A 135,702-nucleotide genomic window follows, 5' to 3' on the forward strand; every position below is an offset into this window, starting at 1 on the left:
ATTCCTTTCTTTAAAACCCTTAAATTGTTTTGGATGTACAATGTTTTCTGCAGTCAGTTCAGAGACATACAAATAAAAAAAAGTCTTTTTGTTTGAGTGTATGTATGACATGCAGCATTAAGGTAGAATTGCACACATGCAGTGTGATTTGAATACATGTTCTTGCATTATAGCCAAGACAGGTAGAAAACCTTGGCTAGTCAATAAGGCTGAAACCGCAAGTCATCTTTCATCTGCTGTCTAGACAGCCTCAGGACCTCTTTAGCCGCGGCCAATCGGCTTGCTCATTTTCACAACCAAGGGTGATCTGCAAGACCATGCTGCACACGTTTATTCCCACCACGGCCAGACCAGAGATGCGCTCCAAAGCCACTATGAACAGGTACAATTTCAGACCATTCTGTCTCTTCTCTTCAAGCACCATCCAGAGTACAATGGCAGTTCCAGTGAAGTGGTAGTTCACCTAAAAACTAAAGTTCAATCTGTTTGAAATCTGTATGACTTACATTTTCAGTGGATTGTACCAAATAAACGATTAAACTTTCGCAACAACATACAGGTTGGGAATGAGTGCTGTATATTGGTGCCGTCAGATGATTCATTACATCCAAATTTTTAAGTAATATATGGAGGCTATATGTGTGTATATATATATATATATATATATATATATATATATATATATATATATATATATATATATATATATATATATATATATATTATGCATATGTAAATAGACACACATGAAGTACATATTTCAGAAAACTGTTATGTTTACATATCAAATACATTTATTTATTTATAATATAAATATAGACATGTAAATATTTTCAATATATATATATATATATATATATATATATATATATATATATACTGTATATGTGTGTATTTACTGAAATATAAATAACACCTAAATAGTAATTTTTCAAAAAACATTATGAAAATGGTGAAAACATAAAACACTTTTCTTAAAACTAAAATGAATACTGAAAACATCAAAATATTATTTAAAATATTAAATTATATAATAATCATAATCAAACTTTAGTTTTGTGAAATTCAGTAAATTTCCTCTAGAAAAAATACTGTAATTGTACAGTTGTATTTGTGTTTGATGTTATATTCATGTACAACTTCATTCTTAGAAGAAAAAGAAAAAACCCTCCTGGCTAAGATTAGACCTGCGGAGCATTTCGTGTTTACTCATGCCGTCGGCGTTTACATCAGAACCTCTTGTGAAATGTCTGAGGACAGCCATAAAGCCAACTGCACCCACGGTTATAAGGTCCTGGCATCAAAGATGTCCATAAATGTCTTATATATATGAGTGAGAATATTTTGGCTGTGCAGGAATGTAGTATGTTAAAAATAGCTACAGTAGCATGGAGATGCATGATCATGTTCCCACACCTCAGCTTTATTTACTGTGTGCAAGACAAGGTTCACCCTCCTAATGTTCAGGTGCTGTTTCTTATATATGCAGAAGATGTTTAATGCTTGGCTTAATGTCTATGTTACGATTCTTCTAACTGCACCAAGGTTGCAGCTGCACGGAATTGGCTTTGTGCAACACTTTTTACTTTTGATATTGGTTTAAGAGCTCACTTGTGACAATAAGATGTTTGAAATCCTTTCCTGCGAAAGCATGTATCTAGACAACATTGTGGGAAAACAGACTGACCCTTTTTTAATTCTAGACCAACTCCTTCTCCTCATTTAATCGCCATAGTAGTCGGTTTTATCTTAATATCTAGCAGCAACTCATTAGCTGTTAATGCAAAAAGAAACTAGATGGAGTTAGAAGATATTGGTCTTTCATGACATTACTTTAAATAAGAGGTTAGGTTGGATCCACCTCGGTAGAAATCACATTCTTGGGAGCCCTAGAAAGGAGTAAAAGAGCTATTTAGCATTGGTGATTGAAGGGACAGCGGCTCAAGCCCCCCACACTTGTGCACACCCCCTTAAATTCTCCACTATGAAATGACCAATGAAACCTGACAACAACTGTCTCAGCAATGTTGTTTTTGTTGCTCAAATAGCATTAAAAACAGTTATTTTACAGACTAGATTAGTCAGTGTGCATGCGCAGTCCTAAGTGCAGGGACTGTTTCTATAGCAACCACAACTTCTGTGGCATTTTGTTTCCTAAAAAAGTCATTGGCAATGACTAAAATATCATGTTTTTATTTTTGCAGTAAGCAGAATAATTACTGTAAATCGACGACCCTGCCTTCAACATAAGCAAGATGGTGTTTCAGAATGGTGTAGTTTGTCAGTCAAGTTCCAAGCAAGATCAATGAAACCCATAGCTTTATGGCAACAGTGTTTTTGACTGATATGTACAGTAGATACAAACAATGATTTGATGACTTTTCAGCAAATTGTTACAGCAAACATTATTATATTAATTACAATTCAGATGCTTTGTTTGTAATTAGGGTCAGTTTTGATTCATTTCAAAAGAGGGCAGGGGTTTGAGCCGGTGCTATCTATTAATGCATTATGCTATTGACCCTTTTCTGTTTTAAAATGTGACCAGTCTTTTTTTTTTTTTTTTTGATTTATATTTATCATTTGAAACATCTGAACACGATCTATACTTAATGTCCTAATGATTTTTGGCATAAAAGAATAAAATATAATTTCACCTATAGAATATTTTGCTGTCTATTGCTACAAATAAACCTGTGCTACGTATGTTTTTGTGGTCCTTGGTTGCAAATGTGTAAAAAAAAACATGTTTAACATTAGTGAACATTAATGCTTGTGAAAATAGGAACCTTGCATATATTAAATTTATAGAACGTTTTAGTGTTATATTACTATAATGAAAACAAATTGAATCTCTGTTGCACTGTACGTCAGAAAGCTAGCCACAAAACTCCAATACGGCTTGAACAGTGTACACTAACTTGAGTGGAAATTTTATAATGTACTGTGAAATATCAAACAAGATTTGCTGTTTGAAAACAATAGAATTAATTCCGTGCGGGACCATCGAGACAAAGCTTGAACACGGCCAAGAAACAATGCGAAACATATGAACATATAATAACACACGGACATGACGTGGATAAACCTCTATGTATTGACACTCCACCTTACGCTATCTTCATTTCGCCTCAACAAGGACTAGACGTGCCAATTTTTTAAGCACAAAACATACTAATGATTTCAACGCTGGAAAAGATCCCTTAAAGTCTTGGCCCTTCGATGGCTACAAACAAAAACAAATTCTCAGTGACTGTTCGAATCAAATCACAGCTGCAGCGTAGCTCTCAAATCCGAACCCCGGGGGCAGACTCGGGTTTTGCTAGTCTGGAGGCAGCGGCGTTTTAGTTTCATTCACACACCGATGACTGCTAAGTGATTTTTCTAGACGTGCTGTTCTCCGCCAGGGAAGAAACTAAAGCCTTCGGGTGGAGTTCACAGCTGCGAGTCTGTGTCTGAACGCATGGGCCGAAAGCACGCTGATGAACTCCATCATGTGTAGCCTCTTTTTGCGTCTAACCCTGTTGGCATCAGCAGAGCTTCCGCGAGGCCGCTGAGAGGGAGCGTGAGGGGAAACTTGGAACGAGGCAATAAGTAAATAAATGTTCTGTCTGAAAAGAGTGGGCTTCTCCGTAACAGTCCTCTACTCTTAGACTATCTCACACAAATGAGAAGTGATTGTTTGTTTGACTGCTTGATCATTAAACGTGGTCTAATTAGCTGTGGCAGTCGGAACTGTTGATGTTATAGATTAACATTTGGGTTTGAGAGACCTGAAAGACTAGGGCTATTGGATATACGCTTGTCTTACAACAACACAAGGAATGAATCCTTGGTCAAGTAACTAGACGACATATATCTTTTCTGTTAAATGAGATGGCCGAAGTGTGTGCGGTGTGCATAAAATGATCATCTGTCCAGTGTGCATCAGTAAAATGAGGGCAGGTGCAGTGAGATCATGGTAAAGGATGTTTATTATGTTCCCACCGAATTTGGATTGGCCTGCTGATGGAGGTTGATGTTTTGACGCAGGGGGAGGGTGAATTTGTTTTGACTGTCGATGTTACTTGACACAATTTCTTTTTAAATGGTGTACCAATCTAGACATATGGGGTAGATCTAGCGCTGTAAATTTCCCGCAGAGAGCACACGATATAAAAACAACAGCTTTTACAACGTAACTGTACGTCGGTTTCGTTTCTCACAATTCTAGCTCTTGAAGACTATCGCTTCCAAGAAAAGTTTTGGAAACCACTACCGTTCGTGTGGAGGATGGGGCTGCTTCTGCGTCACGTTGCTTTAATTTGTCCTCCGGCTGCCAAAGAAAATGATTCAGCTGCTGAGGGGGTTTTGCTCTTGGCTCACTAACTGCTATGGCACACTGGATTGGCTTGACTCCGACGCTGAACAAGTGCAATCTGTACGATCCAATGAATTATTATAAATAAGACAAAGAAAATAAAGCGGAGAGCAATGGCCCTAAAGTATAAAACTGCTGGACTTCCCCCAGTTATTCTTGAATGTCCTAATTACTGACCATTTCAGCCAGTATAAGTCTATTGTTGAGTTGTAATTATATACTTTATGGTGCAGTCTTACTGACAGACCTTTAAACCGGTTTATAGTCTATAAAAACAAAACCAGGTTAAGGGATTGATTAACAAGAGAATAACACTGCATATAGATGCTAGGCATAATATGGTATAGGAGACCCTCAAGGTTTGAGTTGTTTTACTCGAGTATGGAAGCTCGTTTCTGCCACTGACTTAAAAATGGAAGAAGTTTTTGTGACTTTTTATCTCACAATTCTGAGATATAATCGCATAATTGCAAATTCTAAAGAGTTATAAAGTGCGTTTATTCACATAATTGCCACTTTACATCTCACAATTCTGACTTTATAACTCAAAGTTGCGACTTTACATCTCATAATTCTGAGAAAAAAAATCAGAATTGCAAGATAAAAATGTGCAATAACGTTTTTTTTATTGAGTGGCAGAAAGGGCTTCCATACCTGACAGTCCTCAAATCTAATTGGCTGAATACTGGGTACACCAATATGCGCGACCTTTTTTAGTGATTCTTATATTTTAAAAAATTAATTTCTGGGGGCATTCTTTATGGCTTTTTTGAGACAGGTGGACAGGAAGTGAGAGAGAGAGAGAGAGAGAGAGAGAGAGAGAGAGGATTGGGAAAGGTTCGTGAGCCAGGGCTCAAACTTGAGATGCCCGTAGTGCAACGCAGGTTCTGAGAGTTTTATATGTTCCTGAGTCAACATATTTTGTCTTTTCTCTACACCTAAACCTAACCTTAGAGACTTTTTTACATATGTCCGCATCAAAGCAGAACAAGTCGTACAACACATTCGAACAGATTTCTAACCTGCATGCATCTCAAGGTGATTAGTTTGCTCATCTCTAACAAGCCTGTTTACTTATTTGATTTTTTTAAAAAAAATAAAAATTCTAACAAGAAGGATTTGTTCAAAAACACTGAACCGTGCAAAAATAAAACTAATGATGAAAATGAATCATTGAATAATCCACTCAAGCAATTAGTTCAAAAACACACGGAATCATGTAGTCATGAAACAATTGATCTTTATGAATTACTGAATAATTCACTAAAACTATTTGTTAGAAAACACTGAATAATGCAAAACTGAGACAAATAATCATGAAATCATTAAATAGCTCGCTCAGCACTAAATCCATCCAGAATAGTGATTTGCAGTTGCTTTGCTTTTGCTTGTTTGGAACAGTTTTTTGTGGTGTGAATAAGTAACCGCAATAAATGTGCCTAAAATTAAAAGGACTCTTTTGTTTATTAAAGTGTTGTATATCACGCACTGCCTCCTATTCCAGTAGGTTTGTGAAACTATGTCTTAATAAAATCCTAATTCATCGCACAAAAGCGGCCAACAGTTTTTTTCTTGCTTTCTACAGTTTTGCCCAGACTTTTGTAATAAAACAGTACAGTTTCTCCACCAGTTTGCAAAAGTGGTAACACTTCTGTGCTTTTTATACTAATAATTTATGATAAGTTGTAGATTTCTAAAAGGCTTTAATTTTAAGAAAATAAATAGCGGACCATTATATTAATACCTGAGACATCCTGTACTAAAAACAGTTACAGGCATTTAAATAAAATTAGTTACAACACTCCCTGGTTTATTAATACTCATATATTTGTTAATTTGGAGACTCTTTATTATCCATCGCAATGGGCTAAACTGCATTTCGGGGTCACGGGATTATTCACTTGCTTATCTTATGTTTTCTTTTCTACTCAAGCCAGCTGTGCAAACTAAAAGCAGATGTTTTGATTAAGCCTGCTCGGATCTGCCAGGAAATGGATAAAAGAAACGCAGTATTACGTCTCAGATGATGTCACGCTTCAGGTGACGGATGGGGCGGAACCCCGCGCACCTTCAAAGCCGGAACACTTCCTGAACCGGTACCTCAGCCGTATATAAACCCGCAGCGCTTCTCAGCAGGGAGAGGAGAGAGAAAGAGCTCTCGAGTTCACGGAGAGTCAAAGCGAAGCTGCTGCTGGACAGACAGACAGACAGACAGACAGACTCTGGCAATAAGGAGACGTGTTTATATCCACAGGCTGCTCTAGCATCTCTTGAGAAGGTAGGGATATTTTTGTGCACGAGCGGCCTTTTATAGTTGGTAAACTGATGTGTGGATTGTAAAGGGAAATGTGAGTTGAGATGACTATTGCATGTCTGGTGTAATTTCACAATGTTTATTTTAAGGAAAACCGTTTATGTAAATGTCAAAAGCGTGCTAAATCCTTTTGCAAAAAGCAATACAAGTTTATGACACTGGTGGTTAGGGTTGACAGTAATGTGGAAGAAAGTTAAATTGCAGTTAAAACTTGCATTTTATAAGTTTTTACGGTCATTTTTCACTTTTACGGTCCTTATGAATTGAATTACTGATTATGAAAAATAAAATAATTCTGGAAACTTAGTAAAAAATGTCTAAATTAATCTGAAAAGAAATGGAAAGCAAAGATGCAATAATGCTAAAATAATGGTTTATAGTGTTGGCTCTGTGGTAGAGGAGGGGTCACGTGGCGTAATAAAGTTTATTGCGTTCTCTAATGAATGGGAATCATTTGTTTCACTTGCAGATTGTGCAAAAGGAATAAAAACCTCGCCACATCCCAGCCATCAATCATGAATAAAAGCCGCTTGGCTATCGACATTCTGCTCTTGTGTATATCCTGTGGAGCAAGTGCACTGGCAGCCTTCAGTCCCACTGTCTCTTCATCTCTTCCAGCAACCAATTTCACTGATATTGGCTCTGCGCCTCCAAAATATCTCAGTGAGGCCGCAAACCTTCCCAAGACCAGACGGAAACGTTATATTTCCCAGAACGATATGCTTGCGATACTTGATTACCATAATAAAGTCAGAGGAAAGTTTTCCCCCAGCCTCAAACATGGAATATATGGTAAGTCACTTTACAGTAATTACCATTTTTCAAATAAGTAGCCTATGATACAATCAGGAACAGTTTGGACTTTAGAAAAAAAAAAAAAATCTGCTTGCTTGAACTTTTGCTCTACACCCTCACAGCAGTTCACCAGGTTCAGTTGTTTTATTTATTTAATTGTATAATTACCTGGCACTTTGCCTGGAAAGCGCATTGCTGCTGTTGTAGGTGGACACGTGAGTGTTGCACATGTAACGGCGCTCATCACAGGATGCAGAAATGACATACTTCTCTGTGTCCATTTGGCACCAGCAGCTGTTGAGCAGATTTAATTGGCTTGGACCACCAAAGTAGATCCTCTGCAGCATAGATCAGTGTGCTAAGGCTACAGATAAGCACTAAAATTCTTCCAAAAGTGCACAGTCATGGGAAATGCTGTATCTGATATGTTTCAGTTGAGCCAAATGTTAGATTTTCTTGAAGAGTTCTCCAATTTGACCAAGATTAAAGGGGTAAAGCTTATTGACTGATCTACTGTGGTGAATGCAACACAATTTTCCAGCATTAAATGCATTTCTTGCTAATGCATATCCATCGGTGTTATTGTTTGGGGAAACTTGGCTTTTCGATCTTCCTATTGATATAATTTAATTTATTTGCATTAAAATCAAGAATACATTCTGCAGTTAATTCCATTTAAGTGGACTGATAAGTGTATTCCGTGTTTAGGTCTGGGATGACACTCTTGCAAAGACTGCAGAACAGTGGGCGTCCACTTGTATTTGGGAGCATGGCCCTCGCAGTCTACTTAGATTTCTGGGTCAGAACCTTTCCGTCCGAACAGGAAGGTATGCATCTTCACCATCATTCCCCTGTTTATGATCAGTGATGTTTTCCTCTGATTCTCTACTATGGACATTTGTGCCTGAAAGAACAAGGAAAGCATTTCATCACACCATAATGAGATTTGATGCTATGTTTGGATTGTTTACAGATACAGGTCCATTTTGCAGCTGGTGAAGCCCTGGCATGATGAAGTGAAGGACTATTCATTTCCCTATCCTCGAGACTGCAATCCCAGATGTCCCCTGAAGTGCTACGGGCCTATGTGCACTCATTATACACAAGTGAGTTGATTACGATGACGTCCGTGTAATTAATTTCTTCAGGTGCAGAACCATTCCAAAGTTTTGAGTCGGTTTTATATGCATTTTATTATTTATTTGTGTAGGGTTTTTTTTTTTTTTTATCGAGTACCATAGCATTCACATTTGACCGTTGCTCACTTTTTGTTTTTACCAGATGGTGTGGGCAACCTCAAATAAAGTAGGATGTGCCATCAACACATGCCATAATATGAATGTTTGGGGCTCAGTATGGAAGAGGGCAACTTATTTGGTGTGCAACTATTCTCCAAAGTAAGTACACAATTTCTTGTGCTTTAAAGCAAAGAGTGAAACTCTTCAGTAACATAATTAGGCTAAGCTAGCAACCTGACACGTCTCTGTTAAAAACATTTTTGACGTGGGCATCCATGGGGCCTTCTGGTTCAAAGACCTAGACGACCTCTTGCATTCCTGCTGCATGTGGAATTTTAGCAGAATTCTGCCTCTAATTCCAGAATCAAAGAACCATAATCTTGTGTGGCTGGTGACTTGTGACTGACTTGTGACCTCCTTTTTTCGGTCTTTTAAGGCGCGCACTTGAGAAAGTTCTTGGGCCACTGCAGAGCAAGCTATTTATAAACCCTAGTTAAGAGCTAGCTAGTTAAAGTAGATTTAGATTGATTTAAAGCTTGTCTTCTCAATATAGAAACACAGTTCGAAATGTGAAGTCTAGTAATTGCTTTTTTTTATGTCAAAGGTAGTAACTAGCAGACGCATACAGCGCACTTGTATGGTTCATTTTGTCCATTGGACTGTCATTGACAGTTGTTGCTATTGTTGTTTACAGGGGGAACTGGATTGGTGAGGCCCCATATAAAGTAGGTGTTCCTTGCTCCATGTGCCCTCCGAGCTACGGAGGATCATGCAGTAACAACATGTGCTTTCCTGCTGTGAACTCAAATTACCTGCACTGGTTTAAATAAACACAGACAGACAGAATGCACATGCCCCATCACAGAGACACTGTCCCTCATGGGAATTTGCACAACATTCCTGCATTTTTATTAAATATAATATGGGCCATATAGGACCATAGGATGCAAGGCAGTATTTTTAAGATATGTAAATAACTTATTTTTCAATGTTTATATTTTCCTTGTATTATGTTGTTTTGTGTATAAACCCAATGGTTTATTTCCTGAGAGGGACTCTACTGTGATCTGTCGAGACATGATTGGTGCTTGCAGTATTCAACTGTAAAGGCCCGTTCACACCAAGGACGATAACTAAAAAGATAATTAAATATATATAATTTTTTTTTTTCCACACACCACAGCTATAACTATAAAGATAGAGAAACAATATAATTGGAATCAGCGCAGAATGTTGATGAACCATACAAATATCGACACCCAATCAGAATCCATCCTGCTATAATGAGTCAAGAGTTTAAAATGGCAGACGAAATAGATAATATTGTTCACTGGTATGGATGCTAATATCTTTATCGTTCTTGGTGTGAACGGAGCTTAACTGTACTCCGAGAACACAAGGCGCAATTGCCAAAACTTCCAATAGGCTTTGTTGGCAATTCTAACGTTGCAAATTGTCTGTAGTGCCAGATTGTATTAATGGTCTTAAAGGGCTAGTTCACCCAAAAATGAAAATTCTGTGATTTTTAGGCATTCTGAACTCATGGCTTTCTTTCTTCTGTGGAAGACAAAAGATATTTTGTAGAACTCTTCTGCTGGTTTTATGTACATTTTTATAAAAAGTCAGAAAAGTTGTATGGAATAATTTCACATTTCCTTTTGTCCTTTTTGGAGTTTAAAAGTTGTGGAAACCATTTTCTTTAGTGTTACACACAGAAACCGCTAAAACCTTCTTCTGTATATCATCTTTTGTGTCCCACAGAAGAAAGTCTGTCATTTACTCGTCTTCCAAACTTGCATGACTTATTTTATTCTGCAGAACCCAAAACAAGATATTTTGAAAAATGCTGGTAACCATGGTTTGAGTTTTCTATTGACTTCCATTGCATGGACAAAAAATACAATGGAAGTCAATAGGAAACGGTATGTTCATGCATGTTTGGAACAACATACAAAATATCTCTTAAATAATGACAATTTTCTTTTTGAGTGAGCTATGCATTTAAATCAATGTGATTTTAATTTACTTTGGTTCGTTCTGTTCTGTTTTGTGTGATGTCATATCTATTAACCCTGGAGGTTGACTTTTGGTGCTTCAGTTCAAATGTTAAGCAGGATTGAATACACTCGCTTTCTTGCTTTGGGTCTTCCTTTTTTTGGAAGGTTTCCACATGCTTAAAGCCTACAAACGTGTTCTTGGGGCTTAGAGATCATGGAATGTTGATTTAGAAATCATTTGGAAAAAAACTCAGCATTTTGCAACCCCAGAAAGAGCATTTAGTGAGATGGCTAATCATGCTGTACCCTCATGAAATGTTGAGGCGGATTAACATTGAAACATGTTTGATGTGTAAGCGCACCTTAAAATGTTTTACTGTTTGTTTGTTTTTTTTGTGTGTGTTTTTATTTAGAAAGCTGTCATTAATGGTGATTTTTATCATTTGTACATACATTTTATGATTTCAGCAGTATAGTCTCTACAGTGCATGCATAACAGTGGCACATTATTGCATCGTATTGCTTTGTGTAGATTTCACTCTTTGAACTGCATCACACAAGCACTTAGGAAATCTACCAGGCAGTACTCTGCAGTAATCTGGACATGGAGGAGGGGATATAAAGCGCTATTTATCCCTTAGCCCCCATAGATTCAGCGTGGTCAACATGATTTCATTTATTGAGGAAAAAAAAAAAATCAAAAATTTGTTAAATTCTATTCTGTACAATTAGTTGGTGTTTTTTTTTTTTTTTTTTTTTTTTGGTCATAGACTGCATCTCTAACTGTGTTAATGTCTTTGCAGACCTCTGTTTTGTTTTTTTTTCTGCAATGTACTATACAAGTTATGGTGCTAGATTTAATGAGCATAATGTTAAATGTGTGTATTTGCACCTATTGTTAACACATATACAGTACATAAATGGCAACTGTATTTCAGTAACACTTTATTTATCATTTTAAAATAAGCTGTACATAGCCTTTTTATACAGATCTTTTTTTATATAAAATTTGTTATTTAAACATGTAATTTTGTGCCTCATTGCAAAGCTGCAACACTGTTTAAGAGTTTGGGGTTTATTAGCATTTTGTTTTTGTTCAGCAAGGGTGAATTAAATTGACAGTAAATTCAATTATGGTGTAGCAGATTTTAATTTAAATTTTTATTATTAGTATTTTTTTATTATTATTTAACTTTCTATTTATAAAACAATCCTAAGAAAAATATACACAAAAACATTAAGCAGTTTTTTTATAAACTGGTAATAACAACAAGAAATGCACATTATAATGGTTTCTGAGATATTGAAGAAATATAAGTTGTTGTTGTTTTTTTTAAATAGACTTAAGTATTATTTCTCAGTAGTCTTTTTTTTTTTTTTTTTTTTTTAATCAAATAAATGCAAAAGATCTTACCGACTCAAACTTTTGCAAGCTTTCAAATAATTCATCAGTGTAGGTCAAGGGTTGAAGCGATTTTGAACAAAAACAACCAGAACCTAATAATAATAATAATAATTGTGTAAAATATAGAAGTATAAACAATGCCACCACCCTTGCTGACTATTTAAATTAATGTTGTATTTATACTTTTTAATCAGACTGCTTGCTACATATTTTGCATTGTTGAATAAAGCTGAAAACCATTTTGCTTCACAGTTTGTCTTTCTTCAAACGTGTTAATCAGAAATCCTAATCAGTCCCGTATACCCTCCTTCTTTCTCTGTCCACCCGTCTCCTTCTCTTGTTTTTCTTTTCTCTCTCTCTCTCTCTCTCTCTCTCTCTCTCTCTCTCTCTTCTTTTTACACAGAAACAGACAGAGCTGATAGTAATTATGGGATGTTCTGAGAAACTCTCTGCTCTTTTGATGCTCCGTTTACAGTTTCACTTAAGCATTGTAATTTTAAGACCACTTCCTTGATATGAAAACTGGTTACAATTATAGCTTGATAAGAAAACGTTGACTTTGGCCCAGCCGATACCCGTCTACATAAACAATATGTATGTGATGTTCCGAGAGGGGCCCTCGGGTCTGCGATGGAGCGAATGAAACCGATGAACTCTGTGAAAGTTACAGGCTCCGCCCCCCAGGGCACTCTTGGGAGAGGGTGGGGCGAGCAGGCAGACAGACTCTCACCGCTACCAAATTCAGCAGATTTGGGAGAAGTATGCAGATTTCACAGGGAAATATGATGCCATAAATGTTTTGATCTATTGACAGACACAGCTGTTCTTCTACAGACTTCCAGCTGTGAGAAGAGGCAGATTCCTGCCAATGGCGTACAAAGAATAGCAGGTCATAGTACCCGTTTCTAAACCTTATGGTATGCGGTAGCTGTCCAGAAAATATGCCAAAACATTAAAAAGGTAGGGTTTCACAGGAAGGATGAAGTGGGTGTACAGCAATACTGAATGGGCAGGCTACGTCAGGCAGCAAAAACCGACCATTTATGACCTTTTTTAGTCTTATTGTGCACAGTTCATTGGTTTTTATATTGATTTATACTGTTTTAAATAACAAATTGTTAGTTTTAATAATCTTTAATCGAAATGTAATAGTGCACTTCCTCTCAAACGACATCAATTCGATGAAACTGATGGGGAAAGTCGCCAAACGTGCCATCTGATTTCCTCAAACTGCGGCAAACAAAAGGGTGTTTTTAACTGCTTCTGACCCGGAGGCTTGATTCCCACCTCAGACAAACATCATTACTGGCCTGCCAAAAACGTTTAAAGCTTGTCACATTACGCCCCAAAACGCGTAAGGCTTTAAGGCACTATCTAAAGCTGCTTCAAATAAGTACTGAGAAAAGGGTTTGAATACTTATGCATGATCTCAGTTTTTTCTTGTTAATACACTGGCACAGCCGTCATTATGGTATGCAAAGAAAATACATAGAAAAAAGATGCCATTAAATGTATATTTTTTTCCTCTGAAGTACATTTATTCAACAGTTACATCTATTAGCTGCTTATTAGCATGCATCTTACTGGAATATTAGCTATTTATTAATGCTAAGTAAGCACATATTAATGCCTTTATTCGACAAGACCTTATCCTACATCTCTAATCCTACCCAATACCTAAATTTTATGACTGACGAGCTATTAATAAGCAGCAAATTAAGAATTTATTGAGGTAGAAGTCATAGTTAATAGTTAACAAGTGTAACCTAATCTAATAGAAATATATTGAAGAAATATTTAAAAAATATATGTTCGTTTCGTCTTTATGTGGTTTCGGGTGTAGATAGATGTGAAAAAGCACTGATGTAATAATTGAGAACACTATAGCATAATGCTGCATTTTTGCTACATTTGTATATATATATATATATATATATATATATATATATATATATGTATATATATATATATATATATATATATATATATATATATATGTGTATATATATATATATATATATATATAACTTACATAGGCAGAAGGATTGAATCAAATTCTGATTCAAGATTCAACAATTAGTTAAATTAGTTGTCAGCAGGGATTCACATTGAAATAATTCTATTCCATTATATTTAACTATAACTCATTATTAATCAGAGGTTCTATTGACTATATTTCTGTTCTGATTTTTCACTTGCCTCACTGCTTCATATGCCTCATTACACTTGTACAATACAGCCCTGTTTTGATTTAAGCTCTCAGGTCAAAATGACTAATAGTGCACTTTTGTAAAATCCATACAAAGTCCAGCACGAGTGGAAATTAATGTTTCATGTCCTTAAACAAGAGACTCCTCCAACCCAAAAATACAGCTGCAGGAAAAATACCCCACCTGTGTGAATAACAAGATTCTTTGTGCACTTGTTTGCATCCAAAACAATTGGACTTTTTTTTTTTTTAATTTTAGCGCAACCCATATTTGTCGCAGAAAATCAGTCTCAATTAATTCTCACAATAATGCAAAATGGCATTTTCTTATGACATGCGACTTTTACTTGGAATGGGGGGAGAACAGGTGATTAATTACAGTGCATGTGAGGTATACGTGAGGTTTCAGCAACTTTTATATATTTATTTTAAACATGTCCTCAAACTCTTCCAGCTAAACATCAGGTGAGTTTGTGGCTGACGACGGATCAGAAGAAAGATCCAGTTTGTTTTTGGCTTGCAGCTACACATGGCAGACCAACAACCTGCTGATGAAAAGTTGGCTCCCGCTCGTTTTCTTTCATGTCTCCCGGGAACCATCGCAGATAGCATTTTTCAATTCTTTGTGTGCTTTTTCCCTTCGTCTCTCTCTCTCTCTCTCTCTCTCTTTTCGCCGTTCCCTCTGTCTCAGGAACCCACAACAAATCTGTTCATTCGACAAGCGTCCCTCCTCCCCTTCTCCCTGCGCCTCCTTCCTCTCATCTGAGGTGGCTAGGTTCAGACTGGCCTCTGCTGTCCTCGGCCTCCCTCTTAAACGCTGTCCCCACTTTCCGTGCTACATGACAAAAAGCCAGCTGTTCGTTATAATGGAGCTTTAGGCTTTACGTAAAGCTCGCCAAATAAAGCTTGGAAGAACGCTTGTAAATTCATTTATGGACACTATCAAAACTTACCTTTTTCGATTCCTGGGAGTTGGGAAGGCAAAAAATAAAACCTTTGTTGAAATGGAGGGTGACCGAGGCTGCAGAGTAACATCCCGCATCTGGCGCTCTCCGCAGCTAGATGTGGTCTGCTGCAAAAGCAACAGGACGGACTGTAAACATCCTTTGTGCAGTGCCAACCCGAGGTGTTAAAGGGATGGTTTACACACTTACTCACCTGTTTGTCAGCGACGGTGTGACTTTGTTTTACCTGGGCCGCACAAAATAAGAAAGGCCTACTTTGAAAATGTTGAAGCGTGCGTTTGTTCAGTGTTGTTTTGAACCCCGTTCGATTTTAATGTGGACAAAAACATACATTTAAATACCTTCTTACTGATATTACACTCGATATCATTTGCATTATTAGTGTTGTAATTATCACACGATCGCGATGACAAACAAACTAACAACATTTGATACCACAGGGGGGAAAAAAAACATTAATTATGGCAATTTTGTAGCATTTTACTATAAAGTGATATTAGTTAAGGTTAGCTAATGCATTCAGCTGTAGCTGATCAGTTTAAAAATGGGGTAGGAATTGAGTAGGATTATAGATTTATAATGTCTTGCAGAACGTATTCATGTCTACACACATTATTTAAATAAATTATACATGTAACTGTAATTAATTTACAGGGTAATCACTTACTTCAATAGAAAAAATATTTTTAATTACACCCAACAACGTTTCTTTAGTTTTCATATTAACTAATGTATTTTTTTAAAGAAACAATTACAGAAATAAATGAAAATCTTTCCAAGCTCCCATTGGCTTCATGTACATTTGGTTAGAATCACTGAGCCTTCAAGGAAGGATAAATACACAGAATGAAGGGAGAGGGAAAACCAAATATTGCCTTGTGTTAGGTACGATTCGGTGGGTTTTCAACCATGGGTTCAGGACCACTAGGTGGCCTCAGCAATCTTGGTATTTTGTCTTTCCACACTGTACATAGAACTGCTGCCTGGAGCAATTACACCAGTTTAGATGATATTTCATGTTTAATGTACATGTGGAGATGGTTAGAACCGTCCACGCTGCAAATCACGTCTTTTTTATGAAAGTGTGAGGAAGACTGTTGAAATTATAGGATTTTTTTTTATGGTGGCTGCAGCAGTGTGAATTTACACAGATCTGTTTGACAGATAGCAAGCGCTCTGACTGGACGGAGATCCTCACAGATGGTCACACATGGTTATAAAAAGGGTTTTGGTAAGATACCACTTAGAGTCTGTTCTCGGGATGCAACCAAGTGGGCTGTGTCTCTTTTCAACAAAAAAACCCAATAAGTTTGATGTGATTTCTTCTTAATTGGGATCTTGTAATCTTAGTATCAAGTGAATGATATTCAAAGTTAATTGAATTATCTTTTAGAACTGTTGTTTTTTTATTATTATTATTATTATTTAATGTCGAACACAGTGGACATCGGATCTTAATCTCATTTGTGTGCCAGGTTGTGAAATTTGTGCAAGCATTTCTAGGCTAAAATGCCAAGCTATGAATTCTTCTGAGGATTATGAATATTATTAAAATTATTAATCTTCAAACTACTGTTTACTTTTTCGTTGATTTTAGAGAAAGACCACAACAGAGAACCTTTAAGATATCCATACGCATCCTTTAGGAACAAAAGGGTACCTAATAGTGTACCACTAATAGCTTTGCCGTCTTAAATTCGCTTGCATATAGCTAGCGGCTAACATGAAGGACAGTCGCAGAAAAAACATTTGCGTGTTTGGTTTAGTATTTGGCGACCCATGTTCTGTGCTTTGCCTTGATCGTTGCCCTGATCGGTAGTTTTTGTCTTGGAGAAGCATTTACATTGGGAGAGCTTCATAGATTTCAGGAACCATCGTTTCATGCCAAGATCAATGTCTGTATGGGAACGAAACGCTGAGATAGTGTCATGAAATCAGATTGGGCTTTCCCAGAGTTTCCTCTCTAAAAGGAAGCCACTTGTCCTGGTTGGCTTTGATGCTAAAAGCACAAAACATGTGACATAATGGGATGAAAGCCTGTAGAAATGTTTTGTGTAAAACATGCTCCATTTAGGTAATGAAATCAAGTCGCATAATAACGGTACTGAAACGCCAGCAGATGGCAATCTTTGTCCAATATGGATCTTTCCACCCCCCACAGACTTCACACATTACCATCCCAGTCCTGAAGGAAGCTAACATTAGATATCATGAGAGGTACGGACTTCATAAGATGAGATAAATATACAAATAAACCAACCAACCAAACATTAGGTTATATTAGAGATTAAAAACAAACAAACGAGGGATAGCATTAAACGTTTTTATTTAGGCTGTACAGGATAATAGAGATTAATATTAGACTACACTATAGTCCATTAGGTGCCAGAAACCTTATTTAGACGATTAATGTTACTGTTAAACGTGGACGAACTTTTAATAGATAGCTGGAATAGATGTTGGAGCTAGTTAATACGGTGGCCGAGAGAGAGCTCAACCCGCTGCAACTTGCAAATAGAAAAACGCCAGTAAATTGAAGCGGCAGCCCGTGAGTGTTTTGTCGCCGCCTATGTTTGAAAACATGGTATTGCAGTTCCTTGCGGAATTATATTTCATGAGTGGGTTGTGCTCAGGCGCGGTTCCGGCGCGGATGAACGTAATGTTTATTTTTAGGTGAATGTGTAGCTGTCAATCATCACACCGGGCGAATCCTACATATCTTAATAGTAATCACAGATTCTAGCCTGCAACTTGGACTATGACCCAAATAAGAATTTCCACCGGATATTGTGCTTTGAACAAGTAAGTCTGCCATGCTTTGTTCTGACTGAGGAAAAAAGCATTATCATAAATCGCGCTGCCGATGGTGAATTAATTTAACGATCTGTTAGCTCATATAAACTCAATCTTTTATGTATTATGTATTTTCTCAAATAATGACTTTGGATATTTTTTTACCTAAAAAAAAAAAAGCTAGACTGCAGCTTTAAGAAAACGTCTTCATCAATTTAACTACACACAAATCGTGACTAAGTTTTAATCACAAATATGTGAATATTATAATGTATTGAAATAGTTTTTATGATTATTTATGGGATGTTAACACATTATAAGGCTGTTTATAATTCATTTTGCATTCATTACGATGCCTTATTCATTATGATACCCGTATAATGTGTTATAAATAAAGGCTTCATAGAAAGTGTTAGCGATATTTTTTATGGAAGTATATTTTATGGTTTAAATAAATTGCATGTTTCACAGAGACTGATTTGCTTATTTATTATTTTATTTTACTCCCAAAAAATAGTGGTTTTGAAGGACAAAGTTGCTTTAATTGTCTGTAACATCACAGCTTTTATTTAAACCCATGAAAATACAGTATGCATATATAGTACAGAAATATAGAATATACCTCTTAAATTTAAATAAAATTTAAATTTAATCTAATATACTAATTATAAATATTTAATATCTAATCAAAAGTAGCACAAGCACAACTGCATGAACTAAAGTAGTTCGCAGAGACTGTTACTGTGCTGAAGCATTGCTTTTTAGATAAATTAACATAATATCATTAATGGTTCGAACAGTCATCAACTTAACCACAAGCCAGTAGGTGTTAAGTTCACCATTCAAGTGAGCCATTCAATCAGTAATTTCATTCAGATGGCTGATTCATGCCTTTATGAATGTTTCACTGAATCATTGTTTCACTCGATTTATTTAAAAACATGGATTCCTTAATGAAACACCGCTAGGTATTAATCTGGGATGCTCAACAGTTCCCCCGGGCTTTATTTTCATTGGTGAAATCACAGACAATATGTCTAAAATAGTTAGTAACTTCTTTACCTTTTCTTTTTTTATTGTTTGGAAAAAACCTTTATGCAACCTGTTTTTGTCCTCCTAACAGCTAGTGATGATTTCTGAAAGAAAACACGCATTATCTAGTTTTGACGTCCATTAGGGGGGGATCAAGCCTTCTTTAGGGGGGTCAGTGTAAAAATGTGTTCAGAATTTGCTTACTGTACCTTCATCAGGCCTTCATTAAGTGTATCAGGGAATATGTATTTATTTATGACTTTATTTTATTTTTATAAAAAAAATAATGTATTGTACATTTTTTTAGCTTTGCTTTTGTAAGGAGGAGGCGGAAGCCGATTGCGATTCCATGTGCGGATGTTTATTGGAAACACACACACAGATGAGGATGGTCAAAAACAAGCAAGGGTTGGCAACAGTAATATCAGTCCGGAAGGCAAACATACACAAAGGGAAATCCGTGGGCAAAGTCGAATGGAGGCAATGGTCAATATCAAAGTTCAGTAGTAATCGGTTACCGTAACAAACAAGGATGATCCGTGAAGTCGTGAGTCGGTGAAGCAAGCAAAAGGTCATAACCAATAGTAGTCAGTAGAACAATGGTAAACGCTTGGTAAGGCAGACAGGCTGGCAATGCTTGCGTAGAGCACCTGGTGCTCTACGGTTAAATAGCCCTAACCCGGAGTAGCAGCAGAGGCGCGGCTCGGTCAGTACTCGGGAGAGGGCTCCCTCTGCTGGCTGGATGTTACAGAACTCCCCCCTCTAGGAGCGACTCCTGGAGCTTTTAGTGGGCGTCCTCGTGGGCGTCCCTGTGGTTGTGGTTGGTCCTGGACAGAATCTCGTGGTTGGTCTCGTGGTTGTTCTCGTGGCGTGGTTGGTCCTGGGCAGAATCTCGTGGTTGGATTCGTGGGCGTCCCGTGGTCGTGGTTGGTTCTGGGCAGAATCTCGTGGTTGGTCTCGAGGTTGTTCTCGTGGCCGTGGTTGGTCCTGGGCAGAATCTCGTGGTTGGATGCGTGGCGTCCCGGGTCGTGGTGCTGGGCGATCGGGTCTGGCTCTGTGGAACTCCTCAATAAGGGATGGATCCAAAATGTCCTGAGCGGCTACCCAGGATCTCTCCTCTGGTCCATAACCCTCCCAGTCCACCAGGTACTGGAGCCGACCCCTCGTCTCCGCGAGTCCAGTAGTTCGCTCACTTGATATGCGGGATTCCCGTCAATCTCAAGTGGCGGCGGTGGTTCTGGGGCTTCATGGCCAGGGTCAGCTCCCGGGTGGACCGGTTTGAGGAGGATACATGAAAGGATGGAGATATACGATAATTAGTAGGCAGCTCCAGTTGATATGTGACATCATTTACTTGTTTTATTATCTTGAATGGTCCTACATACCTTGGGCTTAGCTTCTTACTGGGCAGCCGCATCTTGATGTCCCTCGTCGAGAGCCAGACCCTTTGTCCAGGTTGATATGGGGGATGTGGGCGTCTGTGGCGGTTAGCTTGGGTCTCTTGATACCTGATCGCTCTTTGTAGTCTCACATGAGCACTATCCCACACCCTCTCACTCCTACGAATCCAATCATCAACGGCTGGGACATTGGATGGTTCTCCTGACCACGGGAACATGGGCGGCTGATACCGAGGACACATTGGAATGGGGTCATACCAGTAGCCAATTTGACTAGTGAGTTTTGAGCATACTCGGCCCATGGTAAAAACTCTGACCATCTGTGTTGTTCTCTGTGGCAATAGGTCCGCAGGTACCTCCCGATCTCCTGATTAAGTCTCTCGACCTGTCCATTAGCCTGTGGGTGGTAACCTGAGGTAAGGCTCACATTAATGTCGAGCTGTTTACAGAAGGCCCTCCATACTTGGGAAGTAAATTGAGTACCTCTATCACTCACTATGTCCTCGGGTAATCCGTAGATTCTGAAGACGTGCTCGAACAGGGCGAGGCAGTTTCCATGGCGGTGGGGAGGTTCTTCATGGGAACTAATCGACATGACTTAGAAAATCTATCAATAATGACTAAAATGACTGTGAAACCGTTAGACAATGGTAAATCTGTGACAAAGTCAATGGATAGATTAGACCATGGTCGCTGAGGGATGGGCAGAGGCTTGAGCAAACCGGCAGGCAATTCTCTGGGGGTCTTGCATTGTGCACATACCTGGCATGCCTTGACATAGTTCGTCACATCCCGAGATATTGACGGCCACCAAAAGGCGTTCTTCACTAACTGTAGTGTTCTGTTGATGCCTGGATGACCTGAACTTAGTGAAGTGTGTACCCATTGGAGGATGCGTTGGCGTATTGTTGATGGTACGTAATGTTTACCAGGAGGACATTGAGGGGGTGCTGGTTCATGTTGTAATTCCCTCTGCAGCTCCTCCATTATATCCCAGGACACTGGAGCCAGGATCACCGTGGGTGGCAGAATATTATCCGGGATTCCCTCCTTCTGAGGTGTGTCATATCTTCGTGACAGTGCGTCAGCCTTACTGTTCTTGGAACCTGGACGATAGGTGACAGTGAATTGAAAACGAGTAAAAAATAGTGACCATCTTGCCTGTCTGGGGTTCAGTCTTTTAGCTCCCTTGATATACTCCAGGTTCTTGTGGTCCGTGATGACTTGGAACGGGTGCACTGCTCCTTCCAGCCAGTGTCTCCACTCCTCAATGGCCGCTTTCATGGATAATAGCTCCTTGTTTCCCACGTCATAATTTCTCTCAGCTGCTGTCAGTTTCCTGGAAAAGTAAGCACATGGGTAAAGTTTCCTGGTTGACCGTGGCGCTGGGAGAGAACAGCTCAATTCCGCAGTCCGATGCATCCACTTCCCACGATAAACGGTAGCTCAGGATCAGGATGTTTGAGAATAGGGGCTGTGGTGAAACGTTCCTTAAGGTTGGAGAACGCCCTAATTGCTCCCTCATTCCATCTCAATTTGGACGGCTTTCCCTTTAGAGAGAGGTTAGTGGTGCAGCAACAGTGCTATAGTTCGGATAAAGCGTCGGTAGAAATTTGCAAACCCTAGAAACCGTTGTAGCTCCTTGATCGTAGTGGGTTGAGGCCACTCCGTAACTGCTTTAACCTTGTCATCGTCCATCCTCACTCCCTGGTGGCTGATTTCGTAACCTAGAAACAGAGTTTGTGACACATGAAACTCACATTTCTCCTCCTTAACATACAATCTGTGCTTCAGTAACCTGGATAGAACCTCCTTGACATGTCCAATGTGATCTGCCTCATTCTTTGAGTAAATGAGGATGTCGTCAATATAAGCCACCACGTATTTGTTTAGGATGTCCTTGAAGATTTCATTGATGAAGGACTGGAATACAGCGGGAGCATTAGCTAGCCCATACGGCATAACAAGATATTCGTAGTGCCCTCTGAGTCGTCATGAAAGCAGTCTTCCACTCGTCTCCTCCTTGATCCTTATCAGGTTATAGGCACTCCGGAGGTCTAACTTAGTATACATCCTTGCCTCGCGAAGTTGTTCAAGAGCTGATGGAACTAAAGGTAGGGGATATCGAAACTTGACAGTGACGTTATTTAGGCCTCGATAATCGATGCATGGGCGCAGGCCTCCATCCTTCTTTCCTACAAAGAAGAATCCCGCTGCTGCAGGTGATGTGGAGGGTCTAATGAACCCAAAGCTAAGAGCCTCATTAATATATTCCTCCATAGCCTGGCTTTCAGTTAATGACAATGGGTATACCTTACTTTTGGGTGGCATGGCGTTAGGTAGGAGGTCAATCGCACAGTCCCAAGGTCGGTGAGGTGGTAATTCTGTTGCCCGTGATTTGCTAAACACCTCTGACAGTTGCCTGTAGCATGCTGGTATCTTGATTCTCCTCTGATTTTCCGGACTCTCTATACTGGTAGTGAGGCAGTTCCTTGGAGATACAGCGAAGCATCTGTTAATACACATGTGAGACCATTGCGTTAACATAACCTTTACATTGTTTAGACCGAGCATGATAGGTAACATGAGAGCCTTGTTGCTGAGTACGTGAAAATGATTCATATTTACCCGGTTTGTAGTGGTGGGTCTGCGAGGACAGTCAACCTGATAATGTTTCCCTTCTCCACAGTAAAAGCATAGTTGAAGACGACGCCGGCGTTCGCGTTCTTCCATAGAGACACGTTGGGAGTTTACTTGCATGGGTTCCGGTTTCTCCATTAACTCGTGTCGTATTTGATTCTTTTCCTGGTTCGTGACCATAGACGGCGCTTTACGTTGCGGTGCCTGGCGCTTAAGATTATCAATACGGATTGTTAAATTGACGAGATCGGAAAAAGATAAATCCTCACCTCTACACGCCAATTCCGTCTGTAAATCTGCCGTGAGACTCCGTTTGAAAGTCGCCTTGAGTGCGACATCATTCCAGCCGCTTTGAGCAGCGGCGTCCTGAACTCAATAGCATAATCAGCGGCTGTGCGTTTACCCTGGGACAGATCCATTAACTGGGTTGAGATATCCTTGCCCCCTGCAGGATATTCAAACACCTCTCTTAGCATCTGTAAGAAATAGTTAGCAGATGTCTTGATGTGGGGATCTGTATCCCAAACTGCAGTCGCCCAGTCGATCGCTCTTCCCGTCAGTAGCGTCATAATAAATGCACACTTGACTTCTTCATTGTTGAATCTACCCTGCTGAAACTCCAAATACAGCCTGACCTGGCGAATGAAACCCTTGCACCGTTCAGCAGAACCGTCAAACTTTTCGGGTAAGGCAAGGTTTACTGTAGAAAACGTAGTAGGGGGTAGATCCTGAATGTACCGGGTGAGGTGTTCGTTCACCGACTGCAGTTGATCCAATCGGGACTGGTAACCTTTCAATAGCTCCTCCTGGTATGCCATCAATTGTTGCATGTGTGTCACCTCCGCTGGAGTCTGGTCAGGCGAAGTATTCTGTAAGGAGGAGGCGGAAGCCGATTGCGATTCCATGTGCGGATGTTTATTGGAAACACACACACAGATGAGGATGGTCAAAAACAAGCAAGGGTTGGCAACAGTAATATCAGTCCGGAAGGCAAACATACACAAAGGGAAATCCGTGGGCAAAGTCGAATGGAGGCAATGGTCAATATCAAAGTTCAGTAGTAATCGGTTACCGTAACAAACAAGGATGATCCGTGAAGTCGTGAGTCGGTGAAGCAAGCAAAAGGTCATAACCAATAGTAGTCAGTAGAACAATGGTAAACGCTTGGTAAGGCAGACAGGCTGGCAATACTTCGCGTAGAGCACCTGGTGCTCTACGGTTAAATAGCCCTAACCCGGAAGTAGCAGCAGAGGGCGCGGCTCGGGTCAGTACTCGGGAGAGGGCTCCCTCTGCTGGCTGGATGTTACAGCTTTGTCGATTTTAAATATATATTAGTAATTAGCTGCTTATTTCTTTTAAACATTTGTAGCAAATTGTGTGTGCCCTGCGTCCCACCCATCCTGACCATAGCATTGACAAAAGATTTGTAATATTAGTCCAACTATCAATCTTTTTTGTAAGTAACCAATGAGCTCTGTCATTCTAACTTCTGTTTTGATGCTCTTGCGTTCTTGTCTCCATGTTAAAAAGGGGGACAAAATGATTAAATTACGGAGACGTGCGCTCATCTGTTTTCAGTACAGCTCACCTCAGATCATTTCATATCCTGTACTCACTCATTATTCATTTTTTAGGTTTAACATATTATCAGCTATACGTTAATTTGCTGAGCAATACCAGAGAAGACTTTTTGTTAATCGCACACTGAGTCTGTAATCTTCGTCCGAATGTTTCCGCAAATTAAAAATAATAAATAAATCAATCAATCACGTTTACCAGTACATCACTTGCCCACCGGGACACCTTCCCACAGCGTAGTTTTTTTTTTTTTTTTTTTATAATAATAAAAGTAATTTAGTTCGGTGAGAGAACAGACAATTAAAACTGAAAGCATCTCTTTTGCTTGAACCGCATTAGTTCAAAACACAGGGCCAATGACGTCACCCGCAACTTATGCTATTTAAAAGATTAGAGATCTCTAAGATGCTGCTGTATCGCTTTAACTAAAGCAAACCAAACAATGTGTTATCAATATGTAAATGCTGAAAGATTTGGGGTCCGTAAGACCGTTTAATGCCTTTGAAATGAGTCGCATTACTGTACACTGTTTTATTACAGCATTATATTGTGAAATATTTAAATTCATTTAATTTGTGATGGCAAATTAGAATTTTCAGTAGCCTTTCATTTCATCTTAACACCATCCTTCAAAAATCTTTTTAATATGCTGAATTGGTGAATGTACAAATGGTGCCGCTTGATATTTTGTGGAAACCGTGGAAGGGTTCGTTCAATGGTTTAAAAGTTCAAATAAAAATTTGTAAAAAAAAAAATAAAAATTGTAAAGTCCAAATGTAACTTTTTATCTGATAAGTATAATGCGTCTTTGCTGAGTAAAAGTATTCATTTCTTAAATATAAAAAAAAAAAGATTCACGGCAAAGTACATTTCAAAAGGTTCATTTATGTCTGTCAGCCAGTTCTTAGCATGAGCTAGCTCTCTGGCATTAGCGTACTAGCCCAGTTTGTTTGGTATTAGATATGAAGCGCTCTTCGCAGTGATGTTGCCGTGGTTGGAGGAACACAGTAGGACGTGTTTCATATAAATATAATACATCTCATTATAATCTATGCAGTATGTATGTTCGACAACAGACCTCTGTTTGGGGAATATGCATTGTACTTATTCGCTTCTGTTTTTTTTACATTTCTTGCACAGTTCTGCAATGGTGTAAACGTAGAGACCATTCCTCAGTATCTCTGCAAATTCACCATAATATATAATCAAAATATCTTAGAAAAATGGGTATAATGTTATTCTCCCAAGTATTCTCCATTAAAATGCTAAATACCATTTTTTTTATTTCATTCAAATATTCATTATTGACTAGTGTTTCTTAAAAATATTACATCCAAATTAAAGTGTCTAAAGGCTTTTTGAGGTAATTAGCGTCGGGTTGCATTAAAGGTGAATGATTAGATTAGATTGCCATCTACTGGTGATTGACCACATAATGCAAAACAAAAAATCCAAAATTTCAAAAATCCAAATTAATTTGGATGTTGATTGAAACCCAGTACAGCACTTGTTTTATACAAACTTATCTAATGGTATGATGCCAAAGTTTTGCATAATATTATATATCGTAAACGGACGAAATGTTCCTTACCGCATGATGCTATACATCTGTGTATTTAGACACATCTGTGACAAGTAACAGGTGTGTGTGTAATATAGTAATCACACTCACAACCAGTTAAAATGGAGAAAAGTGTCACACAGAGCATGGAGAAAATAAATGAGTGTAAAGAGTTGTCTGTGGATTCATGAGAAAACAAATTGTGGAAAGACACGGATAATCTCAAGGCTACAAGTCCATCTCCAGATATCTTAATGTTCCTGTGTTCACTGTGCGCAATATCATCAAGAGCCTTACAGCCCATGGCACTGTAGATAACCTCCCTGGACGGGGACGGAAGAGCAAAATGAATGAAAAATTACAACCACGGATTGTTCGAATGCTCGATAAAGAAAACCGATTAACTTCCAAACGAATTCAAGCTGTTCTGCAGACACGGGGCACAACAGAGTCAGCTCACACTAAAAGAGACGCAGAAGGACACCACTGCTGACACAAAAGCATAAGACCGGACTTCTGAGAGAATGTACTGTGGATAGATGAGACAAAAGTAAAGCTTTTTTAGTAAAGGACATCATGGCAGTGTTTACAAAAAAAGAAGGCCTACAAAGAAAAGAACACAGTCTCTACAGTCAGAGATGGAGGAGGTTCAAAGATGTTTTGGGGTTGCTTTTGCTGCTTCTGGCACTGGAAGCCTCGACTGCGTGAATGGTATTAGGAAATTTGATGATTACCAAAGAATTTTGGGGTGCAACGTAGTGGCCGTTGTCACCAGGGGTCCTGGGCCTTCCAGAAGGACAATGACCCAAAACATACTTTTACAAAAAGCACTCATAAATGCTTACAAACAAAGCGCTGGAGAGTTCTGAAACGGCCAGAACTGAATCCCATAGAACACCTGCGGAGAGAAAGCAAAACAGTAGTTGGAAGAATGACCAGATCAAATCTAATGACCTGGAGCAGTGTGCAAAAGAAGAGTGGTCTAAAATTCCGGGAGAGAGGTGTAATGAACTCATTCGCGGTTACAGGAAGCAATTGATTTCAGTTATTTTTTCCAAAGGGTGTAGTACCAAATATTAAGGTAGGGTGCCAATCATTTTGTTCAGTGTGGGTGTGTGTGTCTGTGGTTCCAATGCAAACCAAAAAAATAAAAATAAATAAACGCATAAACGCATATTGAAATATTTGTAACTGCTACAATTTTCTGAGAGAAGGGTTGCATTTTCGAGCAGAATTTGATATTTTTGGCCATGACTGTACAGTACTTGGCACTGTAGATTACTGTAATAATGATAAGTTTGCATTATAAAATTTTAAAACATTTTGTGAAAAGGTTATAAGAGCGTCAAATGTAACAGTATGATGAAAATATGCATTATTAAGGTGATACGCTAGTGCCTTATAGAAGCAACAACAGCATGAACCCGCTACGTCTTGATATAATTCCACCTCGAAAACAGTAGAGGGAGACGTTGAGCTGTCGGTCTTATATTTCTGGGTTCATTCAGTTTATTGGAAAGTAACTATACACAGGACACTAACTTAAATACTTATCTGTCTCATCAGCCTTAAAGCACATGTACACCGGGGATAGAAGTGGCGATTTGTCTGCCAAACAGTGGGAGTCAAATAAGAAAAATGACCAAACATTTAACTGGAAAGAACAACCAGATCTTCTACAAAGCAATGCAAACCTATTGTCTTTAAATAGCGTATATTGTTTAAAGCTTTTTATGGACATAGCATGTATGAAACCGCAGTGTTTCTATCGCTTGTTTACCAGCACTCTTCACAGAATCTTCTTTTGTGTCCTGAAGTCAGAAAGAAACTTGTCCTTGCTTGGAACAACTTTTTTTTTCTTCTAAACCGTCCCTTTAAATGCCATGATTCTACGCTGACTGTTTCTTATGAATTACCGTAGTGTTTTGTGGCGGCCTCCCGCTGGCACGTGGAGCACCTTGGCGTTTCTGTTTCAGTTGTGGAGAGTCCCGGTCTCTTCACGCAGCTATCCATTCTGATGGCTGCGGTCACGGCCTGGTGCCAGTGACCTACACAACCAGCTGCAAACTCTGGTTCATTGCTGTTTAAAATGTGGTGGGTCATGCTGTAGAGACTCATTATAACATTAAGTGCAAAGTAAAGCTGCGCTCCGAAAGCACGGCTTCTGGTTTGGACAGTACGGAGATGCTAAATATGAATTTAAAGAGTCAGCAATAAAACTGGATTGAGTTCAAATGCATGCACATGAGCTACTGTATAGCAAACAGGACAGCGATTTGCATTTAGATACAGTATGAGCTCTGCAACATATGGCAAATGGGAAAAAATCATATTCCGTGAAGTTTATTTCCCTGATTTCTACATATAAATATTGGTGTTGATTGGGTTAAATTACGGTCATGTTATGATTAAAACGTTTTGCATTTAGCAGATATAGTGAAGGTATTTCTCATTTGTATTTTTTTTACTCAAAAACTAGTTATTATAAAAAAATTGCCAATTAACGGGGAAGCAAGATACCACAAATGTCTCATGCGATTAGTGACCTAGTGAGTTTAATAAATCAGCTTTCATTTTCATTTTTCTAAATCCCAAAGACAAACAGCACAGCTTAAAAAACCCTGTATACATACATAAGAATGCAGATAATGACCAACGGTCAAAAATCAAAATTGGTAAGAAATGCGATCCAACTACTGAATGATTTATGGGGCCAACGTGGTTTAAATATAAACCGCTGATTTTCTGGGATTTTATGCACAAGAGGATCTATAGGGGATAGTGCAAAACAAAATAACGGTAACCAACAAGCAGGGTTTTTGTTGGGATGAAATGCTTTATTAATGAGAGAGGTGATGCTAGCATGACCAGCCTGTAGTGCGATCTGACAGAAAGGCAGCAGTATGTGAAATAGCCACGTTACGTCGGTTCTCCGCTCATGCACATCTCTGAACAGGCCTACACATCAGTCTGTGAACTACACAGGACGGGACGTTTCTTCCCAAGCTTCCCAAGAACAGGTAACATTGCAGGCGGCCACTTGCAGACCCAAACTGGAGCATGCCATAGATGTCCCTCTGGCCCTTAAAAAAAAAAAGCTGGAACCAGAAAGTTGGGATCGTGTTGCATCTGTGTTAGATCTAAGGAATATTTCACGCTCTGCTGAGTTGAGTACATGCGTAATTAACTGGATAGCAATACATTGCGTAACAATAATAACAATCCAGTGTAAATATTTCTTTGGATTCGGGATAACGGGTGGGTTGACTGAAACACGGGAGGTGTGGTTTACAAAGAAATTCGACACTGTAAAAGAAGTTGAGCGTGGATTTAAAGAGATGCTGCAGCCCTCCTCGCACCGAGCGCACCGGTGGTCGTTAAACTGCATTTATGAGCGCGATCACGGATGCTTTGGGATCTATGGATGAGCATTCGCAAAAACGTCGCTGTCACTAAACTTGAATTGCTCGGTGCTGAAACTTTTAGCAAGTCCGCAGATAACAGTGAGCGCTCATCCGCCGGACACCGTGTCTCAGGTAATCGGCATTTACAAGCGTAACGTAAAATAGACGCTTTTTAATCGGGTTGCGATTCAAGGCATGGTCTTCACACGTTCTGCATGTGTTAATGTTGGGACTGTTGTACCATACAGCATCATTTCCTGTAAGAGACTACTATCACTATGTCTTGGCAAAAAAAACGAGCTGTTTGTTATTTGGTGTGGTTTTAGTGCATCATTACGCACATCTTGCATTAAATATGAGCTATATTTTTATTTGACGGTCTACTGGACGTCGTGCATCTGACGTACAGATACGACGTTGAGTTGAAAAGTTAAAATATAAACATGCGTTTTAAATTTGTGAACGAATCGTTCTTTTGAATCGGATCTTTTAGAATGAATCGAGATAAGCCTTTAAATAAATGAACTCCGTGTTCGAAGTTTTCGGAATTTTTGAATCAGAATTTTAAATAAAGCATGGTGGAAATATGTTTAAGCTTATTAATTGAGATCACTGTAGTAGGCTACATATTATTTTTAAAAACATCTCAAATCAATAATATTTTGCAGTTTGAAGTAAATTATAATAAATACTTAGATCTGGGCTAAACATGTACTTTTATCAACTGAATAAAATCATATAAAAGCATACCTTCTTATTAGATTTTAAATTAGGCTGCAGACATGGTTACTTTATATGACTCATAAACTGAAGATGAACAATAAAATACAAACAGAAATTATTTTATAATAGTATGTGACGAAACGTAATTGACACATATGCAATAGGCCTAAGCAGCAAGGCAGAATGCCAGGGACCAAGTGATGACGTAATTGCATCATGATGTAAAATAATAAGTGAACTGATTCAGTTCTTACTTCCCAAGGCTAGTTGTAAACGTTGTGTCGTGTTTGTACCATCCCTTCATCTGCATATTTATGTTCCTCGCGGTATAGCCTATAATTTTCAAAATGTAAACAAAAGCTTGGACGAATTTTCCAAGATTGCCATATTTTTCTTCCAAGTCAACCTTTCCCCCAGTCTCCTTCTCTTTTTGTTGTACCTGTTTTATTCATCAGCTATATTGCCTAAAAAGCTCTTCCTCTTCTCTTCAGGTACCTGAAGAGCATCAGACGTCACCATCAGAACCATGGGCCACTCAACCTCTGCGTTACTGAGAAGTCTCTCTCTCCTGCTGGTTACCCAGAGTGTGTTTGCCATGGTGCTGTTTAACGCCACAGATCTCAGCATTCTCTTGGAGAAGTACCTGGACGATGAAGGAGACTGGATGGTGGAGAGACAGCGAAGCAAGAGGGCCATCACTGCCAGTGACATGCAAGCCATCCTGGACCTCCACAACAAACTCCGGGGCAGGTCTACCCACGGCTTCAAACATGGAATACATGGTAAAACATCTCTACACTGCTACAAAGATAAAATATGCTGAATAACACATATAAGGCAAAACTGCCCACTGTGGTTTAGTGGTACGTACACAATACCACTTTGTTTTGCAGTCAACAGTTATTTTTTAAGTTCTAGTACCCCATAGACGGAAAAATTGTCATTTCAAATTCATGACATATTCTTTTTGCAAAAATGACTTTCTGTAGCCGTTTTAGCATATCACAAAAGTGTAAGAATTAGGAATTAATATAATGGGGAACAACATGAATTGCCTTTTTTATAGCCTGTATGTGATGAAAAAAACTGTAGATTTAAATAACTTCAGTAAGAACTTATAGTTAACATATTAATATAAGCTGTGACTTAATACTTCTTTGTAAGATGATATTTGTTATTTTTGTTTGCAAAACATAACTCAATGCAGTACAACAATAATTGAGAGATGCACAAAAAAGCCTGTTGCATCATAAAACAAATTTTTCTGAACATAAATGATGCATGGATTACCATAAATTGTTATACATAGCTATTCTTAAGTTTTCATATCTCATGACCTGAAGGTGGACATTTTTGAAATGATGCTAAAAGGCGATTATTTTGCTAAACAAAACAATAACTATGACTACTTATGTACAACAGGTTTCTGATAATTTGATCATTTAGAGGCTTTACAAATTCACGCGTGGTTAGTAAAACTAACTGAAGAGTATAAATGGTTTATGTGTGATCTTTTAAGCCTTTAAAAAGAATGCTAACACAAGTGTGTACTTGTTTTTAATTACCCGGTCTTTGTTTGCAAAGTGAATGGTGGGGTTCAAGAGGTTTATGAGGAAAAAAAGAGAGACGAGATTTATTACAGACAATTGGTGTTATTGCAGGATGGAGATGATATGCAAAATAATATGCATATTTGAAGGTTGCATAAACAGTTGCTTCGGTGAACTTATTGCTTCGCTGAAAGTTCGACGCTCGTGGCATGATTGTGCCCTGATATCTTTGCTCAAGCACTGCCAGTTTTCAATGAGCTGTTTAACAAAGGACCACGCACTTTAGTCTGCACGTAAAGCACATATATATTGTTCTGTGTGAAGGATTATTGTCTAGATGGAAGAAATTGTTATTCCCATTATTCTTCCAGTCAGTTTGTGAAACAAAGAACCCCTTCAGCACATGCAGTGTTGACTCGTGGATATAAACTAGCAGAATGTCAGTAGCTGAAGTGTTGTAAAACAAATGCAGTTAAATATTGTTTCAGAAGGAGCGTTTCCTCATGCTTAGTCAGGCTGGATTACCACCAAACATTACAAAGGCCCCGGCTCCCGAGAGGTGTTAAATGCTCAAAAATGAACATTTTCTCTTCATTTCTTCAACAGTTTCTTCACATTATTCAAAATCTTTATTCAAAAAAAGGTTCGGATTAGGGTCGCGATTAATCATATCCAAAATAAAAGTTTACATAATATGTGTGTAACTGTGTTCATGTATTATGTAAATATAATAATATGTATATATTTAACAAATATGTTACGTTTATATATTAAATGTATTTATATACAATGTAAAATATAATAGCAAAAATGTATATACATGTAAATATTTAAAATGTATACTCGTGTGTGTGTGTGTGTGTGTGTGTAAAATATGTAAACTAAAACCTTATTTTGGATTAATTGCGATGAATCATTTGACAGCACTAGTTTTGTCACGAATGAGCGGTCTGAGGCGTGCGGATCCATGTGCAGGCTTTTATTAAACAAAGGCATGGTCATAACAGGCAGGCGTCAAACAGGGCTAACAGATATATAGGAGGCGAGGCAATAACGAAATCCAGAGACAGGCAGATCAGGTCAGGCGGCAAACGATCAGAGAATCAGAGAACAGACAGGGTCAAAACCAGAAACTATAAACCACGAACGATCTAACTATGAGACAGGCGAAACAATGCAACCTGCAGGTGAGTGGCTTGCTGCAGTCTTTATAGTCCAGGAACAGGAAGTTAACGCAGAGGGAGTGGATGCAGATCACCCAGAGGTCAGGGCTCCCTCTGCTGGCTTGGTGACATAGCCCCCCTCCTAGGAGCGACTCCTGGCGCTCCACAAAACAAAACATAACTGTGAGCTTGGGAGGGGTTCGGGGAGGAGTCAGCAAACTGAGACCAGGGAGGAAGAGACGGTGGGAGGAGCCAGGGTGAAGACGGGAGGAGTCCGGAGCGGGAGGCGATCCAGAACCCAGCCATGATGGTCAGTGGTGGAGCCGACGGAGGGAGGAGCCATGGAGAGGTAACGGTCATCAACCCCATGGAGCCGACCGGGCGGCGGCGGAGCAGGTGGTCGGGGAGACTGAGGCGGAGAGCCGAAGAGCCAGGGTGACACAGCGGCGCTGGAGGTCCTAGGCAATACCGCAGGCCGGCGACTGATGCGGAGACGGGGAATGAGAAGGACGCGGCGGAACCAGAGCGACAGAGGACTGAGGTGGAGCCGGGGGAAGGGAGGAGCCTGACAGAGCCGGAGGAATGGAGGGACGAGGCGAAGCTGGAGGAGTGGAATCCTGAGGCGACGGATGGTCGACGACCGACCAAGGCGTAGCCGGAGAGACGATGGAGCCTGGTGAAGCTGGTGGAATGACAGAGCACGGTAGAGAGGAGGGAGCTAGGAGCCTAAGGGAAGCCGGCGGGTCTACAAGCCGAGGTGGAGTCTGGGACTCGGAGGCGGGACGGTGAAGCGAGGGATCCTTCACCCACGGCGGCGATGGAGACTGGCAGACCCGTGGCGAGCTCCAGGTGGAGGGTGGAGGCTTTGCACGAGGCGCGGGCACTGGAGGCTTTGCACGAGGCGCGGGCACTGGAGGCTTTGCACGAGGCGCGGGCACTGGAGGCTTTGCACGAGCGCGCCGGCACTGGAGGCTTTGCACGCAGCGCGGGCACTGGAGGCTTTGCACGAGGCGCGGGCACTGGAGGCTTTGCACGAGGCGCGGGCACTGGAGGCTTTGCACGAGGCGCGGGCACTGGAGGCTTTGCTGGGCAGGCGGCAGCCATCTTGGGAAGCGGCGCTGGGCAGGCGGCAGCCATCTTGGGAAGCGGCGCTGGGCAGGCGGCAGCCATCTTGAGAAGCGGCTCTGGGCAGGCGGCCATCTTGGGAAGCGGCTCTGGGCAGGCGGCGACCATCTTGGGAAGCGGCTCTGGGCAGGCGGCGACCATCTTGGGAAGCGGCTCTGGGCAGGCGGCGACCATCTTGGGAAGCAGCTCTGGGCAGGCGGCGACCATCTTGGGCAGCGGCTCGGGGAAGGCGGCGACCATCTTGGGCAGCGGCTCGGGGAAGGCGACCATCTTGGGCAGCGGCTCGGGGAAGGCGGCCATCTTGGGCAGCGGCTCGGGGAAGGCGGCCATCTTGGGCAGCGGCTCGGGGAAGGCGGCCATCTTGGGAATAAATGCAGTGTCTTCTTCCTCCATAATACCCAACGTGAGAGCTGACCCCACAGTCACTAAACCAAACTCAATAAAGTGTGCAAGTGATTCACGTGGACCCTCTTGAACAAGTTGTGTTTTGAGTGGCTGATTTATTCCCTCGTGAAAAAATTCAATTAGCAAACAGTCCGGTAAATCAGAGAAGTAAGCCAGGTCCAGAAATTCCTGAGTATAATCCTCAAGTGATCGGGTGCCCTGCTTGAGGGTTAGCAAAGACATTGCAAGGTGCATACCTGGCCATGGTTCGGGTGAAAAGCCGCTGGATCCTGGTGTGAGGTTGCATTCTGTCAATGCAACCTGCAGGTGAGTGGCTTGCTGCAGTCTTTATAGTCCAGGAACAGGAAGTTAACGCAGAGGGAGTGGATGCAGATCACCCAGAGGTCAGGGCTCCCTCTGCTGGCTTGGTGACAAGTTTAAATAGAAACTGTCCCTTTAAGGTGTGTTCATATTTGTTGTGTTTTACAATACCAATTTTACAAATTACAACATTTTTTTAATGCATTAATTTGATTAAATACGGTGAAAACCAAAAAAATTTAAATAGTCGGAATTAAAAAGAAATCTTTTCTGTTTAAATAATATATACATGCTGATTTAAAAATATAAAAAAATATTAAGCAGCAAATTTTTATATATTTATAATAATAACAAATGTTTTCTAGAGCACCTAACCAACATATTATAATGATTTCTGACATGTATGACACTGAATACTGGATTCAGCTTTACCATCACAGGAATAAATGACATTTTTAATAGATTAAAATAAAAAGTAATTTTATTTCAATCGTATTATTTCACAATTCAGCAGTTTTTACTGTATCTATCAAATGAATGCCGCCGTGGAGCGCACTCTTCTGTAATAACAAATAAATAATTCCAAACGTTTTCTTGGTAGCTATTTGCTTCAAGCTAAAATAAAAATAGAATTTGAAGCCAGGCTCCTTTGCACACTAAACAAACAAGCACCACGAGACCACTACAATTTACGCTCTTTGAACAGAAGAAAAAAATACGCGGTGCATGGACCTGTTGAACACTAAGACCTATTTATATTTCAGCTTTTCAGAAAGACTGGTGGTGGTTTGAGAGATGCCTTGCAGGGATTGTTAACCGGGTGTCAGGAGTGGAGTTCGGGCAGCTCAGCAGAGTGAGAGTAATAGGAATGGTGTGATGGATTTGGAGACATGGAATGTGATGATGCGCAGCTCCGGCCCTCTGCAGCCTCAAATAATTCCGGATTTGGAATTCTAGGCAAAACAGCAGAATTCCGGAATCCAGCAATCAACAGTCCCCCCCGTTTCAACAGGCGCACGCACCCTGCGTAGCAGCTGCAATGACTCTACGTTTCTCGTTTAATACGTTCCCCCTCTCGAAAAAAAGAGCTCCTGAGGGACGTTGGAAATTTTTCACTTTCTTGGAATGTGACCAGATGACCAACAAACGTGCGGCTGATGAGGTGTCAAATGAAGTAAACAATGGCGTGTGAAAGAGTGCGAGTGTCTGCACAGAAGGGACGTGTTTTCCTTTACCGGGCCTGTCTAAGTGCGGTCGGATTCTTGGGGGCCTCCCCTGCCGAGAAGGCTGTGCAAACAGAATCATTTTACCCTTTTTAAAGGCACAGGTTTTGCATTTATTGGTAGAAATGCGCAAATCTGTACCTCAACCCTAACTGATGTTCACTTTTGGATTTTGACCACTAAACGGTCTGTGGTTGAGGGGTGTTTGATTTTTGTTGTATGCATGATTTAGTACACCCTAATACCTAAAGCTTTTAAAACTCTAGTCATTTTTTTATAGTATAGTTCAAATCTATTATACACAGACGTATTTACAGACACGTTGCTCGAGACTTACTGATATGAAAAATATAACTACGCTTTATTTGGAGTACTATTTGTCAATGCACTACTTTTAATGTCACTATTATTGAGGATTGTGTGACACTTGAAAAATAATGGTCATTAGCTGCAAAACATTTATATATTTTATAAATCAAAGCAGAATTGCAATAGTTCTACTTTAGCGCGCTCATTTATACTTCAGTATATTTTCAGTTGCACTGCTTCAGCACAATTATTCAAGAGCATTGAGTACAAAACTAGTTGTTTTGTTTCAATTTAGCATACTTTAGGTAAACCAGTTTAGAAGTTATATATGTATATGCGTGTGGGTAAATGAAAATAAATTTGAAATGAAATAAATTTATTAAAATGCATTTATTATATTTATTTTTCACTAGGTTATTATTGATTGTTTTAGTTGATCGTTACATAAAAGAAATACCATCCTGGGTTACATTGAGGCCGTTAAAATAGAAGTGAATGAAGCCAGTGTATAAATACTCAATACGTTTCAGTAATATAGATGTTAATAATGTGGATTTTAGTGAAAACATTAACGTAAAAACGTTATTTTCAGATTTAAGTACTCTATATATGATGCACTAGAATGATGCACAATTTTATAAAATTAATTAAGTTAATATCCTTCAAAAACGACCCATTCACTTCCATTGTAGTCTATTTCTCTTGTTAAGAAAGTGAGGGATGAATTAAAATGCTGCCGTTAAGCAACTTGTATTGAATGCGGAATATTCCTTTATAAAGGCCCACTTTGATGGGTGGCTTAGCAAACCAAGCAGACACGGAGTTGGCAGGTGCTCACTTCAAGGATTAATGTCTCAGGCAATTGTTTCAGCTATTTTAGGGACCTTATTGGGGCAGGTTTACCGCCGGACTGTGCTTTGGGACTTCCCAGGGAAAAAGTGTAACATGTATGGGCAGTGACAGGGCAGATAACTCCCCCGTCACCCCCGCCACAATTCTGGCTCAGGTTTCTCTCCAACCTTGAGTTTTGTATGCTTTCCATTCAAGGTGAAAGTGCTGTTTTACTTCTCCAGAATAACGAGATGTTTTTATTAAACATTAAAATATGGGTCAGTACAACGCACGTGTAAATGTAGCTTGTGACCAAAGAGGGAGCTACAGAAGACAGATACAGAAACATATGGAGAACATTATTGTATCACTTTGCCGTTTAAATCCAGGCAAAAGAGAAATAAACTAGAAAGAAACCCGGTTCACTCTCCAGCCTACGAGGCCACATTGCATCGAAGAATTTGCAGAAACTGTCCTACTATTATTACTAAGTACAACATCCATTGACTTTCACAGGACTAAATCCTTTTCCTGTTAACCGCATTATAAACAGGTCGTAACCTTAACTACACATAGATTGGGGACTAAACGGCTTTGTTTCTGTAGCGCTCTACCTTCCACCCGTTTCCATCTGAATCTCAGCCATGTCTCTGTGTTTCTTTTAGGTGTGGGACACAGAACTGGAGCGGAGTGCTCAGGAATGGGCCGAGACCTGCCTGTGGGAACATGGCCCGGCTGGCCTGCTGCCTCAGATTGGTCAGAACCTGGGAGTGCACTGGGGAAGGTCTGAATGTCCTTTGGTGTTTTATAGCAAAGTGAGCCTACTGGTCATTGAGTCGACCTTCTATACAGCTAGAATTTAGTTTTATTAATGTTCAAAAGTTTGGGGTCCCTAAATGGGTCCAACATGTATTTAAATTAATCTAGTGAAATGCCGTATTAACATCAGTCTCAATATCAGATTGCACACTAGATAGACCGCATACATGCTGTTCACTGACCGCTTGATGCTTATTGCATATAAAACTAGAGACTTATTTTTAGATCTGGCAAACTGTAATCCGGTTGGCTGGGTTTACAGCTTTAGTCGGTAAGGGCACACTTTTTTTTTTTTTTTTTTTAAGTCCACCTAGAAATGAAGTCAAAGGTACCACGCTGTTACAGTGGGCTGTTTTGAAGAATATTTGAAGTTGGTGTCAACAGATCTTTAAAAGATACTAGCGCTTGAGGGATTTTCTATCAAGGATTTGATACACTTTCTAGAAGTTTAATTAGATATCTAGTTTTGTAAGTATGTTCTCATTTTATTTTATTTGACCATGTTGGACTATTGTATTGATGTAATCTATTATACTTTACATAACACAAAAACTAAGAGGGCTGCTAAACGACTGTTCAGAAGTTTCGGAAAGAAATTATTCATTTTATTTAGGAGAGGTTAAATATTTCAGAAGCAAAAGTAAACACGTCAACATAGTTTAAAAGCAGTTCTTTTGAACTTTCTAATCATTAATGATGCATCATTTTAAAAAGTATCATGCAATGTCTCCACAGAAATATTAAGTAGCACAACTGTTTTCATTACTGATAATAATAATTGAATTATATATTTGATTTCTAAAGAATGTGACACTAGAGACTGGACTTAAAATACATTAAAATATAAAAAGCTTTAAATAAAAAAAATCAACTGACTTTAATTGCTTTAGTCCAGTGCGTTAAATTTAGGCTATTAATTATGCTTTTTGTAATATTTACCCCAGGTACCGTCCACCTACTTCTCATGTACAAGCTTGGTATGACGAGGTCAAAGACTACTCATTCCCGTACCCCCAGGAATGTAACCCTCACTGCCCTTTTAGGTGCAGCGGTCCAGTCTGTACCCACTATACTCAGGTAGGTATACAGTAATAGCATACCTCATAAGCACATCACATGTGTATTTAGGTGCACACCCATTTATGCATTTGACAGATCTGAAAACAATTCTGAAATGTATGGGTTGTCAGGGAAGGAATTTTAATACCAGTGTAATATGTGCTCTCGTTCTGGTTGTCAGCACTTCAGCTGCAGCCTTTTTGAATGGCTTGGAGTCTAAACAGGAGAGCACCAGACAGCAGAGTATTGAAGCGCTTCAGTCTGCTGCCAGTGAACATGAGGGCCGATATCTGGGTGCCTTTTTGATATTGATTTTAGATGTTGGAGGGCAATTGTAATGGTTGTAAATCATGACGTTGCATATTAAAACTAAAGATGTCTCAAGACCTCAGAATTTTAGCTGTGCAATAACCGTTAATGAACACAAAATATTTCTATTACTAAACAGTTAAAGTTACCAATCCACCACATTAAAGTCTAATTGAAAGTAAAAGCTAAAATTTTAAACTTACACAATTTACACAAAAGGAGATTCTTTGTGAAGTATCTTTTTTCACACAATGAGTAGGAAAACTGACAACGTCCCAATCAGATTCTCATTTGAGCTAAAAAAAAATATTAACAGAAACGCCATTAGAGGGATAGTTCACACAAAAATCTAAATTCTGTCATTAATAACTCACTCTCATGTCGTTCCGTACCCATAAAAACCTGTTTTGGGAACACATATGAAGATAATTTTGCTGTCTGACCCTCCATAGATAGCAACCCAACTAAATTGTTCCCAGGTCAGAAAACATAGTAAATGCATCAGTAAAACAGTCTATGTGACATCAGTGGCTGAACTTTTTTTTTCATCTGTACGAGAATACTTTTTTGCGCAAATAAAAAATTGAAATAATTTTCAATTCGGGATAAACTAAACATTTAAGATTATTTTAAAACATTCTCTTATCCAATTTGTGTACAATACTATAGTTTTGTTTCAAAATGAACAGGGAAAGGTTGAATTATAACAACAAATAAATTAAATCATGTAGATATAACTACTTGTTTTCTTTTGTTGTGTGTTCTTTTTAATGATTGGGGTATGGACAAGGTGGAAAAACCTATGCAAAAATATTTGAATAGACTATGTTAAGGCAATTTAAAGATATTTATTTTAGGCAGTTATAACTAATGAACTCTTTTGCCTCCTTACTGATTCCAGCTTGTTTGGGCAACTAGTAGTCGAATCGGTTGTGCGATCAATGTGTGTTACAACATGAATGTGTGGGGCCAGATCTGGGCAAAGGCTGTTTATCTTGTGTGCAACTACTCACCAAAGTGAGTAACTTATTCATTATTCTTCATTTATTATTAAACACTGCTCTCATTCTCTGGCATTTATGTCACGATAGCTTGTCAGTGCTGTCTGTCCTCATGTGTGTTTCGTCCTGTACAGGGGTAACTGGTGGGGATATGCCCCATACAAGCATGGCACCCCTTGCTCTGCCTGTCCACCCAGCTATGGAGGAATGTGCAGAGAAAACCTCTGTTATAAAGGTTTGTTCTAAACTTTTAATGCAGTAGCTGCCAACATTGTCCACACATAAACTACCTTTCAGTACTGTTTCAGGGACATTTGACAAAAATAGGACAGTTTTCACTGTGTTTTTGATCGTATAAATGCAGCCTTGGTGAGCTTAAGAGACAAATTTTTGAATAGTAATGCGTAGATATAGGGTTAAATGAATCATTTCTAGATTGTTTGAAGAATAGCATCCAGGCAAAATGTAAGACTACTCATTTCTCTGCTTCACTTTCAGGTGATGGAACAAATAGACAAAGCCCACGTGAGGAAACAGACGAAAGAAATTCTATAGAACCAGAGGCCCCTCACAGCCCCGGGCCCCGTTTACAGGCCCCAAGTCCAACCAGACGCCCAAATGCAGTTGTGAGCAAAGAGCAGATGTGTAAGCTGTGGTTCTCCAGTTATACTTTTCAGCATCATCAGGGCACCACTTTCAGAAACAAAAGTTCTGCTCGAAAAAACTAAATACATTTTCTGAACGTGACTGCACCCAAAAATTGCTTAAATGCAAATTTATTACTGTTTTACTCTGATTGTTTTGATGTTCACCAGGCATGGATCATGGATCTGTCGATTTTTTTTTTTTTTTTTTTTTTCAAACGTATATTTAATGTTGTAAGTCGCTTTGTGCAGCGAGGAGTTTTTTTTTTTTGTTCTCATAATGGTGATCTCCCTGCTGAGTATGTTTGCTTTGGGGACGATGAATACTTGTGGGTTTTAAATTGCTTCCTTTGCTGAAAGCGGGTTTGGACTGAAAGCTGAGATCTCCTGCTGTTGGCCACCATGAGCTCCTGCTGGAATTCCACGGCTTGCTTTTACAAAACTGCAGGAACGGAGCTGTGCATTTTTGCAGCGCTGCTAAATTATACAGCATATCTAAACATAAATGAACCACCTTTGTTTTTTTCTGCTTTGTTATGCAGCCCAGATTGTGACATGTGACACAAAGCTAAGAGACCAGTGTAAAGGCACCACATGCAATAGGTGAGATTAAAAACATGCCATATGCATCGCATAGGTCTTTTTCATGATAATAACAATAATTCCAATATTAAGGTTTCTGCTATTATTTTTCTAAATTATTACTGTTATTATTTTTGCATCTGTAATAGGTAATGCAGTGTCCTGCTGGTTGTTTAGACAGCACGGCGAAAGTGGTTGGAACGGTGTATTATGACATGGTAAGCCAGGCATGAAGTTTATTTTTCCTTTTTTTAGTTTATCTTATCACATATAGTCGCACATTGATTTATATCTTCGCCTTCAGCAATCCAGTATTTGTCGGGCAGGCATTCATTACGGTGTCATTGATAATGATGGAGGTTGGATAGATGTCACAAGACAGGGCAGAAAGGACTTCTTCATCAAATCATACAAAAATGGACTTCAGTCCCTTGGGTAAGCAGTCTGCTTAAGATTGCCTTTCTTGCGCATTAGAGACAACTCCATCTAACATAATGAAAATGTTGCAGGAAATACCAGAGCGCCAATGCCTTCACAGTATCCAAAGTTACAGGTAAATGACCATTTAGAATATATTACATGATACTCAGTAATACTTCATTTTGATTGGTCAGCTGTGTCATTTAGCAGTTCATTATTTTATAAACTGAATATTATATAATACTCGAGTCTTCAGTGTGACTTGATCCATGAGAAATCAGTCTAATAATGCTGATTCGATTTTGAACAAGCGTTTCTTATTATTATTGGTATTATTATCAATGTTGAAAACAGATGTGCTGCTTAATATTGTTTGTGGAAAACATATAATGCGACCCTGGACCACCAAACCAGTCGTGAGGGTCCATTTTGAGAAAAGCTGAATAAATAAGCTTTCCGTTAATGTATGATTTGTTCGGATAGGACATTATTTGGTTGAGAATTATTTGAAAATCTGGAATCTGAGCGTGCAAAAAAACCTAAATACTAAGAAAGTCACCTTTAAAGATGTTCAAGTGAAGAAACCGAAAGGTATTGTATGTATTTTCTAAGTAGCTGTGGAAAAAAGCACGATATTGTACAGTCAGTCAGTTACAGTATCTTTACAAAATAAAAACTAACAACAAAAAATCACGACACCAGTGCAAAAACACAAGGGTCCAGATCGATCCAGATTGTTGCATACAGCACCTCCCCTAATAATTTCATCATCTTTCTATTGTTTCAGTAAAAGCTATCACATGTGAGACTACAGTTTCTGCGCTGTGCCCTTACCAGAAGCCTGTAAGACACTGTCCAAGGTAAAACTCGATCTGTAATGAACCGAACCTCCATGTTCTTTTATCTAATCTGTTTTGAAACAAAACTTGCCAATAGCCTACTATTATTACACTCTCAAGCAAATCTTTCCAACCTGTCTTTTCTTCCCTCAAGGATTTACTGTCCTCGAAACTGTCTGCAAGAAAATCCCCACCTTTCCCGAGTCATTGGCACCAAAATTTATTCAGATGTAAGCTTTCTTTTAATTTTTCAAACTCAAACTGAAAGCGAGAAGATTGCCGCAGCACCAAAGACCTAATTTTAAATTTAAATTTGTTTTGCAGAAATCTAGTATATGCAGATCTGCAGTCCATGCCGGCGTTTTAAGAAACGAATCAGGTGGTTACGTTGACGTGATGCCCACAGACAACAGGAAGCTGTACATTTCCTCGCACCAGAACGGCGTGGTCTCAGAAAGGTAGGTTTTGTCCCCAAACTGGCTTGTGTGGAGCTGGTGCGAGGCGGCCTGTTTCTCCTTAAGCTTGTAAAATCACAGGCCTTTATTAACAAAGCTGATTAGGGTAGAGCTGTACCAGTCTTTCCACTCCAAGCATGTCACTTCGAATGTGTGGTAGGCAAAATTACAAATGAATGAACGTGTTCTACAGTTAAAGCGAACATAGCAATCCCATCAGGTAGTCACAACTTCTACTTGCACTAAATAATAATGCTGACGAACGATTAATCGCATCCAATATAAGTTTTTGTTTACATAATATGTAGTACATAGCGTGTACTGTAAATGTATATGGGTCAAAGACATTAAGATGCATCAAAAGAAATTCACTAAATTCATTCAATCAGAAGTGATTTAATGTCTATAGAAAGAACATTAAATGTAAGTAAAGTGTCTACTTTTGGACAATAAAATGGCAAGATTTGGTTGAATTGTTATTAAGTTAAACACAATTTCCATGTGAAAAATCAAACAACATGCATGTTCTGACTCATTGATATACGTAAAGAATTAGGAAGCATATTATATGTTGTGTATTAAATGAGTCAAAAAAATCACAAATGGGCAAAGCCTAGGATAGTGGTAAATTCTGAAAATGTAAAACTACAACTAATTAGTATTTGGGGTGAAACTAATTTGTCTTTTAATATGTCATAAATAGATTTTTGTTGTAAATATCCCTGACAAGATTGTTACACCGAATGATATTTTAGTGGGCAAGCTCAGTAGATCAAGGGAAAATGTGTGATATTTGTTTTTAGCTCAGAAAACCGAAAACAAGACGGCAATGAATTCAAACAGAAAACATTTTAATTTAAAGCCGTATTACACATATTACACCATTCACTTTGACCCATATATAAATACAAACACCTGCACGTATATAATTAAGAAAAATATGCAATGTTTATATATTAAATATACTATAAAACGTAATAATATACTTGTAAATATGTTTAAAATATATATCATATGTTTGTGTATATAAACAGTACACATGCATATATTACGCTATTTTGGACGTGATGAATTGTTTAAGAGCGCTACTAAATAAGCTTTTCAACCAAATACCAGTCCTTACGGACACAATTGTTTTTAAGGGTCGGGAAACATTGCTTATTTAACTTCCGTGTTCTCCCGCAGCCTGCAGAACCCCACGGGAGGCAAGGCATTCAGGGTTTTCGCAGTTATTTGAGCGTGTGCTGAAATCGTGGTCACTCATCGACACGGGCTGTAATAGTGACCATTGTGAGGCCTTTTCTGCTCTAACCAGCCTGTGCTGTATTTTCTTTCACATGAATGTCGACTAAAGTAAGTATTTGCTTTATAGATGGAGACCCTTTCCAATGCATCAAGCTGATTAGCCATTGTATCGCCTAAAAAGCATGTAATTAGAGGATCATTCAGGGAATATGGTGTCTCTGTTGCAGAGAAAAAAAGCACTTAAGGAGTTTTAATCTTCTGTTATTGTTGTAAAGAACATTTTAGAGACTGTTTAGCGTTTTAGTTTCATTACATGTTGAGGAAGTCCTCGCTCATTTACGGATTTGTTTTCTTTTTTCATCATGTATTTATTTTGATATGTATTTTGCTTTAGGGCAAGAAAGGACTGCTGATACGGTTTTTGAAGTTAATTAATAATGTGGGTATAATCCTGCAGGGCAGGATATTACATCTAAAAACATCCAATCAAGCATAATATGAAACGTCTACATCGTTAAACACTGTAAATAGCTTGTTGTGAATAGCTTGTCTATAGTATTAATTCTAATGAGGTGCTGTATGCATAGGAATTATGTACTGACTCAGAAAAACAACTGTATTATGATTTAACGATTTCGTAGGTTACAAAAAAAAGCTAGCTTTTATGTTATGTCCAAATAAATTTGAGGTGCTTTTTGTAATTCCTTAAAGGAATAGTGAATATTTTGTCATTATTTACTCAACCTGAATTTGTTACAGACTTGTGCGAAATTTGTTCTTTTTGATATTTTGAAGAAAGTGGGTAAGCAAACAGCTGACGGCAGCCATTGATTTCTGTAGTATGGAAATAGTTCACATCGACTGGTTACCCACCTTTTTCACTTTTACGATGAGTAAATGATGACAGAACTTTTGGTTGAACTATGCCACGGATCTCAACTGGTTTGGTCACAACCAAAAATGAAACAGAGGCTGTGGAAAGGTTCTCTTAAACGTAACGTTACTGGAACATTTTTTATTACTAATCTGGTAATGTCCTCAAAACATTAGCACGAAAGTGTTATCTATACATCGCTTGTGGAATTTTTTTATCTCTGAAACGTTTTAGCTGGGCACTCATCTAATGGCTTTTAAATGTTGCTACTTGTTTCAGAACGTTCAGATGACAGCAGCTTTTAAAGTCATACAGCTTTTTCTGCTTGAAGGGAGAGTTCACCAAAAAATTAAAATTTGATCATTTACCCTGCCTCGTGTCGTTCCAAAACTGTAAAGTTAAACACAAAAGAAGATATTTTGAAGAACCAAACTGTTTTTGGTCCCCACTGACTTCCATAGCGTGAAAAGAAGCATGCTGGAAGTAAATGGGGACTGTCGGCTTTCTGATTATCAGCATTTTCTTTTATGTTTAACAAAGAAACTCATACAGGTTTAGAATGACAGTAAATTATGACAATTTTCATTTTTGGGTGAATTACCCCTTTAAATGGGAAAACGTCATAACTCTTTGAATCGGACATGCGTGTCAAAAAAGATAGCGATGGGCACTTAACAATGTTTGTAATGGTCTAATGTAAGCATATGACTGTATATAATTGTGTTTTCTACCTCACTTTTAAAAACATTTTTACAATAAACTTCAGTAATCAGTCTAAATGAGTCTCACACTTTTTTAACAGAATATCAGTCAATCACTTTTATTTATATAGGGCTTTTAACAATACAGATTGTATCGAAGCACTGAACAGTATAAAATAGGGGAATACAATGATAGGGATGTATAATGACGAGATTGAACAATTGGTTATTAAATGCAGAGACGGTCTTTGTAATCAATTCGACGATAATCGCTAAAAAATTAAGTGTCCCCAACTAAGCAAGCCATAGGCGACAGCGGCAAGGAACCAAAACCCCATCCATACAGAATGGAGGAAAAAACCTTGGGAAAAACCAAGCTCAGTTGGGGCCAGTTCTCCTCTGGCCGAACAACTTCCAGTTCAATTTTTAAATGCAGCTATGTCAGATAATATATATATATATATATATATATATATATATATATATATATATATATATATATATATATATATATATATATATATATATTGTATTGTTTTGATTCTGGATTCATTTTTGGAAACCCTGGACTGGCACGATGCACGGACCAGAGAAACTGTTGAGGCCATCTGTCTGTAATGAAAACCAGATGGAATAATTTTCAGTGTTTACTGCTCTCTCACCCTCAACGTAACAGCTAAAACAATTCCCTTATGGATTATCGAATCATTTTATTGAGCAGCACGCGTCCACATTACTTTCATTCATTCGGACTGATAGATGCTGTAGATCTAATTTAGTAGAAAAATTGAACCGTCTTCTCGGGTAAGAAGGATGGGTAAATAAGATAACTTCTAAACCTGGAGCTGCTAGTAAATATATTTAACACCTGCAGTTTCAGACTCCTAAAGTCATCTGTTAAAACTTGTTTATTAGTTAGAAGTCTACTTTGTCAATGCAGCCTGTCTTGTTTTTAGACCTGCCACAATTGCAGTCTGCTGTGCCATAGAAAGCAAGATTTATGGCTAATGTCCAAAACATCACTCTCCATCCAGGTTGTGTTCCACATGGATGCCTGCAGTCCAGAAACACAACTTGAGTGTAATTACCAGCGAGCCACGCTGACATCATAACAAAACAGCATAATGCGGGGCGACTGCCACACTAACATATGTTTATATTATAAAGTGCCACTAACATATAATGACATGATTTCAACACCTTGATAAATAACTTTGCCTGTTTATTGGGGTTTGGTGCCTTTGGATAGAAATTAGTCAAAAAAGCAATAACGCAGGACATGGAAATATTGGTTTTACCACCGCTTTCTTACAGCATAATCGACATCTTAAAAACAGAGGGAAATACCCACTTTAAGAAAATGAAAAACAGAAAGTGTATATGCTCACCTGCTCTTTTTCAGCTAAGTGAGAACAGACAAAGAGCAACACTGTGAGCATGTCAGAATAATTCTGGCTGTTGGACCTGATGGAGCTCAGTTGTACGACAAGGTCTTTTCTTATGTATTTATAAATATTTGCATGTCTACTGCACCATTTAGCTTATAGTTAATGCGTTAAATAAGTTAATGCATTAAAGGCTTAAGGAAACAATTAAAATGTGCTTAATAGGGTCAAGACAAACAAACTGGTTTTTAAAAGGTGCTATATTGAAATTGGTCTTTAAGCTTTTGTTTTTGGGGGTTTCATAACATGTCTATTAGAGTAAAATTAAAGTTTACGTGTAATTTTCTAAAAATGGACCAAAACTGTTAATGACTCGCATTTTACATTTTTTCATATTTGTCATCCTTTCCTATCAAAATGCTTTCTACAGATGTGGAAACAAAACTTAACCTGATCCGAATTTTCAGAGGCAGTGTTTAAATGTGATTGACACAATGCAGAAAATTTTACGTGAATTGTGCAAAGACCACTTACATGCCGAATACTGCAAATTTGGAGATTTTTTTTGTATTTTTTTTTTTATTAAAATGAAAATGAAAGAATATCAAATCACATGAGCTAATATTTTATTCACAATAGCACATACTGCAGATAACATAACAAATTTGACGATTTTATGCACAGGTCTTAAAATAGTTGGGAAAGGGGGCGTGCTTATCATGGTGTAGCATCTCCTTTTCTTTTTATTTGTAAAGGTTATGAGCTTCTGAAGTTTTGGTGTTGGAATTTGGTCCCATTCTTACCTGGTATAGGTTTCCAGCTGCTAAAGAGTTTGTGGTCATCTTTGGCATATTTTTTGTTTAATTATGCGCCAAATGTTTTCTGTAGGTGAAAGATCTGGACAGTTCTATACATGGAATCTTCTACTACTTGTAATGGCTTCAGCATGTTGTTTTGCAAGGCCTTCCTTGAAATTGATATCATCCGGAGGGAAGCATATGTTGCTTGAAAACATAATATATTTGGTCCATTTTACTTGGACACGACACGCACTTCTGGACCATGTTCACATGTTCAACGACAGTGGTTTATAATATTAATGATAGAATCATGCTCATGAGTGATTTAGTGTCATCTGAGGACCCGAAGACCACGGGCATCCAACAAAGGTCTTCAGCCTTGTCCCTCACGCACAGAGATTTCTCCAGTTGCTCTGAAACTTTTGATGAAGTTATACACTGTATATGATAAAATTTACATAGTCTTTGCAATTTGATGTTGAGGAATTTTGTTGTATTCCACAATCTTTTTCACAAGCCTTTCCATCTTTACTTCTGAGGAACTCTGCCATGTCACAGATCATGTTACACATCTGATGCCAGTTAACTAAATTAGTTGCTAGTTGTTCTCCCAGATGAATCTTTTCAAAATGTCTTGCTTTTTCAGCCCTTTGTTGCCCCTGTGCCAACTTTATTGAGACCTGTAGCAGGCATCACATTTGAAATGAGCTTATTTAGTGGATAAAAGTGTACAGAATTCTCTGTTTAAACATGTTCTTTGTTCTATTGTGAATAAAATATCGGCTCAGGTGATCTTCGTTTTAATTTCATATTTAAAAAAGGCCCAACAGTTCCAGAATTTGGGTTGTAATTGATTAGCAAGATCGTTAGCTGTGATGTAATAAAAGCCTATAAATTGCAACAGTCAGATTCTGTAAGTAAAAATCTTAAATTGTCTGCTCTATGCAGGAATTGAGTTTTAAAGATAACTTGTACATAAGGAGCTATAACATTGTTAATCGGTGATATATGATTTTGTTTAAGCAGTCAGTCTGGAGTATTTTAACCAATTTTTAAATAATTGAGTTTAATTCCGAGTGAAAAAATATGATTCTACAGAGAAATCTGCAGAGCACCTGAACAAGCAAATCAAAATCAACTACCATGTGTTCAACTGCTTTTTAATGCAAATATCTAATGAGCTAATCAATTGACGGCAAATCATTGCATGGTAAATCAGAATTTGACATAAACATTTTGAAAGCATAGACTGGTCCTGATTTGTATAAACAGGTTAGGCTGGCGATGGTTGAATGAAGTGGGGGTTGTTTTCTTTGCACTTTTTGGGACTCTTAGTACCAACCGAGCATTGTTTAAACACCACAGCGTGTTTCTGACCATGTTCATGACCACAGTAACCCGAAGAACAGGCCGCGTCACAAAGCTCTAGCCTGGTTTCTTGAACATGACAAGGAGTTCACTAAATTCAAATGAACTCCACGGCAGATCTCAACCCAATGGAGAACCTTTGCAAACCTATGGGATGAAATCTGCAGCATCTGCGTGATGCTATCATGTCAATATGAACCAAATTCTTCGAAGAAAGTTTTCAGCGTCTTGTCAAATCTATGCCAAGAATTAAAGAGATAGTTTTGTTCTCAACCCATAAGACCTTTATTCTTCTTCGGAAGACAAATGAAATCCAAGGGCTTTCTGACTCTGACGCATTCAAGGCCCAGAAAGGCAGTCAGGACATCATTAAAATAGTCCACTTGAGACGCGAAGCTACAAAAAAATATATTTGTACAAAACAAAAAAAAAGCGTTCTTTACTTACTTTCTCTCAAAAAACGTCTTCTGTAGAAGAATGCTATCTTTTTTTGTCTCACGCCAAACTCAAACTTGTCACATAAGCCTAAACAGAAGGTTGTGTGAAACAGTGAGCGGTTCATACGTACCATTTGACTAAATAAGGCATAGAGGACTGTCTTTGGACAGCATGCAGGACAAATGAGGCTGGGAGTTGCCTCAACTTTCCATTGACACGTGCAGCGGTTGGCAGTGGCAGATCGAAGACTGAAGATGTTTGTGCGGATGATGAAAGACAAACCTTAAGACTTATGTTTTCTGCGAGTCATTTAAAATAACAGTCACCATTAATAACTTTCTAAGCTGCTGTTTGATGAAGTAAACTGAAAGCAGCATGTATATTAACAGCCTGGCAAGAAAATGCTACTTTTCTCTTTCGTTCCTTTGGAACATCTTCAACAATCTTACTCATTCGTTTTTTCTATTTACATGCTGCGTTTTCCTAAACCTTTGAAAAGGGTTCAGTCTGGCAACCGCAAGGTTGCTGGTGATGAATCGAAATATTATGGTGACCAGAAGTAATGTCTGCCTGTCTACGCCCACCTTTTCCTTGGCATCAGAAGAGAAACACTAAAAATATAATGCACAAATTGAATATATTTTGAGTGGAAGGAGATTTTTAGACTCTTTCGCTCCGCCGAATGAGCTTTACAATTAGAGCGATTCGAGTTCTTTAGACAGAAACCAAACAGTTATTTCAAATAATATTAAATTAATATCTGGGCTGGTTTCCTCACGTTTTGAATTGTGCGCGTGAACGAACGATTTGATTTATTACTTCTGACACATTAACAGGACTAATAATGTCTCACTCTAAGCACAGCCACCTTCCCATTTTTCATATAAAAATCACAAGTCTGTTCCCTGGGCAAATTTCACAGAAGAATCACAGAAAAACAGCACAAATGAGAGCAATGTGAACATTAATGAACAATCATTACGGCAGATGAGATGTCAGGCGGATCAGGAACATGTGCTCGAGCGGTATTGAGTAAATAAAGCTGCTTTCACAGTAATGCGGTAATTTTGTGCCGAGCGAAACTTTTCCTTTAAACATTTATTCCGTGACATGGAGAGCTTTTGGGTGACATTTTACTCAAATATACTATAACCGGTTAAAATAACAAGATCGCTATTGTAGTCTTCATATAAACAAGAATTTGTGCACCTATAAAAAAAAGTGTAATTGCTGCCATTCATTGTACGATACATACATGCCAGAACTCCATCAGTACAAGTCCAAGAAAAACATTCATTCATTTGAGTTATAATAAAAACAAATGTTGCATTCTCTTACTGGACATCAGGAAAACCATAACAAAGTTTGCTTCAGGTGTGTACCATATGTTGAACGTTTCTTAATACAATACTTTCTGAGATCGTCTCCAGTATTTGTGCATTAATACTGAAAGTTAAGTAAAGATTTATGATTAAAGTCTTGCGAGATGCATTGTGTAGTTTTCGAGTATGTTCTGATTATTATTACGATCCTCCGGACTCAAAAGTTACGTCTCCCTTAATGAGAGCGAGTACTTTTCACTTTACTGAAACAACACCACATTAGTGAAATAGGGAAATACCTTTAAATACAGGAAACGGCTCAGATATTACAGTGCTGTCTACTTTAACATTCCTGTGAGACGGAATCTAGGTCAAATAGGACGAGTGAATCCAAAAGATTAGTTTTTGAAGAAAGTATGGGATCTGGTGAAGTAAATTTATTCATCACATTCTTGCCTGTATTGGGTTTCTGAAAACCCTAATGTGTTTGTTTGTTTATTTACTTAGTATTTTTAAAGAATGTATTTTTTTAGAGCATGGTATACAAAAGCATTCACGCACACATATTAGTTTATTATTATTTTATAGTGTTTTATATCAAACATTCCATGTATATTATTACAAACAAATATTGCTCATTTTCTTGAATGTCTTTTTATTATTATTATTATAATTTTTGCGTATTTTCTTATTATATACCAGTATTAACAAGACATATATATATATATATATATATATATATATATATATATATATATATATATATATATATATATATATCAAGCATGGATACATCTATGTATCAGAAATATATAATATTATAATTAGTGTTGTCAAATGATTAATTTCATTAAAAATAAAAAAATAGTTCACATAATGTTTGTGTACTGTGTATATTTATATATATTACTATGTATATGTAGTTACATGCATGTACGTACATTTAAGAAAAATGTTTATAAAATGATTTCACAGTACACAAATGTATTATGTGAACAAAACATTTATTTAAAACTAAATGAAATTAATATTTTGACTGCACTAAATATAAAACATTTTCTTTTCACATTTAATTAGTTCTAGTTTCAGTAATTTTAGTACTTTATTTCAGCTAGTTACTTGCCAAAAGCAACTTCCCTAATTTATCAAATATTTTCCAATTTATCTAATATTATAAACCTGATTACCTTATATGTATATTCTAAGATATCGAATCGTATCAGTTTTCACTGTTGACATCCGTTACGGCAGCATAAAGGACACAGTTAAGGTTACAGACTGTCGTGAGTACTAGGGGTTGTGCTTCTCATCCACGTCACCACTGACCTTTCTCTGTTTATAAAATGGATTTCATTTCGCTTCTTTTTCCATGTTCACACACGAGCCGTTGTCAGTACCCGCGGGGAGGTAAAAGAGTCGCTTTGTCTTGATGAAATGGCAGCAGCGGCCACACGTGTTTCTGCCAAAGCCAGCCAAGATTCAGAGCTCCACAAACTTCACCTGTTTTATATTAAACCTGTCGGATTAAATGAGTGAGCCGATAAACTGATCCCATGAACGACTGTGTATGGCCCGCTTGCGGTGGGTGACAGCTTGTGAAACGAAATCTGGTCTGAAATCAGCATCAGTTGCTTATTAATCAGTTAATTTCGCTGGATAACTTATAAAGCAATTATGCAATTCTGGATAAACACCATTTAATCAAATCTCACAATCAACGCTTGTTGCGTGCATGAAAACAATTAATCAGTTATAGAAATGAATTAATATGCAGAGTATTTAATCTTTGGTATATTCATGGGTCAAAGACGAAAAAAGGATTTAACCGTAAAACCAATACGTGTAATAATGCTTAAAAGTGTTGTTTTTACACAAAACCTGTAAAGGATTTCTGTTTAAATAAATTTTTCTGAGCTAAATATCACACATATTCCCCTGATTTATTTTTTTTTTTTTTAAACATAAAATGTAATATGACTTGTATATATTTGAATATGTACAGGTCAGAATAAGCATGTTGTTTGAATTTTTACATAAATATTGTGAATGACCCTGTAACATTATTTTATTCTCCAAAAACCTATTTAAAACCTTAAAAGTAGACACTTTACTTACATTTCATGCGCTTTCTATAGACATTAAATCCCAATCCGAGCAATTATTAAATTGCTTGTCATAAATAAACATCTTGGGAAAAGGTTACAAATCAGAATATGTCACGAAAGAAGACACTGGGTTCATTAGGCATTTTGTGAAGAAACGAGTTAATAGGAAACAAAACTATATATAAAGTTCCCTATGAAATAAAGGAGCTGTCGAGATGTTCTTAAGAAATTGTTAAGAAAAAGTTATTACTTCAATTATTACACTTCTTTTTGTTTCCATTAAATGTTACCCAAAGAACACATTGCAAATTAGATACAATGTATAAATACCTTGTGCACACATATTGCAAATATTAACTTTTTGCAAAATCGTACGTTTATTACGAGTTGCCAGTTCGTATGGATTTGTACGAATGACCTACACTTAACCCCGCCCCTAAACCTACCCTTCACTGGGGTTTTAGAAAAATGAATGAGGATTGAAGCGTTCAACAAGAAACGAAAAACCGTTCAATTTACTTTTAAAGTAAAACTTAAAAAAAGTCAATGATCGCTGAAACCTTGCAGTTGCGACAGCCATCCTTTCAGCAAACCGTAATATATTAAAAGAGTTTCATAGTTTCATTTAACAGTCTCAGTTTCGTACATCATGACTGCAGTTTCATTTTAAAATATACCCTCTGAAGAGAAGTCCAGATAACCTCTGGTCTAAACAAACCAAAGATCTGAAGTCAAAATATGAGTAATCAACCACTCGCTGTCTGGCAAGTTACGTAAGTCATGAATTCAACCGCTTTGTTCCTCAGCACTGAGAATGAACCATCCAGCCATTGAGAGAATAACTAATCAAACGTATAACATATTTGACGTCACGAGTGCCCCGTCCTTGGCTGATGCACAGTGATTGTTTGCTAAGTTCGAGGGGAGCAGAGAAGATGCAGACAAGCGATGAAAAATGAAAAAATGACCGAACTCTCCGCAGGCCCAACAGCAGCCTCAACAAAGAGCAGCAGAAAAAGCCAGCGAGATCTAGCGGTTCACACCACCTGCAAACGTTTGCCTGCGATGACGTCCGACGCCAGAACTGAGAACACGACCATTTTTATAATCAGCACAGGCGTTGCAGCGGTAATACCCTCATGTCGTTTCGATGACCAGGTTTTGCTATTTTAATTCGTAATTGATTCCGATCTTCAAACGATTCATTAGGCAGAGCATTGTTAATTGTATATAAATATGTATGACCTCAAGAAAGCAAACAAATCGAGTCCCTGGAGAGGGCTGTTTTATTGAAATGACATGGCGCTCTGTGCTGTATTCTCCGAACGCTCAATTTCACTGCTTCCTGCGTGGAGTTGTCTTTATAGAGTTTGGATTTGTGTTTCGAGGTCAAACGATTCCGCGCGAGGAGAACAGACGTATTCATTGTTTCGCTGGATTTCGTGCATGCATGAGTATTCCCGCGTTTTTACACGGAAATCCTGAATCAAGACGTTTGCATAAAATGTAGCCTGCTTTACATTTACTGTAAAATGTAAAAGCAAAAAAAAAAAAAAAAAAACCCACACACACAGATTAAGCTAACTAAATTACGCAACTTTTTTTAATAAACAACAACAATAAAATACATTAGCAATGAAAAATTTACCACAGTTTCATTACAGTTAAACCATGGTGACTACAATAACCATGGTTTTGCTACACTAACCATAATTTAACCATGTGATGTGTAGTGAAAATAGTAGTGATAATTAATACACCAAAAACACATGGTTACTATGTATTTTTACTATAATAAATGTATTTTTACTGTAATAAAACGATGGTTAATTGTTGTAAGGCCGATGTCTATGTGCGCACGCTCACCGGTGAGAACGTGAGAGAATCAAGACAGGCGACAACGTACAAAAAAAGTCGTGTTTTATGCAATTTATTTAACTTTCGGCGATCGTCTCATTCAGAATAATTTTGTAAGAATAACATGAACGAGGCTTAGTGCGCATGTAAGTCTTTGTTTTAGTTTCAGGCTGGCCTAGCGTCAGGAAAAAACGGTTCGCGAAAAAAAAAAAAAAGCAAACGATCTTTTGAAATTGGCCTATATTTGAGAATTCCGTGCCAGTCACCATTTGTGTATATAAAGTTAGCGTCCAAGTTATATATGAAATTCACTCAGGCATAAATCGATTGAAGCGAAGGACCGGCATGCTGGCGCGAGCGCAGCTCAATGACCACGTGACAAGCAGTGACACGCACTACCTGGACCCTCGGGTTTCTTACGCGCATCAAATGTAACATTGCCATCTAATGGACAGTAGCTGCCGTGACAGCTGACAGTGCAGGTGTTTGTCATCTCTGTCATGTTTCTAAAAGACAACAAGCAAAGGTTGTTTTTTTCTTCTTCTATTATTTATGATGTTTTGATTTAAGAATGTCTGACCAACTAATGTAGCAATTATATTAAAGAAAGACATCTAATGGTATCCATATTCTAAATAACGAAATAAAGAAATAAATGGGAATATACTAAAAAATAGAATTGTTCCATATTACCATATTATGTACATTTTCTTATATAGGGAATGGTTTTGGTTGGTTTATATTTTTCAGTATGTAAATGCAATATTGTGTATGGCTACTGATACATATAACAATAAATGGCGATAAAGAAAAATATGCACTACACTGAAACACTCAATATATTATTGATCCTCTATCATGAGGATGACACATATAGACTATGAAAATATTTGGAAAAATACTTGTTAGGGACATGACAACGTGGTGGGTGGAAAACAAGATATTTTTAATATAAATATAGCCCATCAAATATAAATAAACATAAATATATGAACATATGACAAAATTGTTAGAAAAGCTAACAGACCCTGAAAATATGATCTTTTTATTTATTTATTTTTTTGCCTCCAAAACATGATTTAATTTCATAATGTTGATGAAACAGATAGTTGCTCTAAGCACAACAAATATCAGATGAAGCGGGTCTTACTGGTTTTATCCACTATCCTTTGAATGTGCAATAGATCTGTCCAGTTAATTTTACAACTCACCCCAAATTTGCTTGATGGGATTGTGGTCCGGACTTTGAGGAGTACATCATTTTCAGTGTTCCAGCAGATTCCTTCAGTCACAGGTAGTTCGGGCAATAGTTCGCTTTATGGCCAATTCAACAAAAACAACTGAAACCTCTTAAAAAAACCCAACAATATTGGTCACCGCTGTAGATAAAAAACGATTGTCCACATAATTTTATAGGCCACATTTATTGCTCAAACGTGTTATCATAGCTATAATTGTGAAGTACAGTATCTGATCATATCTGTACACGCACGTAACCAGATTTATGTGTCTGTATTATTAAAAAATGACATCAGTTACGAGATGCGTGTCATATATTTTTATATCAAATGGGCAAATCAACAGCCTATATTGTAAAAAAAATGTGCGCCAATTATGGATTTTTGAAAATGACCTTTATTTATAGGATTTAAGTGAATGAAAACATCCTGCAATTTTTTTAATCTGAAATTGGACCATGTGCAAAGGAAAGTTATTTCCTCTCAAAAGAAAGAGTCGGCTTTGAATCATTGAAACGAGTCGTTTTCAAAACGAGTCCTAAGCTGTTTCATGTTGACATCAGAATGAAACATTAGCATGTTGCACGCCCCCTTGTTGATTTTTACAGGTTGGTTTGAATGAAAATGCCAATTCATCCACTAGGTGCTGCTTTTGGAGCGTTAAAAGCTCTCAATCGCTGCTTTAAACGAATTGACCAATCACGAAAAGGAGGGGTTTGGAAAAATAAATCGTTGAACGAATCTTTTGGGAGTCGTTGAACAAATAAGGTGAAATGCATGCGTGTCAAACTGTTGCTTGGGACTCCCAAAACCAACATACGACCCTTTCATAACCCATAATAGGGGCGCTTTAACACGATATATTAGTCTGTATATTTTCAATTAAATAATTGCGTATATAGATAAAGAAATAAACAAGAAAAGAATCCTAGATTGTGAATGAAAATAGGCATTTGTTTTGAGCCGAGTTATCAGCCGTGATCAGACATACAGCGGCGTTGAGTCTTGTGACATTTCACATGCAGAGTGTGTAGCCGTGTGCATGTGTGAATGAGTGTGACAGTTAGACAGCAGTTAAAGTGTGACAAGGCACACGTTTTTTGACAATAAATCCCAATATAGCACAGCTAGGCTATGATTAATAGTTTGGAGTTCACACTTCACACACTACACAATGAAATGTGTGATGTTTATTCCAGTGGAAGACTTTGTTCCATCTTCGGTGGAAGCCTTTATTGCCACCTTCAGTGACGGCTCTCAGACTCCTCGTGCATCGAGGGTTAGGTTTCGCAGAGCTTTCATTTATTGGCGAGTTACCTCTGTCATCAGCACAGCTAAATTACTTCAAAGGCAGCCGGGCTGCTAAAGTCTGTTACCTCAAAGTGAAGGTCAAAGAAGCCCTCAAACCATTTCCTATTCAACAGTTATGAATAAATCATAAATATGACACCAGACTCCTCAGGGTGGACAGTGGAGATTTCATTTTTTATGCATTACAGTAAGTGGAGAGCTTGCAAATAAAGTTGCTGTGAAAGGTACTTCATCTGAGGTTGCATGTCTGCTGCGGGAAAGGATGATTGTTGGTCGTGAGAGATGAATGCAAAATCATCTCCTTCCTCAGCTGACAGCAGTTGACACATGGCAAGGTATTGTTGCTTAGTTAATATAATTATAGATAGCGTATTTTCATTTGCTATCTGTATTCACATTGGTTTCATGCATTAAAAAACATGCTGATCCATGCACATAGCATATATTTTGATTCTCAATAATGTATGTATTTTTGTTTGTTTGTTATTATGTTAGCTTTTTAACTAGAATATACAGCTAATTTCTGATATCCACATCGAAATCAATCAATATCATAAAAATAAATAAATAAATAAATAAATAAATAATATAAAAACAGTATAACAATCAAGAAGAAAGTAACATATTTTTCTCATTTTGGATCCAATCCATTAAAGGTTATTCTCTATTTTCAAGTTTTTTACGTTTTATATATAATATAAACATTTTAGGTAATATAATATGCCCGCCTTGACATTTCTGACCACAAAAATATAAAAAAAAAAGGTTAATCAAAAGGGGTTTTCAAGTCATTGTATATGCATGAAAAATATGTTTTATGAATGTTTTATGAATGCCTAATGATTTTAATTACGTTCTATAATTTAATAGGTAAAGAATGAGTGTCATGTCATTGAACCCATTGATATTTAATATTTTATTTTTTATCTGTCTAACATAAAATGTGTTAATAAAGACTGAATAACAAACATTTGCAACATATTCCCTGACTTTTTTTAATGTAATGTTTTAATGTATTTTAACGTAATTTCCATAGCCAAGAGAAATGGAAAAATAATTGAGTAACAACTGCATAACGTTGTGCCTCAGAACAAAATAAACCAATGAGAAATGACAGCTTTCAAATTACCCGTTGTTCCCAATGACCTTCTTCTTCCTTTCTTTCTTTTTTTTTATACTTTTTTTCATCTTGTGGTGTGGAACTGATGTATGACGAGAAAGACAAACGAATAAATATTTATATTTATATGTAATTCTTTACTGAAACCAAGTTATGTATGGATTTTACGCCTGATCCATTTGCTATCAGTTTTTTTTGTGTGTGTGATCTTCATCCATATAACATCTTTCATTGTCATGAGAGATGCAGAAAAGCGTCTCACACGTGTAACTGTGTCATCAGCTGTATCTAATGGGCTTTGGCATTTTTCCACAGGCAAAAGGGCGTCTCCATAAAGCAGGATTAGAGGAGGAGGCTTTTGCAGGCAGTTTCAGCATTTGTGTCAGTAGAGCTACAGCACGCTCTACATCTAGTGTACGAATATAACATCCCAGACCTCTTTTTTCTTTTTTTTTCCTCATTTGCTTTTGATCTGCTTTGATCTTCTAATCCCAAGGATCCAATCAACAAAACAAATCTCCCATCCACTAGTTATCAGCACCCTTTTATTGTAGATGGATAATTCTCATATGAAAGCAAAACTGTATTTTGCTAATGAATGAAAACGAAGTCTTACGGATTAGAGATATCACGGCACATGTATCTGTTAGATGTAATGCAGTAGGAGTCATGTTTTTGGGGGTTAACTTGTCAGATTTCTTAAGGATTGCTGTGTTTGGAACATGTTGGAATTGATAACTGCAGCTGTTTTTAGAAGCATAAAGAATTTATCATGACGTTAGTTTTAAGATTGTCATTTGAGGGAATATAAATCTGTGAAACATGCTAAATGAATGAATTAACTACAAAATTACTTTTCAATAACTTCTTTTTTCCTGTAGTACAAAACGTAAGGGTATACAGCTGTTGAATATTTAAATATTCAAATATATATATATACTCACTATATTGCCAAAAGTATTCACTCCCTTACCTTGACTCGCATATGAACTTAAGTGACATCCCATTCCTAATCCATAGGGTTTAATATGGCGACGGCCCACCCTTTGCAGCTATTACAGCTTCAACTCTAATGGGAAGACTGTCCACAAGGTTTAGGAGTGTGTTTATGGGAATTTTTGACCATTCTTCCAGAAGTGTGTTTGTGAGGTCACATACTTCTGTTGGACGAGAAGGCCTGGCTCTCAGTCTCCGCTCTAATTCAACCCAAAGGTGTTCTATTGGGTTGAGGTCAGGACTCTGTGCAGGCCAGTCATCCATGTCTTTATGGACATTGCTTTGTGCACTGGTGCGCAGTCAAGTTGGAAGAGGAAGGGGCCAGCTCCAAACTGTTCGCTCAAAGTTGGGAGCATGGAGTCGTCCAAAATGTCTTGGTATGCTGAAACATTCAGATTTGAAAAACAACCCCACACCATAATCCCCCCTTCACCAAACTTTACACTCGGCACAGTGCAGTCAGACAAGTACCGTTCTCCTGGTAACCGCCAAACCCAGACTCGTCCATCAGATTGCCAGATGGAGAAGCATGTTTCGCCACTCCAGAGAAAGTGTCCAGGGCCGACGCTTTGCATTGCACTTGGTGGTGCGTGGCTTGGATGCAGTTGCTCGGCCATGGAAACCCATTCCGTGAAGCTCTCTGCGCACTGCTCTTCTGCTAATCTGAAAGCCACATGAAGTTTGGAGGTCTTTAGCGATTGACTCCGCAGAAAGTTGGCGACCTCTTCGCACTATGCGCCTCAGCATCCGCTGACCCTGCTCCCTCAGTTTACGTGGCATGTCGTTTCCAAACGCTTCCAAATTCTTATAATACAGCTGACTGTGGAATATTGAGGAGCGAGAAAATTTCACGACTGGATTTGTTGCACAGATGGCATCCTATCACAGTTCCACGCTGGAATTGACTGAGCTCCTGAGAGCGACCCATTCTTTCACAAATATTTGTAAAAACAGTCTGCATGCCTAGGTGCTTGATTTTATACACCTGTTTTATACACATACTATATTTCCAAAAGTATTCGCTCACTCATCCAAATAATCGGAATCAAGTGTATATATATATATATATTTTAAATGTTATGTTACAGCATTATAGCACAACTCTTTTTTTCCCTCATCAGTCTACACTCCCTACCTCATAATGGCAAAGTGAAAACAGAATTCTAGACATGTCTGCACATTTATTAAAGGACCCTTTACTCAGTACTTGCAGAAACTTGCAGCAGCCTTGAGTCTTTATATTTATGATGCCACAAGTTTTTGACCAGTCCTTTCTCCAGCTCTTGGAAGAGTCCTGGTCGTGCCAGACTTCTTCCATTTGAGAATTATGTAAGTCTTGAGAACCTTCAGTGCAGCAGAATTGTTTTTTGTAGCCTTCCCCAGATCTGTGCCTGGATTTTAAACTCTGCAGGCAGTTCCTTTGACCTTGTGGCTTGGTTTCCGCTCTGATATGCATTGTCAGCAGTAAGACCTTTATAGAGAGGAGCTTGCTTTTTCAGATCATTTTTTTCAAATCTATTTTATTTATCAAAGGTGTACAATTGTGGATAAAAACATCTCAGAAATGATCAAGAGAAATGGGAGGCACCAGAGCTAAATTGTTGCTAAGTGTTGTCGCCAAGAGTTTGAATAATTATGTAACTGTGATATTTCAGTTTTTTTTATTTTATAAAATTACACAAATTTCTAAAATGCTGTTTTCACTTTGTCATTATGAGGTACGGAGTGTACCTGACAATTGTATCATCAAAATTCTAAAGAGGTGAAGGGGATGTGAATACTTTCTGAATGCACTGTATATATGAAAGATGCCAAGTGCCATTTGAAATTTTCTTCTAAAAGTAGCATTTTTATCAGGCTCCTATGGTTTAGCAATTATGGTATGGTCATCTATCCTTGTAGGAACTCTCCATAGGCATAATGTTTTTTATACTGTACAAACTGTATTTTCTATCACCCTACACCAACCCTACACCTAAACCTACCCCTTACAGAAAACATTTAGCCTTTTACTTTTTCAAACAAATCTCATTTTGTATGATTTATACGCTTTTGCACCTATGGTGACCTCTGTTTAGGTCTCCGCTGTGACGCGAGCCCCCATGAGTCTTGTGTGTATTCAGGTTTAAGTCCTCACCAGGATATAAACCAAACAGCTCCTACACACACACACACACACACACACACACACACACACACACACACAGAGACTAGAAGCCTATAGGTCTAAATGCCATAAATTAATTTTACAAAGAAGATACTAATCATCAGTAGGTAGGAAGCTTATTTTATTTTATTTTAAAATATTACTACATTCTATTATTATGAGTTCCAGATAAGGTATACAGCTGTTAATTGTTGATGTCCACATCTGAAGGGAAATTTCGTGTGCCTGCGTGAAAAGAAACGACACGTTCCCCAAAACATAAACCCACAATATCTTTCATTCACAAACAAACAAATAAATAAATAATTCTTCTTTTTTTTTTATTATTCCATTTTAAGAGAGCGAGTAGCTGTCCGTGTCCACCCCTCCGACAGTCCTCTCATGGTGCATTCCAGGAAGCTGCTCTCTTCGCTGAATTAAATCATCTGACGCGCGCGCTGTCTCCCCACTCTCGGGTGGAATGAGCGGTTCTCGCCGGTTAACCGAGCAGCGGCAGCAGCAGCAGCAGCGGCGGTGGCGGCACTGGCTCTGGCTCTGAGGTAGAGGCTGCTTGAGGACCGAATGTCGCACTGACTTCTGAGGGGACTCTCAGCCGAGACGGGGACGAGGACAGGGAGGCTGTTAGGATGGCTTCAAACTTCAACGATATAGTGAAGCAGGGCTATGTGAGGATTCGGAGTAAGAAACTGGGGGTGAGTATAGTCAGTACATCTCTGCTGGACTCAGGCTTTTTAGGGCATCTTTATTTAATAGGGCTTGACCAAGAACACGCAGCCAACGTGCACGACCAACTCATGATACTTTTAGTTTTTTTTCCCTTAATGGCCAGTTATATATTGTATATGTATATATATATATATATATATATATATATATATATATATATATATATATATATATATATATATATATATATATATATATTATATATTTATTTTACATGCTTGTTATTCAGTCTGGCTTAAATCGTAATCCATCTGAACATGTACGTAATTATTAAACAATAACGATAATAAATGCTTTGGCTTATTGCTTGTGCTTTGAGCAAATGTGGGTTGTTTAAAAGTAGTTTTTACCACAGTCTGTTTGCCTTGGGCAATATCATTTAGGTATTCGTTTAAATAGCCTATGTTTTGTTATCGAAGTTGCAATGGGCTTTTACGCCTAAGAAGATTAGGCTTTATTACATTTTAAAAAGTTAATCAAGAATCTGCTGTCTTCAGTAGTTTCTTTGCCTATGTATGAGAAGACGCATTAGTCAAGTCTCCAGATGCAGCATCATCTGTTTATTGTCCTCCTGTTTCTGCAGCTGTGAATAGAGCCAGTTCTGTGGGTCATCAGGGCTGTGTGATACAGCAGGTGAATTCATCCGACCAGGAAAGATTAATACATTCATACATGTGTGACGTGCAGGTTATAGTTTTATAGCAGCGTAAGAGGTTTGATGAGGGGTTTGCGGTTTATTTATTGAAGTTTAATGGGCAATATGTATTTTTTATGAATTTTTTTTGGCCCTAGCAGTGAAATATACAGTGCAATCCAATATTACTTTCAGCTTTACACATTATAAACAGCAATCAAAACAAAGAAGTTTGTGTATGTGTGTGTGTGTATGTATGTATGTGTGTGTGTGTATGTGTGTATATATATATATATATATATATATATATATATATATATATATATATATATATATATACACACACACACACACACACACATATACACACATACAAATATAAACTTGTTTTTTGTTCTTTTAATGTGCTTTGAAAAAAGTATATATAAATAAATAAACTCACTACTCATTTTTATTTAGTATGTGCATATATAAAAAAACGTAAATAAAAAAAAATTGAAATGCATACATATTTTTCTCTCTTGGTTCAGTATTTATAACACATGTATACATTGTGTATATGGGTAATTTCTATATATTTCTATATTTTTTCAAAGTAAATTTAAAAGAACAAAAACAAGTTTATTTAATATTTCCCCCCAAAAAATCTTTGTTTTGCATTAATGCAGTACATATAATTAATACAAATAATTGATAATAAACAGACAATTTGTCATGACGATTTTTAGCAATAAACTGAAATATAACTAAAAGTTCCAAATCAGCACACAGTGTCTTAGGAGCGTTTTTTACCGTAATGGTTTGCTTTCACCCCTAGACATCGGATATGAGGTAAAGTGCATTTCCACAGATATTGCTTCCATACTGTGAGCTCACTCTAAATGCATTATTGAAGTGCAGCTTCATATTGCGTGTTGATTTTTATTGGTTAGATAAACTTACCAGCTGTATATCAGACGTGCGTTAGCCTGTAAATACAGCAGTGGTCGCATCTTATTGAAACCCAGCTGAAGAGACCTGCGCAGTGATGCCACATCTACTGCGTTTGTTCCTGAATGCAGAGCATAGAATTACTATCTAATAGTACTGTGAGGAAATAAAACCACTCTCATTATTTTTCCATTATGTCTGGTATCTTCATGGTCGCATTTGCAATTAATTAAACAGAATGAATGTGGGGGGAAAAAAAGAAAAACGCGTAGAAGCATGTCAGTTAAGTTGCTTTGAAATCGGTGTAAAACCCTGTAATGTGGATTTACAGTTCAGCGCACCTGACATTAACTGACCTTCTCACGTAGACGTAATGCCCTTTGAACCCACAGACTTCTGTTCCTTTGGCATTTTCCCATTCGACACGCATCTGTGTACGAATGCAACCGAACCTTTAGATATTGCATAATCATTAGCGACAACCATCCAAGCAAAAACAGTAGAAATTTGGTGTTTAAATTTTTTACCGCTATTTGAAAAGCCTCTATTACTGCTCTTTATCAGCCATTTGTAACATTTTGAGCGTAATCTGTTCATCTGATAAACTATGCTGATGAAACGGGCAGCTGCTGCTTTGAAGACTGCTTTAGAGGGAAGGACTACTTGTCTCATCAGTGCTGGCACGGTCTTTTTTTTTTAGTGCAAGTATCATGTTTTGAACAGCAGGATCAGCTTAGGGTTTCCCTCTGATGTCTCTCTCTGTTCCTCTGGTTTTCCCTCTCCCCTTATTCTCAGAGAGACCTGTAAGGCAAAAATTACTAGTGCTAACGAAGTCATTTTTATCAGTTTCCATTAAAAATAGAAGGAAATAGGGATGAAAGTGCACCCCCTTCCCCCATTTTTAAATAAGTGGTCAGTGAAGCTTAATCGTACAAGCAGAGAGGGTCAATATTAAATGAGTCGTACATTTCTGTTTATTTTATTCATCTTAATTAAGCCACGAGTAAACTAAATAGTTAACAGGGTTAAATATTTGAAATACAGGCGATTGTACGTAACGGGGGCAATTAATAAACAATGTTTATTTATATATGGATTAATATACAACTACAAAGGTTAGGATTGGTATAATGTTTTTGAAAGAAGTCTCAGTAGGGCTGCGTTTATTCGATTGCAAAAGTAAGAGACAAACTCAATATAAAAAAAGTTATATCGGTAAATAATGTTATTACAATTGAGAATGTTTTAATGTGTTTTTTAACATTTAATTTCTTCCTGTGATGCAAAGTTGAATTTCTTCTGCATCACATAATGCGAAAAATGGTGGCAATAAACTGATTTGGTGCTCAAGACAATGCTAAAAACAGCTCCGCTGTGCTTTCTATATTTACGAAACGTTCCGATGTACAGGAAGTAAAAAAGAACGGCATTCATTTAGAATAGAAATCTGCCCCTTTCGACCAATTTAATGCATCGCTGCTGAATAGAAGCATTGATTTCTTTTAACACAAAAAGCCTTTTTTTTGGTGAGACTTGCAAAAATCACTGTTTTAAGTGGGGGATACAAATTATTGATGAATATTAAAGCTGGTTACTTTTCGTGTCGTTTTATGATGCTTGATTCTCACAGCAGAAACATAATGATTTGTTCTTGCGCTTTACAAGAGATCAAACTGCACCATGTTTAGGGACAGTGCCTTCGTATGATGGATGATCTGTCAGTTTAATTTCTGTCTGACCAGTAGAGAGTGAATTGTATAGACGGGGCCCTTTCTATGTAAAATCTGTCCAAAATCTCTTTAACCTTGGATAATTTCACATGTCATCTGTTTATGTCGTCTTTGTTGTCCCAGACAGTCACTGTTTAGGACACTTACAAACAGCCTTATAATGCATTGTGAATCCATAGAGAATCAACCAGGCTTACCCTGGAGCGGTCAACTTAAAACGGCCTTTCCTCTCAACACTTCCAGCGGAACTGTAATCTTATTTAAGCTGTTGTTGCAAGCCAGTACTTGACCCATATATGAGAACTGTGTTTTGTCATCTGTCTCTATGTACAGGCTGCGTAGTAATGGCAGAGATTAATGTTTGGCAGAGATCATCCTAACATGAGGTTTTGGACAATGAAGGTGTCTAGCAGTAAAGCCCATATGATAGGTATGCGTCGTCTCACTCCATGTTAAGATTTGTCGTGTCATGCCAAACCGCTTCCAATTTGCAATTTGACAATTTGATGAAAACCTATAGTTAAAAATATTATTTGAATGTAAAGGTTACAGCAGTGTCACACATTTAGTTTTTTTTTTATTTATATTTTATATATTTTATATTTAGGTCACACATTTTATGAGTGACCTAAATATAATGCAGAATATCTAATGTTTAAAAATGTTTTCAAATGTTTATAATTCAAAAATTGAGTTTATTTTCAAGGATGCTTCCTAGCAATTTCTGAGTAAACCCTGCATGTTTTTTTTTTTTTTTTTTTCGTAATTATTTATTTAAAAATGTAAAAACTGCTGTAGATGTCAGATAATTACAAATTTACTTGATTAATTAGTGACCTAGAAATAACGTAGAATACTGCTTAACCGTTTCAAAGTCAATTTTGCAAAAATGTTTAAAAGGGGCTTTGCATAAAGGTTTATTTTTTATTTACGTTTAAGTTTAATTATTAAAAGAAATGTTTTAAAAATTTTAAACCGCTATAAATATTACATCAGTGTCATAAATTTACTTCATTAATCAGTCAATTAAAATAATTTAGAATGCAATTTTATAAAATACATTTTATAAAATTTCTAAATCCCACATTTTGTTTATTTTCAGGTAAATTTGCTAGCAATTACTGAGAATTTTGTTTCATTTTTTAATTTAAGTCATTCAAATTTTTAAGAATAATTCATTTTCCTAATTCATTTTAAAACTGTTGTGAATATCCCATCTTCGTCACAAATGTAATTATTTGCTTAGTAACCAAAAAATTATATAGAATATTAACTACTTCATAATTAGGTGAAAACTTTTAAAAATCTTAAACTTTAAATCTTAAACTTTAAAACTTATTTGATTAGTGACTTAGAGAAAATGCAGAATGTAAAATAAAACCATAAAATAGTTTCCAGTTCCAGTTTTAAATGAGGTTTTCTCAGACTTTTTTGGACTTCATACAAAAAGTGATTAAATTCGATTTAGAAAACTGCATTTTTTTTCGTATAACATGCTTAGAAAAAAAGACCAAGTTGATTCTATCAGCTATGTGTTATACCTAATCTGTACAACATTTTTTTATGATATGTGAATGATGATTATCTGGCAGTGGTTTTGAGCAATCTTTTTTCTATACTGTCTCCACACCCTCAGAAATAAAGATTACAAAAAAAGTCCCTGGTGTGGTAACTTTTCAAAAGGCACAAGTTTGCTCCTAAAGGGTTCATTTTGGTATTTTAAAGTTACGTATCACTTAAAGCGTACATACCTGAACCTAACAGGTACAAAAGTGTCCCACCCAGGTCACAGCTTTTGTACCTTTTATTTCTAAAAGTGCACGTTTCACGCTACTGTGTCGTATTCGTACGGGTTCTCTGTTTTCATGTTCACGCTAATAGTGTTTATCCAGCTTTCATCAAATTGATTCAAACAAAGAGCGGAAGACAAATTGGAGGCTCTCATTAGGGCTGATGAATTGCCCCCCACAGCAGCAGAAGCGGCAAATGTTATTCAGAGTGAATAATGCTGCGCTATTGTGCCATTTCTCTCGCAGATAAATCTCCCCTCAGTCTTCACTCCAGCATTTCACATCATCGATCCCCGCTGTTTTTAATTACAAAACACACTTTTGTTTTGATCGGGAGCAAACATTACTATTAGCTGTCTCACGGAAGCGCGTGACGTAACTGATGGTGTTGAACGAGCCTCAGCCGTATGCTGTGTGCGGTTTGCATCGCGAAAGTTATTCGCACGCGTTTTATACAGTTTTTATACTCAATGCTGTCTGGATGTTAAATAATCTCGACGGAGCAAGAGGGCGTGAGCGAGAGAAGCTTTGCAGTCTCCTGCTGATGACAGACAAAAGTCTTTTACTCAAGGTCGTTCGAGTGCTGCCATTTAGCAGCTAGGTCATCAGACTGAAAAGTCAAATTGCACTCGGTGAATCTGAACGGAGCTCTTCATCTTTGATTTTAGCCTTCCACAACTTCTGAAGCTGAGTGCGGAGCGCTAGACCCAGGCCCGTCACCTTTTCATGTTATAAAGGAAGAGTTCATCCAGAGATTCTGTCAATATTTACTCATTTTTAAGCCCTTTCTTTCTTTTGTAGGAATTCAAAAGATTAATTTTTTTGAAGAATATCCTGGCCATTTTTTATTTTTTTTTTTTGTAGAATGAAAGTGAATAAGAACTAAGGATGTCAAACTCCAAAAGGACAAGAAAGCGCCATCATGAAAGTGTTATTAAAAAGTAGTGAAGTGATATATAATAGCTTTATATGAGGAATACTTTGAAATTCATATCAGTATTCAATGGGAAACTCAAAAATCATGACTGGTTATCAAAAAACCCTTGAAAATAAGTTATACATTGATCAGTTTTAGTTGTTCATAACTACTCATGAAGTGTATATGTATGTGTGTGTGTGTGTGTGTGTGTGTGTGTTTGTGTATGTATGTGTATATATAAACAAACAAACAAACAGATAGATTTTATACATCTCAGTATGTTTTTCAAAAATATATTTTAAAAATATATTTAGCAAACGGCTGATACTTATTGTAATATTAGAATTTAGAAATCTGTTTTCACACCACTTAAATGACATTTTGTGATTTACTTAAATTTTTGAATCTTTTAAATTAAATATATTTAAATATTGCTTTGAGTGTAGGGAAATTTGTCTGCTTGAAAAGTGGTTGTTATAAATGTTTGAAATTCATTAATAAATGTTTAAAAAAAATATACAACTGCTGTAAATGTCACATCAGCTTCACAAATGTATTCATTTGATTATTGACCTAGCGATAATAAAGACTCTTATCAAGTGAATAAATAATAGTATTTAATAATAATCTATAATTATTAAATAATAAATAAAAATATTATTAATTGTTTAAAGAAACAAAAGCTCTTATTTATATTGCTATACTAATGCCAGTAATAGTTTTTATTGTATTCTTTTTGGAGTCTGTAATTGTGTGTGTGTGTGTGTGTGTGTGTGTGTGTGTGTGCGTGTGTGTATTCTAAATTCTCTTTTGAATTTAAAATGCATAAAAAGCTAAGTCAAGCCAAGAACTTTGTGTCTCTCATTTTATTATTGTTCCCCACTTTGCAAGCTTTCAATATCCCAATTTAGCAGTCCTATCATGTTTGTCCTAATATGAGTGCTATATCACATATTCTCAGAAAACATTTCAGAGAAGAGATGATGAAATGGCCAAGTCTTACTTAATGAGATACCCCCCGAAAACAAAGTTGTCTGGTTCCAGTCTTCAGAGACTCTTTCAATTTTTATGGAAAACGTTCACCTCTGAATGAACGTACCATAGGTCCATTTACCCAGCCGCTGTTTCTTCTAATCATTTGGCACACATTAATCATATCTCTGTCTCCTGGGTCTTGCTCGTATCTAGTCATTTTGCCGCCTAGCGTCTCTAAGCACAGTACAGCATGCGCTTTGGGGCTAAAGCAACAGCACCCAGTCTGGCCAGCTCAGCCCGAGTCAGCCTAGCATGGCCCATTGAACACACTTTTGGGGTTTTGTTTTCCGCAGGGCAATTTTATTTCACTCTTCTATCACTTTCTTTCCCACAGAACATCTCAGTTTCCTTTTTTTCTCCCTCTCTCTCAAGCTGAGAAAGTTCTTGATGCTTCAGGCCTCAGAGAATTTGCTATGTGGACATGCTATCTGCTTTTCTTTGCCAGAAGCGAAAATGTGTTTTTCATGCTACTTTGTACCCACAGATAAACCACAATCCATAGTATAGCTAGACTTTATTCTTTTTCGAATAATTTCATAGACCGTGTACAGTTATGCGCAGTTATGACCTCCATTATAAGGACACTATGTGCCTCTGGACTGTTTCAAAGTTTATTTAAATATGTCTCTGTTTTGCAAGATAAAATGCAGAGGGCCAGTGATTTCGTTTTTTTTTTTCTTGCTGTTTATTTAGTCGTTGTGACTAAAAGGATTTACATTGCTATGTCATTCATCGTTTTTTATAATAAAAATGATTTTTCATTCTTTAATTTAAGCTTGATGCTAAATCTCCAAAGCTTGGCAGCAAACGACTGTCTTTATGAGAGTCACTGAATCATTTGATAAAAAAAAAAAAACGCTTTTGATTCATTCAGGCATGAAACAAGTGAGTGACTGATTCATTTGTTCACTCAAAAATCTACACTATTAAAAAGTGTCATAACATACAATTATCTTGTTGTTATGTTTTACTACTATTACTGTATTTTTGAAATAATTGTCAGTGAAATTTCTAAGTGAATTTTTTTTATGCTAAATTTATGAAGTTAAAATTTCAGTTCAGTTGTCAAAATTATATTTAAAATCTCACTTGTTATTGTCTATATTTATCAGTGCTTTCAAATGATTGATCTTAATTTAATCGCATACAAAATAAGTGTGTACTGTGTACTCTGTATATTAATTATGTATATATAAATATACACACATACGTTTACATTTTGAAAATCTTTACATATTTACACATTATCTGTATTAATATTGTTTGTATAAATATATTTCAGATATAATATATAAACAAACTTATTATTCCGATGCGATTAATCATGATTTTGTCATGATGATGTGTATATATATATGTGTGTGTGTATATTATATATATGGCTTGAACAAAAAAAAAGTGCTTTGTTAATATCATATTTTTGTTGCCGTTTTAATTTGTAGTTTAATTGTCCTCATTGCCGTATCGTCTTTTTTCGATTCCGTACCTAACAAAATAAAATAATTAACTGCAGAAGGCTGATACTGTTTGTATCTTGCTCCAAGTGCAAAACTCAGCTGAGCGAAGTGTAGTTTAGCTGACCGAGTGTGTACGTGGGAGTTTTCATGCTCTGTTTTAATTGGAGAGCCACTCACTAAGCACCTGATCCCTGCGGTAAGTTATGCAAACAGCTTTCCACGAATCCATAATGCTGTCAGTCTTCGCTTTGAAATGTCTCTAAAGCCAAGGCTTAGCAGAAGTCCAAATCATCTTCGAAGTGTTGTCCGGCCATTTAAAATGAGTTATTTACAAGCAGAAATGGGGTTTGTGATGATTTTTTTTTTTTTTTTTCTTTTTCAGATCCCACAATAAGGCTTATTTTGGAGATTTGCTGCCCGCTCTGTACCATCAAATCCAGTGTTTACTTAATGGTTGCCCATTCTGCTTTGTCATTTCTGCCAGAATGATGAACAGTCCCTCGCACATATATGAGCGACCGTAGGCATTACGTTGAGAAACAGCGGTCGCCCGCATATAAGTGCAATAGACTGTAATGAGCAAAGAGATGGCTGCCGAGCCAAAAACGATCCAGTTTTTGATGAATATAAAGCGTTTTATCGCACAGTAGAATGGATTCTGCCTTTTATTAGGCACAATTTTCATTTTGGCGAAAACATTTTTTTCCTGAGAAATTTATTGGCAAGAGGTAAGAAATGCAGGGAAGACAAATGGCCTGGACAGTAAAGACAACATGTAATTTATGGGAACATTGCCTGGAACAAAATTATATGTCATGAATATGATGAAATATATTCCCAGTAATGGAGATTCATATAAGATTGTGAATTTGTGGGCTACTGCGGTTCTTCTTGATAAAAGCTTCCTTTCAGGTCTGAGTGACCTTTTTGCTTGAAATTTCTGACCGCAGTCCTCCATTCATGACAATTGAGTGATTGCGGTGAATGATCTCTTTTAGTCATCCGCTGTTTAGTTTACAGAATGTTTCTGTAGACCCTTTGCTTTGATTTCCTTTTGAACCGCGCTGTTATGCATGGGTTATCCTGAATCATAGATCAACTTAATTCTTTCAGAGAAAAGCGAGTATAAAAATAAGCATGTAATGACACAGAATAGCTATTTTCTGTGCGCGGCGGTGCATTTAAGTGCTTCGGGTCTCCGTTAATCTGTGTCACGTAGGTTTCATACTCTTAGATGAATTAATATATATGCACCCGAGTTTCTGAAAGGACCTCAGTGATTTCTGGGAACAGTCTTCAAACAATATCCCTGAATTAATCCCGGTTGTTTACCAATGCAGGTGCTTGGGTGCACGTGCTTAGCCTTGGTGATTAGTCCAAAAATAGCAAACCAACAGTGTCCCCAAACTCCACTTCATTATTCTCCACTGATCGTGTTGTCATGTGGGAGATGGTTGTCACAGTGGCGTGAAGGTAAACAAGTTAAAGTGACAGAAAATCAAAGCATCCTTGAGTTTCTCAACCATGTGTCTAAATAAGATAGAGCTTTGCTCATGAATAACTTACAGAGCCTTTGAAAATACAAGGACCGTAAACCAATTGTCTTATTTTTGCAAACCCTCATTCTATTGAATTATAATCAAAACACTGACTAAAAAAATGACTTGTGCATAGGGTTATGTTAGAAAATATTCTTGACAAAATCTAATGAGTTTAAGGTCGGGGAAAAAATATATATATATAACTGACTTGTGGTTTGCCTGAATGACTGGTTGACTGTAAAGCTAGTCTTAAAGGGATAGTTCACCCAAAAAGGATCTCATGTTTTCTTCACCCTTAAGCCATCTTAGGTTTATATGACTTTATATGTTCTTTCAGATAAATTTGGAGCTTTTCCAAGCTTTGTGAATGGAGGCGGACATTTTGAAGCCCAGAAATTGCATCCAACCATCATAAAAAGTGGGTTTAAGAAAGGCCTTATGAAGTGAAGTAATGTGTTTGTGTAGGAAAAATGTCCATATTGAAACTTTATAAACCGCAGTCTGTAGCTTCTAACTGTTGTATTTACATTCATGACATAGCAAAGTTGCTGTGGATGATGTTGGATGTAGCGTGAGCTCGGGTGGAAATATACTAGTCTCTTTGCTGTACAAAGGAAAACCAGTTTTATGTTGACATCATATGACATTTTCCTTTATAAATCCTCATTTTGCACTTCTAATTTGCGACCGGTGTTTTATTCTCATCCGTGCTTTTGCATTTGTTACTTTATCATCTGCTGGAACACTACTCTCTTGTGAACGTGTGTTCACAAGGACTCGGGGGAATCCTGGCAATGTCAATGGGAAAAAAAATGTACAGTCACAAAGGTTTATTAACAAAAACAGCTTCAATACTAAATCGCATGCATAAGAAAAAGTCACTGTTAAGTAACTAAACTCACAGCGTTTTTCGTTTGAATTAATGTAAATGTAGTCAAATACAAAAGTTTTTATAGACGTTATGTTTTGTATCATTTGTGGAGCTTTAATGTTCGCTTTAATGTCTCGCAAGACATTTGCTTCCTCACAAAAAAAAAACAACTGCAAAACCTTTGCGTAATGTATTTTTTCACACAAATGAACTGACGGCACACTGTCAGCATGCAAATGAATTTTCAGCCACAAAAAAATATCAAAACAAAATTATATAAATGTAAGAAAGCCACAATTGAACTATTGCGATCCAAACTCGAACATGAATATTTTTCTAACGAAACTTTCTCAGACGTTGCATTAGGGTCATTATTATGCATCCTGTCAAAGTTGAGACATGCTTCCATGCGTTTAATTTCTTTTGGAGGAATGGCTTCATTTGTTTCCGCCCTCTCAGTGCTATGCAGAGTGCTTGATATGGTTGACGGCTGCACCTTCACTTCCTCCTCAGCTACTGAACTCTTTAGCTCCTTCAAAGTGATTGTTGGCCTCTCTGTGGCATCTCTCACAAACCTCCTTCTCGTTCGGTTGGAGGGCTTTGACAGATGACCTTTTCTAGATGGTTTCTGGGTGGTTTGCTGTAGCTTCCACTTGATAATTGACAATTCAAGCAACAGTGTTCACTGGAACTGGACGAAATCCTGAGTGTGTCCCATCCTCGGGTTATTCTTGCGCGGTATGTGCATCTCTAAAAAAACTTGAATCGAGGTGGCATGTTTGTTTGCTTGATTATTCGCTTGTTTATATTTTATTGCGGCATAAAGATCATCCAGCTTGACAGTCCTGTGCAAAACATAGCGTTTCCAGGGCTGTATTCGTCCCTAGGCAGCTTTGTGGAGTGCACAGCTTTTCTACTGTACTGCTTGAGAGCCCCATAATGGAAGCAGTGGATAAAAGAAAAAAAATTCCATAGGCAAGCAACCGTACATGATTAAAAAAATGAAATCCCCCATTAGAGAGATGGGATGAGAGTATGGTAGTTATCCGACTTATAGTCTCAGACGGCACACCCACAGACTGTTCACAGACCGCCTGATGCATCCTGCGCACAAAAATAACTACAACTGCCTGTAGTCGGAGGTTGCAGTCTGATTGGCTGACTTCTGTTCGGTTTCTGAAGCACAAAGGAAGTGGAAGCAGAGTGGCGTTCACAAGTTCCCAGAGCGCAACAATGAATGCTTCTGAGAAAGAGCTAGTGACTGGAAAGTTTAAGTGGTTTGTGGCATTGAATCTATGGACTGACAAGGGAAAAAAAAATGTATTTAGCTTTTAAATCCACTCTATGTCAGATTGATGCATTGACGAGAGCAACAACACTGACCATTTCACGAACAAATCACTGAGCCAGATCTATGCTTGTTGATTCTCTCTGAATGATTCTTTTACGAAATCAAGTTGCACATTATCAGTGAATGAGTCACTGTACTGCTATTGAGTCATGACATAATCATTTTCTCTCTTTTTTTGAAGGTTGAAAGTTTTATCACTGTAATTGCTTTGAAACGTATGATATACAACATTTATTCTATTTGGAAGAGAGTTGGCTTTTGAAAGACATTAAAATAATATGTACATTTAAAGAATTATTGTGGCACTGATGTTATTTACACTATATACACTGCCATTCAAAAGGCTGGGGTCTACCCCATATAAGGGATAAGGGAAAAAATGAATAGAGCAGAACATTTTAATTTCCAAAGAGTTACACAATTACAATATTCCTTGTAGTATAATAGGGCAAATATAATCCAGATATGGAGTCCAGACTTTATAAAACTGGTGTGTTTTTTGATATAAGTTGCTCCAGAGGAATCGGCTCAAAAAGGATCTCACCATATAATTTGCCTATATAATTCATATTATTCCATCCTTTATGTGATGGAGATTTATCACTAATCCAATTAAGTGAATTTATTTATTTTTTTCTGGCAGCAAAGGAGGAAAAATTGCAAATAACAAAAGTCTTCAGTTTAAAATAAATGCTGTTTATTTAAAAAAAAACGTATCAGCGATCAGTATTAAGCAGCACAAAAATTCATTTAAATTCTAATAATATTTAACAGTATTATTTTTATTAAAATAAATGCAGCCCTGGGGAGCAAAGGGTTCCGACCGAATAAAGGCCAAAAGTTTTGAAACTGAAAAAGAACGTGCAGAAAAACGTCTAACCTTAATATTTAATTACTGTAGGTTTTAATGTTTGCATATGGAAGTTTTTAGCATCTGAATAATCCCCGCTGCCACTGCTTTACTTTAAGATGAGGAAACTTGACCTACATATTGTTTCAACATTATTTTGCAGCTATTTTGGTAATGTACTAGTAGTATGTGCAGGGCTCAGGCAGGCGGTTATACCTGCTTCAAACCTGACATTTTAACTAATGTTCTTCACGAAAGGTTAGAGTGACCTACATGCTCCATGTGGAGTTTCTCTCTCCCCTTCTCTTTCTCCTTGCACCTGAATGAAACGTTGCCTTAAGTGTTAGAAGGCACCAAATGAGAAGCGTTAATTATTCAGACTTTAAATTAAGCGGCTGACGTTAAAGTAGATACCTTGATAACAACAGCATCATTGCACACTGTAATTAGCCGTACAGAGAGAATAACTGTATTACCGAACTTTCTCTTCCTGATACCGAACAGGGATGTGGCGGCTCTGATAACCCAAATGTTTGTGAGTCATCAGCACCTGCTGAATGTCACCTGAATTCCATTTCCTCCCGCGGCTCTCAGATCTCTTGGCCGCAGTAACGGGGAAAGCGGCATGGGTGCTCTGCTGGACCGAATTTGTGCAAAAGGAATAAGTAAAGAGAGTGTTATGCTAATGCTATAAGCCAAGAATGTCTCTCTCTGCCCCTCCTGAGCTGTGCTGGACACTGGTTCTTGCTGGCAGTGTTATCATCCATGCAGATCTTTGAAAGGCTAGGCTTCGGATTAGCCCTATGCTGACACAGCTTGACCTTGTTGGGTTGTGTGTATGTGTGTCTCTTTGATACGTGAAAGTGTGTGTGTTATAGCAGTCTTTTGTCCGATAGGAGACGGGGAAGGCAACGCTGCTCAAAAATGACATTCAGGAAAGGTAATGGAAAGTAATAACAAAAAATATATATGTAGTAAAAATCTTTGGTAATACTTTAGAATAGGTAACAGTTTTATATAATATTCTCGTAACATGCATGCTAATAAGCAACTCAAATAAAATAGTGTTTCTTTCCGTTTACTTGTCTTTAATGTGAAACTTAACTTGGAAAATACTTGGACACTGGACTAAAAACACCCATTATATACCACTAAATGAAATAAAATAAGTTCAAATCAAGTTGCTAAAGTTTTTAAAATTCAAATGAAAATAAATAAGTAAAGCTAAATTTACATATTTAAATTTTCTTTTTAATTCATATAAAAAAATGCAAATAACAAAAGTGCACCACAAAATTATTAAACATTAAATGAATATATGCATTATATAAAGATTTTAGTGTTTATTTAGACTTTTTAATCTTACACAAAAAGGGCAAATCAGCATGCATGCAGAAAGACCCACAGAAACCACATGCATCAAAGGATAAGCTGTGATGTGATGAAGACCAGCCGATGGACATTGAACAAACAGGAACTTCTTATACACACAGTAATTGACTAATTAACTAGACACACCTGACGACAATAAGACAATCAACTAAGTAGGTCACACAGAGCACATGGAACATGAGAACAACAACAAAAGAGTCCAAATGTGTGACAGTTGTAACAAACGAAAATGCAACAAAAACTTGCACATCAGAAACTTTTCTTTAAAAACTTTGTTTGGTTGGACTTTTAGTATATTATATGTACTAGTTAATAATGTAAGGTAAATGGTTTTCCATTTTCCAAGTCTTTAACTTAATTTACATAGGACTGAAAAACCCTACAGAGGAGACTTTGCCTCCTCATTTCACAAGATGATCGCATGCCACTGGTGTGTGTGTGTGTCACTGTGGCGTATGTCATTAACTCCATATTACATTTCTGGACTTGGGCGGGAGCCCATGGATATTTTATTAAAGAGCGTCCGTGCATGTGAAATGAGCCGGCGCTACACTGTGATTACTTGCTACTGGGGCAACGGTGTGTTTCACTTTCAGAATGCCCCAGATAGTGTAATCTATGATTAACTGGGTAGAAGTTTCACTTTCCTTGGAGCAGTTGTTGTCACGAAGCAAATTAATAAATTAAATGATGCCTACACCTGAGACACATCAGCCTGCAGAGGGAGTGGAATCTAAACCATCAAACTTTTCCACATACTTGTCTTGCAGGCAAAGTAAAACTGATAGTTTATCAGCTTAAATAAAACCGTTCAGCCTAAATTCTGTCGTCATGTACTCACGCTTATATCATTCCAAACTGGTATGGAAAACTTTTTAAAAACAAACTGGAAAAAAATTGCATTAAAATGATAAAAATAGATAAAATATAAAATAAAAATAATAAAAACATAAACGTATAAACACATTAAATAGAGGAACTATGATATATATATATATATATATATATATATATATATATATATATATATATATATATATATATATATATATAAGGCTTGTCCCAGTAAAGCGTTACTGTAAATCTCCTATGTTGTAAAACTCAGACAAAAGCTTTATCAGAATGCAAACAGAAGTTTGGATGTGATTGCAGTAATGATGGCCTTAGCAACCGGCCGTCCAGATAATAAATCAAATCATAGCATCCTCTACAGCTCTGTCCCAAAACAGCTTGGCAATCATGTCGAGAGGAGCCCATTTTCTTGTTTGGAAACTGGTACTCACAGTGTCAGGATATTCCCAAACAACATCACTGCTCATCAGTCTTGCAGCTTCATTCTTCATGGTTTCTCAAAATCAGCAGAAATCGCTTTGTGTGTGTGTGTGTGTGTTCAGTGATTCTCTTATAGCTTTAATGTGCATTCCTGATTCAGACGACCTATATTTTAGGTGACTGTATTTGCACCACATTAATTTTCTGTGTTTGAGTTGCAATAAATGGCATAATAGTATAATGTATGTATGTGGTTTATGTATGTGAATGAGATTGTGAGACTTGTAATCATTAATAAACTATGGGTGTTTATTGTCTATACTGTATGTGCGTTGTACAGTGGTCAAACTTAATCAAATAAATAATATAATATATGTGTCCATATGTTATTAGTGTTATTAGTAAAGAAAGATTTAGATTGTTCTACAGTGAGAGGCATTTATAAGTTTTACAAGCAATTTCTATTTCAAATATATTTTCTTTTAACTTTTATGTTCCTCAAATAATTCACCAAAGGATCCTGATTGAAATATTAAGCAGAACAATTACAATTAGAAATGTAATTAGAAATGCTGAAAATTCCACTGTGCATCACAATTAAAAGCATTTTAAGCTGTATTAAAATTTCACAATATCAAATAAATGCAGACTATTTGAGAATATACAACATGAACAGTAGGTTGGAATAATCAAAAAGCCCTAAAAAAATAATGTATTAAATTAGATTTACTGCAAATAAATTATCTTAGAGCTCCATTTCTGTCACTGAGTATGGTTTTCTTCATCTAAACTTGTCTGAAGGGAATTTTTCCACAAATATTTGCTTTTGAAGACTGATTATTATAATTTGTTTTCAAGCCACGCAGTATTGTACAGTTGTTCAGATCTGTTTGAGCTTACGGTTCAGAACTATCTATGATCTAAAAAAGAAAGTTACGGTGGTGTTGATTCTCTCCGTCTCTGCCCTCCCTCGGTTGTAGAGTGAGTACGATTGCAATGTCTTATAAGTAATCAGATAACCTTCTCCGCAAGCAGCTGGTGGTTTGTGGATCACAGCAGACACAGATTTTATTAGAGAGGTGAAACGTCAGACAGTGGAGCCTCCAAGGTGGCTCACATCATCTTGCTGGCACATGAAAAGGTCAGCCATCTCTCTAACTGAGCTGCATTGTCTTTTGATAAGCCAATGTCATAAACACAGACATTCTTTCATGCTTACAGGATCATGGTAGCATTCATTTGTTAAGGGCCTCATATTTGAATTCACTTGATTCTTTTACAAGCATATAATATATATATATATATATATATATATATATATATATATATATATATATATTTATGTACACAAAAGGCCCATATCTCTCAAATATTGTTTACCAGTCTGTCTAAATCTGTGTTAGTGAGCACTTCTTCTTTGATGAGATACTCCTTCTACCTAGCATATCAAGATGTTGATTAGACAGCATGATTATTGCATAGGTGTGCCTATGCAACAATAAGTAGACCGGCAACAATAAAAGACCACTCTAAAATGTGCAGTTTTATCACACTACAATGCCAGATGTCGCAAGCTTCGAGGGGGCGTGCAATTGACATGCTGAGTGCAGGAATGTCCACCAGAGCTTTTGCTCGTGAAACGAATGTTCATTTCTCTGCCATAAGCAGTCTCCAAAGGCATTTCAGACAGTTTTGGCGGTACATCCAACTGGCCTCACAACTGCAGACCACGTGTAACCACATCCAGCATCTTCACCTCCAAGATCGTCCACCCAGACAGGTGCTGCAACAATTGGTTTGCATAACCAAAGAATTTCTGCACAAACTGTCAGAAATGTCTCATCTGCATGCTTGTCGTCCTCAACGGGTTCTCGACCTGACTGCAGTTTGTCGTCGTAACCGACTTGCTCACATTCGATGGTTTCTGGCACTTTGGAGAGGTGTTCTCTTTACAGATGATTCCCGGGTTTCACTGTACAGGGCAGATGGCAGTTTGCTGATGTCAACATTGTGGATCAAGTGGCCCATGGTGGCAGTGGGGTTATGGTATGGGCAGGCGTATGTTAGGGACAAAGAACATTGGCATTTTGAATGCACAGAGATAACAACACGAGATCCTAAGGCCCATCGTTGCGCCATTGTGGCCAGTCTAAGGCACCAGCGCAATAATCATGCTCTCTAATCAGCTTCTTGATATGCCACACCTGTGAGGTGGGTGGATTAACTTGGCAAAGGAGAAGTGCTTACACAGATTTAGACCAATTTTTGAACAATATTTGAAAGAAATAGGCCTTTTGTCTACATAGAAAAAGTCTTAGACCTTTGAGTTCAGATCATTTCTTTTTACGATTTTCCAGAATTGTTTGTACACCAAATGATTCTAAGTTAACATAAGCGAATATTTGAAAAAGCATTTTATGCGTGTGCGAACTAGTGCTGTCAACACTGAAAAGTCTGCATTGAAATATAAAACATTTCTCGCTCATTGCCTGCTTACATTTGAAAATTGCGAGAATTTAGAAAATTTCAGTACCAACTGCTACCAAAGTCTGTACTTTTAAAAAGTGTGAACATAAAGAGTGCTGGAGTTATAGAATAAAAAAGTATCGGCTGAGTAAATGATTCAGTGACTCGCTCAGAAAACAGTCATGCTGTTTTAATTCAAATGAAAGCGCAAATAAACGTAGAAAATGTATCTTTGTGGCACGACCGACGCAGAACCCCATATGCTATTTGCATCCAGCAGATATTCTCCAAAATATATAGCCACACGGAAAAACACAGGAGGCAAAGTATTCTCGTCACTTCATAAAATTCAAATCGAATAATCTAATGCATTGCAATTCTCTCTGGTTTCGATTCAGAGCTTAGATTTAACAGCAGATGGCACTGCATGCTTTAGAAACAGCTTGCTTTCCGTTCCTTGCATACACACACCACTAAAATAATAGTTCAAAAAGTTTAAAGTGGGTTGTGTTTACATTAATCTTGCATTATAAGAACAAAACAAAAAAAGGGGGTACAGGTACATTTAACCATTCTCATTGAATGCACGAGCGGCCATCTTGAGTGCGCAGAAAAAAACTAGCCTAGAGTGCCATCTGCTGTTAAAAAAAAAGGGTAATATCATTTTAAGAGAAAATCGCGACGCATTTGGAAAATCATAGAATTAATCGATTTTTATTGTTACATCTTTAGTTCCGAAGACAATAAAAGCTTTTACGGGTTTGCCACGACATGGAGGTAAGCGATTAATAACAAAATTGTAATTTTGGGATGGAGTAAGCCTTCTAAAGTGAATTTGTGTTAGAATAATAGCCATATTTATAACTTTATAAACCATAATGACCGCACATCTCGTACGCATGTACACGAGAGAGTGAGTGCTCTAGCAGATGACATAGGAGATGGGCAGTTCAGCAATAACAGCCCTTTTGGCTCGTTTTAACCTGCTAGTAAGTTAAGCAGTGTTTTTCCTCTGAGAAATCTCTACCGGGATTAAAGTGCTCTGTTAGATGTTATATATGGCATGCATCAATTTTGATCAAACTCAGAAAAAAAACTGAATTTTTGTAAACGCTATTTACGGCCGGTTCTTAATGAAGTGGCTAAATTTACCTGGCTTTGTTTCCACTGAAGAGTCCTTGTGTGTGTGTGTATGTATAATTTTGACTGTTTGGAGAGTACATTGTGTCCTGATTCATAATTAAACAATCCACTTCAGAGACGGAAGGTTTGTTCATTAATCAGCCTTTGAAATTTCAGTATGCAATCAGAGAGCTCGCAGAAATACTGTCCGCCTGTAACTCCCGCCGTCGATTGAGCTGCACTAAGTGATGGAGAAAGAGGGAGGCTGATTGCAAATTCATTTATGTCAGTCATAGTTAGGCTTGATGACTTTGGCCATGGTTCCGTAAAGTGAAAATTGGGTAAGAGTAGTGTGTTTATTTGGGGATAATACCATGAAAAGAACTAAATGCCATGTGCAGAATTAGCATTTATATAAAGCTATTACACACTCAAGTTGCATTTATTTACCCGTGTCAACCTTTAAAAAAATCAGTGGGTGCCCGTGTAGATTGTAGCAGAAAATCAGCAGCTTTTTAGGAAAAAAATGCCATTCAATTCTTCTGAATGATATTTGGGAAGAAGATTTGGCATCAGTCTCACTGGCATGATTTCAGACCTACTTGCAATGTGACAAACTACCTACATGGGATTTTCTTTTTTTTTATTATTATTATTATTTATCTAAAATGCCTTTGAGAATGAGATCTAGGACTAGGTTCAGTTTCAAAACACTCTGGCTGTGTTCAGGCTTTGTGAGCCAAGCGTGGGAAATCTTCTGTTCATTGCCTTAGAAGTTCCTGTTCTGAATAGCTTGTTTGGTTTTTTCATATTGTTATGAAACTGAAAGATGGGGAAGTACACAATAAAATGTATTGTAGCGTTGGCTACATGGTCAAACCCTTGATACAGATCAACCCAGAGGGAAGTTTTATTACATAATAAAGTTCATAGATACGCTTCAAGTCTGGTAATTATTAACTTGGTCTTAGATGTTCTAAAGTTCTGTATAAACAGAAAGAGGAAAAAAGTAAAAATCATAAAAGTTAAAAGAAAATCACTGTAAAAATATATACATTTAGTTTTTTGCTTGAAAGTTCATGTTTAATTCATTTATTTGTATTTTGTTTGTGAAATTTAAAATTAAGTTAATCCTACACTTACACTTTTTTTTAACAACTATCTACCAACCTTATACACAAGTGTAGGGAAATGTACTTTTGGAAGTGTTTGGCAGTCTTGTTTGGGAGCTTTTTTTTTTTTTTTTTTTTTTTTTTTACTTTCTGAAGTTAAATACAGACTTATAATCATAACGTCATAACACCAAACAGTTTAATAGCTATGCTACTGTTTTTGAAATCAAAATAGGAAGCTAAAAATAGTCAATCTAAAAAAAAAATATATAAAATATATATATATATATATATATATATATATATATATATATATATATATATATATATATATATATATATAACCTCAATAGTAAATAAAATAATATAATAAATAAAATTATAAAATAAAAATAAATAAAATTATAAAATAAAATGTAGTGTAAAAAAAAAAAAAAAAAAAAAAAAAGTTAGTGTAAAATAGTTACATTTGAAAACATTGGTGTCCCATAAATTTAAAGTAATGAATGCAATTTGGGAAATATATTAAGTCTGTGTGTTTGTGTGTGTGTAAAAATATTTAGATGTAACCCTCTTGCAATCATTAACATTTACAAGTAACTGTAATTAATGTAGTTAAATTACATAACTCAATTACATGTAACTAGTTACACTGCTAATACATGATATATTATGCATTCTGTTCAAATAAAATTCTTAGTTAGCCTTACAGCCAGTGTGCATTTACAGTTTGAAACAAGTTTCACATAGAATTTGCTTGTAAATAACTATGAATAATGTGCACTATGAATTTAAAGTAAAATACTGTAATATTATTAGCTTACTGTTTTTAGACCTTTTTACCTTCAGTACAATTTCATGTTAGACATTTTGCCTTTTATTTCATTTATTGGTTTGTTTTTCCATTTATGTATGGAAGGTTTTTTTTTTTTTTTATTAAGCTATATTTTTTACCTAAAATAATTAAATAAATACATTTGCTGAAATACTTTCAGCAAATTCAGTTTAAAGGGCCTTGTCTCTTGTTCTTGGCTGCTTTCTATAGTGTTCGGCTAAGTCTTTCATAAAAACAAACCAAAAAAAAAAGTGTTAGTGTGAGAATTTTTGCTTTTTTAGTAGAAGGCCAGGAGGCGGCTGTATGTCATACAGTCGAAGCGATTTATTTGAAATGGTTTCTTCTTGCCGGCTCTGCTTGACCTAAATAAAATTGAATTCCTTGACCAAAATCAATAAAAAGATGAGATTATAGATGGCTCACGCCGTAGCAAAACATAAATAAAAATGAAAAATATTGAATTGCCTTATCCATGTCAGAGGGCGCATGTTTGAATAAGCAGCCTTGTCTATCACTACGGCCCGGCATTCCAAAAGTCCAGGCAGCAGAGGCTTGCAAATCTCAAATCATCTCCATAAACCCATTTGATAGCAGATGGCGTGCGTGCAGTGTTTCATTATTCCTGATTTTGCCTTTTGCAACAATGTGGATGAAATGGAGCCATTTTGCGTGTAACCTTTTGGCTCGACGCACATAGCAGGTATCAGGAGCACCAGGCGTGTGTACAGGAATCCACCCAGATCAATTATGTTGAGTGCCAAATTAAGCATTGTTCTTTTTCCAATGCGCTACATCATCGGAGTAAACAAATTAATCTTGCCCATGGATATGAATCCCGACAGGAATACTCGTACATCAACAAATGAGCACTGGCTGCCTGCAGGGGGATACGGAGGATCCCTTCTGTAAATTAATCCTCCTAACCTTAAAAGCGTGCTGGGTCATATGTTTTTAAGTGTGCTCGGGTGGCATTTCGCTCCTCGGCCCGAGATAGGAATATAGGTGCGCAGAATTTCAGACTCTAGGTACCATTAAAGATCTATATTAAGATCATAAATGATGGCACTGATCCAAGTGGACTCTTAAGCCTCAGTAAATATCATTCGGATACATTAGAAGAGTCGTGTTCCATTCTGTAATGCACGATGTTTTATTATGCAAATAAATCTGAGATATTAAACGGATGTGGATGGTCCCGTTGAGAAAAGGCCATTCAAACCTCATTTGTTAATTATGGAACTGCTGTGTTATTGATTGGGCAAAGCTATGATTTTCCCCATGCCGCTTGGGGAGAGAACTGTGTCTGTTTTTGGGCAGTGTAAGATAATAAACACAAGTGTCAGGGTAAATGGATTGAGATAAGTGTGTGTGTGTGTGTGTGTGTGTGTGTGTGTGTGTGTGTGTGATTTTTTTTTTTTTTTAATATAGAGATTGTGCACATTCTCTCACACTCACTCTTTTCTGTTGACCTTGAAAGGCTGTCAGGGGAATGTGAGTGTTTAATCTGTGAAAGTCTCAGACGTTGCTGGGGGGAACGTTTCTGACAGAATTTTAGGCCTTTATTTCTTTAAATAGTACGCAGGGGGCAAACTCAGACAAATGGACATGGAAATGAGAGGGGCGCTGAGATTTAGAGGTTCTTTCATGTGTTTCACCTCTCAACGGGACATTGTGTTACATAAGAAAGTATAGGCAAAGTGTTTTATTGTCTAAAAATCCTTTTTACGGAAACGTTTTCAATAAGCCGGTAATCACGTTGTTCTTTTTTTAATGTAATTATGTATATATCTTTGTCTGCATATGTGTTTTTTTAATCTTTTTTTCAATTATTGCAATTGAATTCATTTTATAAGATTTTATCGTTTCGAGTTTTTGATTGTTTTGTGTCCAATGTGTCAAACATTTCCGCAAATAAGTATGTTTCTCTCTGTAACAGATCTTCAGACGATGCTGGCTTGTATTCAAGAAGGCGTCCAGTAAAGGACCACGTCGATTAGAGAAATATCCAGATGAAAAAGCTGCTTATTTCAGAAGCTTTCACAAGGTAATTGAGATTTCTATGCTTCGTTTAAAATTGTTTGTCCCACTTTATATTAATTGACCTTAAGTACTATGTACTTACAATTTAAGTTAATCATTTGGTACAGTGTACCTATTTTGTACGTACATGTTTTTACATTGTATTTTTAAAATATCTATATGTAATTACACCTGTAATTCATTTCTATAATTACATTTATAATTACACTATTGACCCATCTCTTACCTATTAATCCACCCTTAAACCTAGCCATACCAACAAACCTGTCCTTAACCTGGCCTGCATCCCACCTCAGTAGCAGCAAAAGCTTTTTGCAGTGAAATATGAACACAATAAGTACATTGTACATATTTTTTGTTGTAAGTACATAATAGTTAAGGCCACCTAATATAAGTGTTGACCAAATTATTATTAAATTAAATTATTTTTTTTTTCAATTCATTCTGATGAATAACTTCATTTTGATCATGCTTACAAATCAGTAAATTACGAGGCACATAGGGTCCATTCTGTTTAACATGCATCCTCGGTTCATTCCAGGCTCAAGGATAGCTCTATTCATTACCTGCGTAATTTATTTGCACAGCGCCCCTGGTGAAACGTTCCACTGACAGTGAGAGCTCTGGCTCAAGGGTTCATGCTGTGAAAGAAACTCGGAGTCTAATTATTTAGTTAGCAGGGGTCGTAGGTGTTCTGGAGCGAGCGCTGTGTGCTACTTTTGGAGCCGACAGTAGCTCAGGTTAAAGGTGTAAACGTGAGCACATGTCTGTTTATTTGTGTTGTGGCAGATGCTAATATGATGTGCTCTCTGTGGATTGTTGGTCAGAGGCTTGTATCTGACTTTGGCATCGCTCCAATGACTTTGAAAGTCACTGCGATAAAGGATTTGATCAGATGGTCTTATCAACATAGAGTACCTCTAACTCACCGGGGCTGAAATTGCTTTCAGGGGTTTGGGATTTCCTCAGGTGCTTGACACATGACTACAAAAATGATATATAATTTATTTCTAATATATATATATATATATATATATATATATATATATATATATATATATATATATATATATATATATATATATATATATATATATATATAAATTTGTCCTTTTTAAGAAAAAAAGGTGAATTTTCCTTCCGAAAATATTTGAATACAATGATTTGATGCTCAAAACATTGCTTGCTGAATGTTTTTGTAAAAAAAAAATAATGTAATATTATTAGTCACGCTATGCTGATGCTTTGGAACGAGGGAAACACTGAACGAACTTCAAAAGTCTTTAAATATACGCCACCAGAATACAGCATAGTACTCTGGAACACAGGGACATGAAGACATCTAACAGCCGACGCAGGACACTAGAAACACAGGGTTTAAGTAGGGCAAAACTAGCGAGGACTAAACTAGATAATTAACAGACACACACCTGGAGCCCAATGAAACACTAATGACTAAATGAGAACAGGAAAGGGAAAACCAAATATGGGCATATTTGTGTGGAGCAAAACACAGGGCAATGGAACACAAATCTGACACACATGCAGCTATTATGATATGCCTGTATAGCAGCATGGCTTTGATTTGGCTTATTTAATCACAGCGTGCTAATATACAGCTATATCACAGTTCGATGGAACAAGTATGTAAATAAAAAGACAAGAACAGAGAGGCTTTAAAGGGGTCATATAATGTTTCTAAAAAGAACATTGTTTTGTGCATTTGGTGTAGTACAGTGTGTTTGAGGTTTAAGTTGAAAAAAACCCCCAAACATTATTTTCCACATACTGTAGGCTTGCTATGAGTAAAAAAAACATTTGTTTTGGATTAATTTTGTTCTGTGGTTTTTGCTGATTTTTGTTTTATTTAAACTGTATTATTATTATTATTATTATTTACCATCAAGGTGTATGTCGTCCGTGTCTCCTTATTTTCCTACTCATTTTGCTAATGCATGTTATACGTTTCATAATTATTTGTTCCTCATTCTTTAGGCTACTGATTTTTAGTTTCGTATAGGCCTACCTATTTAAACTTTAGGTTATTTGTTATTTTATTTAGACATAGAGCATGGTGTATTTTAATTTGTTTCGTTAATAGAAGTCATATGTTCTACGTTGTATTTTGTCGTTGCTTGAACTGAATTCAAGCAATTGATCCTGAATTGCAGCTACTGTAAAAGTGAAATTAATATGGTTATGGTTTTCTTTCTTCCACCATGCATTCAAATCTCAGTTGGACAGTTTAACAGCTGAGGCCAAGCCTCTGTAACCAATTGGAAAATGTCACTTTAGAAGTAGTAACAAAGGAATGCTTCATTCAATCGCTTCATTAAAAGTTCATTGTGTTATGTACAGTATTATGAGAGCGAGATTGCCTGAGAGTCTATTACCTTCATTCTTCAGGTGAATCTTATATCCATAATCACAAAATCAGTTTGAATGTCCGCTGAGAAAAGTGATATCTTTTGTGTTTGTCCTTTTAACAGTTAAGGAGATTTCCCATTACAGCGCAAGTACTCTATGGTTGCGTCTTACTGTATAAAGTAATAATAATGTTCTTGTTTCAGTCCTTTTCAAGATAAAAATTCTTTCTCTGAAGGTAAAGTTATAACCACTAACAGACCCTTTCTCAATATCAAAATAATTTGTCTTTACATAACTTAGGTGCGTGTAATGTGTATATTTATTATGTGTATTTATACATACAAACAAATGCATAAACATATATAATAAACATATATAAACATAATATATATATATATATATATATATATATATATATATATATATATATATATATATATATATATAATATCAAATATAAAAGTACTATATGCATTTAGATATTTTCAAGATATGTACTGTTTGTGTGTGTCTATATATACATAATAAATATACACAGTACACACACATTATGTAAACAAAAACATTTATTATGGATGCGATTAATTCTGATTAAGCATTTGATGGCGCTATCAAATTATTTATTGAAGAACAATATATAAAAGAACAACAATGGCTATTATAAAGGTATAATAAGTTTGTACAAAAAAAGGAAATAAATAGAAGCAAACAAGTCAAAAGTTGAAAAGCAGCACTCTAGTTAGTAAAGGATTTAATTGCACAAAAAATTAACAAGATATGAAACTTAACTTTGCCCTAAAGCCAAATCGATTCGCTCTGGAACAAATAATTGAATAACGAGATCAAAAATTCGCCATTTAATATAACAAAAATAAATTATACCTTGTGGAACACCATCTGCATAAGAGCCAGCAGCAAATTCCCCAAGGACTGGGTGAGATAAAGCAGTTCTCGGCAGGAGTGCTGAATGGTCGCTGTTGGCCTGGAGCTCACATCTCTGAAAATGTCTAAACAAGTTGTCAAATAGGCACTTTACATGTCTTTATATATAAATCACACATCACACTAAACTATTACATTATCAGCTATAAATTTCTTAAAACATTCTTTGACAATAATAATATTGTAAATTTATAATGGGTTCACTCTTCTGCCATTGACACTCACTAACACAAATTCTGCCAATATAGATCCGAAAACAAGTGGTACAAATGGTGAAATGGTTAGTGTTTATAATACTGAAATACCGCACGGCTGGAAAAGGCTCTCAGCCAATTAGATTTAAGGGGAAAAATATATATTGGAGGTCCGCCCGTATAGAACTGCTAAAGGATAATTCATGTGTGTAATATATGAGTGTTATTGCATATATGTGATCCGTGCTGGGAAAATAAGCCAGAATGCACATGGGCTAATTTTAAGTTACAGCCAAAAAAGTAAATATTGATATAAAATATTGATTAAATACACTAGGGCTGGTAATTTAATGCATTAATTAGAATATTTTTCACTGTAATTAATGAATGCGTTAAAATTATTAATGTCTTTAATGCACTTGCCACGTCCCAGACCTATCTGACATTTCATACAGTTGATTGATAACAAATGATGCAGAGCAACAACTCCTGGAGCCTGGAGAACGTAGTTAGAACGTCTCTAAAATTCAAGATACGTGGCAAAAATGCCAATGTTAAGAGTTTTTGTCTCGTTTTTACACCATCTAGTTAAGTATGTAACAGGAGCAATAGGCTAAGTGCAATATCAAACGAGCGCAAATCTTATACGACATTTCAGGATGTAAGCATTGTGTTATTTTAGGCCAACAAAAATCAAGACAAAACAAAACTTTTAGTCTCCGAGCAACACACTGCAGCATTTCATTACTTAATGGACGTTTTGAACAAATTGGGTGAATCATCTGGCGCAGTGAACCATTGGCCATAGGCTCGTTGGATCTGAAGCGGTTCATTATCATCAGACCATTCGTGTATGACATCAAAGGACCATAAGAGTGATTCAAAAGCATGCATTCATCTGCTCTCTATAGCTCTTGCGATACTTTGATGTGACACACCAATCTGTCTGATGGTGATGATCCTCTTCACGTCGAACAAACCTACTGATTCAATGAACCATTCATAAAGAACCCTGTCCTTCACTCCTAAATGAATCAAATAAATGAATAAATGAGTCAATTACTTAATTTTAATTGATTACAGTAGAATTAAATTAATTAATTTCCATATGTCCATAGTAATTCTGGTACAATTGATAAAATTAATTATTAAAGGTCTAGTTCACTTAAAAATGACAATTGTGTCATCATTTATTCTCATCATTTATTGTGATGTCTGTTCGATGCTTTACACAAGTATGACTTTAAATTATCTTTGAGCAGTCATTTCCCTGCCAAATTTGGTGTGCGATTAATTTGCGATTAATTCGATTAATTAATCGCCTCAATGTAATGAATTAGATTAAACATTTTAATCGCTTATAAGCTGTAAAATGTGTCTGTTATGTCTTCAAGTGGTTTTACCAAGTATGGTGACCGATACTTGGAATTTGTGCTCTTCATTTAACCCGTCCAAGTGCACACACAGCAATGAGTATATCTTGCAATATCAGAATTAGGCTTATAACATCTAATGCTGAATTAAAATCCATTAAAGGGCATTTTGCAATTGCTTCAGGTTTCCGACCAGGAAGCAGACCCTCTTTCAGTGTGAATAATTTCAGGCATTACTTCCCTTTCCTGTCCTTAAGCCCTTTGAAAATATTCCAATTAGGGCTCATTATCAGGGCGATGGCTGATGATCTTACGCGCCGAACATGCAGAACATTCTAGAATAATGAGCCCAGATGCGGCTGTAGATTAGGGCCGTGACACCGTGGTTTGATGTCACTGCATTGTGAGAACGTGCCTTTATCAGCTCTAACAAGCCTTCTAATAAGATTACTCATTAGACATGAGGAGATGAGTGAATGTGGTACAAAGCAACAGACCGGCTTATCAGTATGTGTGATGAAGATGCTGTAACAGGCAGACTGTATTACACAGACTCTGGTGGAGGTGCAACTGTATCTGTGCTCCGATGTCTATACTTTATGAAGTTTTGATTTTGAGTTAAAATGAATAGGCTTAGCTTCACATTATACATGTGCTTGATGTATACTTTACATAGCTGAAATCCCAACTCGCTCATATTTGATGTTCTTATTCCAATATGATTTCAAGTAGAATTCTTAACATTCACCGTCTTGTATATGTGCTCGGTGTGATAAGTTCAACATGTAATAGCATATAAATGAGTTTAAGACAGTGACTGTGTACCGTGCATAGTGCTTGTCTTGTTATTCCGCCCTGCTAAAAATATTTTATAAATTAACAAAAAATTACTTCTTTTTATCAGTAGTTTATAATTGTTTTTGTCATTTTTATTTGCACCCAAAATAATCTTCAGCTTTTTAATTATTGTTGATCAAGCATTACTGTCTGACACTCACTGTCAAATAACAAAGAGAATAAATAAATAAATTGCTGATAAGATTTAAAACAATATTCTGTTTGTTTCTTTTTTGTGGATATTATGAAAGTCTGTAGCTAGTGCACAACACTTCACAAAAGTTTTTAACAAAAAGTGGTGTTTAGGTGTGAGATTCATGATTTCTAGATTAATATCAATCAGAAATCATGGAAAGGTGAAGATTTGAGTGAGCTTAATAGCGTCACTTGTTGTTTTATATACTCTTAAAATTAAAGGTGCTTCACGATGCCATAGAAAAATCTTTTTGCCTAAATGGTTCCTTAAAGAACCTTTAATACCTGAAGAACCTTTCTGTTTCACAAAAGGTTCTTTGTGTCGAAAAAAGGTTCTTCATATTGGAAAAACCTAAGAAAGAGATGGTTCTTTAAAGAACCTTCAACTGAATGGTTCTTTGTGGAACCAAAATGGCAGCACTGTCAAGAACCTTTTTGAAGCCCCTTTATTTTTATACAGTGTATACAGTGTTACTTTAGTATTAGCTATTACTGTACTTATTAATATTGTGAACAGTTTTTTTAATACAAAAATTAATTTGTTAGGAATGAAAGGTTGCCACATCAGGGCATCAGGGCAACAGTTTGAGGTGCAACCTGGTGGTGTCGGATGGACCAAAGCATAATGTCCCAGAGGTGTTCTGTTTGATTTTAGCCAGGAGAGCATGGGGTCCATTCAATGGTATGAATTCCTTCATTCTCCAGGAACTGCCTGCATACTCTCGCCACACGAGGCCGGGTATTGTATCAGCTGTGAAAAGCACAGGGCATCGGTGGCGGATCTGCCAATTCTGGTGTTCAGTGGCAACTTCCAATCAAGCCTGGTACTAGGCAGTGAGCACAGGACCCACTAGAGAACGTCGGGCCCTCAGGCCACCTTTCACTAAGTCTGTTTGTGATTGTTTGGTCAGTGACATTCACACCAGTGGCCTGCTGGAGGCCATTTTGTAGCTATGGCCGTGGCTCCACTTGTAAAACCATTCCTGTTTTTGCGGGTCGTCTTATTTTTGCCCATTTAGTGCACCTGTTGTTAATTTCATTAACACCAAAGCAGCAGAAACTGATTATGCCCCTCTGCTACTCTTCTACAGATCAATATCTAAGGAGTTTATTTGATTCGATGCTATATTCTGATTCAAAAAGGGTTTCTTTCTCTCTTTTTTTGAGCAGAGCATTTTCACTTTTCATTTTACATTGTTTAAGTTCAGCAATTTACATGCTTTGTATTTTATTTCAGTTTTAGTTTTTACAATTGAAGTATGAAGCTGAATTATTACAGCTTCGTTTCAAGTACTGAAAACTATATTTAATATTCGTGCTTAACAATAAAATGCTTCAGACGTCATGCCCGTGGACTGACGTCCTGGCCAGAATAAACCGCTGCATGGGCCAGACTGTTTGACGTCTAGTCAAAGGTCTGGCTGTGTGAGACCAGCGCATTACTGACAGCTGAGAAGTTTTCAGAAGATGCTTCCTCACACCCATCAATGCGTCATCCATTCACTATGACACGCCCGAGCTGGAGAAGTTCTTTTAAAGCCTTGAGCAAAGCCTTCATCAGATTCATAATCCTTGAACCCACCCTCAGCACAACACAAACACATTCAAAGGCAAACACCTCCTCTCTGTTGCCACAGGCAAATCATACATCTCAAACCAAGAAATGCCATCGGCAAGACTGAGAGGTGAGGTGTAGTATCACTGGTCTCGACTGCATTTTAACTATTTTAACAGAACTCGAAGAAGTGTTGGTAAACTTTGTGCAACACTGTGTGACTCTAAAAGATGAAGTGAAATGTACCTGAAGAGCCCTTTAAATATAGAGCATGCTTATTTTTGTACTGTCAGTAAGCAGGTTGATTTTCTCTGAGGTAATGTTTTTTGTCACGGCTGTGGAAACATTTTGAATCATGGATGAAAATATCTGGTTATTTAAATTCACGTCCCTTCTAGCGTAATTTATTAAAGCGCATGTAATCACAAAACAATATCAACGTTCATTCATTCTAATTGCGGTATGGTGACAGCTTAGTCATATCCCTAATTATCCCATTATCCCATATTGGATGAAATGATTTCCAAGTAAAGATGGTAACACTCGTTTTTATATCACGTTTCTCCTCTCTAAATCAGTGGTTCTCAGACAGTTTTTTTTTAAAACTTTAACTCCTACAACAATAATCTAAGGCCTCGTGATTTTTAGTTTTTTTGTGATTGATTGAATAAGGATTAATGACCAGTTCTCGCTATTAACTATGCTTGCTTATTACTGAAATAGTAATGCTTTATTCTGCATGACCATATTTTAGATCCCTGAACCCTACACGGTACTTAAAGGGATAGTTCACTCAAACATTTTAATTCTGTCATTAATTACTCACCCTCAAGTCGTTCCAAACCTGCAAGACTTTCATTCATCTTTGAAACAGAAATTAAGATATTTTTGATGAAATCTGAGAGCTTTCTGACCCTGCATAGACTGCAACACAGCTACCATGTTCAAGGCCCCGAACTTTAGTAAGGACATCATCAAGGTCAGAAAACTCTAAAATTTCATCAAAAATATCTTCGTCTGAGCTCCAAAGATGATTGAAGGTTTTATGGGTTTGTAACGACAAGAGAGTGATTAATTAATGTCCGAATTTTTGGATGAACTATTTCTTTAACAACTACTTTGCTTACTAATAAAGAAATAGTTCAACCAAAAATGAAAATTCTGTCAAGTAGTTTTAAATCTGTATGCATTTATTTGTTCTGCCGAACACAAAGGAAGATATTTTGAAGAAAGTTTGTAACTTTACCTCAGCGTCGTCCTCCTTTCTTAGTTTCCTCCTCCTCTTGACTTTGTTAATTTTGGTAATGAGTTTTGTCGTCTTCTTCCACAGATAACTGAGCTCCACAACATTAAGAACATTACTCGAATGCCACGAGAGACCAAGAAACATGCAGTGGCAATTATTTTCTGCGATGAGACGTCAAAGACATTTGCCTGTGAGTCAGGTAAGCACTGTCTCCAACTCTGAGAAAAGTCTTTGTTGTAGTGCTGGATTGCATCCAAAACGGCTTAATTTATTCTATATTTCAAGATGTGCAAGTATTGATTTTCACATATCAGGAATATTAGTTTATTCTTTGATTTATTCCTTTTATACCTTGAAACTAAAGAAGACGCTTCAAAGTGTTCAGGTTATAACGCTAGTAAGTGTTAGAAGAGCCCGCTGGGATGCAGAGAATATATATATATATTTTTGAATGTGTCATAGATTGTGTCACAGTGAATGAATACAGCTAAAGGCAACAGGCGGATCAGCAGTTAGAAAACAGAACAACAAGAGAAAGGCTTAACACACAAACACGTTTGTAATATGAATGAGATACTTTACTCACCATTAGCTTGGCAGCAGAAGGCGTCTATTCCCATGTGTTTTCTTTCCTCTCACACTGTGAATCTTGTAGTGGAAAGATGGCAATGTCAAAACTGATCAAAGCGTTTTCGCAGGAAAAAAAAAAACTACACTCAGAATACAAACATGAATAAGCACTAACTTGGTTGCGAAACGATTGCAGTTTTAGGTGAGCATTAATATTCAGTTCTGGGATTTACCACATGTTTTTATTTTCCTTGAACGAATTAAGCACGATTAACCCTAATTGAGTTTAAAAATGTGTTCGTTTGAGAGAAATGTTTGAATTGTTTTTATATGTTATGTTATTTGCAAATATATTTAACGGTGCTGTGAAATGATTAATCACAATTAATCGTATTAATCGTTTTTGTTTACATAATATGTGTGTGTAATGTGTATATTTATTCTGTATATATAAAGGAACACACATCCAGCATATATTTTGGAAATATTCAAATGTATTTACGTGTATAAATTATATCATATATATAAATAATATATATAAACATGTATAGATAAATCTTGTATTTTGGATGCCTTTGACAGCACTAAATATTTCACAATATTAATTATCACCATATTTTTCATCAAATAAATGCATCCATGGTGGGCATGAGTTTTATTTCACAAATTATACAAATTCTTATCAGACCCCAGATTTTGGGTAGCCTTTATGCTATTAAAAATTACACATGGATATGTATGAACGAATAAATGTAAATGGGTGAATACGCTTCATCTGGTTTTGTGCTTAATATTTTAGACCAAGAATCTGCATTTAGTTTAACATGGCACTAACTGAACAGATGAAATGCTGAATTCACATCAGCATAAAAAAAACATTTCTATTTTATGTAAATAGCCCTATTTCAATACATTTATAATTTATAATGAGGGAATTTGCTAAACTCAGCACTTTTGAATGGAATTACATTGAAAAAGAGACATTTGTATGGATTTTCTGTGATGTAAGTACTGTAGTTATTTACCAGATGATGGTGTTGAACTGTAGATGAGCAGCTTTTATACTTTATACTTTATACTTTTATACTAAAGTTGATTTGCAGGGATAAGGTGGGGGAATTCAAACTACAATCTACACTATAGATTCACTGTCTTTAAGAGTTTAGCTCCAACCTCAGTTAAACACAGCTAATAACGTTAGATTCAGACTCATTAGAAACTACCAGGCAAGTGAGCTGGCTGGAGTTTAAATCTGCAGGACGTTGGCCCTCAAGGAGAAGGACTGGATACCGTTTTGGATTTACCAAAAAAACCTTTCAGTGAAACAGCAAACAAAAAAATCTAAATCTAAACAATCTAAAAAAGGCTTTTTACTCTTGAAAAACCTTTTAGTGTAATTAAAAGGTTGCACTGATGTTTAAGCTTCTTCATGGAACTATAGATGCCAATAAAGCACCTGCATATTTAAGATTGCACTCTCAAGACAATGCGTAATAATTTGCACAAGATGGCAAAATCATAAGATATCAATACGACTTTGCTTGGGTGGTCAGGTGAGACTCTTTTGCTATTATAGCTATGATAATAAAAATGTTTACAGTTCCCCCCATCTTGCACAGTCTACAACATACAGCAGGATTTTGTGGATGTATTTGCACCATTACCTCACTTTCATAATTACTTTAGTGAATTGGCAGCAAAAACAAGTCCAATAACAGCAGGTTTAATTAATTTTTTAGCGATTTTCACCCTCGAGAACATGTCACAAACACACCATTGAAACTCTCTTGACCATAAGAAACGCTGAATTTGTCCTTTGCCTTCAAATTTCTTGTCAAGCTAAATTCCCATTTAGATATAGGGGAGAGAGAGGGAGGAAAGGGGAAGAGATGGAGGAGACGGGAAGGAGAGGCAGTGGAGTGGATGTGCATGGGGGGAGCGGGACGGTGGACCCGCTGGGATATCATTAGCACCTCTGGGGTCTTCCGCACTGCCAGGGGGAGGCGAGGAATGTTCTCCTGAATCCATTTACCACAATAACCTCCCCACCCCCAGCTCTCCTTCACTCCCTTCAGAGGCAGGATATTAATGGGAAACGGGAGCGGGCATAGGGCATAAATGAAGAGCTGTGCGAGATATGGCCATACACAGAGGGTTTAAAAAGTATACGTGCCTTGAGGCTGTTTAGATGAAGAAGTCTTCAGCGGTATCTGTGACGTGTTTAAAGACTTTCCTGTGCTGGATTGTTGCTAATGTGTCCTGCTGCATTAGATCACCTTGTCGTCCTTGTGGGAGTAAATCACCTTTGAGTCTGTTAGAACCTCGGGCAAATGTGTGTGTGTGTGTGTGTGTGTGTGTGTGTGTGTGTGTGTGTGTAAACTCTGCTTGTGGCTCTTTTAATTTTGGCACAGGTACATATCCACGAGCCGCCCCCTATCGAACTTCCCCTTTCTCACAAACTCCGGCCATATGGAGCTCGTGTCCCTCACATGTCCGCCACATGTAGGAACTCGACCTCCCTTGATCCTTCACTTCCACTTCCTCACCTCCCTCTGAGTCTGTCGGTTACGCCTGTGCTGCCACGACCCTTTTCTTCTCTCGTGCTTTCTCCCTCACCATTACAACGATTGTGTGTACGAAGGCTGCGACTTATGAATGATTTCTCTACGATTTTAGAATTTGTTCAGCCCTGTAAAATATAAATCAGATTTACAGTAAAAAAAAAAAAAAAACGTCAGCTGTGGTTGATGGAATTTTACTGTTAAAAATATGCTACAGTTTAGGGCTTTATGGTTTTAACTTTTAATTTACATTAACTGATACACCAACCTGTTGAAGTACTGAAATCTGGAAATAAAGTCTATTACAAGCACCTGTAGAGGTGATTAACACATATAGAAGGTGCCCAGTGTCATTCACTCAAACACCATCATGGTGACACCATTTAACATTATGGGCCCTATTTTAATGATCTAAACGTGAAATCTAAGGCACACGGCAAAGGTGCACTCAGGGCATGTCCAAATCCACTTTCACAAATCCATTGTGTGAATGGGTTGTTCCGATTTTCCGATTTTTTTGGCCGTAACGTGCAATAAACCAATCAGAGTCTCATTCCTCATTCCCGTGCTATTTACATGACGGAATTTGCACACAATTACTGAAACTAGCAAACACACTTGCGCTGCTCCTTACCCAGCGTTGCTCTGGGTTTATAATAGGGTCCTATATGTAACATACAAACCAAAACTGATAATAAGAAACTAAGAAGAAAATAGTTATTACTAAAAAAGTCTTTTTTTGAATGTAAATTCACAGTTATGCGCTAAAAATGGTATACTACCGTAAAATTACATGTAATATCAAATACAGTTTTTCACTGTATATTGTCAGGGAACTTACCATTAACCATTTAACATGTAGCGTTTTTACTGTTATAATGTTTTTTTTCTAATAGTTTTGAATAGTTCTACTATTTGAAAATGCAGTTTAATAATTGTTATGCAATAATATTACTTTACATTTTGGACCAAAACTTAACAGCTCTAAAAAAAAAAAAAATTCAGATCAAAATGTTGCTGTACAATTTGTTTTAAATTAATAAATTATTTTATTCAGCAAGGATACACTTATTAAAAGTGACTTATATATTATAAATATATTAAAAATATATTAAAAGTTTACATTGTTACACTTTTTCTATAAAATTTCCAATAAATGCTGTTCGTTTCCCCCAAAAATGCAGCCCAGCAGTTTTCAAAATTGATAATAATAATAATAATAAAAATAAATGTTTTTTGGGTAATAGCTGAAAATTCCGCTTTCATTCTTATGAAAATGAATTATATTTTCGCATTCATGCCATTTTAAATTGTGATAATATTTGACACTGTTTTTATTGTATTGTGTATTTTAATGTAATTTTAAATGCTGCCTTGGTGAGCATTAAAGACTTATTACAAAAACATAAAAAAAAAAAAACTTACTGACCCAAACTTTTAAATGGTAGATTTTATTAATATAAAAATGTATCAGAGCGGTGCATTCGCTATGCCGAGGTGATAAATTTGATTTCCAGGCAATGCACAAACTACAAACACACACACAAAATAAAAACTATTCCTTGCAAATATAAAACATTTTTGAATAAAACGTCTGGCAAATGCATAAATGTAAGTGTTCATTTAATGCCTAAATTTGTTGTTTAAATGAATATTGCTTTGATCCAAATAAAAGCTCTATTAAATATTCGAGCTTGCTTGCTTTTAGAAAGCTTTGCTTGCCAAATGAAAATGCTTGCCTTTGAAGAATAAAGCAGTAAACTGTAATTAAATTAGTTTTTTCCCCCTTAAATATAAATGTATTTTTCACAATTTTTTAAAGTGGCGTCCCTGACGCGCTCCTCCAAGCAGGGCCCACAGACTCTACTAATCAATAATGAAATTCACTGTCGATTATTTCCATTACCGATTTGTTGTTGCAACCCTAATCTATTCCATCTTTCCTGACCTATTTTCTTGCTCCTAACTATTTATCATGTAGTTCCTCTCATTTCCTGTGCTCTGAGCGAACCATTAACCATGTGAAGATGCTGTGCTGTAAAGTGCTGTGATTCCACCGGCATCTTTGTGTTTGTGCACATAGCTGCCTGAGCAGTTGAGAGTTTGCCACGCTGATGAAGTATTTGTTTATCCAATTTTCCACTCAGTGAGCCCAAAAGTGTGTGTGAATTTAGACACACTTAAAGGTCACCGTCTCAGGAGAGAGGCCACGCACAAAAAAAGAAAAGAAAAGAAAAAAATCCAGCAAAAACCTTGTTTAGAATAATGGAGATATGCGCACAATTATTTGAGCGTAATACGTTTGATAAAAAGAATTCGATAAAAAGAAAAGAAGGCATTATGTCGTTTTTTCCCCCCAGCTTTTGGATCCGTGTGCATGATTTATCCAATATTATGAGCGGAATTATTTGATAAGTGTCTATTGTACTGTTTAAAAAAAAATTAATTTGGCACGTTGAAATGAATATTTTGAATGGTGCCTGCTCGCATAACTCAAGCAGGCAAAATGAAAACGTCAACAGCCATACAGTATTCATTTTAAGCTTCAATTACTAAAGCTGAAATATACTTAGGGCAATATCGAGCGGACAGCCATTGTTATTCAAACGCAAACTTGACGAGGTCACGAATCCGCTAACAACTACTTGGCATGTAATTAGACAAATTTAATCTCGTAATGCTGGGCTTTCAAACGCACGTCACGAGTAGAAGCGGTGTAGACCGAGCTCATTTTGTAGTTGGCCTAGTCTTAATTTGTGCTGCCTTTCCTTTGTGTCATTGTGCTAAACTGCATTAGGCGTTTCAGAGTGGATGTTGATTTTGTGAGGTTCACCCGTTAGAATGAGTCTCCTGTAGATTGGCCCGGAGCTTTTGAAGAATGGAGTAAGAATGGAGTGCCAAAATAATAATAATAATAAAAACGGCTAAACAGAATGCCTACAGAATGCTATTTGTGTTTTTCTATTTTGTGCACGCAGGGGCCAGAATAACTATTGCTACACCTGCCAATGATGAGCAAGTGTGCCACCTTAAATACTTATAATCACTGCCTATTAAACTGTGCGTAAAATATCAAATCAGCTGATATACTATACCTAAGCAATAAGGTACAAAAGGCTGTGCTGTGTTGTGAATAAATCAAGGCTGAAGGGCATTGTTAGGCAGGAGGCGAATAACAGAATTTAATTTAGCTGAAATGCATAATGCACATGTACAATAATATGCTGTATTATTGGTTGTTTATGTTGCTAATGATGGTCGCTAAGGGTGTTGCTCAGTGATGCACAGAACTGTTGGGTGAAGCAGTCATAGCCGCTGACCAATCAGAATCCACTTAACTGTCTTTGATATATATATATGTGTGTGTGTGTGTGTGTGTGTGTGCGTGCGTGTGTGTAATGTGAAATATTTGAAATGTGTGTGTGTGTATGTTGGCAGTTGTGATTTATGTGGTTTACACATTTATGAATATGAATATATGATATGATATTGAATATCATTTCATTTATTTACATTTGTAAGATTTAGTTAGAATAGTTTTGAGGTTAATTGATCTAATTTTGTGTTTCTGAAAACAAAACGAAAAAAAGAAACGAAACACAAAAACAAAAACCACCAAACAAATTGCAACAAAAAAACAAAACAAAAAAAACGAACAAACCAAATAATGATTTATGACATTGCTTTCTTCTGAATTGTTAATGAGGGGTTTGTGGACACGTGTTTTTTTTTTTATGTACATTTGTGGACTAATTATTATTATTAGTAATTAGTAATTTAATTATAATTAAAATTATATTTATTATGAGAAGAAAATATAAAATTAGATGACAAATATAAAATTAGATGACAAAATGACTTTTCGATGTTATTCAAATTAATATCCAAATACACTTATACATTCTGTAAAGGTTCAGCCAAGGGGGCTTCTTGCCCCAGTTGCTGCTTAGAATAATTTAACATTTTGATTTAGTGACCTGATTCAGCAAATGTTTCTATTTATTTCCCATAACAACATATATAGTCTGATGCATCGTCACCCTGCACAGCTAATATCTAAATAGGTTACTATTTAAAAATAAATGCACATTGTTCTTAAGCAGGGCATCGTCCCCCATCGTCCCCTATGTAGTGCGAGTGTAATAAATAGTAAAGTTCACATAAAAATAAAACTACTTTCACCATGTCCCCTCATGCTCTTGCGAACCTGGATGGCTTTCTTTCCTCCATCGTTGCACTTCCTAATGGCCAGTAATTCTGTTTTCTTTAGTTGACAGCCAGGTTTTACTCGCATTTGGCACTCGGCGAGTATTTTTAGACGTGACGTCTACATCTATGAACTTGACTGTCCATCTGCCTGTCCGTCTGTCACTTCTACATGTCTGTCTGTCCATCAATGACGCCCCTTTGTGTCTGACTGCTGGCTGCTTAGTTTTAAGCGTTCAACATATATTTTCAGCAAATCTGAGCTCCTCGTTGAATCAAATCGCTAAATCTGTAAATGTGTTTCGCCGCCGTCTCTTCGGCAGCTGCTCCTGTATGTTTGCATATAAAAATGCCGCTATGGATGTGTGTGTCCACAGAGCTGGAGGCCGAGGAGTGGTGGAAGTTATTGTGTTTGGAGTGTCTGGGCAGCAGACTTAATGACATCAGCCTGGGAGAACCGGACTTGTTAGCAGCAGGGGTGCAGAGGGAACAGAACGGTCAGTATCCAATTAGAGTCCGGCTTTTTGCGTGATTTTTTTATTTATTTATTTTTTTTTCCTCCTGTACTCCCTAAATGATTCTATTACAGGGTCCAAATGTGTTTGTTAAACACAGTCCCTCCAGGTCTGTTCTCATGTTTATAAATGATCTGCTCGGGCCAAGGTTCTTTACTAAGCGCTAATGGGCACCGCCGTGCATCAGAGCATCGGCCCATAATGAAGCTTGTCATAGAGATGGATGAGATTATGGCGCAGAAGAAAAGCAGGATGAATGCGTGTGGCCCCACTGCGAGAAAACGCTTAAGAGAATGAGCGAGAATCTTTAGCGAAATGTAATCCGTTTCTTTCTGGAATGAATGAGGCAATGTGTGGCCAAACGGTTATAATAAAGCGCAGGGTGTCACTTCGGGACTCTTCACATCAGGCCGTAACCCAAAACAGTACCAGAATTGTTCGCTGTACAATAACGGGGGGAAAAAATAGCATTATTAGTGTTAATAATATTCGTTTGCATTTAGTGTTGGTGTCTGCCTTCTTTGGGTAGTTTCTACCAAGTGACAGGAGAAATTGCATCAAAATACAGCAAATATGAGCATTTGCTCAACAATAAAAATAAAAAAAAATCTAAAAAAAAAAAAGAATTTATTTTTAAATATACATACAATGTCGCTTTTTCATTATATGTATAATATTTAGTGTATGTACATTTACAAAGTTGTTAAAATAAGGAAAATGTCATTATTCATTAAATATACACATTTTTTTTTTACATTTTATGTGAAATATTAATGCTATATAATATCAAATATTTAATAATTATTTATATTAAATAAAGACTACTAAAACCATCTTGAGGCATAATTAAATATAGTTTTAGTAATGTATATAATATATTATTGTCGCATTGTTTGCATGTTGTAACTGCAAACATTTTTTTTTTTGGTTTGTTGTTATAGTATCAAATTATTTTCTGTGACCAAAAACAATCTCAACCCGCAATTCTGCTTGCTTTAAGGCAACTGCATCTCCTCCCGGATCAGTTTCGGTTTAAGATGGCCCAAACTGTGTCTGTGTTTATGTGAGTGTTTGTTTTTAATTTTTTTTTTTAAACATAATTCAAAAAATCAATACCGGTTCATCTCCAAGTGCTGCCGAAGCATTCAAGCGTTAAGCTGCGGCAGACACCGTATAGAGTGATCATCAAATTTTTTTTCTATCGAATGACAGGCAAATATTGATTTGTTTTCATAACGAGAACGCGATGTGTATATGATTATATCAGCTGGAGGTCAGCAAATGATGGTTTCTCCGCTGTTCGACAGCTGAGGAATAACGAGCAGAGAGTTTGCCATTTGTGCTTCAATTAGACCCCTCTAACGGCGGGCTGCGATAATTAAATCAGAGTTAATTTTCGCAATCCCTAAAATAGCCCCCACATTACATTGCCTCTTCCTCCGGAGAGACACATAGCTTATTTTGAAGCATTAGGTATAATTAGGCACTATTAATTTGGATTATGAAGTGCACCCTTGTCTTTTTGGAGCTAATTGTGATTGTGTGGTTACTCCAGTCGTGGTTGGCTCGACTGTGGCTCTATGGCAACAATCTGTTGACCTTTGTGCACTGCAAGAGCCGCATCTGCAAGAAGAGAAAATAGTCGGTCGGAAAAATAATAATCATGTTCGATGGCTCTGTTGAGATGTGCTTGAGCTTTCCAGCCTTACCCTTTAATTCTCTGTCATCTTTAGGCAGAGCAGAATCTTTCGACCGCCCAAATGAAAGCTGTTTGAAGCAGATGTATTTATTATTAAAAGAAATGTCGATTAACCAGCAGTCTGCAACCTTTTCATATCTGTTAAAGAGACTATTTACCCTGTTATCAGTTTTTTGTAACATTTCATTCTGTAACAATCAATTTACTGATGGAAAAAGAAAGAAAAAAAAGATGTCAAATGTACAGATGTGAAATATATTATTAGGAACAGAATTTCAATAAATATTTAATAAACTATATATAGTATATATATATAATATATAATATATAGTATATAATATATATAGTTATATATATATATATATATATATATATATTCATTTTAAAATGTCAACAAACCCCAAACTGCACAAATCTGCAATCTGCATTCCCAAACAGTTACAGTTTTATTAATATTTTAAATTAGGTTTTTGTTTTTATATTTTTCATTTACCTTTTAAATGTTTAACTTTTTTTGGCGTCATGTCAATTAACTATTGTGTTTATATCCTTTTTGTATTTTTTTATACATTTTATTAGATTTTAGTCCAGTTATTTAATTTAGCTAAATGAAATTTATTATTAGAATTTTTTTTTCTCCAATTGAGGATTTTTTTGATGATAGTTTTATTTAACTATAGCACTTATGACTTTTACACGTATTTCTCTATTATTTTATTCCAGAAAGATTTAATGTTTACTTGATGCCGACCCCAAACCTGGACATCTACGGAGAGTGCACAATGCAGATCACCCACGAGAACATCTACCTTTGGGACATCCATAACGCCAGAGTAAAGCTGGTCATGTGGCCGCTCAACTCCCTGAGGAGATACGGCAGAGACTCGACCTGGTTCACGTTTGAGTCTGGAAGGTGCGTGAACGACATTCGATTCTAGTTGGGTGTGCTTTTATCTGACAAGATGTTTTCATCCTAAATCCAATAGTCCTGATTCTGCTGCTCTGGATATCGATTCGCTGATTCATGAAGGTGCTCAACATTTAACATACGATTTCCCTTCCAGGCTGCCCTTAAAGTCTACGCTTACTGTTCAGCCTATTACCACAAGAACATGAGTGTACTGAAAACTAATAGAAGCTATAATTGCTTAACGGATGTGTGTGTGTGTGTTGTGCTCTTACAGGATGTGTGATACAGGGGAGGGCTTGTTCACGTTCCAGACCAGGGAAGGTGAGATGATCTATCAGAGAGTTCACTCTGCCACGCTGTCCATCGCTGAGCAACATGAACGCATGATGATGGAGATGGAGAAGAGCTCACAGGTATAGTGAAAGCACAAGTCTCATAATTCTAGAAGCTACACTGGAGAGAAAGGCATATCTTATTTAGTATTTTACAGCATGGTACTGTATGTACAGTATTATTCTGTAATGTTAGTAGAGTCGCCATTGCAGTCTTCAAAAGACGGGGAGGATCCCGGAATGCTTGGAAAAACACTTTCATTCAATTTCATTTATTTTATTCATCTATATAATTTTATACAATGAATGACATTACATTCTATTTTAGTGAATTTAAAGAAAGAAAAAAATTTCTTTTGTAAGGTGATCTTAATTTATGTAGGGTTTTTGATAAATGTAATTCACTTCTTTCCTTAAACTATTAATTTTAATCACCTTTAAATAAACCTTTAAATAAAAAAATGACATGCAAGGCTTAAATCTCTAAATAGACTACTACGTAAAATTTAGGGCTCAGTAATATTTATTTTTTTCTTTTTAAGCATTTTACATTACATTTCTTTTTTTAAGCCTTTTACATTACATTTCTGTTTTTTAATAAATGCTATAGATTATTTTATTAATGTTTTCCCCAAAATCCAAATAATCACAATTGTTTTCAACATTGACAATAAGACATTTTTTTCTTGAGCACCAATAATTCTATAATTATTAATATAGGATCATGTGACGTGACTGTGTTTGAATCACAGGAATAAATCACAATTGATTCAAATAGAAAACAGTTTTACAATAAAATTTTACAATATTACTGTTTTTGATCAAATAAATGCCCTGGGGAAGTTTACAGAACTTAAAGTTTACAGACTCCATAGTGTTGAATGGGATGTGATACTGAATACAGCAAGTTCTAGATTCTAATTCTAGCTTTTATATGTAATAAATGCCATAGCTGCCTGTGCCCTTCAGCAAGTAGAAAATGTACAGAAATTAATTCAATAAATTTGAATTCTTAAACCGTAACGCTGCCCCTGCGTTAAAGGGTTATTCGACCCCAAAATTAAACATTTGTCATTAATATCTTACATCCATGTCGTTCTAAACTTGTGACTGTCCCATTGACTGCCAAGTAATGACTGCTGTCAAGGTCCAGAAAAGTATGCAAGATATCGGCCATCAGCGACGCAACCATAACGTTATAAAGCGATGAGGTATTCTCTTTCGACGGCAGTAATTGTTACCTTAGATCAGATAACCTAAAAACCAACCGATTATCACTGTACAATGTACAGTAATTAAATATCTGGGCTGCAGCTTCCCTATGAAGATTCTGCCAGTTTCTAAGTATGTTTTTCCCGCATCCTTGCTTGCACCGTGCACAGTATGTGATGTTTCATAAATCCAGGTCACAGAACACTGGCATCTTTCAAAAGCAGCTGCTGTCAACTAATCCTGAACTGCACTGTTGGTCGAGTACCTTCAGAAATGCTGCACTTATGTGTTCCTATAGCTCAACTGGTAGAGCGTGATGTTAGCAGCATCAAGGTCAAGAGTTTGAATCCCAAGAATGCGCGTACCGATAAAACACATACCTCCAATGCAATTGAAGTCGCTTTGAATAAAATGTAAATGTAAATGGATTTGAGACGCGTCTTAGTTGCAAGATAACGACAGAAATAACAGCCTCGGGAGTTTTTCAGTGTTCAAAGCTTCTGAACACTAATGCCTTAAAATGTTATCCTGCCTTTTTGGTTATCAACGTGTCATTGAAAGCGCATTTTGGTTATGTCTCCGAACCGCCCTGAAGCCAGCGAGGCTGATGAATCGCTCAGTCGCCTGATGCGGATGGTCTTTCCTGCGCTATTTAAACTGCGCCACTGCCTCGCTGGCAGTGAATCATCTCTAAGGCCTTCAGTGGAGGCTGATGAGACTTGACCATATGGCCCTCCGCTCAGATCTCACCATCCAGGACCCCTGCCAAAAATGCTGCTCGCTCTGAAATGTTGATCAAGAGTCCCTCTAAGAGTCTTTATTGGTTCGGATAGACGAAATTCTCTTAAAATGCTGCGATAAATGCTCTTTTTAAAAGGCTGTAATGACATCACCCTCCACCTGTCATCTGTAGTGATCAAAACAGCCTAATGGAGGGCTGCTGTTTACCGGAGACTCTCTGTCTTTGAAATGTTCTCAGCGTAAGCCCTTTCCGAGTGATTTGACTGGAAATATAACCAATGTAACCCAATGATTTTCTGCTCTGCCTCACAGACTCTTTCAAACGAGAGCACATTAACAAAGTCGATATCTCTCCCGCGAAGCGCTTACTGGCACCACATCACGCGTCAGAACAGCGTGGGAGACATCTGCAATTACCAAGGTAAGACAGAGCTCCTTCCCACTCCACAGCTCAGTGAAAACACCATCTTTATATGTCTGTCGTACTTATGAGGGTGACGATTTCATCTGAAGCTCCACCGGGTACATTTATAAATCGGTGAGCAACACTGGCCCTTTCGCTTGGGTAAAATAAATCAATGCAGGGATTGAGTAAAGCATTAATATAGCAACACATTCGTGCATAAACCATGCTTCTTCTTTTTTTTTTACATCCTGCTGGCCTTTCTGAAGTCCTTGAGAGAAAAGTGTTTTGTATGACAGTACTGCATTAGTTAAGCTGGTGGATGTGAATTAAAGTGAACGTAAATTAAGCATGGAAGGTTTCCATAGTGATCTTGAAATACCAGTAAAGCTGCGCTCCGCATAGGGAGAGGATTTGCATAAAGTAGCTGATGAGTTTGTATTCATCTAATTGAAACAATTGTGTCTGCAGAACCTCACTGTATTTATGCTTATTAAAACCGTTTTGATGTTTCTCCAACAAATGCATTCATAAATACAAAATGATTACAGAACATATCATTTACTTACACTCATATTGATCCAAACCTGGTTGACTTTCTTTCGTCTGTGGAAAAAAATAAGAGACGTTTAGCAGAGTGTTTAAGCTGCTCTTTTTCCTTACAGTAAATGGGAACCGGGAGCTTTCAGACTGGTAGGGGCTTTCTCAACACACAGTTCTAGGAAATAGTTAGCGTGGTGGTCCCTAGAGAACCACAAACGTCAATAACCTGTGAATGGAGGACTGGTTTTGTTGTGTGTTGGGTTTTGCGATAATGGAGATGGAATATGAATGCACACTACAGTGTAGATGCGAATTTGAGTACGAAAAGCTGAATAAATCTCCTATGGCATTTTACATCGTTATAAGATGAAAAAAACAGGTCTGCAGACAACTGATAGCTAAATGCTATTATCACTGGTTTCTATGTTCATGACGTAAATATATTTTTACATGGCTTTTTAACAATGTATGGTAGCCGGTGTTTTGTATGCGTTTGGCCAATCAGCGTACATCTCTGGTAGTTCCTATACTACATTTTGTTTCATGTAAGTACAATAACTACTACTAAGTACCTAACTCTGTATTATGACACCTTAAAATAAAGCGTTATCGACTTTTGTGAGATGAATATAATTGGACTTGATGATCTATATATCTATATACCCACTGATCGATATAAAGTGGGATCACATTTAGATTATTTTAACATTTCGTACATGTTATTAGATAAAATGATGCCAGTCAGGTTGCCATATAAAAAAAACTAGACATCATTGGTAATGTTACCGTTAGTCATTTTATTTATTGATTTAAAAAATAATGAAACTATTTAAATTCCAGTACTTTTTGAACATTTCCAGCACATTTTCAGAATAGCATGATGATACTGATAACGGTGATCATTTTGGTCACTATTTTTACGAGAAATTTTCATAGCGTTACATCTCTAGTCCTAGGTCATCCGCTGGAACACCGCTCCCTCGTGAACACGTCTAACGGAAGCTAGGGATTACAGCTTATAAAGTTTTAAATATGGATATTACTTTTACACAAACCATTGATTCACTTCAGAAGCCGTTTATTAACCTCCCGGAGCACTTTTTGCATACACGCATACATTCATAGAGCTAATGTCTGTGAAGAAAAGTACAAAATATTATTTTCTATTTCAACTAAAAAATGGTGAACATTTCTCAGATAAATGATGGCCAATTTAAATGGGTAAAAAATTTATTTGACTGGGGAAAAACAGTTTTAGTCCACTATGCATCAGTAAAGTCACATTTTCCTGCTCTGAAAGTTCATTTACATTAAGCCCATTCTGCTCACACGTAACCTGCCGTTACCAGACAGCCACTCACCGCAAGATGATTACAAACCTAAAGGCCAAAGTAAATGAGCCAAACTAATGAAAGCGGAGGAAAAGGTTTTAAGCAAGAGCCTCTATTTTCAAAAGTCTAAAATTGGGAAGCTGACAAATAACATGTGCATGAATTTTCTCTTTCCATCATCTAGACGTTTGACATTGATTTTATATTTACATATTTTAGATTTTATTAACGTATTAACTTAAATAGATCCGATTTAAGTGTTATGCAACAAACTGTGCACATCGTCTAGGTACACATGTTCAGTTGAATCTAACTAATACGAGGTCATAAAATAGCACTTAACTGGCTTTTTTACATTCGAACTTGATTGTCTGGTGCGGCCTTACCCTTTTAATTGCAAACCTTTAAAGATCTATCCGTGGCTAATATGACTATTATCAGCACAGGAATGAGTAGCACTAGTTAACGAATACACAGCTGTAAGAGTAACAAAAATAACACTTCCCTGCAAAAGTACGCCTACTCATGTTTTTGCTGAAGGAAACACACACACACAGACACAGTACAATCTTTGACAGGGAACAGAAGAGTCCCAATCAGTAGAAAAGCAAGGTGCAGCTGGTCAAAAGGACACACATGGGACCAATCAGGCTTATCAAACCACTCCAGAGCGTTCCCAGGACCCGAAACGGCAGCGTGCGAGCGTGTATATAAAATAAGAAAACTCTCTCCTTCCTCCTTGTCTGAATCTTCCAGAAAAGCCTCTTTACACCATCGCTGCAAGGTTGGAGCTGCTGGGAACGTGCTGTCTGGCAGGGAGGCGCACAGATTGAGTCTGTTGTGTATTGATTTCAGATTACAGAGATGGTGAGGTATGCGAAGATGGGCATTTTTTTGAGTGAGTATATGGACTGAACTGGCTCAGCACGAACCCAGAAAACCATGCGCTTAGCGAAGGGGTTCATACAGTGGCATGAAATGATTAGACAGGTCATATAAGTTAGTCGATCTCTTTTTTTGCTCATAGCATTTTTAAGTCGGTTACATGGAAACGTAGATTGGTCTAATTTGAATCCAAAAAATATGTATCGTTACCTGTTGGTAAATACTAGTTGGTCAAACATTCTTAACAGAGGCAAAGTTTATGCAGGTGGCCCCTGGAGAAAGTGTAGAACTGAATTAACCTGTGTGTGTTTGTGTGTGTGTGTGTGTGTGTGTGTGTCAGTGAATGTGTCATACAAAGTTCACTGTTACAGTAATTATGATATATATATAATTATGGCACAAGGGTAGCTTTCTGTAGTGGTGTAATTAAAAGCTTCACAGTATTGCAGTGTGTTAAATCACACAGCAGAAAAAACCCTTGAAAATAAAAACACCTTAATCAGATAATAAAGGTAATTGCTTTTTTTTTTTTTAAACCCTTTTTATTTAAACTTGTCACAATTCTCAAAAAAAGTAAATATTGTGAGTTTATATTATGTACTTTTTTTTTGTTCTCTTTGGCCTTCTTTGTAGTTTAAGTGCCTTTTTCCTGTTTTTCGCATCACAATCTATGGCAGAGCTTGGTACAAGATCAGTTGTTTTGTCTTTGAAACATTTTTTTGCCATAATTCTGAATTATTACTGATCTAAGTTTTTGAACTTTGAATCGGTCACAGGATGTCTCTTTGTTCACCGAATCAACATGATGTCATGATGTTTTCCAGTCGAACTTCGCCCCATCGGAAGCTGTTTATGCAGATGCACTCATCTTGTTTTCAATGCCGCTCTCCCCGCTTCATGTCATCTTCTCACTTATTAAACTATGACAGGTCCTTTTCTGCAAAAAGACGGCCACTGCGACACTCTAAAGTGATGATACTACGGCTCTATGTGCTTTTAAAAACCTTTTTCATAGGTTTACTCTATATTCTTTGCTTGGAAAATATGTAAATAGAAATATGCATATGTCTAGTAGCCACAGCTGTTAACCACGGAGTAGATTCATTTTGGTGAACTTAAACTTGAAAAATGTGTAAAAAGTATTCTGCGATGGGGGAAAAAAAGCCCTTTCTGCCGTTTATCCATGTTCATTTCGCGTTTTAAATAAATGTGATCAGTTCACATGCTTGAAGCGATCTGTCACGGCACATTAAAGAGCTACAAAATGATATTTATTATTTGAATTTCTTTAAAAATAACACGGTGTAAAGGCTGAGAGTCCCTAGACCTTGTTTCATATCAGAAGTAATCTTCTCTGTCGGTGTGCTGTCAGTTTTCTCTCGTCGCAATGTATTTTTCACTGTGTGAGAACGTGTGTAGTGTGAGAGCTGCATAGTTTGTCGGTCGTGGCAACAGTGCGTAGTTTGCGAACGGTCAATTCTATTGAGAATTCAGCACATGCCGAGAGACGATCACAGAGCGGACGAAGAGCGCCATAGAAACAGGTCGTTTTCCATGAGTATACGGTGTGCGACCGCCTTTAGATTCCTAATAAAATAAATAGAAAAACGTGTCAAAGACACAACAACCGATCTTTTACCATGCTCAGCCATAGCTTGTGATGCAAAAAATATGAAAAAAAAATAGAAAGAATGCAAAGAAATCAAGTTTGAAAAGAGAAAACGCCCACAAGAGTGACATGTCGACAACCGTAACCCTGAAAATAAAACGAGGAGGAAATATACATTTACTTTATTTATTAATGCATTAATTTATTTATATAAGTATATAAATAACTAAACGAATAAACCAACATTTATACATTTAAATACTTAAATATTTTATTTGTAAAGTAAAAATATTTGTTATATATTAAAAATTAATTTTTCTATATTTCAACATTTCATTATTTATTATTTAATAATTTGGTCTGCTCATCCAAAATTGGACATGTTCTGTGACAGGCAAGTACTGTAGCTGAATTCAAAGACATTATTGTGACATTATTATTTCACCTTCTCTTAGATGCTTGAAAAAAGTAATATACCACAAGGCTATTTGTAACAGGAAGTATTTATTAATTGTGCTACATGTCTTGGAGGGGAATGAGGTGATCCATTTTTACCAGAACATACAGCATGACTCATATTATGTGAGTCAGCAAATCCATACCTGCTGACTACAAATTTATCTTGTGACCAAATGTACGCTGCCAGTTTGGCCCCTGTTTTCTATCTTTCACCTGAGCTGTGACTGAACGAGCATCAGCATAACACTTTCCAGCCATTATTTCTCATTCACAAAGGGACAGGAAGTCATGTTCTTTCCTGCCAGATGTGGATATTAGCTGAAGAAATGAACAACAGCCGAACGTCCCGTAAGCTATTAAAGAGTAGATGCTTCATATTAATATGAGAAGAAAACACATTCTGAATTATGCATCACTTAATAATAATCATTTATAATATTATCAGACATCATTAGTATGTTATGTTTAAAAGGAGACGTGGGTGAAATAGTTTTTTTGTAAATAGGCTCAGTTTAAAGTTGAGTTTTACCGGTTTGGAATCTATTCAGCCGATCTCCAGGTCTTTTAGCATAGCTTAGCATAGATCATTGAATCCAGTTAGACCAATAGCATTGTGTCCTGTTTTAATACATGATATAACTACAGGTGAGTCACGTTTTAAATAGGAAAAATACTGAAAGTCTTTGGTCATTTTTGAATGCGATGCTACTGGTCTGATTGGATTTGATGATCTATGCTAAGCTAAAGGTGAATGGATTCAGTTGAAGGAGTTGGAGTTTTACAAAGAAAATGTTCCTTTAACACAGTTGATATTATATTTGTTATTTTGGAGTGAACTACACTTTTAAAAGATGAAGATTTTACTTTTTAGATATTATATAATTTATAAATATACAATTTTGCCATCAGTAAAGTGTTTTTGTACAGGAATATTGTGGAATAGTATTACAATTTATAAATTTGCTTTCTTTTTTATAGTATATTTCAAAGCTGAATTTTCACAATCTTTTTGCTGGTGCTCAATAAATATTTCTTATTATCAATCAAATGGTTTCTTTTGTAAATGCCTCCCTTAAAATGCTAAGTTTAATGCATCTTTGCTTAATAAAAGTATTCATTTCTGTAAAAGAAATAACAATGATGTGCATTTTATATTTTATTACTTTATGCCTCAAATAATAACGTGTTATTGAATACTTACATTTATATTAAAACCATTCAAATGTACACAAACTAATGAGCAGTTAAACGAATATGCTGAACATTACCTACAGTTTGTTAATGATCAGCTGTCGCCAGTTCATCTTTGCTCGCTGATTTATTCATGTAATATCCTTTAAGTGTGAATTATTCTATTTATTTCATCAACTGTATATTATCGTACGCAGCAGTGCGGTGGGTTGTTCATATGCCTGCTGATTGATTTTTTTAAAAAAAGCATCTTATGCTGTATATGCCGTCTTACGCAGGTGGCCAAGTCCTCTATTCAGCATTAAGGAGTGTGCCGGTGCACAGCAGAGATCTTTGTAATATTTTCCATTTTCCTCTCACGGAAAGCACGCTCTCATTGACTCTTCAACCTAAACACCGTCCTTCAACACGGTGATGCACTCAATTTATTCATTGAATAAAAAAAAGCAGCATTCTGCTGAATTTGTATTTCTGGGGAAAGCTGATGAGGAGGGGGAACATTCACTATATCAGGCTAACATCTCAACAATGGGAATGCCACAATGATGAATGAGACAGAGGTTTTAAGGCCGGCTGCTTCAGAGGCAGATACATCAGCAGCTGGAGCTGCCTCAAAACATTTTTTTCACTGATTAGGGACGCAAATATCGTGTCATTATAGGCAATAATCTTTTTGTGCTCTCGTACGTCAGAATAAGAGTAAAAGCACAGGTTGTTCACATGTGACCGAGGACGGTTTTGACAGCTAGACAAAAAGCGAGGCACCGAACCCATGTGGTGTCCAGTTATCTCTCACCAGGCAGATTAACTCATCTCTCTCTCAGCAGATGGACATATCATTTCCCTAATGCTGTGTGTCTCCGGACCACATGGACCTCTCAGTTAACACGCTCTTCCAATCCAACACTCAAAAGCATTAGCTAAAAAAAACAAAAACAAATCAATGACACACAAATAGCAAGTAGCAACATGGACATGCCATTTAAATGTGCATCAGTGAGGGCTTCGTGTAAACAAAACATTTTTTTAAAGTGCCCCTATTATGGATTTTTGAAAATTAGCTTTCTGTAAGTACTGTATAAAGTTACTGTCTCTCGAAAGAGTCTACTCTGAATCATTAAACATTTTCTAAAACGAGTCCTAAGCTGTTTCATGTTGACCTATATTAGCATATCGGGACTCCCAAAACCGAAATACGACCCTTTCATAACCCGTAATATAAACCATTATTTACTGAAAAGTCTGCATTTATTGTAGAATGACAAAGCTGTTCTTTTGCATTCAATGAAAGTAAATAGTCATCCAGCCAGGTTAGGTAACACTTCATTTTAAGGTGTCATAATAGGGAGTAATTACCTAGTAAGTACTTAGTAGTAGCCATTATACTTGCATGAAAAGTACTAACCATGATAACTGATTTATGGAACTGTGCACTGGGTACATATTGCATTGAACCATATTGTATTAAATTTGTAACGTTGTCATTCTGTAGAGCCAGTAACGGCTCCTAATGAGTTATTGAGAAAAGTCTGTCATTTAAAACACAAGCAGTAAGCAAGCATTACCACCGCTTAAATATTTCATTCCCATGTGAGGTTGTTTATATGTTGTAACTAAGTTTAACAGCATAATGCACACATTGTTAGTGGTGTGTTGGTTGCAACTTAGCGCCTATTTAAGCCACAACCAGACTGGGCTGATGCAACGGCAGAGATGTCATACTGTAAATACAGCAGTAACACTTGCTGTTTTTTTTTTCTTCTTTTTTCCCTGTCAGTCTGACCGAACAATGTATTTTGATGTTTGCGAGGGATTAGACTTTTTCAAAGCATTAAAATAACGAAGCGCACACAATACACACAACAGGTTAAAACAAGCGCGATACTCTTACAGTACCGTACCGTAGTTTTTCTAGAGCTGCCGTGTTAAGTCAGAGTGGTTTGACCGCCTTGCTTTAATGTCAGGCCAATGACAAATCGTCTGTGTCCCACCAGGTTACATCAGTGTACCGTAGCCTCTTGTGCGAGCGTGTGTGTGTGTGTGTGTGTGTGTGTGAGACAGCTGTGGTGTAACCCAGAGCCCCGGCGCAGCAGGAGCTGTCTTGCACACAACAAATATGCTTGTTTACCATCCCGGCAGATAATTCCTTTTTTTTTTTTTTTTTTTTTTGTCCTACCCGACTGAAACCGGGCCAGAACTTTGAGCAACAGATCTGCAGTATAATGACTTTTTTTTTTTTTTTTTCGCTTTCAAGTGAGGTACGAAAAGCTTGTTTGGCTTCTGTCATTTCGGAGGAACTAATGAAGAAGAATGGAGAGGTTGTCACTTGTTTTCTTCTCTGGTCGTTGTTAGTTGGAGCCCCTGCGGTGGGAACCGATGGTGTTGGTCAACTGGCTGAATATGAGAGTCAAACACAGCGGCGCTTCTGTCGATGCTGTTAGTTAGAATAAATGTAACACGATGCCGGTATTTGAAAATAAATCAATACGCATTTTCTGTGCATGTTATTCCTTTAATGATAAAAAGATTAGAGGAGATTGTCTTTTTACTGGATGTTTCGTTACATACCTTTCTATTAAAGTTATCTGACATTCTCAAGATGAGTTTGTTCTGACAGTTTAACTCTTAAGAAACTTAAGATCAGATACCAAAACATATTTTTTTTGTTCAATAATTTAACATTTATATTATTTAATAATACACACATATTACACAATTACTAATTTTCCACTTATTTTTGTCTTTTTTTTTTTTACTAGTGTTTGTTTAATAAGTTGCATTGGCAGTGTCCTTAACAAGTTGGCTTTGCAGTGCTATTATAGTATTTTTTAGAATATTAATAATTTATAAGAAGTTGTTTTCATTTATTCTCATTGTAGTTGTAGTAATTGTAGTAAAACTTAAACAAGAAATAGATCTCACTCTCTATCTATCTATCTATCTATCTATCATATATATATATATATATATATATATATATATATATATATATATATATATATATATATATATATATATAAAACTATTTTTTTTAAAATCTTGTAAATAATAAAACATTAATTTGCCAAATCAGATACTACTGTCATGTTGTATATGTCTATTGAAATGAAGATTGTATTAATAATGTAGACTACAGTCAACGTTGTCTAGTTTTTCATTATAGTTTGACTCTCAGTATTTGATAAAGATACAGTTTCCTGGTTGCACAGGTACACTGTATTGCCTTTGTTATAAGAAAGTGATACAGCTTGTAGGCTCCAGACATTGCAAATATTGTGAGAGTGACACTGTGTGTGTGTGTGTGTGTGTGTGTGTGTGTGTGTGTGTGTGTGTGTGTGTGTGTGTGTGTGTGTGTGTGTGTGCGCGCGCGTTATCATCCAAGTGCTGTTTATCTGGCCGTTGCTTCATTTCCTCCATCCTGTAGAGCTCACTGCCAGCTCAGATCATCTGTGGCACGGTACCCTGACTGCAATTTCCTAAGGTGATGGAAACACACATGTGGATGGTGTCTGTTGGCCACAGAGGCAAACATGTTTACCAAGCATGCAGGACAAGTAGCGCTCCGACCGCCCTCGGGTTCATGCAGGCTCCCACAAATCCGCTTACATCAAAAGTGTGACATCTGGATGAGAGGACACCTTCTGTGCCGCCTGAATCATGTAGCAGAGCTGGAGCGCTCAGTTCTGCCACATTCAACCCTCCTCCAACACACCTGCCTGGAATTTTCAGGAAAACACAAGGGAGATCGGCCTTTCGCATGAGGAGCGCCGGAACTAAACTACATTTGATCTTCACTAGCTCGCGCCATTTAAAGACGCAGACACTTCGGGCTCAAGTCACGTTGATGTTGATGTTTTAAGTTATCTGCATTTATTATTATATTGTAGCCATATTAAATATCAGCATCATATTGCTCATTTTAGGCCCTTTGATCGAAATAAAAATATTTTACTAAAGCGTGAGCTCTACGTAAACCACAAAACCCTCGTGTATCAAATGTGATACGGGGTGCAATAAACGGTTTCGTTTTAATAAGTAAATAAATGTAGCTGACTTTGTTCATTTGTCAGGCTTTGCAGGCATTTATGATCTGGAAGCTCGTGAGGTTTCGATAAATCATGAGTTAAAAAAAAGAATTAAAACAAAACGCAGGCCTAAACCCGGACGAATTGTTCACAGCAATATCGATGTAACATTCATTTCCTAATATATAAAATTACATTTCATTAATAGATGGAATCGGACTGTTTACAAGGCAGTGTGTAGCGGAAAGCTTAGAAACACTGTAAATAATATGCACCTTTGGCATACTATTCTCAAAACGCTATGATTTGGGACGCACTAATTATTATGTAGGACGGATAGTATGCGAATTGGGGACAGAGTGCTGGCGCAGGATTCAGCATGCACCAAAAATACATTGGGGTTTTTTTTTTTTTTTTTTTTTCAGAAAGAAAAGAAACAGTTCATCCAACTAACCCACCCACCTGTAACACGTTTTAGTTTTCCATGCAATACCTGTACGTTTCTCAGAAGCCGCGCGGCTGGATCCTAAATAAGGCCTGTGTCATTCGCTCGGTGAGCTTGTGTTTGTTTGAGGCAGTGCTCTATATATGGGCTCGGGATTGTTAAGAAACAAGTTTCGTGTGCTTCGCCTGCTTGCTGGAGAGCAGGTATCCTCGTCTCACCCTGGATATTCTACTCCTCCTCATCCATAATTGATCACACAATCACCTTTAGAAAATCGAGTTAAGCCATCTTCCTCTCCCGCGAGCGTGCCAAACACTGATAGGTGGAGAGTTGCCAAAATCTTTTTTTTTTTTTTTTTTTTACCCCCCCCCCGTCTCGTTTGAGGAACGCTGTGATATTAATGCACAAAGGCGATCGATGCAGCGTTCAGAAGCGCGGGTTAATCGATGCGCGGGGACGTGTTTCGCCGTCCGCTTCTTATTATCTTTACTGGAATGTCTTTTGGAGTCGGTGCCGTGTCGATAACACGCGTTGTGATCTCTTTGGCTCTTTCAAGGTACGAGCTTGACTATGACGCTCATTCCGCGGGCCCAGACGTTTCAGAGCTTTCTTTCCGAGCAGACGGAGGAGGAGCGGAACCGGGAGCAAGCGACGGCGGCCTCCAGCGGCTGCGACAGGGACTGCGGCGGCTCGCCGCTCCGTTGACTGCACGGTCACGGTCACGGCTCGACGGAAGCCACGACTCGCGGACATTCCAAAGCTTTAGGAAGCTCGTAATAGACACATGTACAGTACGAACTCTCTCTATATATGTATGTATATGTACGACTTAATAATTATTTGTAGAACGGTGTGTATACTGAAGACTCTAGGAGCCTCTTTTTGTACGTCGAAGAAAAAAAAAATGCCAAAAAGTTGTACCATAATCTTTATTTTCCTTGTGTGGTTTAAGACAAATGAACTTTCTGCAGTTATTTTTCAGATTTACTGTAAATATTAATGCGCTGTAGCTCTTAACTCCACAAGTTTCTCGCATTTTTGCCTGTCGTCGTGACACCCGCTTAGATTCTCTCAGACAAGATCTAGCTAGACTATCTGTTTCTTTTAGCACCCTGCACTTTTAAATTAGAGCTTGTTTTGCACTTTTCCCATTTGCTTTGGGTTTCAATATGTGACCCTGGACCACAAATGAGCTATATATGAGCTTTCCATTGATGCACGGACGACATTTGCCTGAAAAAATACAAATCTGAAATCTGAGGGTGGTAAAAACAAAACAAAACAACAACAAAAAAATCAATAAAACCTTACAAGTCGTCCAAATGAAGTACTTAAAAATACAGTTTTGATGCATTTATGGTGTACAAAATATCTTCACGAAACATGATCTTTACTTAATATCCGAATTATTTATGTAAATGTGGCCCATACAATGTGCTGTTGGCTACAAATATGCCCCGTGCTACCTGGTTTTGTGGTCCGGGGTCACATATGTGCAGCCATAATGTCTGTAGATGCGTGCAGTGTGGGAAACGGGGAAAAAATGTATACTTTTAAAGGGATAGTTCACCCAAAAATACATATTCTGTTCACTTTCGGAACTGGTACCGCTTGCTTTCTTCTGTGGAACACAACAGGAGATATTTTGAAGAATGCACGTTTCCAAAGAAAAGCACTAAAATCGAATCATAAGTGTCCACAATACTTGATTACGAATCTTACGAACAGGCGAGCGCGACGAACAGGTCCAAGTTAAAGCGGTTAAATCGTTTAGCTCGCCAATGAATCGGTCGATCTAGTTCACAAAAACAGCCTGAACGATTCGTTTACTATAACACGTTTGCAAATAGTCGCTTTGGGAAACACATTTTTTTTTTTTGGATGAACTATTCCATCGAATCGTTCCCTCCTTATTTTGTGTTAAATTAATTTCTGCGTCTACACACTGGACGAGAGGTTCGGTTCATCTGGATCTTCTCACACTGCAGAAGAAGTGCCTTCAGACTCTGCTAGACCGAGACTCTGGCTAGAACGCTGATTAAATTAGATTCCTGCTAGCCATCCAACATGTTTAGAACCGAATTACGTTTATTCGTCGTCACCGCATTTGTCTAAAAGCGGAACGTAATGTGTATTCTCTGCTTTTCCAATAACTCTACTGAATGGGTTTCAAAGGTTCAAATGGCCTTGTATAAACGGCGGATGATGGAAGTGTGCACAGAAACGGCATTCAGTGCGACAATCAATTCAGATTTATTCATCCATAAAACACCTTTAAATGACTGTTGTTGTTTTGTCTGATTGTGCTAGAAAACCGGTTTCAAACAGAATAACGTCACCAACTCGTGACCTGAAGCTAAAGGTTTGAGAAGCACATGAAGAATCCCTCCCCTCCTGTTTCCACGTGTAATTATTTACTCACAATTCATTCTAGTCAGCGTTTAGTAGCACTTGAATGTGAATGAACCTCTGTTTTATTGCAGTGTGTGGCGTCCTTCATCTGAAATGTCTTCACAAAAGAGAATTCCCTTTTCTAAGGGGGACTTCGAAGGGATATTTGGTCAAACACTGCGTTTCAATCCACAATATTCCGAGATGTTGCCGGCTATGAACGTTACGTAGAAATTCCCTTTGGGTTTTTAGGAATCACTTCTTGAATAATGTCTTTCTGGTTGTGTTCAAGCGTTTGCACAGGTTTCGGTTTGCGTGTGCTTCTTTGTAATTGTATGTTTTTTTTTAAAATCCATGTTTTATTTTATGGCATTAAGTAGAATTTTGTCCTGTGTGGATATGTCAATGTTTACTGAGTAAAATAAACTGAATGGACTTTACAGAAAAAGCTGAATACAGTATATGTACCTACGACAAGTAAATAATTCATATGCATTTAATGCATCAAACGTACAATGGATGCACCGATTTCATCAGAAATAGAGTAAAAAAGTAATATCGTGAAACATCATTTCAATTTTAGTTTTCTTTTTACATTTATATACCCACAATATGAAAATCTCGTTATTGATGTTGAAAACTGAGGCGCTGCTTAATGTTAGCTGATTGAATATTGTCTATAAGTTTAATATTTCCACACATTTGCACTATTAGGGTGATGACAATTTGAAATAGTTTGTAAGACATGCTAATCATAATATTAAATATTTTTTATCGTATGTTTATTTGGTGCTTAATATGTAACTGATGGTTAAATGGGGGGAACAAATGGTTATTGGCGCACACGATACAAAAATGTGTTCTGTTCAAAGCTGTCTTTCTTTCCTCGATTCGCTGTGGCAAGCTAATAATGATTTAGAACTGAAGATGTAGGGTTTGATTTCTTAGGAAATTTACTTCAGACAAGGATACTATAAGGCCAGCGCTTAGAACAGGAAGTATGGCTTCTGAATCGATGAAGGTTGGACACCTCTATCATCGTCCCCTCAGATGGACATCGACAGACGTCTGTGCTCAAACGAGAGGAAATATCACCGCTGGCTGTCGAGAAATGGTGACAACCGGCGGAATCTGAAAGGTTAAAGGACTGACACAGAGATGCCTTTTTTCCTGCTGAACAGGTAAGACTTTTCAGTGGCTCGTTAGCTACAGTTAGACCGCTTGTTTGCTTGATTCAGATAGATGCGGCCATCACACATTCATTCACGTAACGGAGTAACAAAAGTGTAGAGAAGCGAAGTTTTTTTTGTTGAACTTTTGTATTCAAAATGCATATAATGAGCGAGCACACCGTGAATCAATTTTTCTAATCGTTTTTTTTTGGCTTGTAAGTAGCCCGGTACCTGCGTGCTTCGCCATACATAAACAGAGAGAAGTAGCTCCGGCAACAAAGTTCTTCCGCGAGACGCACGCAGTTCCGTTTATTAACCCCTAGAGCGGACCGCTCTATTTTTTGTGTAACCATGCTCTAAAGGTAAACAGTAGTCAGCATTTCAAGTGGATTTAAAAATTTGATTTAAATTGTTCTAAGACAAGAACGCATACTTGGTTTTAGGACAACTTTGATGAAAGGCAGTAGCCTTTAGCTCGATTTTGAGTACCGTACAAATAATACATGGTCATTTTCCAATCCATAAAAGTGATCATCCCCTTATTAGTGAGCAGGGCACGTGCGTGTCATTGTTTATTCAAGGGGTGTCAAACCTAGCTCGCAGCCCTGAACGGTCTCAACCTTGCTCAGACGCACATACCGTGCAGTTTTTAAATAAGCCTAAATGACTTGATTAGTAGGATGAGGTGTGTTTAATTAGAGTTGCATCTAAACTTTGCGGGGCTCCGGTCCTCCAGGAGCTGAGTTCGACAGCCCTTGATTTAGTCGTTTCGACTGCTCTTTTTGTAATTACCTTATTATCTTCAGCTGGGATGTTCCCGTGACAATGAACGCAGCGCGGTGTGCTTCAGCAGAAATTCGTCGTGAAATCAAAATGGACAAGTCTTATTTTTTAACGGAATACTGTAGTGTTTATTATAAATAACGTATCCGTGCATTTCATTATTTTTTTTTAAATTGATGCGCCCTCATAATAAATCTGTAACCCTCAGAACGACTCTTTCGGTCACGAGCGATGGCCCGAGGGCGTGACTATCTTGCCTCCATTTTGTTAGCAACGCTAACCTGTTGCTTGTTAGCAATCTTCCAACGAACCAATCAATTACCGTTGGACGAAATCAATCTCCGCCCTATTTTTTTTCCACATTTCAGAAGTCGTTTCACTCGGATATACGTTACTGAGGAAAAAAGGTCAATCTCAAATTCCTTTTCATGCCGGATGCGTTGCATAAAATTAGATTAAGAAAAAAAGTTTTCGACATATTAGTTTTGATATATTAAAATATAAAATGTATGCTTATTTGCAAGGTAACAAAAAAACACATTTATGATATTAAAACAGCGACACCTGCTGACGCCCCACGTTAATTTGAACTGACTTTTGTATTTGTATTACTAGATCCCAAACTTTAGATGCTAGTTATGAGGAGTGTATAAAAAGAAAAGCAAGAAGTCGACGTTAAATGTTAATTTCTTTATGAGTCTTTAACAACTTCATACAGGCATTATACAGTGTCACGAGGCCAAATCTCATCGAGCCTAATTTTTGATTTGTAGATGCATCAAAATGTGATTCATTTTATTCCTGTACATGTTAAGCACTCTGCGCCCGAACGTCACATCTGAACTCTTGAACGGTCTTAATCATTTAAAGTCAAATCTCACAAACAAATCATATTCCGCCTGTAAGCTGAGCATTGTCAGTTCACCTAGAAGCAACGGAGACGTCCTCCTTTTCATTCGTGAGGCTGGTACTTCCATTTCTGCGGAGAGAAAGCATTCGGACTCAAACTGAGACACGAGACAAGGACGTGATTCTGAAAAGATTCATCCACTCGAAATCTCTCTGAGGTCCAATCATTTGATAATTAGAGTCACTCAAAGTAAAGTGTTGCTTCGGCGTCTGCTCGCAGCGACCGTGCTTGGCTTATATACGGCTTTGATACAGTCCAGAAAGCTTCTTAAGAAGATTACCTGTCAAACCGACTTCACCGAGGAGCAGAGAGGACATTTTCCCCGATGTGGTCATGAGCAGCCAACATCCGGCACCATTATGCAATGAAATGTCATGTAATGTGGGTTCGGGGGGAGGCTGGAATGGTTAATGTAATGACGAAGATGACGACGATGGTGGTAGTGGTTCATCAAATGACAGATTATATGCATGGCTCCATTAATCTTCCCCTCTGATCCAGCCATTAGTATGCAGGTGCAAAAGCATTTCTTGGCACTGGGGTTTGTGTTTTAGGATTTCTGCTACAGCGAATTTTCAACCGTTTTTCCCAATTTCTCGGATTTAGATCTGCAGAATGGTAGTATGTCTCATCTCTTTTGTTTGTGTTTTTCATGAGCTCTCACTACATGAAAGTTAACGTATATATCTTTATCTCTCGCCCCACTTCTGGTGCCCTTTTTCATCCTGTCATAGACGCAGCCGTGGTCATATGTGTTACGCTGCCACAGAAAGAAACATTCAGAGTGAGTTACGAATGAAAAATGAGCATTAGTTAGTGTTGAGGGACTTTCATTGGTAGAGCTTAGGACATGATGCCGCTGTTCTTTACAATATAATAAACATAAAAGAAAACATAAAATGCTACATTTAACACACTGTGTAAAGTAAAAATGGATTCAGGAGAGAGACTGGAAATGGATATGAGTGGTATATTTGCTTTGCGTGTTGAATTGGATATATGACGTATAGACAATAATTATTAATAAGGCATCATGTTAATCCCAACAATGAAGTATGGCTGGATGTTTATATTTAATATAAAGCTGGCTGAAATATGTAAAGGTTTTCAGTGTTGACGATTAATCCTGATTAATCACATGCAAAAGAAGTTTTTCCTTTACATTATATATTTGTACTGTATTATGTATATACTAAAAACACATGGACAGCATATTTTTTAAAAAGTATTTACATGTAAATTGTATTTATATATAAAATTGTATATATTTGATATTATATATAAATGTATTTAATATATAAACGGACCATTTCTTTAAAAAATATTTACATGTGTTTTTATGTATATAAACATAATACATATACACAGTATACACAAAGATATTATGTAAAGAAAAAACTTTTATTCTGGATGCGATTAATTTGACAGGACTATATATATATATATATATATATATACACACACACACACACACACACACACACACTACTATATTACATTTGTACTTGTATAAAATCAACATATATTTTAATACAGTATATATATATATATATATATATATATATATATATATATATATATATCAAAATATAAGTATTAAGAAATAATATCTAATATACTTATATTGATGTTTAAATAAAATATAATTAATATAAACTGCATAACTGTAGTAAATAAGAAGCGATATTTCATTGTAGTGTTTTTTTGTACTAAATTTAACGACTTTTATATATAAAATGATTCAGAAGGCTATTCATTGCTGCCTTTTTTATAGCATTTAAAAGAAGCGTTTTACTCACACTACAATGCAACTAAAGTACCTCACAGTGCACCAAAAAAAAATACAAAAATAAATAATAATAATAAAATATTGAACACTCAATGTTGTGGTGAAATATGTTTGTGGACATTTCACACAGCAACAATACATGCTCGGCTGCGCAGAGCAAAAGCTGCCTGATGTATTTACCTGTCTTTTGGCAGGGTGCAGTTTGATTCTGTACTCCTCTCTCTTCCTTTTCATCCTGTGAAAACCAGTTTAGAAACTGAGTGACGTTTACTCTAGATGACAGACATTAAAGGCCGCTTAATCGGTTTATTAAGGAGCAGGGAAGCAAACACTGCGGTGTAGAGATAACCTCGCTTCGCTGCAAAATAACAAACTGCACACTCAGTATAAAACCTAGCGAGGCTGGCAGCGAGTGTGTCGGACATATGGTGAAGACGAGGAGGGGATGAGATTTCACAGCCAATTATCTGAGAGACCCCTTAACAGACAAACCAGATGCTTATAACTTCATTCCTAATGAAAGCTAGGGGAAATGCATTGTCCTTCAACCAGCAAACCAATCGCTCCATGCTTTGTTTAGAATTACATGAACCCTCACGATTTACACATAAAATTGTGAAATAATGGTTTTTGCTTTTTATCGCTTGCTCAATCACACAAGAAGACATCGTTACTCAAGTGTAAAAACTACGGTGGCCCAGTAGCGCACAACACAACGAAATTTTCATTTCGTTGTGCTTATTTAGCAGTTTGTTGCAGCTTGTTTCCATTATCGTTGTGTTGTGCACTACTCAAAAAACACACACAAAAAAAAAGATGGGGTTTTATGAATAATGAAGTAATATGACACACCTGTTCAGCCACGTCAGTAATAAAATGAACAGAAGAGCCACAGCAACCAGCCCTCCTCCAATATACACATACAGCATGTGATGAAGACCCCTAAAATCTGAAAGAAGGGATAGACGGGCATTAAACCTCAGCTAAATCAAATATTTCATCCTCCAAAAGTAATTAAAAAACGATGAAATATTTATGATGTGAGCTGCTGCAGGACAGTGTTGTTCTTCTCAAAAATAAAACAATAGAGCACGAAAAAAAAAAAAAAAAAAGTTCTTCAAAAGTAGATACAAACTATCCAGAATAAACTAAATAGACAAAATGATTTTATGCTGCTTGTATAAATCTTGTACGTTAGCCTAAGCAATGTATTTTACATCTTTGTTAGTCATAGATCTAGAAAAAAATTACAAATTTGTATTAAAAAACGTAAAGTTAGATTTACCCTGGTTTGTTCTGTTATTACAAGCGCAATGACCAAATGAAAAGTAAAATGCTAATTACATGATATTACAGGACATTAACATTTTTTCAGGATTGACATTATCGTATTTTATGTTTTCTCACATTTTAATATGGCTTTTGGCATAAAATCAAGCTAAAACAAGTCAAAATGCAAATATTTCTCATCTTAAGTCACCCCCCAGTGTGGACAAAAGAACGTGATTCAGGCATGTCCAAAGCAGGACCTATGGGCCAAAGTTGGTCTGTAATGACCTTTGATTTGGCCCAACAGGCCAGAAGAGAGAAAACAGCAATAAAAATTATGCCATAAATAATGATTTTTGGTGCTTTGTAGAGATCAGTTTGCTAAGGAAGTCCATTTCCACCACAGAATAAAAAATAATAAAAGTTATTGTGCCTTTTTTTCTCAGAATTGTGAGACATAAACTCCAATTTTAGGCAAAAAAAAAGTGATATGTATTCAGAAATGACTTTAAAACTCACAATTCTGACTGTATAACTTGCAATTCAGACTTTATAATTCTGGCATTATAACTTGCAATTCTGATTTTATAATTCCCAATTCGGACTATATAACTCGCTTTTCTGACTTTATCATTTAGATTTTATAACTCGCAATTCTATTATAAGCTTCCATATCTTAACGGCCTCTGCTGTAAATAAAGAGACCTACCTTGAGCAGGTAGAGTGGTCAGCAGGACTGTGGTGGACTGGACACCAGCATCTGTGCTAAAGTTGCAGCGGTAGAGTCCTCCATCTTCTTTGACGATGTTGGTGAGGTGTAGACTGACCTCCATAGCATCACTACAGTTCAGTCGTCCTCTACTGTTGAACTCACTCAGCTCCACGCCATCCTCTAGCACCTGACACGTTGCTATAATATTACTAGCACCCACCTCAGCATCCAGCTTCTCAATGCTTACTTGGTAAACCTCACCCTTGTGGACAAGGTCACAAGTAATGGTCAGGTTGTCGTTCTCTGCTGCCACCAAATTAGCGTCCGGGTGAATAGAGAAGGTGGTGGTGATTGCTAGACAAAAAAAAAAAAAAGGAGTATAAGTCTATACGATTTACAATATGAGTATTAGTTAGCAATTCTTGGAATCACAGTTCAAGGTTAAACCTATTGGGTCTGTTGGGGAATGTAACACGGTGAAATATAATTCACCTGCTTTCTCGACAAATGTGTCTTTGGTCCATGAACCCTGAGGATAAGTCTGCAGAGAGCAATGATACTGGCCGATGTCGCCCTCAGTGACATTCATTATGGAAATGCTGCCATCCATCGCTGTGGATTTCAGAAACGTCACTCTGCCGTCATATGATGGATCGTAGTTGGAGCCATACTGAGGATGATAAACCGCTACAGGTTGTGAAAGAGACTTTTTAGTCCAAGAGACCATAATGAGGTGGCCAGTCCACGGACACAGGCAGTCCAATACCATTCCTTCCTGCAGTGTGACTTTTGATTCTCGGGCTTTCATCTGAACTGAGCCTAAAGACCATTACGAAAGGGTGGGAAATCGGACACAGATGAAAGCAAAATCATTTCAAGATCATTTCAAGTCAACAGACTCACAGTGGCAGAGAACGTTAAGGTTCAAGCATACCTGACCATTTATTTGCGACTGCTGTATCTAAAAATGTATTTTTACACTTTAATAAGGCTCATTAGTTACCATGAACTAAGAATGAGTAATAATTCTACATCATTTATTCATCTTAATCAAATGTGTTTGTTAACATTATTTAACATGCTGAGAACTAACATGAATAAACAATGAACAACTGTATTTTCATTGCTATTAGCAAAAATATATAAATTGTGTAATAAATTCGTTTTTTGTTCATGTTAGTGAATGCATTAACTACATGTTAACAAATGAGATTGTAACTGAATTATAATTGAGAGTATAAGTACTGTAAACTCACAAAAATAAAGGTAAAAAAGCTGTCACTGGGGCAGTACCTTTTAGAAAAGGTACACTTTTTCAAATATGTACACTTTAAGTACTAATAATAAATACAAAATGGACTCTTTACGCACAACATTATAATATATATATTAAAATTTATATATATATATATATATATAAAAAATTATTATTCTGCAGAATTCAATGTCACATGATCCTTATATCATTCAGATATACTAAATTCAAGCAGTTTAAAGAAACATTCATTTTAATCAATCTTTAAAAGTTGTTCTGCTTATTTTTCTTTTATTACATCTATTTATTTTTTGTTAGAAGCATGATAACTTTTTGCAGGATTCTTTGAATGTTCAAATTAACAATTTGACAAAAAAATATTTTGTAACCGATACTGTAAAAAAGATAAACATTCCATGACAGTTTAAATTATGAAATATTATTTTCAAGATTTGTTTATTTTACCCAAGTGTGTTCCTCAGTACAACTGCTTGTGTGGCTTCTGTTACCATGTACATTGTTTACCGAAACTGCAACAGAAGAACCTTATATAAGCTAAATAACTGTTATTAAACTAAATTTCGCACCATTGTAAAAAAAAAAAAAAAAAAAAAAAAGTGACGCAACCACAAGTACAAACCAAAGTTACTTTCAATGTAACCACACATTCTCAATCATTTTTGAAAATATTATAACAAATCAAAAAGACGTTATTTCATAATAATTCTTCTTTAAATGCAAATTGCCATTCAAGCTTACACCCTTTGAAATACACGTAAAATTAAGTACAAATTATAGGTTAGGTTAAATGATTTTGTTTTAAAACATATAAGCCAAGAGTTTCTGTTTTTGCTAACAAAAAAAAATTACCTTTCAGAAAACAGAGGTGCATCATGAGTACCAAGAAGTACCAGTAATCCTTTTGTACTGCCACCATCTTGCTCCTCTGAGACAGAATGAATACAGCATTGACGAGGACTGAGGCGACCACAGCACTTTCTGTGTTCAGCTGCAAGACTCTGCAATCACATCCTCAACCGGCAGATAAACACTGTTAGAGAGGAGGTGTTAAGTTCACCAAACGACAAAATCCTGCCCCACACACATTGTTTTTCTGTTCACCTGAAACTGAAAGAACGGACTTGAAACAATATCTGAATTCCCCTATGATAAAATAAAAAGAATACAAAGGAAAGGAAAAATCCAGCAGAAAGTGATAGCGCACCCTAAAATGACGTTTTTTTTTTAACAGTGCGCGTGATCATTTTTCACAGTTGGAGAACGGAGAGGCGTCTAGTGTAAAACCAGCTCATTTATTGATCTGCTACAAAAATACATACAAAAACTCCGAATGAAATCTTCCATATTGTACCAAGACATAAATAAACGTTCACATTGTTCACATTAAGTGACTTTCGTGATCCCAGAGAGGCGCTTAGGAGCTAAAGATGTGTGTGAGATTTATCAGGCACTTCAGAAGATAGACGTTCAGGGGTTTGTCACTTGTCTGCTCTTCATCTGTGTGAACAAACAAACAGACAATTACCACAAATTCTCAGGAAAGATCCGTCCGTGACGCATCTGCTGCTGTAGTACCATCAGAGAGCTCTACAACGATCAAACTGAATATATTCCCACCTTTCCTGGCAGACAAGTATGCCTCTTCAACTTTCAGTCTGATGGAAGGACACTTCAAAGTGGCCTTTGCCTTTGTAAGGGAAGAGATGCAGGATGGGAAGATAAAGGGTGAGACTGATCGTGCATGTGTTGGATCGTGTTTATGAAAATGATCATAAATCCTACGTCGATGGCAATTAAAAAAATATTGCTTGACTAGTAGCATTATTAAATATTTTTCCCAATATTTAATTATTCGATTTATCACAGTGTCATTATATAATACCGAGATTTCATTGAATTATTGACATTACCTTCTGATTGTTGTGCAACAGAGCCCAAAGTGCAGAAGCTCCTATGGTAAGTATTTCTGGCTGGCTACTGGCCAAACAAGAGATTAGCAGCTCGACAGCTTTATCTGAAATAAAAAATATTCAGATAAAATGTAATATTTATGCATGTATTTATATGTAACACTCTCACACACACACATAAAATTATAAGAAAATAAGATGCTTGTCTTGAAATAATATGTACACATAGCTGCTTCATGTACATATTGTGTATGTCAAGACAGGCATCTAATTTTCTTCACTTTCTATAAAAGGAATTGGACGGAAACATTGGTTTGATGTGTAAAAGTATAATCTCTGCATTGCGGCTGTTGTGATACATCCGGATTTCGGTGTTTGTTGTGTAGCTAGACTCAATGCAGGATGTGCTGGATCCTTTTTACACTTGACATGTCAAATTGATCTCATTGATCTTTCTGTCGTTACTGTCATTTATTTATTTTTAAATCAGCCATGCCAATGAATCAAACTAAATTTGCCTATTTCGTTAAAGGGATAGTTAACCAAAATGATTAATTAACCTCATGTCCTTTCCAACCCTGTAACACTTTGTTTATCTTCTGAACACAAATTAAGATATTTTTAATGAAATCTGAGAGCTTTCTGACCCCTGCATAGACTGCAACACAACTAAAAAAGTTCAAGGCCCAGAAATATAGTAAGTACATCATTAAAATTGTCGACGTGACATTAGAGGTTGAACTGTTAAGTAATGAAGCTACTAGAATACTGTATACAAGAATCATGTGTACAAAGAGACATTTTATTCAACAATTTCTTCTCTTCTGTGTCAATTGATGCCAAATTTTCACTACAGTTAACAATGGTAGGACACACCTAATAATTAAAAATTATTCTCATAGCTTACACAAATAGCTTTTCCATAAAATACAGTTGAACCATTGACGTCTCAAGAGCTATTTTAACAGTATTTTCTGTGCAAAAATATCTTAATTTGTGTTGTGAAGATTAACCAATTGGTTTTGGAACGATATGAGCGTGAGTAATTAATGTCAGCATTTTCAATTTTGGGTGAATTATCTCTTTATCCTTGCCCCACTGAGCCTTATTAGATATTGGTATTGGCATTATCCACTCAAAAGGAACATGTTGTTCAACCATTAACACGTAAAACCCTGCAAATCCAGAGCTCATACCATTGGCTAAGACTTTGGGCTTGTTAGCGGAGCAGAAGCAGATGTTGTGGAGAATAAGCAGGATGGTGGGTTTAGAGCTGGAGTGTTTGGACTGGGCCAGTCCGACGAGCAGCTCCAAAGCCCCTCGGAGCCTGAGGATCATCTGCTGTCCGTCCTCCCCAAACGACACGTTCAGCAACAGCTTGAGCCAGAGGAACAGAGGCTCCGCAGAGGAACTGCCGCTTCGACCGCCTGCCTTAGGCATGGGGAGAGACAGGAAGTGCTGCAGGAAGTTACTCTAGGGAAAACAGCAAGAAAGGTGGTTTGATTTGCACTTCTCTATGAAACAAAAAAGCAGATACGCAAACAAAGGAGTCATAAAACGATTTCTTTCTGGACAGCAGTTATAGATTTACTTTATATTTACATTCTGAAGTGCCTTGCAAGATTATATTTCCTCCCCTACATTTTTATTTATTTTTTTGGCTTTAAACATAACCAGCGAGTTACCTTCAACAGTACCCCTTTGCAGTCCCTTGAGATGGCCAGGTTGGCCAGCAGTGAGAAAGCCAGACTGTGGATGCTGCTGTTGTCAGGGGCAACCTGGGAGGCCAGTTTCATCACCCCATGCATCAGTGAATTTGTGACCGCAGTTTTAGGAAGAACGGGCTGAACTGTGCCAAGGCTACCACTGTTGCTGCTGCTGCATAAAGCACTGCACGCTGGAAGAGAACAAAAGACAGACAGAGCGAAAGAGAGATAACTTGATTATGGGGAAAAAACAGAACGTATACAAAGAATTACAAGCAACTCTATCTCCGAAAGATAAAATCACAGCACAGGAAACAAAACTGTTAATCAGTGTTTCTTATCCGTGAAGGGCACCGTTCCAAACCTTGAAATGGGGCCAAACACTTTGCGTAACATAATTATAGCTTTAAAAAGAAATTTCACTCATTATTAATATATTAGTAATTATTACTAAATACTCTATATACAGTATACACTGGATATGTATCCAAAAGTCAGGGGTCAGTAAGACTTATTTATTTGAAGTAATTATGGAATTAGCACTTCTACATTTTATTTATTTTCCACAATATATGCTGTTCTTTACAAAATAAAATTGACTGAAGTATCCACAAAAATGACCACAGTTGCCACAAAAATGTTACAGGAAATTTGAATATTAAAATCATTTTTGAAGAATTATGGCACTGATGTCTGCTTAAAAAATTCAGATTTGCATCACAGAAATAAAGTGCATTATAAAATATAGCACAATTACAAAATAGAAAACGCTACTTTAAATAGAAACATTATTTCACAATATTATAGTTTTTACTGTGTCATTGAACAAACGAATACAGCATTGGTGAACATTTCTATGAAAATCTAACCGATTTCAAACTTATGAATGGTTCTTTCTTTCTTTTTTTTTTTCCCCCATGGTGCTGCAAAAGTGCAACAGGAAACATTGTCAGCGATATAAAACCACACAAGATTTCGCAATCTATTCATCTCGTCTCAAAATATCACTGCGCAGTTGTGTTACAATGAGCATGGAAACCCAATGGAAACAGAATCGTTCCACTGTGTTTAACTCTATTAAAAAAATCATTTCCTCCTGGTCTAACAATGCTGCATTTAGTCAAGTGTCAAAACCAGTAAATGTCTTACTTCTGGGTAAGCAGACAGACGCATTTTGAAGAACAGCAAGACTTGCAGGTGAATCATTTAACATGATGCTGGATTATTGAGAGACCTCAGCAGGGTTTTGCTTGCTGAAGAAATCCAATATTAATCGGCAAGATGAAAGAATGAGGGTTGTGTGTTGGAGGTTAATGAATTATATAATAAAAGTGACACAGGACAGAATATGATGGTGAGGAAAATGTGCTGGAGGGCTGATTCCATAATTGAAGAACCAGCCTCATGAACTTTCAACATCACCTGCTGTTAACACAGACCTTGAGAAACACCGCACATGACAGCATGCTATTGTAGCCTAGCGCTGTTAAACCATAGTGACAGCCCAAACGCAAACACAGGCACAAATGCGCACCCACACACACACACACACACACACATATACATACAGACTGATATACGCCCATGCACTGCCGGCTCTTCACAGGTGTAAAGCCACATCCTGTCTCAAAGCACAGCTTTCCATATAGAGATATGACAGAGCAATCATTGTGTTCAAGTAAACACACTCACTAACACTCTTTTTATGTACAACACTTTCTTTCTCTCTCTCTTCCTCTCATACACACACAGAATCACGTGCAAACGCTTTCATGAGTAACCGTCTACCCCAAACAAACGTGCACATACACACACACACACAAAGCAGTTGCGTAAGAAAACAATCTGATATTTAAAAATGATTTTTCTGCAATATAAGAAAGGGATGTCTTCGATTTCAAAAATCTTCTAGATAACTAGATCAATTACACTTCAAGTCACTATAAAATCAATATAAATATTTTTTGATTAAATACTGCAGTCTTTATTTATTTACCTCTGCACAGTATTTATTTATTTATTTACGTGCACTGGAGCGAGGGCAGGGCAATAACTCCTCCCCTCCAGCAACCTGTCACTTAACAGAAGGTTGCAGCAAATGACAACAAACCAATAATTTCCCGATAGACAAAATCAAATCTCGCCAGACCTTTTTTTCTTATTTTAGAAGCAAAGAACGAAAGATGACCACAACTTGCCTTTCGTCTTTAAGAAGCATTAAAAAGTATTATTGCATATATTAATATATTTAAATGTTTCTAGGTATCTTGCTACTTTTGAATGTTTGGAAACTGCAATATATGTGTAGTATTACCGCGACAGAAAGTGCATCACCGTTTACTCCGTGGTTTCAGAGCAGTCATAATGACCCCTGTCCACCACAGAAAGCACATGCAATGGGCGTCTAACGTGCAACTTATTTAAAGATTGTTGCAGAGCACAGGCTTCATGGCAACAGTGTTCCCTCTTGCCTCTTTCAGCATTTATAATGCACCCTGACACACTGCAGAAATGGTTCAAGAATGGTTTGAGAAACATGACAAAGAATTCAAGGTGCTGCCTTGGCCTCCAGCTTGCTCAGAACTCAATCCGCTTGAGCATCTATGGGATGTGCCGGACAAATAAATCAGTCCCATGGAGACTTAAAGGATCTGTTGCTTATGCCTTGGTGCCAGATACCACACATTCAAGATCTTGAGGAGCCCATGCCTCGGTGCACTAGAGCTCTTCTTGCAGGAGGGACCTACAGAATATTAGGCAGGTGGTTTTAAAGGGATAGTTCACCCAAAAATGAAAATTCTGTCATTAATAACTAATCGACCTTTGACATTTACATAATCATATAGATCTTATGCATTTTGAAATGCGTTATGAATTATTTTTCATGACTTATTTCAATATTATTTTTCATATTATTATGAACCTAACATATATTATTATTATGCCTCTATGATTTGAAGTATTAATCTAAATGAGTTTTACAGAGGCAA

General features: G+C 37.0%; 5 protein-coding genes across 10 annotated transcripts in view; 3 read left to right on the top strand and 2 right to left on the bottom strand.

Annotated features, from left to right (window-relative positions):
- Positions 1 to 6,479: 6,479 nt before the first annotated feature.
- Positions 6,480 to 11,833, top strand: pi15a (peptidase inhibitor 15a). Its single transcript, XM_043225851.1, is given in 7 exon segments — positions 6,480 to 6,638; positions 7,144 to 7,434; positions 7,436 to 7,466; positions 8,178 to 8,296; positions 8,443 to 8,575; positions 8,751 to 8,866; positions 9,402 to 11,833. Coding segments are annotated over 6 exon segments (780 nt in total). The 5' UTR covers positions 6,480 to 6,638; positions 7,144 to 7,189; the 3' UTR covers positions 9,538 to 11,833.
- Positions 11,834 to 29,621: 17,788 nt separating this feature from the next.
- On the top strand, positions 29,622 to 45,110 carry crispld1a (cysteine-rich secretory protein LCCL domain containing 1a). The gene is given in 16 exon segments (XM_043225831.1): positions 29,622 to 29,823; positions 30,906 to 31,164; positions 31,166 to 31,196; positions 37,986 to 38,104; positions 39,084 to 39,216; positions 40,409 to 40,524; positions 40,643 to 40,743; positions 41,007 to 41,153; positions 41,695 to 41,758; positions 41,889 to 41,952; positions 42,039 to 42,169; positions 42,244 to 42,287; positions 42,942 to 43,014; positions 43,148 to 43,223; positions 43,318 to 43,451; positions 44,634 to 45,110. Coding segments are annotated over 15 exon segments (1,509 nt in total). The 5' UTR covers positions 29,622 to 29,823; positions 30,906 to 30,940; the 3' UTR covers positions 44,686 to 45,110.
- Positions 45,111 to 62,806: 17,696 nt separating this feature from the next.
- dok6 (docking protein 6) lies at positions 62,807 to 121,625 on the top strand. Of its 2 annotated transcripts, XM_043225660.1 has the most exons (8): positions 62,807 to 63,067; positions 86,345 to 86,452; positions 95,242 to 95,356; positions 102,872 to 102,991; positions 105,432 to 105,621; positions 105,893 to 106,031; positions 108,216 to 108,324; positions 119,351 to 121,625. In XM_043225660.1, the coding sequence occupies exons 1-8, from the start codon at positions 63,002 to 63,004 to the stop codon at positions 119,497 to 119,499; spliced, it is 996 nt and encodes a 331-aa protein (XP_043081595.1). In that variant the 5' UTR covers positions 62,807 to 63,001; the 3' UTR covers positions 119,500 to 121,625. The 2 variants fall into 2 exon arrangements, with proteins under 2 accessions (XP_043081595.1, XP_043081596.1); XM_043225661.1 differs by lacking the exon at positions 102,872 to 102,991.
- A 2,190-nt stretch (positions 121,626 to 123,815) lies between these two features.
- On the bottom strand, positions 123,816 to 130,224 carry cd226 (CD226 molecule). Of its 3 annotated transcripts, XM_043226550.1 has the most exons (7): positions 129,946 to 130,224; positions 129,541 to 129,605; positions 128,313 to 128,639; positions 127,818 to 128,174; positions 126,692 to 126,788; positions 126,020 to 126,074; positions 123,816 to 124,810 (listed from the first exon to the last, which is right to left on the bottom strand). In XM_043226550.1, the coding sequence occupies exons 3-7, from the start codon at positions 128,626 to 128,628 to the stop codon at positions 124,679 to 124,681; spliced, it is 957 nt and encodes a 318-aa protein (XP_043082485.1). In that variant the 5' UTR covers positions 128,629 to 128,639; positions 129,541 to 129,605; positions 129,946 to 130,224; the 3' UTR covers positions 123,816 to 124,678. The 3 variants fall into 3 exon arrangements, with proteins under 3 accessions (XP_043082485.1, XP_043082486.1, XP_043082484.1); XM_043226551.1 differs by lacking the exon at positions 129,541 to 129,605 and having other exon boundaries at positions 123,816 to 124,119; XM_043226549.1 differs by lacking the exon at positions 129,541 to 129,605.
- A 145-nt stretch (positions 130,225 to 130,369) lies between these two features.
- Positions 130,370 to 135,702, bottom strand: part of rttn (rotatin) — a 45,937-nt gene continuing 40,604 nt past the window's right edge. For all 3 annotated transcript variants that reach the window (XM_043226548.1, XM_043226547.1, XM_043226546.1), the window contains exons 45-49: positions 132,692 to 132,903; positions 132,203 to 132,479; positions 131,007 to 131,110; positions 130,714 to 130,783; positions 130,370 to 130,593 (exon numbers count right to left, since the gene is read on the bottom strand). In XM_043226548.1, coding sequence (XP_043082483.1) covers positions 130,511 to 130,593; positions 130,714 to 130,783; positions 131,007 to 131,110; positions 132,203 to 132,479; positions 132,692 to 132,903 — 746 coding nt within the window. In that variant the 3' untranslated portion in view covers positions 130,370 to 130,510. The remainder of the gene's footprint in view (positions 130,594 to 130,713; positions 130,784 to 131,006; positions 131,111 to 132,202; positions 132,480 to 132,691; positions 132,904 to 135,702) is intronic.

Source organism: Puntigrus tetrazona, chromosome 24 (genome assembly GCF_018831695.1).
Source record: "Puntigrus tetrazona isolate hp1 chromosome 24, ASM1883169v1, whole genome shotgun sequence".
Taxonomy (NCBI): domain Eukaryota; kingdom Metazoa; phylum Chordata; class Actinopteri; order Cypriniformes; family Cyprinidae; genus Puntigrus; species Puntigrus tetrazona.

Coding starts and splice junctions, on each gene's coding strand:
- dok6 (XM_043225660.1), top strand. CDS start 63,002: ATGGCTTCAAACTTCAACGATATAGTGAAGCAGGGCTATGTGAGGATT. Junction 102,992..105,431: donor GGTGCAGAGGGAACAGAACG/GTCAGTATCCAA, acceptor ATTTTATTCCAG/AAAGATTTAATGTTTACTTG. Junction 105,622..105,892: donor TTCACGTTTGAGTCTGGAAG/GTGCGTGAACGA, acceptor GTGCTCTTACAG/GATGTGTGATACAGGGGAGG.
- cd226 (XM_043226549.1), bottom strand. CDS start 130,012: ATGGTGGCAGTACAAAAGGATTACTGGTACTTCTTGGTACTCATGATG. Junction 126,789..127,817: donor GACCACTCTACCTGCTCAAG/GTAGGTCTCTTT, acceptor CCCTTCTTTCAG/ATTTTAGGGGTCTTCATCAC. Junction 124,811..126,019: donor TGCACCCTGCCAAAAGACAG/GTAAATACATCA, acceptor TTTCTGTGGCAG/CGTAACACATATGACCACGG.